Source organism: Malaclemys terrapin, chromosome 6 (genome assembly GCF_027887155.1).
Source record: "Malaclemys terrapin pileata isolate rMalTer1 chromosome 6, rMalTer1.hap1, whole genome shotgun sequence".
Taxonomy (NCBI): Eukaryota; Metazoa; Chordata; order Testudines; family Emydidae; genus Malaclemys; species Malaclemys terrapin.
This window is the reverse complement of record NC_071510.1, coordinates 1825691-1969869: the sequence shown is the minus strand read 5'-3', so window position 1 is coordinate 1969869 and position 144179 is coordinate 1825691. Positions and strand designations below refer to the sequence as shown.

General features: G+C 48.0%; 1 protein-coding gene across 2 annotated transcripts; it reads right to left on the bottom strand.

The window, feature by feature from the left end:
- Nucleotides 1-42397: 42397 nt before the first annotated feature.
- Nucleotides 42398-143871, bottom strand: CORO2A (coronin 2A). 2 transcript variants are annotated; one of them, XM_054032790.1, is made up of 12 exons: nt 143580-143871; nt 83390-83590; nt 79318-79434; nt 68578-68727; nt 65177-65356; nt 55465-55581; nt 54808-54912; nt 52926-53022; nt 49739-49851; nt 45238-45328; nt 44691-44944; nt 42398-43411 (listed from the first exon to the last, which is right to left on the bottom strand). In XM_054032790.1, the coding sequence occupies exons 1-12, from the start codon at nt 143592-143594 to the stop codon at nt 43280-43282; spliced, it is 1572 nt and encodes a 523-aa protein (XP_053888765.1). In that variant the 5' UTR covers nt 143595-143871; the 3' UTR covers nt 42398-43279. The 2 variants fall into 2 exon arrangements, with proteins under 2 accessions (XP_053888765.1, XP_053888766.1); XM_054032791.1 differs by lacking the exon at nt 143580-143871 and adding an exon at nt 95204-95387.
- Between the last annotated feature and the right edge of the window lie 308 nt (nt 143872-144179).

Genomic DNA, 144179 nt, shown 5'->3' with positions numbered 1-144179 from the left:
AGAGAAGGCAAACCAAGAGACTGTTATAATAAAATAATAATAATATATGGAGATATGCCTATCTCATAGAACTGGAAGGGACCCTAAAAGGTCATTGAGTCCAGCCCCCTGCCTTCAGTAGCAGGACCAAGCACTGATTTTGCCCCAGAGCCCTCTAAGTGGCCCCCTCAAGGAGTGAACTCACAACCCTGGGTTTAGCAGGCCAATGCGCAAACCACTGATCTATCCCTCCCCTCAAACCACTAAGCTATCTCCATTTTGTAGGTGGGGAACAAAGATGCACAGAGACTAGTTCCACATTCCAAGCTACACAGATGGGGTGGGGGACAGGATTTGATGACTTGCAGAAAAAACAAACAAACAAAATGTATGCAACAGATGCACACTGTGCTTTGCTTTTCCTGTTTAAACTCTCATGATTTAAAAACAAGCTGATATAACTGCTCATGACAAGACGTTTTGGGGCTGAAGTGTGGATTTCCTGCTCCATCCTGCCCACCCAAAATATACCAGCAGGTCTTTTTCTGCATCTACCATAATCCTGAGGGTTGTTGAAACACTTTTCTCTGTTACTAGAAAGCAATACATTAGCTCTCCCTAGTGGGTTAGCTGCATTACTGCATTATAAGTTGGTCTGGTTATACTTTCCTTGCTCCATTACGTTGTTATGTTAGCTATGTTTCCTGGCATTGTGTTTTCATGATTCCTTTTGTGTTTTGTGCTAGTGCATTAGATAACAAAGAGGACTAGTGGTGCACATCAGCATTGTAGTTTTGTGGTATACATACTTGCCAGTCTTTATCTGGAAATCAGAGGGTACCATGGATGGTTCTTTGACTTCAAGAAAACATAAGCATACTAAGAATCCACTTAAAAATAGACCTTTTAATTACTATTTGAATGATAAAATGGCTCCCTAATTTTGTCCCCTACATTTCACCTTATGGTACATCAATGCACAATTCAACATATTGTGAGTGCTTACATCTTTCTCTGATGCACCCAGTATTAACCAGTCTCACCAACAGGAATCCGGACAATATCAGCACCTAACAAAATGTGTCTCTGATCTAACTGGCCTCTGTGCTCTACCACAATATAAACAGTAGTAGTAATAGTAGATGGATGATGGATCTGTTCCAATTACAGCAATTCCTAGGTCTCTAAAAGTGTCCTGTTGAAATTGACTGATATGACAGGAGTTAGCTCCACCAAATCTCATTTTATAGATGCATCAACAAGTATCTTGTTTAGTCAAAAAAATGTTGTTAGGCTTAGATGGCACCAAGGGAGCAGTGTTTTGTTGGGAATCATAGTTTATTGAAAAGATAATGGGAATTATACCTTTCTAAAATTGCCTGTATTGTGTAGGTGTACAATGCTTCAGGATAAGACGAACCAATGCATAGAAGTTGAAGCTGGACAAATTCAAATTAGAAATAAGGCACACATTTCTAACAACGAGGGTGCTCAACTATAAATGACCAAGATAAGTGGTAGATTTCCCGTTTCGTAATGTCTTTAAATCCATGCCTGCTTGCCTTTCTGGAAGATATGCTTTAGTCAAACACTGGTTATCAGGTTCAGTGCAGGGATAACTGCATGAAATTCTATGACTTGTGTTATACACGAGATGAGACTAGATGTAATGGTCCTTTCTTGCCTTAAAATATATGAACCTATGAATTGGAAAAGCTTATAGAACAACATGTGAGATGTCACAACTTTGATTTTGGCACAGAAGTCCTGAAAGTTTTCATGGTTTACTTTTCCAGAACCAAATACAGTCACTGCCACTTATTAGCAACTCAGTTCACACCCAAAAGTTGTCATTATCTGACAGTTGCCAATAAGTGAAAGTCTTGGTTTCAAGTGAATACATGCATGTGTGAGTGAGGAATTATGATACATTGTAGTTGCAGAAACATGGAAACTGTTTATTAAAGTTGTGTTTGATACAATGCTAAAAAAATAAAAAAAGGAAAAAGCAAACATGCCATGTTTGTTACCGAGATCAGTATTCGAATAGAGTACCTACCACAGCAAATAGAGCTCAGGGAGAGGAGTGGCCTGAGATCATAAGAAGAAGTGCGTCAGTGATGGGGTGTGCTTTCTGTTTGGTTTGGGTTGGGTTTTTTTCAACATCCAGAGCTTGCAGGTGTGGGTGCTTGAAGGCCACCAGCCTTCAAGAGAAGGACCAGAGAAGCAATGGCTTGTGCATTCAGACAAGTGCGGTAGAGGTCTTTCAAGTTTTTAGTGACACCCCTATTCAATGGCTTCATGACTGAGGTTGTGTTTGGAGGCAAAAATTTCAAAACAAGCTTACAGCTCCAGACTGATTGCATGAGCTGGACAGTTGTCAATCAACAAGCACACGTGATGGACCCGTAGGCACAGCTCCTTGTTCTAATTTTTCAGCCACTCCTGGAAAAAAATAAATAGCCACTCATTCAGGCATTGACAAAGTTTCCGTAGATCACGGACAGCTATGAGTGATCTTTTGGGAAACAACAAAATCACTTGCTCTTTCTGATCACCATAAGTGTTTTTTTCTTCATCCCATCTATGTTTGCACAGTACAACAATGTGATGTGGGCCATAGCCTTTTCTGCTCCTGCAAACTCTTCCTGCAGCATACTAAAGTCTCTGTCCAGAAAGCCCCAGTAGAAGAGAGCAGCCTGATCAGCACTGGAGATGTCACGTGGCCGGAGGAACATGAACAGAATGCAGGAGAGGGTGTTCATCCTCCATTCAGTATCTCCTGGAAGGTCAGCGTCTTGTTTCTCGCTACGCTCCTTGTGCTGAACAGCCCTGAGTCAGCCTGTCCAACGACTGAGCCAGCCGTCTGCAGGGCTGAACTCCTTCCCCTGCTCTGCTTCCGGCTGAGCCACTTTCTGTTTCAGCATCGGTCCAGAGAGTTGAGCACCTTGACAAAGCTTTTGCTGAAGACAGAGCCACAAGGCTTCTTCAATGACTGACTCCTTGCCATTTAATTGACGCTTGTGGACTCAGTTTGTGACAATCTCATGCTCCTTTGAAAGGTTACCGCTAGTTTTAGGATGCAGAATGCAGAGTTTGAGACACCACACTTCTCCGCTATTCACACTTGCTTGGCACTGTGCTCAGGTAGGGCCTCCAGAACCATCACTTTATCGATGAGAGACAAGCCCACTCATTTAGATACCATGGCAAGTGGGAGAAGTGTTCAGCCGAGCAGGCTTGGAGCCAGCAAAATCATTACAGGTACAACCTTTTTTTACTAATATTGTCAGTCCAGGTCACTTTGTTTCTCATGGACGGTATATTATATAATCCACCAAAAGGGGACCATAGCAAGCCACAGGCAGAATGTTGTTCAGAGTTAGCATAACAATGAAGCTGCTCAAAGAAAATGGGGGTCGCAGCGATGCCAGGTTTTTAATTTTTTTGTTTTGTTTTCCACGGAAATGCTGAAAAACCAACTGTACAGTTTATTAACAACCAAGGAAAATGCCTCTACATTTTGTCTCTTTTTTCAAACATTTTTTTAAAAGTTAAAATGTTGAAATCTGAATTTGTGCTCCACAGGAATTCAGACGAGGTGATCACAATAGTGCCTTCTGGTTTTAGGGCCTCTGAAAAATTTCAACCAACTCTACATGACAGAAATCTCTTACAGCATTTCATCCAATGCCCACTGGAATCAATGGAAATATTCCTACTGACTTCAGTGGGTTTTAGATGAGGTCCCCATCACATTGAGTTTAGATTAACATATTAGCTTCCATAAAGTTGTTTAATTTCACAGTCATCTCAATGTGTACTAGAGAAGAACCCAGCCAGGGGTATTCCCTGCATGCATCCAAACCAAAAGAAGCTGCAGTAGCCTTGTGCCATCACTCGCTGTGGAATTGCCATCACTCCGTCAGCCAAGCAGAACATCCCAGATTACAATATCACTCTGGGAAGTGTTCCCCTGGGAAGCAGTTAGGAGAGGCAGCTTAACAAAATGTTTCATGGCGATTTTCGGTTCATTGCTAATGATGTACGTTTTGAAAGGCAACTGATCATGTCCTTGGATTTTATTGCAATTGCCACATTTAAATAATCAGTGTGTACTGTACTTTCTATGTAGCTCTGTTTCTAAGCACATGCATCATCATCTGCACAGCGTGAAACCTGCAGCCCAGAGTGTGGCACAGAACGACACCTATGGTGGTCACCTTGTGCCCTTTCAGTGCTTCCTGGCTACCAGCATAATTCAGACAGCCCCGGGGGCCTTATGTCTCTGCTTGCCTATGTGCTGCAGCACCGCCTGGAATCTCCACATCAGTGCGTGCTGTGGACTCCAATACACCCCACCCAGCCCCTGCCCCACTTACTTTCTACACCAGCTCTGCCAGGGGCGTTTGAAAGACAGTCTTTCCTCTCCCCATTGCTTGCAGTGAGAGAATCCTGCTCCACCTGGGTCCATTTACACTGCTCTGAGTCTGCTCCCTGATGTAAAGGGGTCGGAATGGGGGGTTAGGATCTCACCCTATGTCTCTACCTCCAGGTCTGCTGACAGAGCTTGATCCAAAGCACACTGAAGTCAGTAGGAGTCTTTCCATTGGCTTCAGTGACCTTTGGATCAGGCCCTCAAGCCTGGAAAACAGGATAGAATTGTTTTTGTTTTATGAAGTTTATTTAAATATGGGAAACCGAATCCCAGCCAAATTCACCAGGTTTGAGATTTTATTTCAAAAAATATGTAGCCCACATTTATTAAAACATTCACTAACCTTTTCATGTAAACCTGGATCTGGTTATGCTGGGCCACTGACAGCATGGGAAACATCAAGCTAATCTTGTGGCAGCTCTGTCATTGGGGGTAGCTAGGGAACTGCCCCACTGAGATGAAGGTTATTTAAGACTAATTGTCGCTCTGTACTTTCATTCTGGAGGCTGTAATCTTTCCCCCTTTCTTAGTATGTGTTTCAAGCATCTTTATTTTGCCAATAACAATAAAAGTCCATAATGAGTACAGCTGCTTGAACGCTTTCCCTTGAAAGAAGTCACCAACATCTTGAAATTCAAAATTTATCAGCAAATAGATCAGACAAAATTTTCACAATTGCATCCTTATTTTGATCAGCTCTGGAGTTGGTTAAAATGTTTCAAATTTCACACTTTTGAAAAAAAGAAAAAATACAAAAAGAATTCCTGAGATTTTCCTCCTTCTTTTTTACCACCTCTAATACTGAGTCATCCTCATACTTCTTAGAGGAAAGAAACCCTCTACTGTATTTCCATTCTGAACAGTGGATAACTGCTTATTGTGTGATTTTATTTGATTAGCCTGCTGCTTCTCCCATGCTCAATGGTAACTCCTTGTTGTGTTACCCACAGGAAAGCTGGATTCCAAACTAAAGGCTGGGAGAAAGCCAAAGGGGACAGAAGAGCACGATTTGGGTGGAGACATCCTCTAGGGAAGAATTTATTAAAGGGGGGCTCTGTATCTTACTAAAGAGGATAGAAAAGAAGTTGGTAAAGTACAGGTAGGAGGTAGTGAGGAACAGTCAAACATAAAAGAGTCCCCTTTAAATGCAACTGAATATTGAGAAAACGTACAAGTGCATATATACAAATGCTAGAAGTCTAAATACTAAGATGGGTGAACTTGAGTGCCTGGAATTAAATGAGGATATTAATATAATAGGCATAGCAGAAACTTGGTGGAAGAGGATAATCTATGGCACATAGAAAATTTTTCACTTGACCAGAGCTACAGTACAAAATGTGTAGGGATGACAGAGTAGGTTGTGCTCAGAGGAGGGACTATATGTGAAAGAAAGCATAAAGTCAAATAAAATAAAAATCTTAAATTAATCAAACTGTGCCATAGAACCTCTATGGACAGAAATTCCGTGCTAGAACAATAAGGCCTGGTCTACACTGGGGGGGAGGGGAGATCGACCTAAGTTACACAACTTCAGTTACATGAATAATGTAGCTGAAGTCGATGGACTTAGATCTACTCACCATGGTGTCTTCACTGCTGTGAGGCGACAGCTGATGCTCCCCCGTCAACTCTGCCTGTGTCTCTCACTCCAGTGGAGTACCGGAGTCGATGGGAGAGTGCTCAGCAGTCCATTTATCACATCTTCACTAGACGCGATAAATCGATACCCACTGGATCGATCACTGCCCGTCGATCCAGCGGGTAATGTAGACAAGCCCTAAGAGTATAGCAGCAGGGATATACTAGCGACCATCTGACCAGCATAGTGACAGTGACTGTAAAATGCACAGGGAGATTAGAGAGGATTTAAAGGCAGAAAAAGCAAAAATATTGGGAATTTAAATTTTCCTCATATTGACTGGGAACATGTCACCTCAGGACGAGATGCAGAGAGAAAATTTCTAGCCACCATTAAAGACTTCTGCTTGGAGAAGCTTATCCTGGGACCAATAGGGGGAGAGGCAATTCTGATTTAGTCCTAAATGGAGCATAGGATCTGGTCCAGGAGTGGAATATAGCTGAACTGCTTTGTAATAGAGATGATAATGTAATTAAATTTAACATCCTTACAGGGTTCCAAAGAAACCCACCACAGAAGCATTTAACTTCAAAAAGGGGAAGTATCCAAAAATGAGGAAGCTAGTTAAATGGAAATTAAAAGAAACAATCACAAGAGTGAAAAGCCTGCAAGCAGCATGGAGACAGTTTAAAAATACCATAATAGAAGCTCAAATTAAATGTATATCCCAAATAAAAAAAATAAGGAGCAAAAATTGTCATCATGGCTAAACAGCAGTGTAAAAGAGATGGCTAGATGCAAAAAGGCATCCTTTTAAAATTGGAAGTCAAAGCTAGTAAGGAAAATAGAAGGGAGCATAAACTCAAGCAACTCGAGTGTTAAAGTATAATAAGACAGAGACAGAAATAATGCGACAAGCAACTAGCTAAGGGCACAAAAACTAATAGCATTTTTTTAAATACTTCAGAAGCAGGAAGCCTGGCAAACAGTCAGAGGGGCCGCTGGACAATCAAGGTGCTAACGGAGCACTCGAGGAAGACAAGGCCATTGAGAAGAACCTAAGTAAATTCTTTTCTTTGGTCTTCATTGCAGAAGATGTGGAGGAGGTTTCCACACCTGAGCCTTTCATTTTAGGTGACACATAGAATCATAGAATATCAGGGTTGGAAGGGATCTCAGGAGGTATCTAGTACAACCCCCTGCTCAAAGCCGGGCCTTAAAAACCTCTCAGGATGGAGATTCCACCACCTCCCTAGGGAACCCATTCCAGTGCTTCTGTAGTGGGGGGGACCAAAATTGAACACAATACTCCAGGTGTGGCCTCCCCAGCCTATAGTGGTGCAAGCTTAAGTTTCCTAATAGCCAACCTAAACCTCCCCCACTGTAACTTGAGACCACTGCTCCTTGTTCTGTCATCTGCCACCACTGAGAACAGCCGAGCTCCATCCTCTTTGGAACCCCACCTCAGGTAGTTGGAGCGGCTATCAAATCCCCCCTCATTCTTCTCTTCTGCAGACTAAACAATCCCAGTTCCCTCAGCCTCTCCTCATAAGCCATGTGCCCCACCCCCCTAATCATTTTCATTGCCCTCCGCTGGACTCTCCAATTTGTCCCCGCCTGTAGCCGTGCATAGGATTCTTCCTTTCTAAGTGCAGGACTCTGCACTTATTCTTGTTGAACCTCATCAGATTTCTTTTGGCCCAATTCTCCAATTTTTCTAGGTCACTCTGGACCCTATCCCTACCCTGAGGGCCGGCTTTATGACCCGTTGAGCTAGACAATCTAGCCAGCTTTCTATCCACCTTATAGTCCATTCATCTAATCCATACTTTTTTAACTTGCTGGCAAGAATACTGTGGGAGACCATATCAAAAGCTTTGCTAAAGTCAAGATATCTCATGTCCACCGCTTTCCCCATATCCACTGAGCCAGTTATCTCATCATAGAAGGCAATTAGGTTGGTCAGGCATGACTTGCCCTTGGTGAATCCATGCTGACTGTTCCTGATCACCTTCCTCTCCTCCAAGTGTTTCAAAATGGATTCCTTGAGAACCTGCTCCATGATTTTGCCGGAGGAACTGTCTGAGGCACTGTCCCAAAATGAGGTGTCAGTAGAGGAGTTTTTGGAACAAATTGACAAATTAGAATATAGAACAGAATATCAGGGTTGGAAGGGACCTCAGGAGGTCATCTAGTCCAACCCCCTGCTCAAAGCAGGACCAACCCCAACTAAATCATCCCAGACAGGGCTTTGTCAAGCCTGACCTTAAAAACCTCTAAGGATTTAAAGCTGACAGGTGAAAGGAGTTAGCAAAGAGGGGCTAGCTGGGAAGAATCTGAATCTGACAGAGTGTTACAGCTGGCCTGAAGTCAAACCTTCTGGGCGGAGAGATGCAGACTCCTTTTCTGAGGCGCATGAGTCTGTTTTTCATGATAAACCAGCTCTGGGAGGAGAGCTGGGGATTCCTGGACTTGGCAGAGGATACTTGTTGGGATTAGCCCCAGTGCCAGAAGAAGGGTTGGATTTGAGGGGCTAATGGGGGGGTTGCACTCTGTACAAGGAGTTAATAAATGAGAACGCACAAAGAAAGTGTCTTGTTCTCTGTTGCTGTGTCTGAGTAGATCATCGCAAGACAGCAAGGTGGAGTGAAAGAGGACCGCAGGCTTATAAGGCCCTGCTGTGCCAGAAGGGGGTGTGCTCAAGGACTAACTGTGCCAAGGAGTAGATACATTCTGCTCATGCTGCAACTTTTTATTCTTTCCATCTGCATTGTTACAGCCCACGCTAAAATGAACACGTCATGGAGCACAGGTGTGTGGTGTGCATAGCCTCCTCAGGCCGCTTTGCCCAAGCCTTTAAATAATATCTGTGTCAGGCAGTCACCCAAGAATCAGATCTAGACAAATCAGCAAATATTCCAGAGCTTGGAATACCATGACAGGACCACAGGAGAGGGAAGGGATTAGCTTTGACAGAAACAGTAGCATATGCAAAAGCTATTTGTCACTTGAAAGGAGTTGGGAAGCCATTTTGCTTTGGCAGGAGCTGGGAAGCCATTTCTGACGTACTTGCGTAATGGAAAAGAGTCTCTCAGACCTGGATCGGTACTGCCAGCTCCCAGAATGTCTGCAAGGGGCTTGCCATTATGTGAGGCAACAACAAAGCCGGGCAGGCTTTTCATTGTCGCCCTACTCTTCTGTATTATCTGTTTCATGTATGTGTTATCTCACATGGAGAATGGGATTGGGAAGCCAGAAACTGTGTTGAAATGTATTTCTACTGCGCTCAGTAAAAACTATGCTGATAAAAGCAAAACCAGGCTTCATGATAGGTGTCAGTAAATAGCACCGGACCCATAAAGGATCATAAACTACATTAGCAAATTGAATGAAAACAGTGGCCCATCTTTGTTCCCCAATTCCCCTTCCCTATGCTTTAGTATTTCTAAAGAGTATTTAATTGTCCTTCTTAGCCTTTGTCAATGCCCAAATTACTAATAAAGTAATGATATACTCCCCAGCCACTACCATTTTTCCTTTTTTTTCATTAAAAGTAACTTTCTCTCTTCATATATATATAATTCACTTTCTTCCAGTTTACTACACATGTAACCCTTCTGCCAAGCCGAGTTGCTAGCAGCAAGGGCCAGGTTCAGTACATAGGGGTCCCCTACAAACAGCGTAACACAAAACCAGCTCGAGCCCCCACCCAGTGACCTGGGAAAATCTTACACACGCCCCTGAGTGCCTCAAAGAGGCAATACTTTCCCTCTCGCAAGCACAGAGTCTCGGTCTAGCAGAAAATGTTTAATAACATGAGGTAAACGACATCAGCATTAAATTGGGAAAACACCACAACTAGGGTTCATAGACCAAACCATGAGCAAAGACCCACCCCAGCAAATTGGGCCGTATCCTTTCCCGTTGGTTCTTGAAACCAGCAACCCAAGAATCACCTGAAGTCCCAAAAGTCCAACAACCCCCAAAGTCTCTGTCCCTGGTCAGTACAGCCCCAGAGTTCAAAGGGGGGCGTTCAGGTTGTTAAGGGGCATCTTACATGATCCGAGACCGACCGGCCGCCTCTCCGTGGGGTTCCACTGCAGCCTTCACCATGAGCCAGTCCACTTCCACCAGCCGTCCTGTGAGCTGCTCCTGCCATCCCACAAACTGCTCTGCTCTACCAGCTGCTCTGCTCACCGACCCGTAAGCCAGTCCAGCCGTCCCCGCAAACGGCTCCGCTCTGCTCGCCATTCCCTGGAGCGCTCCAACCGTCCCCTCAAGGCTCCGCTCTGCTAGCTGCTCCTCCAGCCATCCCCACAAACTGCTCTGCCAGCCACTTAACAATATAGCTTCAGGCTCCCCCACTAATTAACACAGCACTCAGTGATCTCAGCTCTTAGTAACTTTAGCTCTCTTGTGATTTCAGCTAGTAGTAGGGGAGCCCCAGTGCTGGTGCACCATTGGCCCAAAGTGAATTGATCTCAGGATGCTGTAACTAGACTCCTAATGGAATCAAAATCAGCTCTGACATTCAACAGTGGAGAGAGGAGGAGGTGCAATTGGTGTTTCAGGCTCACAAAAGTGGCCCAACCACCAGGTACAAATACCTACCCCCAACCTCTCTCAATTCACTTGGGTTTTGGAACCCATGTCCCTCATCTAGTGAGTGCTACTTAGGTGATGGTGAGACCCTCTGTCATAAAACAGTTTCATTGTCCTTGATTCACATAATCAGGGTAACAACACTTTATTCCTTCTGCCCCAATAACAGAGAAACTGGGGATCCCACAGCAGCCAAAGTGACCATTTGAGGCTGCCGTGGGCTCATGCTAGGTGGGGTGGGTGTGCCTATGCAAACAAGTTCAGCCCCTGAAGCTATTTTCCACACTAGCCATAATTCACCACCAGATGTCAGGGTAGAGCTCATCCTGACCCTGCTTACACACACGAAGTCTCAGAAAATGTCAAAATCAGGTTCATTTCTAAAATTGTACCCTAGAAGCTGAGCTGGAACAACATCCTGCATTTCATCTCCCTTTCCAAATTGCAAGAGATTACCAACACCTGGACTATAGGCTGAGAACAGCAGTCGAAAGACATAAGAGGGGATAATCCCAGCTCTATTGAAGTCAGTGGGAGTTTTGTCATTGTCTTCAATAGGGCCAGAATTACACATGGCATCTTCCCTCATCCCTCCTTAAAAATTGTTTGACTAAACTGCACTTTTCAGTGCAATATAAGATCACTTAAATAGAGGTGCACCTTATTTGAGGATCTACAGGTCGGATTCTCAAAAGCACTCATCACTGGCCTAACTCTGCTGCCATTGGGAGCTTTACCATTGACTCCCAGAACAGAGAGAGGCCAACAGGGGGTATATTCATAGATTATAGGACTGGGAAGGGACCTCGAGGGGTCATCTAGTCCAGTCCCCTGCACTCATGGCAGGACTAAGTATTATCTAGACCATCCCTGACAGGTGTTTGTCCAACCTGCTCTTAAAAATGTCCAGTGATGGAGATTCCACAACCTTTCTAGGTAATTTATTCCAGTGCTTAACCATTCTGACAGTTAAGAAGTTTTTCCTAATGTCCAACCTAAACCGCCCTTGCTGCAGTTTAAGCCCATTGCTTCTTGTCCTATCCTCAGAGGTTAAGAAGAACAATTTTTCTCCCTCCTGCTTGTAACCACCTTTTATACACTTGAAAACTGTTATCATGTCCCCTCTCAGTCTTCTCTTTTCCAGACAAAGCAAACCCATTTTTTTCAATCTTCCCTCATAAGTCATGTTTTCTAGACCTTTAATCATTTTTGTTGCTCTTCTCTGGATTTTCTCCAATTTGTCCACATCTTTTCTGAAATGTGACGCCCACAACTGGACACAATAATCCAGTTGAGTCTTAATCAGCGTGAAGTAGAGTGGAAAAATTATTTTTTGTGTCTTGCTTACAACACTCCTGCTAATACATCTCAGAATGATTGTTTTTTTGCAATCACACTGTTGACTCATATTTAGCTTATGGTCCATTATGACCCCCAGATCCCTTTCCGCAGTACTCCTTCCTAGGCAGTCATTTCCCATCTTGTAGGTGTGCAACTGATTGTTCCTTCCTAATGGAGCACTTTGCATTTGTCCTTATTGAATTTCATCCTATTTACTTCTGACCATTTCTCCAGGTAGTCCAGATCATTTTGAATCTTCATCCTAACCTCCAAAACACTTGCAGCCCTCCTCCAGCCCCCCACAAACTTTATAAGTGTTCTCTCTAAGCCATTATCTGAATCATTGATGAAGATATTGAACAGAACCGGACCCAGAACTGATCCTTGCAGTCCATTCATGCCCTTCCAGCATGACTGTGAACCACTAATAACTATTTATCTTTGAAAAGTCATGGAAGACAGGAGAGATTCCAGAAGACTGGAAAAGGGCAAATAGAGTGCCAATCTATAAAATATAAAATGGAAATAAGGACAACCCAGGGAATTACAGCCCAGTCAGCTTAACTTCTGTACCTGGAAAGATAATGGAGCAAATAATTAAGCAATCAATTTGCAAACATGTAAAAGATAATAAGGTGATAAGCAATAGTCAGCATGGATTTGTCAAGAACCAATCATGTCAAACCAACCTGATAGCTTTCTTTGGCAGGGTAACCAGCCTTGTGGGGGGGGGGGGGGAGCGGTAGACATGGAGGTATATCTAGACTTTAGTAAAGGCTTTTGATACTGTCTCACATGACCTTCTCATAAACAAACTAGGGAATGCAACCTAGATGGAGCTACTATAAGGTGGGTGCAAAACTGGTTGGAAAACTGCTCCCAGAGATATATGCAGGGAGCCCTGGCATTGCTCCTCGCTCCCCACCCCCCACACACAGTCCCTAGTGGTGCGGGCACCGACTTTCCAATGTGCCGGGGGTGCTCGACTCCCAGCTCTGCCAAGGGCCCGCCCTCACTCCACCCCTTCCTCCTAGGCCTTGCCTCTTTCCGCCCCATTCCACTCCCTCACCCTAGCACGCAGCGCCCTCTCTCCTCCCCCTCCCCCCAAGGCCTCCTGCATGCCCCAAAACAGCTGGAGGAGGAGCTGATCAGCGGGGCCTGCCGGTGGGTGGCAAACACTAGGGGGAAGAGGGGAGCTGATGAGGGGCTGCTGGTGGGTGCCCAGCCCCAGAGCACCCATGGAGTTGGCACAAAGAGACTTTGTGAGGGGAAAATAAGAACAGATGGAGGCTACTAGAACAAGCTTCACTATCATGACTGCCACCCCCACTGTCTCCTGGGACCCTGGGCCTGTGATCCTGGGACATGTCCTGACCAGACCGGGCCAGAAAAAGGGATTCAGATGACATTGCCACCTGTACCAGTTGAATCCTAAATACCACCTGAAATGATTCCCCTTCCAATTCAATCCCGACGACAGTTCTTTCCTGGGGACTGTGCAAACCATTTCCCACTGCTGAGCTACGAAGCAGCAGCTCACTGTTAAGTCCCCTGTTCCACACTATGATTTTAGATTTGTTTATTTGGTGGCATAAAATTAATTGTAGAATTAAACTAAGTTCAGCTGGGTAGATTTGTAATGTTACAGCACTACAGTGCAAAGGTACCATGCTATAAGTGATATTAAAGGTGAATATCTAATTAACCTTATATTACTAGATGGAAAAAGATAGAATTATCAATAATAATACAGAAAGGTGGAAGTGTTTAATAAATACTACTTTTCGGTACTGGGGCGGGGGGGGAGATGATGTAATCATGTCATATATGATAACACTCTTTCCATTCCAATAGTATCTCTGGAAGATGTTAAACAGAAGGTACACCTCTACCTCGATATAACACGACCCGATATAACATGAATTCAGATATAAAGCAGTGCTCTGGGGGGGGGGGGGAGGGCTGTGCGCTCCGGTGGATCAAAGCAAGTTCAATAGAACGCGGTTTCACCTATAACGCGGTAAGATTTCTTGGCTCCCGAGGACAGCGTTAGATCAAGGTAGAGGTGTACTTAACTTACACAGTCTAAAAATCAATGGGTCTGGATAACATGCATAAAAGAAATGTAAACAAGTTGGCTGAGGAGCTTGCTGGACCATTATTGTGGATTTTCAGTAAGCCTTGGAACACTGGGAAAGTTTCAGAAGACTGCAAGAAAGCTAATGTTGTGCCAATGCTTTAAAATGACCCAGGTAATTATAGCCCTGTCCGTCTGACATTGGTCCCAGGCAAGATAATGGAGCGGCTGATCCAGGACTGAATTAATAAAGAATTAAAGGAGGGTAATATAACTAATGTAAATCAACATATGTTTATGGAAAATAGATCCTGTCAAAGTAATTAGATATCATTTTTTGATGAGATTACAAGTTCGGTTGATAAAGGTAATAGCATTGATGTAACATACTTAGACTTTTGTAAGGCATTTGACTTGCTACCACACAACATTTTGATTAAAAAACTAGAAAGATGCCACACATTAAATGCATTAAAAGTGTTAGATCTGAAAATATAATTTTAACTGGGGAATCATCAAATTGGTGTGTATCAAGGGAATCCTGCCAGGACCAGTTCATGGCCCTAAACTATTTAACATTTTTATTAGTGACCTGGAAGAAAACATAAAATCATCACTGATAAAGTTTGCAGATGACACAAAAATCAGGGGGACTGCATCTCAAGGGAACCTGCAGCATTGAGGGTTAGTAGAAAGGCTTCATGTCATGTAAAGGCTGCTATGAACACAACTGTGTCCTTCAGACTGCCATCCACATGGCCAGGAGGACACGGAGGCAGTGTGCCATAGCATGGCTCGACCTGGCTAATGCTTTTGGATCGATGCCCCACCAGCACATTTTTGCCACGCTGCAAGAGTTCGGGATACCTGAAAACTTTCTCCAACTGGTCCGGGAACTGTATGAAGGCTGCACCACCACCATCCACTCCATGGAAGAAGAGACGTGCGAAATTCCTATCCGTAGTGACGTGAAGCAAGGCTGCCCCCTGAGCCCCATCATTTTCAACTTAGCCATGGAGCCGCTCATTCAAGCGATCACCAGCAGTCTAGGTGGTTTCAATCTATATGACAACAAAGTGAATATCCTGGCCTACGCAGATGATTTGGTCCTGATCGCAGACAACCCCGAGAGTCTCCAACAAATGCTTGACATCACCAGCCAGGCTGTCAACTGGATGGGACTCCACTTCAATGCCATGAAGTATGCACCCCTGCATATCGATGGCAGTAGAAGGGATTTGGTCCAGGCAATGCCATTTCAGATCCAGGGTGAACCCAGGATCTTCCTCGAGGACAGAAAAGCATCTCAACATCACAGCACACTGACGGGTTTCCGTGTCCAGCAGACACCTGAGGATACCGTCACGGAGGTCCTACAAGATGTGGCCAGGATCGACTCCTCCCTAGTGGCACCATGGCAGAAGATCAACACCTTCAACACCTTACTGATCCCCCCTATCTCATTTGTTCTGAGGGAATATGCCATGGCGAAGGTACCTCTGAACAAGGCAGGCAACACCATCTGGCAACTGGGAAGAAGTGGATGTTTCTTCCCCAGGGGGCCAGCAATGAACTGGTATACATCTTGCACAGGCAGGACAGTGCCAATGTCCCTCGAATGGATGATCTGTGCGACTTTGCCGTGATCACTCACACCTTCCGCCTTTTGAGGAACATCACGGCGAGTGCTCTGCAGGATGCGTCAAGAAGCAAATCGCCAGGACCCCCTCCAACCAAGATGTCACCACCTACATGAGCGGCTCGCTGGAAGGTGAATTTGGAAGAGTCAGGGGAGACTTTGCTTCACATTGGACTCATGCCCACAACACTATGCTACGACTGGAGAAGCATATCGGCTGCTGCTGGACGTGGTGCGAGGAACACCTGGAGCTGGGAGTCCTGGTGCCACAAGTGAAGAACACGGAGTGCACCATCATCACTCCAAGAGCTAGAACCATGCTGGAGAGGACCCTGAAGGATGCCATCTGCTGCCAATATGTGGAAAACCTGAAACGGAAGCCAGACCAGGGCAAGGCTTTTGAGGTGACATGCAAGTGGGACACCAGCAACCACTTCCTCCCCAGGGGCAGCTTCACCCGATTTGTTGACTGGAAGTTCATCGACCGGGCCCGGCTCAACTGCATCCTGCTGAATAGAGCCATCCGCCACAGGAATCGGGACAAGCGATGCAGGAGATGTGGCTACACCAATGAGACACTACCCCACGTCCTGTGTAGCTGCAAGCACCATTCCAGAGCCTGGCAGCCGCGACACAATGCCATCCATGATCGCCTGGCCAGAGCCATCCCACCACCTGTGGGGAAGGTTGCCATGAACTCCGCCATTACTGGAACCAACAGCCAACTGCGACCGGGCATCGTCATCACCAACGAAGACCGGAAGAAGATCAGCATGGTGGACTTCACAATGTCCTTCAAGAACAGGACCCCAGCCTTTCATGATGCCCGAGCTCAAAAGGTAGAGAAATATGGCCCTCTGGCCAAAACCTTAAGAGCTAAGGGTTACCAGATCCAGAAACACGCGCTGATCATCAGAGCCTTGGGCGCATGGGACTCCAGTAATGAGCAAGTGGTGAGCTAATGTGGAATCGGTCAACTCTATGCTCAGCTGATGCGGCAACTCATGGTGTCAGATGCCATCAGGTGGTCAAGGGACATCTACATAGAACACATCACTGGACATCAGCAATACCAGGAGGGATGAGCTGGAGTGCCGATGAGAAGCACAGTCAGGAAAGTAACAAATACTTTCTTCGTGGATTGTACAGACACTCCCCATCTTACACCAGCATTCTGTTCTGGAAAGCCTTGTGTAAGTCAAATTTTGTGTAAGTCGGGAATGTATCTCCGACAATTACGCAAAAAAAAGCTTACGGAAAAGCTTTTTCCGTAAGTGCGGATTTCTGTAAATCAGGTTTGCGTAATCCGGGGAGCATCTATATTTTCTAAATGGACAACCAACATAATTCTCAATTACTGAGAGACAATCCCCACTCATTGATATATTTTTGCTTTCCACAACCAAATCTCTGTACAACTTTTCATGAGTGATGTACCTGAGTATTCGGATTCTAATAGCTAAACTGTATTGTTAAATCTATTCACCTAAATTTGGGTGATTATTGCTGATTATGCATTATATGTATCTTATGACTTTAAAAACAAACTTTATGTTTGTGGATAATTAAGCACTGTACTCAGATGTACAGACACTCTTTTCTCAACCTATATATTATATAATATTTTTAACATTAGCTTTAATATAAATTTTAAATCTGTCACTGATACAGAACGATCTGAATTATTTGGTAAGCTGAGTGCAGGCAAACAATATGTGTTTTAATATAGAAATTATATGGCAAAATGTAAATGTATACATGTAGGAACAAAGAATGCAGGCATACTTACATGATGGGGGACTCTATCCTGGGAAGCAGTGACTCTGAAAAAGATTTGGGAGTCATGGAGGTAATTAGGTGAACATGAGCTCCCAGAAAATGAGAAAGGAGAGACTAACTCAGAAAAACAGACGGGATAGAAGAAACTGCACGCAGGTATGTTTTGGCCTCTTCAGGAGTTATTCAGATTTTCTTTCCCTGTCTCAAATTTGACTTTTTGATGTTGGAAGTCCTGCATGTTCCCTGATACAGAAATAACAGGTCATGGTTAAGAAAAATAGCATGGCTTAAGATCAGGCTTTCGAGCTGAAAAATGCAAAGGTCTGACAATCTTACAGAACATTTCTTCCTGCCGCCCTCAGCAGTGAAGCTACTCAATAGAAGGGGATAAAGTAAAAATCTAGAGAGAAAAGATGGAGCCATAAGGGAGCTCCTGTCACCCCATCCAGTGCATCTGCATTGCCTGTAGCAAAAATAATTTCTGTTTTGAATTCCTTTCAGTGTTACATTTTTTCTGGAGAATGGGCCAGATTTTATTCTGTTCCATCCATGTGACTCCAGAGAACAACTGTGACTTTGACAAAGGTTCTGCCATTTTAACACCCCATCCCGCTACCCCAACATGTTGAGTGCCTTTGAAAATGTGGCAACAATTGTCACAATGACAGATTCTGGGTGTTTGAGCTCTATTGAAATCTGGCTCTTCTTTAGGTGCCTAGATGAGAGTTGGAAATCTTGTCCCAGTTGTGCGTGCCACTTGAAACTCCCGCTCTGAGATCTTTTGAAAATCCAGCCCTAAGACCCAGGAGAAGGAAAACAAGACCCGTAGTAAGTCTTCAATATTCAGGCCACTGCTGAGCACCAAGCTGTTCTAAATGCAGGTCTGCAGCACGGGGAATCCAGTGCAGCTGAGGGGTTTGAGTTTTTTTAAATTAACCCAGGAGTTTCTATTTGTGGTAAAAGACCAAGTTGGGTACATGATGGGAACATCGACCATTATGAACAGTGCTTGGGGCTTATCTACGCTGCCATTATTTAGGGCCTGCTAGATCTGTGGTGGATGAATAGTCAGAGCTTGTCAGTGGGGATAGAAGAAACTGCAAGCAGGTAGGTTTTGGCTTCATCAGGAGTGTGGAAAATGTGTGATTGAATGTCTCGGGCAATGGGCTTTCACCCAGCTGGGTAATGATGCCCAGGAACTCATGTCAGGCCCGCCCATTTTTTCTGGGACACCATTTCATACCTCAGGAGCCAGATCCTGTCTGCTGAGAGGGCTGCTGAGCACAATCCCGGTGACACAGAGCTGTCTTAAAGCTACCAGAACCTTCCAGTGGCCATGAGGCTGCTTCAACTTACAAAGGGGGCTGAAGCAGCACCCAGGAATCCCAATCCTCAGGGGAATGTGAGGGGGACACTTTTCCCTGCCCTGGGTGTTGTGCCTAGCATAGCTCAGACTGACTCGAGGACTGGGTTTAATGTACATTTATTTTTTTTCCCAGATGTAACTGTAATTTCTCCTTTTGTTTCAGCTTTGAAGACATTCCTTCGAGCTCATACCCAAAGAGACCTGGATATTTTGGAAGAAGGAATTTCAGCTTCTCAGATTAGAAGGTATCAGGGAAGTTTTTCAAAATTCCCACACACATTAGCTTGATTTCCTTCTCACTTACTCTGGTACTAGCCAGGAATAAAACTGGGCTAAAGGAGATGATCAGGCCCTCTGTGGTATAGTGAAACAAAGCAGGAGGATGTGGGATCCATCTTTGGTTCTGCCCTCCCTTCAGTCTGGATGTACAGGGCTCTAACTAAAATCCTGACACTTCTTTCTCTGTAACACTGCTAAGATCCAGCCTCTTGTTACAGATACAGGCAACTAACAGAAGTTATTAGATCACAGGCCCTGGTTCTCATGGGGGACTTCAGTCACCCTGATATCTGCTGGGAGAGCAATACAGCAGCGCACAGACAATCCAGGAAGTTTTTGGAAAGCCTACGGGACAATTTCCTGGTGCAAGTGCTGGAGGAACCAACCAGGGGCAGAGCTTTTCGAGACCTGCTGCTCACAAACGGGGAAGAATTAGTAGGGGAAGCAAAAGTGGATGGGAACTTGGGAGGCAGTGACCATGAGATGGTCAAGTTCAGATCCTGACACAAGGAAGAAAGGAGAACAGCAGTATATGGACCCTGGACTTCAGAAAAGCAGACTTTGACTCCCTCAGGGAACTGATGGTCAGGATCCCCTGGGAGAATAACATGAGGGGGAAAGGAGTCCAGGAGAGCTGGCTGTATTTTAAAGAATTCTTATTGAGGTTGCAGGAACAAAATATCCTGATGTGTAGAAAGAATAATAAATATGGCAGGCGACCAGTTTGGCTTAACAGTGAAATCCTTGCTGATCTTAAACACAAAAAAGAAGCTTACAAGAAGTGGAAGATTGGACAAATGACCAGGAAGGAGTATAAAAATATTGCTCAGGCATGCAGGAATGAAATCAGGAAGGCCAAATCACACTTGGAGTTGCAGCTTGCAAGAGATGTTAAGAGTAACAAGAAGGGTTTCTTCAGGTATGTTAGCAACAAGAAGAAAGTCAAGGAAAGTGTGGGCCCCTTACTGAATGAGGGAGGCAAACTAGTGACAGAGGATGTGGAAAAAGCTAATGTACTCAATGCTTTTTTGCCTCTGTCTTCACAAACAAGGTCAGCTCCCAGACTGCTGCACTGGGCAGCACAGTATGGGGAGAAGGTGACCAGCCCTCTGTGGAGAAAGAAGTGGTTCGGGACAATTTAGAAAAGCTGGACAAGCACAAGTCCATGGGGCCGGATGCGCTGCATCCGAGGGTGCTAAAGGAGATGGCGGATGTGATTGCAGAACCATTGGCCATTATCTTTGAAAACTCATGACGATCGGGGGAGGTCCCGGATGACTGAAAAAGGCTAATGTAGTGCCCATCTTTTAAAAAAGGAAGGAGGATGATCTGGGGAACTACAGGCCCGTCAGCCTCACCTCAGTTCTTGGAAAAATCATGGAGCAGGTCCTCAAGGAATCAATTCTGAAGCACTTAGAGGAGAGGAAAGTGATCAGGAACAGTCAGCATGGATTCACCAAGGACAAGTCATGCCTGACTAACCTAATTGCCTTCTATGATGAGATAACTTGCTCTGTGGATGCGGGGAAAGCAGTGGATGTGTTATTCCTTGACTTTAGCAAAGCTTTTGATACGGTCTCCCACAGTATTCTTGCCGCCAAGTTAAAGAAGTATGGGCTGGATGAATGGACTGTAAGGTGGAGAGAAAGCTGGCTAGATTGTCGGGCTCAACGGGTAGTGATCAATGGCTCCATATCTAGTTGGCAACCGGTTTCAAGCGGAGTGCCCCAAGGGTCGGTCCTGGGGCTGGTTTTGTTCAATATCTTCATTAATGATCTGGAGGATGGCGTGGACTGCACCCTCAGCAATTTTGCAGATGACACTAAACTGGGAGGAGTGGTAGATACGCTAGAGGGCAGGGATAGGATACAGAGTGACCTAGACAAATTAGAGGATTGGGCCAAAAGAAACCTGATGAGGTTCAACAAGGACAAGTGCAGAGTCCTGCAGTTAGGACGGACAACTCCCATGCACTGCTACAGACTAGGGACCGAATGGCTAGGCAGCAGTTCTGCAGAAAACCTAGGGGTTACAGTGGATGAGAAGCTGGATATGAGTCAACAGTGTGCCCTTGTTGCCAAAAAAGCTAATGGCATTTTGGGCTGTATAAGTAGGGGCATTGCCAGCAGATTGAGGGACATGATCATTCCCCTCTAGTCGACATTGGTGAGGCCTCATCTGGAGTACTGTGTCCAGTTTTGGGCCCACACTACAAGAAGGATGTGGAAAAATTGGAAAGAGTCCAGCAGAGGGCAACAAAAATGATTAGGGGGCTGGAGAACATGACTTATGAGGAGAGGCTGAGGTAACTGGGATTGTTTAGTCTGCAGAAGAGAAGAATGAGTGGAGATTTGATAGCTGCTTTCAACTACCTGAAAGGGGGTTCCAAAGACGCTGGATCTAGACTGTTCTCAGTGGTGGCAGATGACAGAACAAGGAGTAATGGTCTCAAGTTGCAGTGCGGGAGGATTAGGTTGGATATTAGGAAAAACTTTTTCACTAGGAGGGTGGTGAAGCACTGGAATGGGTTACCTAGGGAGGTGGTGGAATCTCCCTCCTTAGAGGTTTTTAAGGTCTCGCTTGACAAAGCCCTGGCTGGGATGATTTAGTTGGGGATTGGTTCTGCTTTGAGCAGGGGGTTGGACTAGATGACCTCCTGAGGTCCCTCCCAACCCTGATATTCTATGATTATCAATATCATATGGGAGCATTGTGATCATCTAGTCTGACCTCTTGTATAACACAGGCTAGAGAACTTCGCCAAAATAATTTCTAAGACATCTCTTTAAAAAAAACATTCAATCATGATTTAAAAATTGCCATTGATGGAGAATCCACCATAACCCTTGGTAATTGTTCCAATGGTTAATTACCCTCACTGTCAAACATTTCCACCTTATTTACAGTTTGAATTTGTCTAGCATCAACTTTCAGGTTTTTAAGGTCAGGCTTGACAAAGCCTGGCTGGGATGATTTAGTTGGGGATTGGTCCTGCTTTGAGCAGGGGGTTGGACTAGATACCTCCTGAGGTCCCTTCCAACCCTGATATTCTATGATTCTATGATACCCTACACACAGGGCTCATACTGGGTCTCGGCTCCCTAGCATGATACATGATAGGATTCCCTTGGAAGTTATTTAGCACTGGTGGAAGAAGTGTGTTTCTATATACATCACTGTATATATGTGTGTGTAACTACAGGTACTGCACATAATGGATATGTAAAGTGTGTGCTGTATGTAAGAGGTACTACATCCTCTTTCCTTGTTAGATGAGCTGTTCTCATTTAGGGACCAGCCCCACCAAAAAGTGCTCATCTACTCTGCCTAATGCATAACACAACATCCTCCACAATCATTACTAATATCCCACATCGAAAGCTGCTGGGGTCATCTTGTAGAAGATACAGATCAATGCAAGCCATGGCAACCCAGTACCTAGCAGTAACAAAGCTGCTTATCATAGAATGATCAGTACCAACAGAAAGCATCTTTGGCGTCACCAAGGATCATTTCATCACTGGAACAGGCTCAGGCTCTCTGGATTTGACCTATAGTGTTTACAGCTTTGTGTTTTTTTAAATATCAGAAATACCAGGTCATGACATCCCTACTTTTGCTGGAAGAATTTGCCAAGCTCTCCCTTGGTGTGAAGTACGTGGCTATTGAATGAACGGCAATGGCCCATGTCTCATAGTCTGCTTCGGCATTTCCGTTTTATAGCTGAAGAGACCTACCACAGGTGGAGTTCTTGGAAAGCAAATTGATTGCTGTTCAAACCAAAGCCATACTACATATTCTGTTATGGATGATACATGGAATTCATCCCTCTCTAATATTGACAGTCTGAGGAAGGGCATGTAAAGTTTCCCATGAGCACATCATTAAGCTGCACCCCCTAAAAGGAGAGTCTTCTGCCAATAGAGCTTCTTCTCAATGTCAAAGTTGTACAACCCCCCCTAAAGTGGATTGAAAAAATTTGGTAAAAAAGTTTCTTTGATGTTTTCTTAATTTTTCACCTAATTTTAAGTTTTTAAAATTTCACTGAAGATTTTAAATTAAGAAAATGTTTACCAGCCCTGCCTGGCAGATACTGTTAGCACTGTATACCGTTTCTTAAAAGAAAAATCTGTATTTTGAGTACAAGTGTAATAAAAAGTAATTAAACTTCCCTTATTCACAGTTTGTCTCAATACTGGTGAACCCAGAACAATACAAAGTGGTTCAAGATTTTTTTTTTAAATAAACATAAGGCCTGATTGGTCGTACAAGTTTTAGACCTGTGGGGCACCGTTCAATGCAGAGTTATAGGCATAAGACTATTGTAACTGAGTGGAGAATCATGCCTTAAAGTCTTTGGTTTCCATTTTGTACATACATGAAAACATGATCTGAATACTGTCCATGAAGAGCACAGAAGAATTATAGAAGCTGTTAGTTGCACATGAACAGTCAAGAAAAAAAATCACTTATCTGGGTTTATTTGTTTCTGATCCTGAATACCACATGTTATGGGAGAGAGAAGGATCATATGATAGATCAATGTTGTTGACAAATATGTTTCAAACTATTAATATATGGTACAACCCCATGGCGCCAATCTTCTCATCTCCAACCACAAATGAGAACGTGATTGTGATGGGTTGGGTCACAGAGACCCACTTGGGACTGTCACCTGATGTGCAGAAACTACCTCTGAGCCCATTTTCCCTGCCAGCATGGGACTCCAGAAACCTGCCTTGTTGAGCCAGATACACTAGCCTGCTGCAACATAGACCCAGGATCCAGGCCATGCCCCCAAAGCTGCAGGCTTTAAGTAAAAACAGTTCTGCAGGTTACCTGACTCCAGCAGCCAGACACCCAGTTCCCAATGGGTTCAAACCCCAAATAAATCCGTTTTACTCTATATAAAGCTTATACCCTTTCAGCTGACAGGGGGCTGCAGACTGGAGTTTGACAGAGGGAGGCTTACGATGGTTAGGAAGACCCGCAACACCTGTGCCAGCACTGCTACTGTCTCCTCCACCTGTGCCTGTAGCCAGACAGAGTGCCTAAGCATGGATGCCTCTACCCAGATCCTGGTGTGGTTTTGCAAAGACTGTAACTTGCAATTTCCACTTACTGATATCCAGGCTGGGGGGACCATCCAATGTGAGAGGTGCCTGCTGGTGGAATCTCTCAGGCAGCAGGTGGGAGAGCTACAGGAGGAGGTGGCTAGGTTGAGGAGCATCCGTATCCACGAGCAATTCCTCGACAGTGTCCATGTGGAGACAGCTGAGGTAGCTGTCCCAGTACACAGGACTGCTGATACACCACTGGTGGAGGAGGAGATGGCTCAGGGTGGACACTGGCAGCTGATTACTTCTGGCAGCAGGCAGTGCTCCACCCTTGCTCCGAACCCTCCTGCCGTGGTTATAGGTAACCGTTATGCTCTTCTTGATACAGGAAAGAAGGAATCACTCCCTACAGTAAAGGAGGAGAAGCCTCGTACCCCTAAGGCTGGAGAGTCTGCTGCCACCACTGCGAATAGGAAACGTAGGGTAGTGGTGGTCGGAGACTCTCTGCTGAGGGGGACGGAGGCGCCCATCTGTCGCCCTGACATTTCATCTCGGGAGGTATGCTGCCTGCCGGGGGCCCGTATCCGAGATGTTACAGAGGCATTGTCGAGGATTATCCGTCCCTCTGACTACTACCCCATGCTACTCATCCATGTGGGCACAAATGATACTGCACGGTGTGACACTGAGCGGATCAAGAGTGACTACAGGGCTCTGGGAGTACGGGTGAAGGAGTTTGGAGCGCAGGTGGTATTCTCTTCAATTCTTCCTGTCAAAGGTAGGGGCCCGGGCAGAGACAGATGCATCATGGAGGTGAATGCCTGGCTGCGAAGATGGTGTCGCCAGGAGGGCTTTGGCTTCCTAGACCACGGGAAGCTATTCGAGGAAGGACTGCTAGGCAGAGATGGCGTTCACCTTTCGAGGAGAGGAAAGACCCTGTTCGGACACAGACTGGCTAACCTAGTGAGGAGGGCTTTAAACTAGGTTCGACGGGGACAGGTGAGCAAAGCCCACAGGTAAGTGGGGAACATGGAGACCGGGGAAATGAGTCGGAAACAAGAGGGAGTGTGGGCTATATTGGCAGAGAGAAAGGAGAGTCAGGACAAAACTGGGAGGAAAGATCAAACCAGTATCTTAGATGCCTATATACAAATGCGAGAAGTATGGGGAATAAGCAGGAAGAACTGGAAGTGCTAATAAATAAATACAACTATGACATTGTTGGCATCACTGAAACTTGGTGGGATAATACACATGATTGGAATGTTGGTGTGGATGGGTACAGCTTGCTCAGGAAGGATAGACAGGGGAAAAAGGGAGGAGGTGTTGCCTTATATATTAAAAATGTACACACTTGGACTGAGGTAGAGATGGACATAGGAGACGGAAGTGTTGAGAGTCTCTGGGTTAGGCTTAAAGGGGCAAAAAACAAGGGAGATGTCATGCTAGGCGTCTACTACAGGCCACCAAACCAGGTGGAAGAGGTGGATGAGGCTTTTTTCAAGCAACTAACAAAATCATCCAAAGCCCAAGATTTGGTGGTGATGGGGGACTTCAACTATCCAGATATATGTTGGGAAAATAACACAGCGGGGCACAGACTATCCAACAAATTCTTGGACTGCATTGGAGACAACTTTTTATTTCAGAAGGTTGAAAAAGCTACTAGGGGGGAAGCTGTTCTAGACTTGATTTTAACAAATAGGGAGGAACTCGTTGAGAATGTGAAAGTAGAAGGCAGCCTGGGTGAAAGTGATCATGAAATCATAGAGTTTGCAATTCTAAGGAAGGGTAGAAGGGAGAACAGCAAAATAGAGACAATGGATTTCAGGAAGGAAGATTTTGGTAAGCTCAGAGAGCTGATAGGTAAGGTCCCATGGGAATCAAGACTGAGGGGAAAAACAACTGAGGAGAGTTGGCAGTTTTTCAAAGGGACACTATTAAGGGCCCAAAAGCAAGCTATTCCGCTGGTTAGGAAAGATAGAAAATGTGGCAAAAGACCACCTTGGCTTAACCACGAGATCTTGCACGATCTAAAAAATAAAAAGGAGTCATATAAAAAATGGAAACTAGGACAGATTACAAAGGATGAATATAGGCAAACAACACAGGAATGCAGGGGCAAGATTAGAAAGGCAAAGGCACAAAATGAGCTCAAACTAGCTACGGGAATAAAAGGAAACAAGAAGACTTTTTATCAATACATTAGAAGCAAGAGGAAGACCAAAGACAGGGTAGGCCCACTGCTTAGTGAAGAGGGAGAAACAGTAACAGGAAACTTGGAAATGGCAGAGATGCTTAATGACTTCTTTGTTTCGGTCTTCACCGAGAAGTCTGAAGGAATGCCTAACATAGTGAATGCTAATGGGAAGGGGGTAGGTTTAGCGGATAAAATAAAAAAAGAACAAGTTAAAAATCACTTAGAAAAGTTAGATGCCTGCAAGTCACCCGGGCCTGATGAAATGCATCCTAGAATACTCAAGGAGCTAATAGAGGAGGTATCTGAGCCTCTAGCTATTATCTTTGGAAAGTCATGGGAGACGGGAGAGATTCCAGAAGACTGGAAAAGGGCAAATATAGTGCCCATCTATAAAAAGGGAAATAAAAACAACCCAGGTAACTACAGACCAGTTAGTTTAACTTCTGTGCCAGGGAAGATAATGGAGCAAGTAATTAAGGAAATCATCTGCAAACACTTGGAAGGTGGTAAGGTGATAGGGAATAGCCAGCATGGATTTGTGAAGAACAAATCATGTCAAACCAATCTGATAGCTTTCTTTGATAGGATAACGAGCCTTGTGGATAAGGGTGAAGCTGTGGATGTGGTATACCTAGACTTTAGTAAGGCATTTGATACGGTCTCGCATGATATTCTTATCGATAAACTAGGCAAATACAAATTAGATGGGGCTACTATAAGGTGGGTGCATAACTGGCTGGATAACCGTACTCAGAGAGTTGTTATTAATGGTTCCCAATCCTGCTGGAAAGGCGTAACGAGTGGGGTACCGCAGGGGTCTGTTTTGGGACCGGCTCTGTTCAATATCTTCATCAACGACTTAGATATTGGCATAGAAAGTACGCTTATTAAGTTTGCGGATGATACCAAACTGGGAGGGATTGCAACTACTTTGGAGGACAGGGTCATAATTCAAAATGATCTGGACAAATTGGAGAAATGGTCTGAGTTAAACAGGATGAAGTTTAACAAAGACAAATGCAAAGTGCTCCACTTAGGAAGGAAAAATCAATTTCACACATACAGAATGGGAAAAGACTGTCTAGGAAGGAGTACGGCAGAAAGGGATCTAGGGGTTATAGTGGACCACAAGCTAAATATGAGTCAACAGTGTGATGCTGTTGCAAAAAAAGCAAACATGATTCTGGGGTGCATTAACAGGTGTGTTGTGAGCAAGACACGAGAAGTCATTCTTCCGCTCTACTCTGCTCTGGTTAGGCCTCAGCTGGAGTATTGTGTCCAGTTCTGGAGGCCGCATTTTAAAAAAGATGTGGAGAAATTGGAAAGGGTCCAAAGAAGAGCGACAAGAATGATTAAAGGTCTTGAGAACATGACCTATGAAGGAAGGCTGAAAGAACTGGGTTTGTTTAGTTTGGAAAAGAGAAGACTGAGAGGGGACATGATAGCAGTTTTCAGGTATCTAAAAGGGTGTCATAAGGAGGAGGGAGAGAACTTGTTCACCTTAGCCTCTAAGGATAGAACCAGAAACAATGGGTTTAAACTGCAGCAAGGGAGGTCTAGGTTGGACATTAGGAAAAAGTTCCTAACTGTCAGGGTGGTTAAACACTGGAACAAATTGCCTAGGGAGGTTGTGGAATCTCCGTCTCTGGAGATATTTAAGAGTAGGTTAGAGAAATGTCTATTAGGGATGGTCTAGGCAGTATTTGGTCCTGCCATGCGGGCAGGGGACTGGACTCGATGACCTCTCGAGGTCCCTTCCAGTCCTATAATCTATGAATCTATGAATCTATACAGGGCTAATTCACAAATTGTCCGCCCTCTATAACACTGATTGAGAGATATGCACAGCTGTTTGTTTCCCCCAGGTATTAATCATGTACTCTGGGTTCATTAATAAACAAAAGTGATTTTATTAACTATAAAAAGTAGGATTTAAGTGGTTCCAAGTAATAACAGATAGAACAAAGTAAGTCACCAAGGAAAATAAAACAAAAGCATGCAAGTCTAAGCCTAAGCCTAAGTATTGGGCCCAGACTAGGAAGGAGTCCAGTCTGTGAAAGAAGCTTATTGGAATATCTCTGAGGGTGAGATTTTATCTAATCAGTTTCTTAATATATTAGGCTTAGACTTGCGTGTTTTGTTTTATTTTGCTTGGTAACTTACTTTGTTCTGTCTGTTATTATTTGGAACCACTTAAATCCTACTTTTTATAGTTAATAAAATCACTTTTGCTTATTAATTAACCCAGAGTAAGTAATTAATACCTGGGGGAGCAAAGAGCTGTGCATATCTCTCAATCAGTGTTATAGAGGGCGGACAATTTGTGAATTAGCCCTGTATAGATTCATAGATTCATAGATTATAGGACTGGAAGGGACCTCGAGAGGTCATCGAGTCCAGCAAAGAGCTGTGCATATCTCTCTATCAGTGTTATAGAGGGCGGATAATCTATGAGTTTACCCTGCATAAGCTTTATACAGAGTAAAACGGATTCATTTGGAGTTTGGATCCCATTGGGAGCTGGGTGTCTGGGTGCTGGAGACAGGAGCACTTCTTAAGCTGTTTTCAGTTAAGTCTGCAGCACTGGGGCGCACGGTTCAGACTCTGGGTCTGTGTTGGAGTAGACTGGCGTGTCTGGCTCGACAAGGAAGACCAAAACTGGCAGACAGAATGGACTCAGAGGTAGTCTCAGCACATCAGGTGACATTCCCAAGGGGGTTTCTGTGATCGAACCCATCACACCTACCCCTACCCCGACTCCAACCCTAATCCTCACCCTACACCCTGACCCTAAACCCTAACCCCCAAATCCCACCCCACCGCTAAACCCTAGCCCTAAACCCGAACCCTCACCCTAACCCCAACCCCTCAACTTAACCTTAACCCTGACTAACCCTAACCCTAAACCCCAACCCTACCCCCTAAACCCTACTCCCTAGCCCTAAACCCTTAACCCTAGCCCCTAACCTTAAACCCTAACCCAACCCCAAACCCCACCCTCACCTCTCACCCTAAACCACCCAACCCTAACCCCTTCTCCTACTTCGCCCCTCCCCCAAACCTCAACCTGAACCCTAAACCCCAACCCCTAAACCCTCATCCTAACCCAAACCTAAACCCAACCCTTTACCCTTAAACCTAACCCTTAACCCTGATCCCAACTAACCCCTAACCCTTTGACCCCAACCCCTGACCCTAAACCCTAACCCCCAACCCTAACCCCAAATGCTGACCCAAACCCTAACCCCTGAAACCTAACCCCACCCCAAACCCCCATCCCCACCCTCCCCCTAAACCCCAACCCCTAAACCCTCACCCTAACCCCTACCCCTAAACCCAACCGCTCACCCCTTAATCATAACCCTTAACCCTGATCCTGACTAACCCTAACCCCTTGATCCCGACCCGAGCCTAAACCCTAACCCCCAACCTCATCCCTCCCCTCCCTCCCCCTAAACCCTTAACCCTGCCCCTCACCCAACCCCTTAACCACAACTCTCTTAACCCCCTCACCCTGATCCCGCCCCTCACCCTTACCCTACCTCTAATCCTAAACCCTTAAGCCTAACCCTGACCCCTAACCCCTAACCTAAACCCCAACCCTAAACGCTAACCTCTAAACCCTAACCCAACCCCTCACCCCTTAACCCGAACCCTTAACCCTGACCAACCCTAAACCCCTAACCCAAACCCTAACCCCCAACCTTAACCTCTGCCAAGGGGCACCCTCACCTAACCCCGTAACCCGAAACCTAACCCTAACCCCCTTAACCTCCAACCCTCACCCTGACCCTACCTCCTAACCCTAAACCCTCACTCTACCTCCTAACCCTAAACCCTCACCCTACCTCCTAACCCAACCTTCACCCTAACCCCTAACCTAACCCTATATCCCCATCTAACCCCATCCCGACCCTAAACCCCTAACCCTAACCCCTACCCTAAACCCTAACCCTAACCCCAAACTCTAACTCTAAACCCTGGACCCTAAACCTAACCCCTACCCTCACCCTAACCCTAACACAAAACCCAACCCTAACCCTACCTCACTGTCATACTAACCCCTAAACCTAAACTCTAACTCCTAGCCTTAACCCTAAAACCCTAATCCTAACCCTAAATCAACTCTAACCCTAACCCCAAATCTGAACCCTAACCCCAACCCTAAACCCTTAACCCTAACCCATACCCCTATCCCAAAACACAACCCTAACCCAAAACCCTAACCCTGAACCCCAACCCTAACCTCTAACCCCCACCCTACCCTAAACCCTACCCCTCATCCTTAACCCCTAACCCCTCACTCTCAACCCTAAACCTAACCTAACCCTACCCAACCCTAACCCTCACCCTAAGCCCCTAACCCTTACCCCAAACCCTGACTCTAACCCCTAACCCAAAACTCTAACCCAACCCTAATCCTAAACCCTAACCCAAATCCTAACACCTAACCCCTAACTTGAAACCCTAACCCCTAACTCTAAACCCTGAGCCCTAACCCTAACCTAACCCTAATACTAACCGTAACCCCTAAGCCTAACCCTAACTCACTAACCCAAACCCCAACCCAACCCTAATCCTTACCCTAAACCTCTAACCCTAAACCTTCACCCCAAACCCCTAACCCCAACTTTAACCCTCTAACCCTAACCTAAACTCAAACCCCCAACCCTACCCCTAATCCCTAAACTTTAACCCAACCCTAACCCTAAACCGTAACCCAACCCTAAACCCCGAACCCTAACCCTTCCCTAACCCTGAACCCTAACCCAAACACTAAACCCTAATCCTAACCCCAATCCCTATCCCCTAAACCCTACCCCCGAACCCTAAACCCTAACCCTACCTTTAACCCCAACCTCGCCCCAACCCGAAACCCTAAACACAACCCTAACACATGAAGAGCAACACTGATTTCCATTTGCTGAAGATCTGGCTCTAACTTTGGTTCCATCTGGCCCATTACAGTACTGTACCCCAAAGTGCTGTACAGAGCCTTGGGTTACACTGACTGCGAAGGCAGGGAGCCGCCATTTCTCCTTCAGCTGCAGCCTGGCACAACAGGATGCGTCTCTAGGAAGTAGAGACATGCACACTTACTTTGTGGGGGAGGACCAGAGTTTTCTTTTGCTGGCAATTCCTCTCTACCCACTCTCGAGTTCAGACAGGGGGAATGTCTCACAATGGTTGCCTTTATGTGAAATGCAAACCCCTTTGCTGAGGTATTCAAAGCTTGAGCTCCTAGCTATGGTTCCTTCAAGTCTAGGGTCCAGCACAAACATTTCAGTACCCAGAACAGTGTAATGGTTGAAAGGCAGGAAATACCTAGCAGCGAGAGAGAGATTTCAATGTTTAAATAGTAGTTTTATTAGAAATTGGCTATACACAGCAATATAATCTAAAGGGCACTGAGATGAGTATCCTACTTGGTGCCCAGGTGGGAAGGTTCAAAGGAAGACATACTATACATGGGTTTACAATAATGTACTGTTCCTGCCAAGTAACATATGGCCCCCCCGCCACATGAGCAAAGGGAACAATCGGAGACACACACTGCCGAGCCTGCGCAGGTAGTCCTTGATGTTGAATTTTTCTTTAAGTAAATTAACCATTAGCAAAACAAACCCTTAATATATTAAAAAGTAAAATTCTAGCCAGCCATTCATTCTTTAGTTATATTTGCTTTACAGATTGCACAATTCCATTTTCCTTTCGTGTTTTTCCCTTTTTTCTATTTTTTACAAAGATACAAGGAATTTAAGAAACAATGTCAAATCATCATTCACACATATTTAGGCACAGGTTAATAAAGCATAAACCAAAATCTGCCATTACATTTCATTCTGTGAAAGATTTATGACTACATTTCAGCTCCAGAATGAATTCAATATCAATGTCTACATTGACACAGAGGTATTATTTAAAAGATCATATTCAAGTGCTGATTAGATATTTTTTGTTCTCTGAAAGGTTGATAGTAAACAATAAACACAAATATTATCGTTTCAAGTAAACACTGAGATCAACAAGTCTATTGATAATTGGTTAAAAACCGTGATTCCTGATCAATTTCGAGGCTATCTGGTCATATACATAAACAAAAGCACAATCAGTAAGAAGACTCAAAAATGCTGTGTAAAGATGATTTTCCTGTTATTTTCGCTGACAAATAATTTAAATAATTTATTCTGAATGAAAAACAAAACTAAAAATAAAGAAAATACACCTTGTGCTGACATGAAAAGGCATGATACTGTATTTATCAATAAGGTTGTCTCTGATGTGTCTGGCTTTTATCAGAGCTGGTTGGAAAATGATGATTTATCACACCAATTATGTCTGGAAGTTTCCATGAAAATTGGTTATTGAAATATTCATTTTCAGAGCTTTCAGGTGTAGATGATAAACTGCACAAAGTATCACAATTCTGGTTAAAAAAAATCTGCCCAACTCTAATTTGCCTAACCTTTGGAAATGGTGAGGTGCTACCTCACAGCCACCTCTGCAATGAAGATGATGCTGAACCATGCGGGGAGGTGTGTTCTACAGACAGCACTCCATACAAAACAACCACCAGCATAACTAGTATTTCTTTTACACCACAGTGTGGAGACACAGACGAGGAAAGCCAAGTATAAAGCAGTTTGCAGCAGATGAAGAAAAGGTTACTCACCTTGTGCAGTAACTGTGGTTCTTCCAGATGGGTGAACCTACAGATGCTCCATTTCAGAGGTGCATGAGCCACTTGAGCCCTTGATTAGAGAGTTTCCATTAGCACTGTTTGTTCAGCCCACGCGTGTGCTCTATACAACCTTGTGGCACACTCTGAGGGTTGTGCGGGAAAACCATCCTTGTTCCTTCTCTATCCCACCATCCAACAAAGAACAGTCCAAAGCAGAGGGGACAGAGGACAGGTAGTGGAGCACCCATAGGGGGACACATCTCAAAGAACCACAGTTATTGCAGGTAATGTCCCTATAGGTGTTCCACTTCAGGTAACTTCCAAGCAATATCCTCATAGGGAACAGGGAGCTTTGGAATCAAGTCCAAGACTGAAGACAGTACAGCAGAACCAAGTGCCACATCCGATCTAGTGGTATAGACCAAGGGGTAGTGTTCAGTAAAGGCATGATCTGATGTTCATGTAACAGCTCTGCATCTCTTGGATGTTGGCATGTTTTTGAGTAACACTCTGGAAGTTGCCTGTCATCTGGTAGAGTGTGCTATTGTCTTCTGGGGAGCCAAAGCACCAGCTGGATCATGGCAAGCAACAATATTCCCAAAGATCCCTCTCAACAGTCTCTGTGAAGAAATCATGGACCCTCTAGATCTTTCTGTGATGGAGACAAACATTCTAGGTGATTTCCGAAATTGCTTGGTCCTATCCAGGTAAAAGGCAAATGCCCATCGTACATCTAATGTATGAAAGGAGGTCTCATGATCTCTGGGGTTTAGGAAAAAAATATTGGCATATGAATATACTTGTTTAAGATGGAAATCTGACAGCACTTAGGTGAGAACTTTGGATGTGACCGTAAGGAGATCTTGTCCCTGAAAAATACCATTAAGGCTCCAATCTCTTCCACCCTGCAGGCTGACATGGTAGGTATTAGAAAGGCCATCTTCCTAGATTACTCCTGACAGAATTCTGCGCCCATGTGGGGGCACAGAATTCATATGCCCCGCATATTTCTGTGCCCCCCACGCAGAAAAATGCAAAAGAAATCTGGGAGGCAGGGCCGGCTCTGGCTTTCTGGCCGCCCCAAGCAAAAAACAAAAACAAAACAAAAAAAACCTGCGGCGCGGCCAGAGCCAGGGTGCAGGGGGACTCCCTGCCCTGCAGATGTGCCCCGGCTAGCGCGGGGAGGGGGAGGACACGCGTCTCTACTCCGGCAGCCCAGGCACCCTGGCTGTTCTGCCTGCCTGGAGCAGCTGCAGGATGCAAATCACTGCGGGGAGCCATGGATCACCATCAGGGGGCGGGGCTGGCCAACAAGCAAAGAGACTCTGTCCCTCTCTCCATACCGCGGCTCAAGGGGCGTGGAGGAGGGCAGGTCTTTTTGTTATGCAAGAGGAAGGTTTTGCCCCCAAGGCAGAAGCATAGCAGCCTGCCTGCCTAGTGAAATGGAAGTTCTTGAGAACTGAAAAAACACTTAAATATTACTATTTATTACTATCATGTTACTGAAAATTGTTTGTTTTAAAATAAAAGAAAATAGCTTTTGTAAAAAACAACAACACCTTTTGTTAATGTTTCTGTTGAGGGTTAATTGATCTCATTCTGTGAGGCAGAAATGTAACATTGTTAATTATTCTATTGTTAACTCCCATTCTCAGTCAAGTCCCCCAGGAGCAAAAAATCCTGTAAAAGTTTTAAAGCCCCTACATTGCCAGAGTGATGTAAAGCCTTATAAATGACAGTAAGGGAATCAGCTAGGAAGATCTATATGCATCCGAAGAAGTGGGCTGTAGTCCACGAAAGCTTATGCTCTAATAAATTTGTTAGTCTCTAAGGTGCCACAAGTACTCCTGTTCTTCTTTTTAGGAAGATCTATGCGCGTTCTCACTTTTTTCCTGTGCCAAAGTGGCACAATGGGCTTACGTTTTTACGTACCCATTTAAAAAAAAAAAAAAAAGATTTGTGAGGGCAAATAAAACATTTGCCAAGCAGTCAATAAAATGTCAGGACAATCAGAACCAAGCACTTCCCAAAGTACCCAGCTAGGTCCAGGACAATGATTAGCAAAACGCTACGACTTTCACGTGTGAAAGTCTGAGCAATTTAAAATGACATTTTACTTTTTTTTTTTTTCTGTTTGGTGTTCTGTAACATAATTTAAATGAAAATCCAGGATTATAACTGGAATGCAGGGTATTAGTTACCAAGTATTTGTAACTTAACTTTCATGTGTTTAGGAAATACTTAATAGTTATTGTGACTTTTTTCTGTACTGTAGTTTAAATATCTTACCAAGACATTGCTGATTTAGCAGCCTGATGAATCTTAATATAACTCATTGATAAACCCAATATTTTTAAATCCAGCAGATAACTCAAGATGACCAAGAGCAGCCAAGATTCAGGCACAAGGAGGTGATGTTGACATTGGTGGTTGAACTTTTTCCATTTCTGAAGAGATGTAATTTGAGTGACTCCCTTCTACTATTTTAGTAATACTGGGTGTACTCCTGTTGAGCAGATGGATTCTAATCCTGTGAACCATCTAGGAGTCATGCTTGGAGACAGAGGGCCCCCAGGTTGGGGTGAAGCACCCAACTTGCATCCTGGGAGAGGAGATGAGGGGACAGCAGTAAGACTGAACACACAGGTGAAGCAGATATGGATACCAAGCTTGCCTTGGCCAAGCTGGTACTATGAGGCTATCCCTGGCCTTGTCCTGTCTGATTTTATTCATCTGCCAGAATTAGAATTAGTGGTGTTGGAGGAATGCGTAAAACAGGCCCTTCAACCAGGGAAAGAGAAAAGCATGTCCCAAAGAGAGGAAAGCTAAGCCTCCTCTTGAGCAGAAAAGGGAGCACTTCTTGTTGCTGAATGTGGCAAATAGGTCCACCTTGGGAAGTCCCCACCTCTGGAGTATCCTGTAAAGAAGTTGAGTCCAACTCCCATTTGTAGTCCTTGGAGAAGCATCCGCTGAGCATATCAGCTGTGACATTCTGGGCTCCAGGAAGGGAGAAGACAGAGATCTGAATCTGATGGGCTATACACCAGTTCCACAATTTTATAACTTTGGCGCACAGGGAGGGGATCTTGCCATTATCCATCATGATCCTGATGGATTTGCCCCTGATGAGAGATATGAATGGAAGGCAGGCATTCCTGACTGCGCTGAGTTCCAACAGGAGACTGGTTTCCTGAGATGACCATCTGCTCCGAGTTGTGAGGGTATTGAGATATGCTCCCCACCCTAACAGTGATGTATCCATTGTCACAGTTATTGTCAGCTGTGTGGATGAAAGGGACAATGAGTTGATTCTTCCACCAGTCCAGGGAGTTATTTACCTGGACAGGACCTGTCTGTCCAAGCTGTCTTGGTTGAGGTATAGTTCCTCCTGAACTGGCCTTGAAAGCAGCAGGGGGCATAATCTTGTGTACTCAGTCACAAAGATGCAAGCTGCCATACAACCCAGGAGCTGCAAACAGTTCCTTACTTTAGTACAGGGGCTTCCTTGAATCATACTGAACAGATTCAACAGAATTATGAATCTGTCCTTGGGAAGAAAGACTGCCAACGAATGTAAATATGCCCCTATGAATTGTATTCTCTGTACAGGGGAATCTTGGACTGCTTCACGTTTAGCTGGAGACCCAACTCCTGGAAAGGAGAGAGAGCTGTCTGGGTGGAAGTTAGTACTGCTTTGTAAGATTGGCCCTTGAGGAGCCAGTTGTTGAGATACAGGAAGACTAAAATTGCTTCTTGTCGAAAGTAAACAGCCACTACTGCTAGAACTTTTGAGAACATCCTTGGGGCCAAAGACAAGCCAAAGGGAAATACACCTGTCCCATGGTGAAAACACAGGTATCTCTTGTGTGCAGGATGTATCACTAAATGGAAATAGGCGTCCCTGTAGTCGAGGGTTGAAAACCAATCTCCTGGCTCTAGAGAGGGAATTATAGCTGCCAGAGTCACCGTCCTGAACTTCTGAGGCTTTACAAATTTGTTCGGTTGTTTTAGATCTGAGGTCAGACCCCACCTTCCATCCTTCTTTGGCACAAGATAATACTTGGAGTAAAACCCTTTTCCTGTGTGAGGGGAGGGGATGGGATGTGTTCTATTGCTCAGTGTGCCTCTTGGCTCAGTATAGTTTCGTGAGAGGGGTCCTTGAAGATGGACAGGGTGGGAGGATGTGAAGTGGATGGTGCTGACCCACCTGTTTGTTGCAATACATCCAGGCCTGTTTGAAATGGGAAGGTGGGCTCCAAAAGAGGAGAGGTGGGTAAAAGGTTGCTAGCTTGCAAACTGGAGCTGAGGGAGGAGGTCAAGCCTGTCAAAATTGCTGTTTTAATGATGACTGGGCACTCATAGACTTTAAGGTCAGAAGGAACCATTATGGCCATCTAGTCTGACCTCCTGCACAATGCAGGCCACAGAATCTCACCCTCCCACTCCTGTAACAAACCCCTAACCTATGTCTGAGTTACTGAAGTCCTCAAATCGTGGTTTAAAGACCTCAAGGTGCAGAGAATCCTCCAGCAAGTGTCACTAAAGGAGGATGAGAAGCTCGTTTCCTTGTTTTTTTCTAGTAGGTTTGGTGGTTCTGTGAAAACTAGAGAACCGAGCTGGGTGTGATCTCTGGGCAGCTTGAGACCTGCTAAATCTCGTTTGTAGGGGTATATATACCCAGAGACGTGGCCCTGGAGTCCTTTGACTGTCAGAGAGGAGGTCCTCAACATATTCTGAACCTCTCTCAGAAACCCCGACGACTGGAGTCATGACACCCTGTACATGACAAACACACTGCAAATTAATCTAGCAGCAACATCCAACAGCATCTAAAGACACTTGAAGAGAGGTTCTGGCTAATAACTGACCCTATTTAATGATGGCCTGGAAGTGTTCATTGTGCTTCTGTGGAAGATGTTCAATAAAGAATGCAAACATGTTGTAATTTGTGTAATCATATTCAGCCACAATTGCCTGATAGTTTGCAGTCCAAAATTGGAGGGTTGCAGATGAGTATGCCTTTTGTCCAAAAGGGACTAACCTTTCCTGGTTCTTATCATAAGGAGGAGACCTGGAGTAATGCTGTTTACCCCTCTCTTTTATGGCATCCATCACAAGGGAATTGGGGTGGGGGGCAGTAGGAAAACAAATATTCTGAGTCCCTGGGATAAACATATTTCTCATCTGCCTGTTTACACGTTGGCAGGATGGTGGCAGAAGTTTGATACACAGTCTTTGCTGGATCCAGGAATGCTTCATTAATGGATAGTGCAACCTGGGTGGGTGTTCCTGACTGCAGAATATCCAGGAGCTTGCTTTGAGAGTCTTTAACCTCATCCTCCAGATACTCCCTGAGGTTAGCCACCTTCTTTACAAGGACCTGGAATTGACAAAAATCATCAGCTATCAATGGTGTTGAGAGCATGACTGTCTCATCTGGAGACAAAGACAAAATAGGGTTGAAGAGTATCCTCCTTCTCCCCCATCCTCCTGTTTCTCGCAGGTCTCTTCATGTTGGGGGTTTGGTGTAGGGGACTGTGTAACCCTAATCTCCCAGTGGAATAGAGCTGGAGGTCTGGCAAATTGCTGCCAATATGTCTCCCAAGGATCCCAGTATGCCCAGTGGGTAGGACCATATGTGAGAGGGGTAATACCCATCATCCCTGACATGGACAAGGAATCTTATCAAAGTATGGGTTTCTGTAATGATTTGGAAAGGAACTTCGCACTGATAAGGATGAGACCGATTGAATGTCTCTTTCATCCTCCTCAGGGTCCTGCAATGGGGGGTGGGTTTGTCTCCAATAGAAAAGGGTGGAGAATCCTGTGGTACTGGGAAGTGATGGTAAGCCGGAGACTGGGGTTTCTATACTAAGAGTCATTCAGCACCCACAAGCAGTGGGGACTCTGGCTTGTCTAACACTGACAAGTCCCTGGAGTAGTGGAATTCCTCGGTACTGAGTGGGTCAGTACTGATGCAGCACTTGACGTGGACAGTACTGTTAGTTTGGAGCACGTAGGCACCGGTGCTGAAGACTTCGATTTTTGTCAGTACCAACAGAGCCAAGTGGGAAGTTACCGCTGCTAAGTATGATGTAGATGGTGCTGTTCTGGAGCACTGTATGTCCAGTACCTCCCCGTCCTTCACAGATGATACTGGGGCCCTGCTGGAGCTGTGTTTCTCTGAAGTGCTCCAGGATCTCTCAGCTCTGCCAGTACTAGAGGAAGGGTCTTTTGCCTCCACAGTTCTGAGTCAAGAAGTCGAGGCCACTGACGCTGTAGACCTAGTGGGAGCTCAGAACTTCTTGGGGGCTTGAGGTGGCAGACTGAGCTCCTCTTCTTGGAGCCTTTCCTGAGTCCTCTGAGGTCTTCCCCTTCCTAGGAGATACCTTTGCCAAGACTGAGGGAGCACTAGATCTGCCTAGAGACAGATGTATGGGCTGGGGCATCTCCTGACCTGACTCAGAGGCGGTCGAAGGGAGTGCTCAATCAGCATCAGCTTCAGTTTAGTCTCTCGATTCTTCTGTGCTCTAGATTTGAGAGCCAAAAAAAAAAAAATTACACTTTTGGGAGATAAGAGACTCTCCCAAGCAACAGGTCCACTTAGAGTGGCCATTGCTGATCAGGCTAGCTCCTGACAAGGATGGCAGCATTTGAAACCTGCCAAGCCAGGCTTGCCCAGCCAGGCCAGAGAAATTACGCAGGAAAAACAGGGAGACGAAAAGCTGAATCTCTCACAGTTATCAAACTAATCCTAAAGCAATAAAAACTAATTAAGGCCTGGTCTGTTGTGTTACTTACATCTCCTGTTGGCTGTCAGTCCTGCATGGAGCTCACAGCTGGAGCCTCCACCCCTCCCCAGGGCTGGCAGCCCAAACTGTGAGCCCTGCCCAGGGCTCAATTTCACAGCAGGAAACCTACCAGCAGTGAAATTGACACTCTTATCAGTTTCACAGCTGCTATGATTTCACATTTCATCTCCGGCTCCTCCGGCTATCAGCCTGGATTGGCAGAGGTGGGGGGTGGAGCTCCAGTTGACAGCTCCAGCTGTCAGCCCTGGGATGAGGGGGGGGGCTCCGACTGTCAGTGCCCCACAATGCCCCACTTCAGTCGGTACACGCTCTCCTGGTGAGCACGCACATCGCCGGTAGGAAAGTAGCGTGGACTCCAACAGCCAATTTAATTACTGCAGTGGCTGTAGGCCAGCCTGACTTCAGTTGGCCTAAATCTGTGGTGCAGACATGCCCTCAGTAACCATGACTGTAAACACGCTGCAGTGTGCACCAGGCAGAGACGCTGGAGCCCGGTCTCAGCAACGCGGCAGAGAAGGAACTGAGGACCGTTCACCTGCACAGCCCTATACACCCTTGGAGGGCACCACAAGGTTGTGTAGAGCACATGTGTGGCTGGAGAGACACTGCTAATGGAAAATCTCCAATCAAGGGCTCGAGCGGCGTGTATGCATGTGCAGTGGAGCACACACAGGGACACTACTAAAAGAAGAACATCATTTCCCCCTGGCCAATAGAGGGGACCAGTTTATAGTGAAGCAAGGAAGTGTGTGACTGGTTTTAGCACCTAAGTTTATTGGTTCTTATTTAGAGCGGCATGGGGCTGTGTGAACTCTCCCTGCAGCACAGCTAAAGGAGAGGCATGTTGCAGTTCTTCCTTGACTCTTACATACCAGAGTTTAAGCACGTTTGGGCCCAACCCTGCAAACACGTCTCTTCCGGGCATTCTCCTTGGAGTCAGGGCTAGCAAGTTCTGGGCCCATGGGAGTGTTTGCAGGACAGAGCCCTCAATTCTCTCTTGCAGATGAATCCTCGTTGTTGCAGTGACTTTTAGTTACAGCAATGCTTCTTTCTGTCCCTTGGAAAATGGCTGAGTTTAGAGAATGGGCCTGGCATGCAGCCCTGTTCCCACCCATCCCCAACAGACAGGCTCCCCTTATCGGAGTGCAGATGAAAGCTGGCTCCCGCCTACACCCTTGTGTTCTGTTCACATAGCATCAGAGGTGGGAGTGGTCAGGGCCAAGCCTGTAACTGACCCACACCTTCACCTGACACTGCAGTGCACAGTGTTGGGGTACAGGGCAGTGGCTGGCTGGGAAGCTGTTGCAGACACGGGGAGTGGGACAGTGGGGAAGGAGCTGCAATGGGGCATGATTGAAGGAGGCAGAGGAGTGGGTGGACCTGCGCTTTGGATGAGGCGGCAGAGCCCAGCAGGGCATCCAGGCAGGTAGGGAAGTCAGGTCAGGGAAATGACGTGGGTGCCCATGTGGTGGTGGGGGAGGGGGGTGAGATGGGATGGAGGGACAGGATGGGACTGGGGGAGGCCAGGGAAGGGGAAATTGCAGGTGTTAAGGCAGGAGATGACATGGGACAAAGCTGAGATGGTGGCAATGGGCTGCATGTACAAGGAGAATGAAGCCTCACAGACAAAGGCTTCAAGCCTGTTCAATGGGAAGGCTGGAGAGGGTTAAGCTGTTTGGGGCAAGCAATGGGCCCAAGAGATTTATACCAGAGTTAACATGACTCCAGGATGTCACTCCCTATGTGCAGTGCAAGCCAATGATGCCTAGTGCAGTGCAGCCCTACAGTGCCCTGTGCAGTGCAGTGTGGACCTATGGCATCCAGTATAGTGCAGTGCAGGCCTACAGTGCCTTGTGCAGCAGGGCAACCCTGGAACACCATGTGCAGTGCACTGAAGGCTTATGGCATCCAGTGTAGTGCTGTGCAGGCCTACAGAGCTCTATGCAGAGAAGTTAGGTGTTAATAATAAGCCAGAGGAGGGGAAACATCAGGGGAGATATTCACCTCAGCTTTAGAGACGTGGAGCTTGAGTGACACCAAGGAGAACATTGCAGCGTTAGGCAGAGCCTGTCCAGGTCTTTGGTACTGGCCTTATGACAGGGACACTCCCTGACCCAGCCCTTGTGCAGGGGCAGAGATGTTCTCACCGTAGCCACATGGATTTTCAGCACCCACTTGCCTTCAGTGACTCTCTCACTCTTCTGGGAAACTAAGGCCTAAAACAGTGCGGCTGGCAGTCTCGTTGCCTATGTGCCCTGGGAGGCATGTCTTGGGCAGAGCTCCCCTGCATTGCCCTCCTCCAGGGAGCACCAAGAGCATTGTGTAACATAATCCCGTCCCTTGTTAGTGCAGTGTGCCGTCCTTTGACATCACCTTTGTGCCCACAGGCCTTTATGCCAGCATGCAGCCTGATCTCCCTGGGGCAGGATCAGGAGCGCCAGAAGCTCGCTAGAAGTGGAGGGGCCACTGGTGCCTGAACTGCAGCCCCACCCCCGCTCCCTCTCCCCAGGCCCCACCTCTTCCCCCAGGGCCCCACCCTCACTCCACCTCTTCCCCCCCAAGGCCCTGCCTGCCACTTGTTCTTCTCCACTGCCCTTAGGACAGGAAACAAGTGGCTATGTCCTCCCACTTTTAAAAGTGATGGGGGCCATGGCCTCTGGCTCCCCCTGTTCCAGTGCCCTGGGCTGGATTAGTGCCTGTAGGGACAGGGGCTGCTATCCAGCCTGCCCTGGGGGCTTTCTGCTGTACGAGAACAAGGGGAGGCAGTGTCCAGCCTGCAGCAAGAGTTCACTGCTCTCATGACCCTCCCCATTAAACGCCCTTTTTGTGGGGACCAGGGGAAGAGCAGCAGCAGGGACCAGTTCCTCTCTGGGTGTCGTGATGGTTCCTCTGAGATAGGGGTTACCTCTGAGGGCTCCACTCCACACAGCACTTGTCTGGCATTGGCAGCCTTCCCCACCTGCCATGGAGGGCAGGGCCACTGCAGCTGCAGTCCAAGCACAGGCTGGCAGCAGGCCCCATGCTTAACGCCACATGCCTGTAGCACACAGGGGAGTCACAGGGAGGATGCAGGCCCGGAGCCCAGCCAGCCCTGCTCCAGCGCCCTCGGGGTGCACAGGGGAGTCGCATGGAGGCCGCAGACCAGAGCCTTTCCTGCACTGTTCCAGCCTCAGTCTCCCCAGACTTGGTGCAGCTCTAGAAGTACCTTTAACCTGGGGTCACCTGCAGTAAGAGAACTGGCTGGCAGCAGATCGTAGAGCAGCCAAGCAGATCCATGTGCAGCACCCAGGACAGCAGGCAGGTGACTATCGGAGCCAAGGGAAGTTTGCGCTGCATTCACCTCCTTTTTCCCCAATGCAAAACATAGAAAGAGTCATTCTCATGAGGCACCTGGGAATCTGCTGCAGGCACGGTGCATGCCATGGCCGCAGAGTGGGCCTGTCACCTCAGTCCCTGCCTGAGTCCATGTGGATGTTTTTCATCTCCAGTTCTAGCTGTTTGATTTGAACGTCCCTCTGGTTAACCAGCTCTCGCAGTCTCCGGATTTCTTCCTGCTGTCGGTAAAACATCTGCAACAGCTGTAAAACAAACAGCATTCTGTTGATTTCTGTTGTGCCCCAGCTGGGTCTAGGCATAATGCACATGTCTGTGCTCCACTGAAGCTCTACAGCATCACAGCATAAACCAGGGTGCCCAGACCCTCCCAAAGCAGCTAGGCACTGCAGCCATTACCTGACAGCTTAGACTAGCACCTTGCCCACGCCAGGCACCAGTGTGGGGCATTGTGGGACGGCTTCTGAAAGGCAGCCACACACGATGTAAGCAACACAGTGTCTACACTGATGCTGCATTGACCTAACTACATCGACCTAAGCACGACACCTCTCGCGGAGGTGGAGTATTAAATCAGTATGGTGGGTGAGTACACTAAAATGTATCTCCCACGATGTAAGACACTGAGGGCATGTCTTATGTTAGGTCCACCTACAGCCACTGCAGTAACTCAATTGACTACCGTTGTCCACACTACCCTCCTTCCTCCGGCAGTGTATGCCCTCACCAGAAGAGCTTGCACTGACTGACGTGGGGCACTGACAGCCGGAGCATGGGACACTGACAGTTGTGCAGAGCTCACCTGCCACAGCCCTCTCGCCCCGGGGGCTGACAGCCAGAGACCAAACCTGAAATCATAGGAGCCATGAAACTGACAAGAATGTCAATTTCACTTCTGGTAGGTTCCCTGCTGTGAAACTGAGCCCAGTGGGCTGACAGCTTCTGCTGTTGGCCCAGCAGAGGAGGGCAGGTTCCAGCGGTGAGCCCTGCGCAGGGCTGATAGCCAACAGGCAATGGAAATAACACAGTGTCTACATTGATACTGCCAACTACATCAATCTAAGTGCTATGCCTTTCACAGAGGTGGAGTTATTAAGTCAGTGTAGTGGGTGACTTACATCGGTGGGAGCTACATTTTAGTGTGGACGCTTAGAGAGTTAGGTCGATGTAAGCTACCTTATGTTGACCTAACTCTGCAGTGTAGACCAGGGTTCAGCCTCTCTGGGGCTCAGTTCCCATCTGTCCAATGGCGATGGTAACCATTCCTTTGTGTGTTTACATTGTGAACTCCCAGGGGGCAGGGACATGGACAGGTCTTGGCCAGCACTAGTTGTGTGACCAGCATGCTGGCACTGAAGTGGGGGGTTTCTTTAGCTCTGCTTATGCACCCAAGTCCCACACTGCAGACCTTTGGCATTGTTTTTCAGTTCAATCTATGCCCATACAAAACATTCTGCAGTTTGCACGCTTTGCCAGCTGTATGTAATTCTCCCCCCATGCCCACATGCTTTCCCACAGCCAGACCTCATTCTCGGTTTTGGGTAGAGGACACTCGAATAAGTCAAAGCCATTTGAAAGCCGCATTTGTCTGGTTTCCTGCAATCTTTCCTCCACTTTTTTCTGGCCTCTCTTTTCTTGGATCTCACTTTGCTTCTGAATTTCCTTCATTGCCATTCTTTCTGTCCTGTCCTGGTACCGCAGTGATGGTTCTCTCTCAGGAAATTGTGGCAGAGAATTCAGGATTTCAGAGCCTGGTCTCAAAGATACCAGGACAGGACCTACAATGTAAGTAGGTGAATGGTTAGCACACATATAGAGCATACACATCAGCACTGAACAAAACACAGGAGATCTGTAGGTTCAAATAATCAGGCTCAAGGTTGGAGTTATTTCCAAAGGCAATACACAACAGAGACAGCTCTGAGCCACTCAGAACAGATTTTTTATTGATATAATTTTTACTCTGCCAAGATTTTCCAGTAGCTAAAGGGTAAAATAGCTAATGACATTTTGTGTATACGCCAGACAATCCAATCAATGTTTGACTCTGTCCTCTTTCTGCAAGCCTGACCTTTATTAATTCCGTTCAGCCATTCCTGCGCCGTGAGTGCTGGCTGGGCTCCAGCTGTCATTGGGTAGATGTCTTCCTGGTACGACTCCGACTGCAAATACAGACAGCACAATCACAGCTGCCGCTGCCAGCTACTGACAGCTTCAACACGTTACTGAGAAGAAGCATGTTCAGCATGAGAGACTAGCGATGGGAGCATTTCACAATGACTGATCCCTAACAGCCCCATTTTGTTTAGGACTTTCAAATTTGCCATGAAAATGTACTAGGCCTGACACCAGATCCACGTGGCTCCCTTCTACTAGGAGGAGGATGACAACAAAATAGCCAGAGACATTCCTCTCCTTTGCTCAACACTTACTTGCATTGGAAGAGGGAAATTTTGCAAGACACTTTTTAGTTCATTTCAGTAAGACTGTTATTCATGCAAGCACCATATGAAGGGGGAATCCAGCCACCATTGGCGTTAGTGACAAAGCTCCCATTAACTTCAGTAGGGTCAAGATTTCAGCCAAAATGAATATTAAAGACAAAGCACAAGCAGGAAGGAGCTGGATGGTTTGAAAGTGCTGGTGTAGTCTGATGCATTGTCCCTCAAAATGGCACCCTGTAACCCCCATATTCATTATTCACATATTGTAGGGTTACCATTCGTCCGGATTTACCCGGACATGTCCTCCTTTTGTGTGCTAAAAATAGCGTCCGGGGGGAATTTGTAAAGCACTCACAATGTCCGGGATTTCCCCCTCCCCTGGCAGAGCAGAGCGAGTGGCTGGGAGGGCTGCAGGAAAGTCCCGGGCTGGACTCCGGAGCAGCTTCCTCCTCCCACCCCCCCCCTCCCTGCATTCTGAGCCGGCCGGCAGCTCCTCCTCCTGCAGCCCGCTCCGGCAGCCCTGTGCAGGGCCAGGGACCGGGTTTTGTGTTGTGCTGGGGAGCTCAGCCATGTGTCCGGCTGGCACAGAGCCCAACACCCTGTTCTGAGCAGCAGGGTAAGGGGGGGCAGGAGAAGGGACAGGGAGGTTCTGGATGGGGCAGTCAAGAAACGGGGGGGGGGCTTTTGGAGGGGAGTGGAGAAAGTTTTGGGCAGTCAGGGTACAGGTAGGGGGTAGGGTCCTGGGGGGCAGTTGGGGGGGGTCTTAGGAGGGGGCAGTTAGGGGACAAGGAACAGGGAGTCTTAGGTAGGGGGTGGGGTTCTGGAGGGCAGTTAGGAGCAGGGGTCCCAGGAGGGGGCAGTCAGGGGACAAGGAGCGGGGGGTAGGGGGCTGGGAGTTCTGGGGGGGAGCTGTCAGGGGGCAGGAGTGGGGAGAGGGATCGGAGCAGTCAGGGGACAGGGAGCAGAGGGGTTTAGATGGGTTGGGAGTTCTGGGGGGGCTGTCAGGGGGCAGGAGTGTGGAGAGGGATCGGAGCAGTCAGGGGACAGGGAGCAGAGGGGTTTAGATGGGTTGGGAGTTCTGGGGGGGGCTGTCAGGGGGTGGGGAGTGGTTGGATGGGACGTGGGAGTTCCAGGGGTCTGTCTGGGGGTGGGGGTGTGGATAAGGGTTGGGGCAGTCAGGGGACAAGAGGCAAGGAGGCTTAGATAGGGAGTGGAGTCCCGGGGGGCAGTTAGGGGCAGGGGTCCCAGGAGGGGGCAGTCAGGGGACAAGGAACGGGGGGAGGGTTGGGGGTTCTGGGGGGGCAGGAAGTGGGAGGGGCAGGGGCGGGGCTAGGGCGGGGCTCCTCCCGTCCTCTTTTTTGCTTGTTGAAATATGGTAACCCTACATATTGTTGTGATATTTCGTACAACACATGCCATGTAAGGTATCATATGAAAGGTCATGATCTCCTGAAACCTGTTCTTTTGTCCAAATATGTATATCATTAGTGTGTATAAAGTTATGAGATTTTGCTGTATGGTTGTTACCTTTGTAAGTTTGCTAGTGACATACAAAGAAGGCAAACCACGCCCAGGAGGGTGCTCAATGACTATTAATCATCAGGGGAGGTGTAATCAAGGGGGTTACAACTCAATGACAGCTGCCCAAGCACCACACAATGGGGACTGCTCAACTCTATGACTCAGTTGCACAAGACCACACCAGGAGATTGCTCAGGCCAGTGACTCAGCAAAGTCCACCAAGACATGTCTGGGCAAGCGTCTTCTCGGCCCAGGGACTGAGGATATAAAATAGGAAACAGTTGCAGTATGCCTTTGCCTTTCTCCTCCCCCACCTACGCTGGCAGCAACAGGAATGCCGAAAAGCCGATGGTCATCTGAGGAGACTGGTCCAGGCTTAAGAGAAGCCTGTGCATTGAGAACTGTAACATCCACTGGGGTGAGAAAAATGCTGATCTAAATGCTGTTTAATGTAATAAGGGTTAAGATTTAGATCTTTTATTTTCTTTGGTAACTTTCTCTGATCTTTTATGCCTACCACTTGTAATCACTTAAAATTTATATTTCTGTAGTGAATAAATCTGTTTTATACTTTACCTAAAACAGTGTATTTTGTGTGAAATGCTTGGGAAACCTCAACTCAGTTTACAAAGCCTGGTGCACATCCTCTCCACTGGTCAGGCTTCTAACCAGGCAGGGCAAGATGGTACAGCTCTGGGGTGCAAGGCTAAGGAGGTGGGGGGAATTGGCTGGTGCCTTTCTCTGTGTGATTCACGAGTGGCTCTGGGAGCATTCATGCAATCTAGCTGGGCGTGGGGCTCCACATACGGTTGTGCTGAGTGATAACAGCACCTGGAGGGGTTTGCTGCTTGTCACTGGCAAAGCATTGTGAGAGATAGTCCAGGCTGGAGAGTTAAGGGAGCACAGCAGCACCCTGTTTCCTGGCTGCACCCCGGGGATCCCAGCACATGTAGCTGTTAGACAGAGCAGCATCTGAGGAACATGCACTTTTGGGTGGACAGGGACTCACTGGCACTACCACAGCACCACAATGGAGTCTGTGCATTCACCCATGGCAGCACCCTGCGCAATGCTGCCATAGGTTTATAAACTGTGCTGCAGCTTCCACGGTCAGACTCAGTAGCTCAAGGAGCCATGACATGAGCAGATCAGAGAGCAAGTGACAGGAGGTCCTGGTTCCAGTCTCACCTGCCCTCTCATTGCACCAGGGCTGAGGCTGGACACATTTATAAGCTTCTTCTACACCACAGCATGACTGTGTTGCACATGCAGTGTAGACAGCCTGGTACCTGTGAGTGGCGCTTGATAAGGTTATGCCATCACACCCTTCCAAGTCACCCTTCTTATCAATGACTCTCCTTGGGGAGGCTGCATTTCAGGAAGTTCACAGCCAGGCAGTTCTCAAGCCATTCACACTCATTTCAGTGAATCCATCCCCACATGAGGTGACACAGGTGACCACCAGGCAGAACAGTTCCTGCATTCTGAAGCACGGGTCCATAAGGATGTGTCAGGAGGGAACAACCTGTGCCAGCCCCTGGGCTGGTGGGAATCAGCTCAGGGCTGTTACTTCACTGCAGATTCCCCCTTTACCTCAGCCAAGCATTTGGCCCCAAGGCAGTCTCAGAAAGGAGCAACCCCTCTGCCAGTGGCCTTGGTAGCAATTAAGGGCTGGGGAAGCACTTTTAAAGTCTTTTTTTCTAAAACTGAAATAACTCCACTTCGAGCCCCAAACCAGTAACCTGGGAGCCTATATGTAGATCTAGAGCAGTCCGGTGCCTTTGATAGGCAATTTATTCCCCACTTGCAGAGGGTTTTAAACAGGAAAACTTGCCTGAAGAAAGGGAAGGGAAATGACACGGTGAACTTGTATAAACTTATCACTTACCAATTTCTATCACTACGACCCTAATGTGCAGGAGTGTCAGTCCCAAACCAAACCCATCCTCCGAATGAGCCATCCCCTCCTATCAGCTCAGCTCTTCGTAATGCTGCTCCTCACACAGTGCTGTTAGCTGGTCAAACTGCTGCACTGCTCCAGCCTTTGGGTGTGATCCTTCGCTCTCAGCAAGGTGTTGCTAGTACGCGGGAACAGCTACTCCACTCTGCCTGTGAACACCAGCGCTCTGCTGGAGACCAGCTCCCCACAGCTGCTCTGCTCCCCTCAGAATACAGCCGCTTCTTTCAGCTCAGCTCTTTTAGAAAAGCATGGGTGGTAGCAACGACCCTCCCCAGACTCCCTACCCCCCAGAGGGGTGCAGCAGCCCAGAAGCATGCACTCTCCTTCCCCACTCCTGGTTTTCATCTTACCCAACCTTGGCAACCATCACTCTGCACCAGGGAGACCCCGAGCCCAGTCATTGTCCAGGCCTTTCCCAAGGGGTTCCCAACAGGAGCCCTGGGTACAAACTGTACCCCAATTATACCTCAATGTCCCCAAATGATGCACAGTTCCTATATAAATGAGGTACTGCCTCGCCCTGTCCGCTCCTTTCTCTGGTCGGTTCTAGGCCACAGATCTTACAAAGGAAACCCGCTCAGCCCTGCCTCCCCTGCCCTGCTCAGGCACAGTGGCTGTGAGCGAGAGGGCTGCTGACCCACACCTACCCGGCGAGGAACAATCATAGAGACGGGCTCAATCAGGCTTTTGCCTGGGATCAGTTTGTAGAACCGGAAGATCTCGCAGGCCGACACGTCAAGGCCCCTCTTTGGCATGATTCCTGAGGGGAGAGCAGAAGAAATGGCAGGTGGGGTTTGTAACAGTGCCCTTCCACCAGCAAACAACCCCTGCGGGCACCTCCCACCAGAGGGCAGGTACAGCCCCTTCTCTTTCCAAGAGCCAGGTGGCTTGTAGTGGACAAACAGCTGTGGGACCCTGGGGGGAATTCTCATCTAGGGAGATGATACAGGAGGAGCTGGATTCCTTCTGAAGCAGACAGGCTCCAAGCACCTGCTGATGGGCTGTCTTGGCTGCCAGTGACCCCACTGCACCGACATGGAGAGGGGCAGCGGGGTCTGCTACCCTGACTGCAGTGACCCCACAACAGGGACCAAACTTATTTATCATTTTCATTAATGCCCTTGGCATAAAGGGGGTGTGAGATAATAAAAACTGTACTTGTCTCCACTCAGGATCTGGTTGGGAAGCATGACCTAGTGATCAAAGCCACAACCCTGGACTGTCAAGGGGAGTGTGGGGAGGGGAGCCCAGGTCCTCCCACTCCACTGGGCTCCGACCCAGGGCCCCTTGAGCTACCAGTAACCTGGCAACCAAGACTACTTAAAGCTGTTCTTCCTGGGCCTCTTCCTCTCATCTCCCCACCTGGGATCACCTCAGTCCAAGGCCTTCGCCTGGTGGGAAAATCCAAATCACAAGAAAGCAGGAGGAGGTTGCCTCTGTCCAGGGCCACAGGATACTTCCTTCTCTGCTTGTCTCTACAGAGCGTCCGCCCTTTCCTCACGGAGGGCCCCTCTGGGCAGCTGCGTCAGAGCCTTTCGGTTTTGCTCTGCTCTGCTGCAGCTGTGGGCTGCTTCCAACGCTGCTCCTCAACTGAGCTAATTCGCTGCCTTTTAATTCCTCCAGCAGATGGAGCATTTGCTGCAGGTGTGACAGGTGGGGCTGGCTGAGCCCAAAATGAGCCCTTAAGCCCTTGTTGCTCAGTGGGGGGGTTTGTACATCCCATCACAATGACACAAAGTTGGGAGGTACTCCCAGTATGGAGGAGGATCAGAATATCATTAAAGAAGATCTGGAGGACCCTGAAAACTGGAGTAATAGAAAAAGGATGAAATGTAATAGTGCATATTGCAAGATCATGCACGTAGGGACTAACAACAAAATGTTTTGCTATAAGCTGGGGACATATCAGTTGGAAGTGACAGAGGAGGAGGAAGACCTGAATGTATTGGTTGATCACAGGATGACTATGAGCTACCAATGTGATGTAGCTGTGAAAAAGGCCGATGCACTCCTAAGTTGCATCAGGCAAAGTATTTCCAGTAGAGATAGGAAAGTGTTAGCACCATTATATACTCCTGGGGGATTTCTGTGCTACTGTGCGTGCAGAATTTGCGCAGAAATTAATGTTGAGCGTGCAGAATTTCCTTTCTCTCCACAGAAATGAGAGTGAATGATCAAGGGCCTGGAAACACTCCCTGTGAGGAGTGACTGAACAGACTGGGTTTGTTATCTTGGAGAGGGACATGACAGAAGTCTATAGAATAGTGACTGGCCCAGAGACATGCGATTGGGAGCTCCTGTTTTCTCTGTCTCAGAACACAAGGACAAGGGGACATTCAGTGGCATTGAAAAGTGGGAAATTCAAACCAATAAAAAGGATTCACTTCTTCACACAACTTGTTACTAGCCTGTGGAACTCTGATGGGGTGTTCACCCCACAACAGCCCTGAAAGGCTTATGGAGGCTGAGAAAGACCAATTGTGATAGACACCACATGAGGGGATTAGCCTGGAGAAGCAACCCCTGACTGCAGCATGAAGCTCAGCTGAACAGGTGTGTGCTGGGCTAGTATAAAGCCAGGAAGCTGCCAACAGAGATGGCTGCAGTGAGGAAGGCTACAGCCACCCTCTGTGCATTAGAGAGGGAAGGAGGGAATCCAGGTATGAAAAGGTGGACTAGGCCCAGAGGCCCCCTGTTGGAGGCCTGAGGGACCTGCTACACCCCATCCCAGAGAGGAGCAGAAGAAAAGTCTTCCAAGCAGCCTAGAGTGGTTGCAGGGGAAGCAGCCAACACAGGGACCGCAGAGACAGGGTCAGTCAGTTGCTGTCTGGACCTGGAAGAGAGAGTACTGGGTTCCTGCCTGGCTGGAAGAGCAGCAGGACCACAGCCAGCTCAGTGCATGCAGGGACCAAGGAGCTAAGAAGGAGCTCCTGGCTGGCTGCTGGGGGTATGGCCCCATACCAGGGCCAGGAGAAGGTAAAGACTGCATACCCCGGAAAGGGTTTGTTCTGTTCCACCAACAGACAGTGTGTGTGACTTGGCTGGAGGGCTGAGTCACTGAAGACCCGCTGAACAAACCATTGACTGAGGGGCGCAGGCGAGAGGTGGGTGACCCCATTACAACAGGGAAAGAGTAAGACCCCGGGAGCCTGACCCAGCGGGAAGGGCATTCCCAGAAGAGAGGTGGGTGGAGAATAAAGCCTGTGGGAGGCAAGTAGGAAGCAGTCCAGGGAGAGAGCAGCAAGGCTGGGGACTGAGCAGGTCTTGGCTGAGTGCTGTAGGGTCCCTGGCTTGGAACCTGGATTTGTGGTGGGCGGTCTGTAAGTCCCTGCTTGAGGAGAAGATGGCTGATACTGGAGAGCTCTTTAGTGTAGCAGGCAAAGGCACAAGGAGATCCCAGATTGGAAGCAAAGTCAGCAGAGTTCAAACTAGGAATAAGACGCACATTTTAACAGCGGGGTAAATAGCTACTGAAGCAGTTTCCGAACGATGTGGGGGATTTTCCAGCATTTGCAGTCTTGCAGACACCCATATCAAGACTGGGTGTCTCTTTCTAAAAGATCCACTCTAGTTCAGCTGGGAGCTCTGGGGGTGGGAGGAGAGGGGGAGGGACAGAGAGGGGGTCAGATTAGATGGTCATTACAATACCTCTGGTTTAGGAGTCTATGGATCTGTGATTTACAACAGTGTAACACTGAGTGAGAGCAGAACTGGGCCCCCTGTCTTCTCACCAAAACCTATGGTATTGTGGGCCAGTCTTGTACTCCCACTGGATTCCCTCAGGGTGTGGCACTGGGCCCCTAGTGAGATGAGAAATACACGATACAAACTCACCGATTCCTTTCTGTGGTTGATGGGAGCGGAATTCCATCAGGTAGTTCAGGTATGGCTTATCAGCGTTTATCTCATAGTATCGTATGTTCCCATCACCCTACAGACGACAAGAGAGAACAAAAGGCATTGCTTAGCCCCTGCTGCAGGAGAGGGGGAGCCCAAGGTGGTCACCTGGTTTGCCTTCTCTAGAACGTCCATTGTTCTTTTAAAGCTCTATCATATCACCTTGTATTTGTTTCCTCTCTAAACTAAACCGTCCCAATCTTTCCAGTCTCCTTCCATATAAAAGTATTTTCCTGGCCTCTAATATTTTTCCTCCACTGGTCTCTGAACCCCTTTTATTTCTGTTATGTCCTTTTCGTCAGAGAGTTATCAGAATGGAACCCAGTATTCCAGGTGAAGGTGTATCACTGATTTATAGAACTACACTTAGGAAGGGAAATCAAAAGCACAACTGCAAAATGGGGAATAACTGGCTAGATGGTGAATGATGACTATTGCTGAAAAGGATCAGGGGGTTTAGTGGATCACAAATTGAATATGAGTCAACAATGTGATGCAATTGTGAAAAAGGCTAATCCAGGGTATTTTAGCAGGAGTGTCATATGTAAGACACCAGGAGGTAACGGCCCCCCTCTATGCAGCACTGGTGAGGCCTCAGCTGGAGTAATATGTGAGTTGCCAGAGTCCAGAGGAGAGAAACAAAACTGCTCAAAGATTTAGAAAACCTGACCTATAAGGAAAGGTTAAAGAAACTGGACATGTTTAGTCTTGCAAAAGACTGAGGTAGGACCCTATAACAGTCTTCAAACATGTTAAGGGCTGTTATAAAGAAGAGTGATCAATTGATCTCCATGTCCACTGAAGGTAGGGCAAGAAGTAATGGGCTTAATCTGCAGCAAGGGAGATTTTGGTTAGATATTAGGAAAAACTTTCTAACTCTCAGGGTAGTTCAGCTCCGGAACAGGCTTCCAAGGGAGGTTGTGGAATCCCCATCATTGGAGGTTTTTAAGAACACGTTCGACAAACACCTGTCAGGGATGGCCTAGGTATATTTGGTCCTGCCTCAGCGCAGGGGCTGGACTCAATGACTTCTTGAGATCCCTTCCAGCCCTACATGTCTAGGATTCTGTGATTCTAAGTGTTCAGCGGTACCTCCGCCCTGGGCTGCTCACTGCATGGGAGTGCGGCTCAGTTTGGGGCTACACATCTCTCTATTATTGGATTCTCAGTCCCTGCAAAGAGGAGGGGACAGAAGCTGACAGACTTTTGCTCACCTGGGCCCTGCCCCTGCCGAACTTCACTCCCACAAAGGCAGTGGCTGTAGCTCATGTGCCTAGTGTTAGTGTTAGGCTTGTTTGCGCAGGATCGGGGCCATGGGGTAAGGATTAAAGAGCTGGACACATCAGGACTTTGGGAACTTTCAGATCAACATACAAAAGCACTTTTTTCTGCCTGTCATATAACGAGCAAACAGGAGGACATGTGGATCCCCAAATGCGCACCACACTAGACAATGCACAGCAATTTGTGAGCCCCAAAGGCTTTTAATCCCATCTTTTCAGCCTCACTTCTAGTGAGTGCAAGTGAAGTCTTTTCCTGCTACCTTTTTGCTCCTCTTTGGCTAAGCCTGTGGGATGTCCTGGGAACACGTGATTTTGCAGTTAATGCTGAAGACCTGATTCACAGTTAGTATCGGTCTATTATCCAATAAGTGTCTTATTGCTTCATCGGGGACCTTCAGTTAAAGCAGAACGGCAGGATTCTCCCCTCACTCAAGCAAGTGTAAATCAGGAGTAACCCCACTGAAGCCGATGGCAAAGCAGTGTAGTTGGGAACCGAATTGGTGGCGTTGATGTTAATTCATAGAAAAAGCACTTACCTTGCTCACCACATACAGCATGTGAGTGTCAGAGTCATAGAACGGGAACAGCAGCCCCGAGGAGCCATCCAGATCCTCCTCAACTAAAGGCACAGAAAGATCACCCTGGGCATGTCAAAGGAGAGAGAAACAGCAGCTCTCAGGACCTTAGTGTCTTGCTTGAAAATGCCCTAGAGCATCTGATCCTGGGTCCCACTGTTGCTTCCACTGATTTGGGGGTGGGGGCAGTTCTGAGAGGGCCCATGGCCATGGAGGGAAGGATACACAGAAGTCTCTTCACACTTCTTATTGCAGGTCTGCAGTATGGACATGCTGCTCCCATCTGCCTGCTGCCAGCCTTTAGCTCCTTTGGAACTGCTCCCTCCCATACCCAGCACCCCTTCCAATGCTAGAAAATTGCTTCCGTTTCTGTTTGCATTACTGCCATGCTGTCAGCCTGCCTTGCTTCTTCACCAATTCATTTCTATTTCATAACATTTTCTACACAAAAGCCAGGATCCACCTAAGAGTTTTTAGCTTGACAGATCACCTTGGAACTTAGCTACAAATTAATTCTTGGGTATTTGGCAGGCACAAGGGTTAAAGTGAAAGTAATGAGGAATCCCAATTGGTGAGGAACCTGAAGCTTCTATGGCTGGATTGCTGCCTCTGACTCACCTGCTCCCATAGTGCAATTTGCCGGTTATTCCAGCGGGATGTTCCAGTAGAGAGCAGCTTTTTCATGTTTCCTAGAAACAAAACTTTATTCACTCTGTGGTTCTTGTAGCTGGCTTCCTGTAAGGAGACACACAGAACACTACTATCATGGTCACATGGGAAATCCAGGCATGGGGAGACAGTTTTTTCTCATTGCTGTCCGAAGCTTATTTGAGTTTGCTGAGCAGAAAAGGCACTAACTGCACCCTTCTCCTGAAGCCCCACCCAATGAGGATCTCACTGCACATCTGCCTCTCCTCACATGGCCCTCTGCAGCAATGACAGCACAGGTCCCATGGGGCTGGCTTGCTTGCCCTGCTGCGGCAGTGACAACACTGGTCCTGATGGGGCTGGGCCGCTCGCCCTGCTACAGCAACAGCAGTGTAGGTCGCACATAGGGTTACCAGGCGTCTGGTTTTTGACCGGAAGTCCCAGTTCAGCTCTGGTCAGCACAGCTGATCGGGACGCTAAAAGTCCAGTTGGCTGCAGTGCCAACGGGGCAGGCAGGCTCTGTGCCCAGCTCCCAGGATGCAGCCGGCATGTCCCTCTGGCTCCTAGGCAGAGGTGCAGCCAGGGGGGCTCCGTGTCCAGCCCCCGGCCGCAGGCGCCACCCTGAGTGCCAGCTCCAGAACTCCCATTGGCCAAGATCTGCAGCCAATGGGAGCCGTGGGGGCAGTGCCTGGGGGGGGTGGCACATGGAGCCCCTTGGCCATCCAGGAGCTGGAGGGACATGTCGCCACTTCCCAGGAGCTGTCTGAGGTCAGCACCGCCTGGAGCCCGCACCCCGAACACCCTCCTGCGTCCCAACATCCTGCCCCATCCCTGAGTCCCCTCCCACACTCTGAACTCCTCGGCTCTACCCGGGAGCCCCCTGCTGCACCCCAGGTCCTTCATCCCTAGCCCCACCCCAAAGCCTGCACCCCCAGCCAGAGCCTTCACCCCCTCCCACACCCCAATCCCCTTCCCCAACCCAGAGCCCCCTCCTACACTCCAAACCCCTCGGCCCCACCCTCCAAACCCCTCCTGCCCCCAACCCCCTACCCCAGCCTGGTGAAAATGAGCGAGTGAGCAAGGATGGGGGAGAGCGAGCGACAGAGGGAGGGGGGATGGAGTGAGCGGGGGTGGGCCCTTGGAGAAGGAGCAGGGAAGGGGCAGGGCCTCGGGGGAAGGGATGGGGCAGGGCAAGGGTGTTCGGTTTTCTGCAGTTAGAAAGTTGGCAACCCTAGTCGTATGGGGCTGGGCTGCTTGTCCTGCTGCAACAATGGCAGCAGTGTGGCACAGATTTCAAAGGGGCTGAGGGCAGCAAGAGGCCCAGCTCCCCTGGGGCCCAGCCATCAGCTCTGCACCGCGTTGGAGTACATAAGGGGGAGACCATGGGGCCCTCTAGCGGCTGCAGCTTGCAGGAGCCACATGCCAGAATCCTGCTACCCTGCCAGCAGAAATGTTACTTAGGCTGCAGCTAGTTATGTGTTTTAATGTAGAAGCTTTTGTGTACTTGCACAGTGTGGCCCCGCAATCTCTCCCACACAGTCAGAGAGGACTATTCAGACAGGTGCTGGCAAGGGGACAACACAGACCTGGATCCCTTGCCATCTATTCCCAGGACACCACGCACCATAGTGTCTAGGTGGGAAACTAACACAAACCTGGTGAATTTCAGGGGGGAGTTAGAGAATGAGGTGGGCAAGAAGCAGGAGGTTGGGGTGAGCATAAGAAAGGCAGACAGGCAAGAGTGGCATGAGGTGTTACTGGGTCTAGTTAGGTGAGGGGACGAGGCAGGGGTGCATAGGAGCAACGGAAATCTTTGTGTTTTCCTTTCTGAGATGTGGGATAGGACAGTTACCTGTTCCGTAACTGGCGTTCTTCGAGATGTGTTGCTCAGGTGTATTCCACAGTAGGTGTGTGTGCTCGCCACGTGCACCAGTGCCGGAAGTTTTTCCCTTAGCAGTACCTGTACTGGGGGAGCACCGCTGCGACCCCTGGAGTGGTGCCTCTATATCGCGCTATAAGGGGAGCTACGGGCTCCCCCACCCTCGGTTCCTTCTTGCTGGACAACTCCGACACAGGGGAAGGAGGGCGGGACGTGGAATAGACAGGAGCAACACATCTCGAAGAACGCCAGTTACGGAACAGGTAACTGTCCTTTCTTCTTCGAGTGATTGCTCCTGTGTATTCCCCTGTAGGCGACTCCAAGCTATACCTGATGGAGGTGGGTAGGAGTTTTAAGGGTTACCTGGGCGGAGCACCGCCCTACCAAACCCAGCGTCATCCCTCGTTTGGGAGACGATCGCATAGTGTGATGAGAAGGTGTGGACAGAGGACCACGTAGCAGCCCTGCATATGTCCTGAATAGGGACATGAGCCACGTAGGCAGCCGAGGAGGCCTGAGCTCTCGTCGAATGAGCCTTCACTATAGGAGGCAGGGGAACCCCTGCCAGGTCGTAACATGCACTGGGTGATCCAGCGGGAAATCCGCTGGGTGGAGACCGGTCACCCCCTCATGCGCTCGGCCGATGCAATAAACAGCTGGGGGGGATTTCCTAAATGACCCTGTTCTGTCTAGGTAAAAAGCCAGCGCTCTACACACATCTAACATATGCAGGTGCTGTTCCTCATTGGAGGAATGGGGCTTAGGACAGAGGACCAGAAGGAAAATATCCTGGTCTATGTGAAAAGGTGAAACTACCTTCGGCAGGAAAGCTGGATGTGGGCGGAGCTGAACCTTATCCCTATGGAAGACCGTGTTCCACTGATGAACAAGTTCCACTAAGGCTAGAATCGCTGCAGCCAAGGCTGGAACACAAAGTTCCCACTACCTTCACTGGTGGCAAGAAGGAACTGAGGGTGGGGGGAGCACGCAGCCCCCTTTATGGAGCAATATACAGGCGCCACTCCAGGGGTCGCAGCGGGGCTCCCCCACTATGGGTACTGCTAAGGGAAAAACTTCCGGCACTGGTGCACATGGCGAGCACGCACACCTACTGTGGAATACACCTGAGCAATCACTCGAAGAAGAAGTGTTAGCTCACAGAAGAGTGCAGTATTCCTCCCCAGTCACTCTGGTTATGTTGCAGTTTCCAGGTTTATTCTGCAGGCGGGGAAGGAGTGTAGCTGTAAGACAGCACAATGTTTCTTAACTTGCCAATGACTGTCCAAAAGCAGCGGCCAGGCTGCCAAGAAGAGCAAGTCACACCGAGCTGTGTTGAGAGAGGCTGAGAAATGGCTGCTAGAGATTAGAGCCACAGCATCCAATTGATTGCCTCTTGTGAGCAGGCTCGGTTTCATTCAGGCTTCTGCTGGAGGCACTTGCGGCACCACGTTGGGAAACGTCATGGAAACATTTCCAATTGAAGCTCTTTTGAAACAATTTGCCCCTCTTTCTCACAGCTGCACAGGGCTACGCTCCAGATGGCGTGCGCTGCTCCGCAGACGAACTCCAGTTTAACTGGCGGGTTTAGCCAGGCCACTCTATAACACTGGGGCTCTACCAGAGCACACTGAATAATCTGCTCCAGAATCTGCTGCACCACATCAGCCCTGAGTCACAGATCCTGCCTCCACTCGCCCCTTGTGCAATGCTGCCCACAGAAGCAGCCATCCCTACCTGGAATACATCAGTGCAGAAGAGAAAAAACGGTTCCTCACCTTCTCGTAACTGTTTTTCTTCAAGATGTGGTGTTCATGTCTATTCCAATCAGTGTGCGTGCGCACGGGCGCGGTAGCCGGAAATTTTTTCCAATAGCCGCGTCCGTCGGGTCAGTCTGGGCGCCCCCTGGAGTCGCGCCCTCATGGCGCACAATATAGAGCCCTGGCGACGCGCCACCCCTTCAGTTCCTTCTTGCTGGCTACTCCGACAGAGGTGTAGGAGGGTGGGTATTGGAATGGACATGAACACACCTCGAAGAACAACAGTTATGAGAAGGTGAGTAACCGTTTTTAATTCTTCGAGTGCTTGTTCATGTCGATTCCAATCAGGTGACTCACAAGCCCAAGTTTAGGTGGTGGGGTCGGAGTCTTCCACTGATTGAAGCACTGCTCGTCCGAAGGCTGCATCGTCTCTGGCCTGCTGGGTAATCACACAGTGCGTGGTGAAGGTTTGGATGGAGGACCACGTCATCGCTCTGCAGATTTTCTGAGTGGGAACTTGAGCCAGGAACTCTGTTGATGAAGCCTGCGCCCTGGTGGAGTGTGCAGTAATTGGAGTGCAGGAGCACCTGCCAGGTTGTAGCACTCATGAATACAGGATGCTATCCATGACTAAATGCGTTGTGACGACACAGGCTGACCTTTCATTCTGTCCACCACTGACATGAATAACTGGACCGACTTTCTGAACAGCTTCGTTCTCTCGATGTAAAAGGCCAGCGCCCTGTAGACATCCAGAGAGTGGAGTCTCTGCTCCCTGCCACCGGAGTGTGGCTTAGGGTAGAACACCATGAGAAAGATGTCCTGGTTGACACAACCTTCAGGAGGAAAGCAGGGTGAGGTCTGAGCTGCACCTTGTCCTTATAGAACTCAGTGTAGGGAGGGTCTGATGTCAAGGCCCTGAGCTCAGACCCCCTTCCTGGCCAAGGTTATCGCTTCCAGGAACCTCACCTTGTAAGAGAGGTAGAGCAGGAAGCATGTCGCTAATGGTTCAAAGGGGGGTCCCATGAGCCTGGAAAAGACCAGGTTGAGGTCCCAGGCAGCGACATGCTGACACACGTTAGGGTATAGCCTGTCGAGTCCTTTTAAGAACTGGCTGACCATAGGATTAGCAAACACAGAGCGGCCCTCCACGCCTGGGTGGAAGGCTGAGATGGCAGCTAAGTGCACCCTTATTGATGACAACAAGAGACCCTCCTGCTTCAGATGTTAGAGTGAGAATGAGTGGCACTGAGGCTAGAGTCGGGGACGAATGACACTGCGCCGACCAGGTTGAAAATCTCTTCCACTTGGCAAGGAATGTGGCTCTCATAGAGGGTTTTCTGCTGCCAAGGAGGACCTGTCTAACCTGGTCTGAACAGGAAAGCTCCATTGGATTCAACCATGGAGCTTCCATGCCGTGAGGTGAAGTGACTCGAGGTTCAGATGTTGAAGACGACCGTGATCTTGTGTCAGAAGGTCTGCGAAGAGCAGCAGGGTGATCGGGGCTCCCACGGACATGTCTAGGAGAGATGTGTGCCAGTGCTGGTGGGGCCAGGCTGGTGCTATCAATATAACCTGAGCTGGTTCCCTCCTGATCTTGAGGAGCACCTTGTGAACGGGTGGTATGGGTGGAAAGGCGTATAGGAGACAACCTTCCCATGGGAGGAGGAACGCATCCACGTTGGAGCCTGGGCTGTGATTCTGGAAGGAGCAGAACTGCTGGCACTTCCGGTTGTGTCACATGGCGAATAGGTCTATCTAGGGAAATCCCCACCTCTGGCAGATTGAAATCGCGAAGTCCGGGTGAAGGGACCATTCATGGCCATGAAACAACCTGCTGAGGTGGTCCCTGGGGAGGTACAACGCTTGCAGGTGTATTGAATGCTCTACACAGAAGTCCCACAGCATCAGGACTTCCTGGCACAGGGGAGAGGAGTGTGCACCCCCCTGTTTGTTGCTGTAGAACATTGCTGTTGTATTGTCCATCATGACTGATGCACATTGACCCGTTAAGTATGCCTGGAAGGTCTGGCATGCCAAGCGCACTGCTTTCAGCTCTCTGACATTGATGTGGAGACCTAGTTCCTCCGGAGACCAGAGGCCTTGAGTCCTGCGGTCTCCCAGATGTGCTCCCCAGCCCAAGTCTGATGCGTCCTTCACTAGCGACAGAGACGGCTGCGGAGTGGCGAAGGGGAGCATACTATCCCCCCCCCCCCCCCCCGAGCATACCCCAAGGGTCGAGCCACCACAGGAGGAAGGAGAGGACCGACAACGCAGGGTCAAAATCCTGTCCAAGCTGTCCTGGGCTGGGTGATACACTGACGCAAGCCACAACTGAAGAGGTCGAAGCCTGAGCCTGGCATGCTGCACCACATAGGTACAGGCAGCCATGTGTCCGAGAAGCTTCAGGCAGTTTATCGCTGTGGTGGTGGGAAACTGTCTGAAGCCTGGAATGATATCGGTCAGGGCCTGAAACCTTGATTCTGGCAGCTCTGCCCTGGCTTGGGTCAAGTCCCCTATAAACTCTATCCTCTGGACGGAGGACAGAGTCAATTTTGCTTCGTTTAGAAGGAGACCCAGGATGTTGAAGGTGGCTCTGATGAATCTGACCTGAGCTTCCACTTGGGTCCCGGAGGGCCCCTGATCAGCCAGTCGTTGAGGTACGGAAACACCTGTACCTGGTGCCTGCGCAAGAACGTGGCGACGACTGCCATGCATGTGAAGACAGGCCGAATGGACGGATAGTAAATTGGTAGTGGGTACTGTTGACCGCAAACCTGAGGTACTTCCTGTGGGGCTGAGTGATTACGATATCAAAATACGCGTCCTTCAAGTCGAGGGTGGCATACCAGTGAGGGGATGATGAAGGCCAAAGAGACCACGTGGAACTTGAGTTTCTTCACAAACTTGTTGAGTTCTCGCAGGTCCAAGATAAGCTTGAGGCTGCCTTTGGCTTTTGGTATTAGGAAATACCTGGAATAAAAGCCCTCACCCCTGTGCTCCTGAGGAACCTCCTCCACTGCCCCTAGAGACAGGAGCGACTGCATCTCCTGGATAGGAGCTGCTTGTGAGAAGGGTCCCTGAAGAGGGTCAGGGAAGGAGGGTGGAAGGGCACAGAATTGGATGGCGTATCCCCTCTCTACTGTGCAGAGCACCCAACAGTCTGAGGTGATACAGGACCATGCGCAGTAGAAAGGGGACAGTCAGGACAAGAAGGTAAGGCGGGGTGGATCCAGTTGGGGATCTGGTGCGCCATCCTTGACCGCACCTTCAAAAGGCTGGTTTCGGGCCAGAAGGTGGTTTGGATTGGCCAGAGCCCTGGCCTAAGGATGGGTGTTGTCTTTTCCTGACACTCCTGTTCCTCCTCCGAGAACCATCCTGGCGGTTCTGCTGATAGAACCTCGGAGGAGGTTGCGACCTAAAGCGTGGCGGGAGTGTGCAGGCCCTGAGGGTGGCTCGTGAGTCTTTCAGGCTGTGCAACCTCTTGTCTGTCTTTTCAGAGAAAAGAGTCACACCCTCAAATGGGAAGTCCTCAATGGTCTGTTGGACTTCATAAGGGAGCCCCGAGACTTGGAACCAGGAGCCCCTTCTCATGGGCACCCCAGTAGCCATGACCCTAGTGGCAGCATCATACCTGGAGGGAACCCAGGAGACTGGCTTTCCCTCCTCCACCACGGCCGAGAACTCGACTCAGGAGTCTGAAGGAAGGAGCTCCTCAAATTTGCTCATTGCTGCACAGCTGTTATAACAGTACCTGCTGATGATCGCCTGTTGGTTCAAGATACAGAGCTTCAGACCCCCTGGAGAGTAGAACTTTCTCCTGAAAAGGTCGAGTTGCTTAGCCCCCCTGTTTTTAGGGGAGACCCCTGGAAACCCTGCCGCTCATGCTAATTAGCAGCAGCCAAAAAGCGAGCCGGGAGGTGGGTGGGAGTACAAATATTCGTACCCCTTGGAGGGCACGAAATAATGCCTCTCGTTGCACTTGGCAGTGGGCGGCAAGGAAGCTGGAGTCTGCCACAGGGTCTTGGTGGTGTCCACAATAGTTTTAATAAGTGGTAGGGCAATAGGAGAAGGACCTGAGAGGGCAAGGGTATCCACCATGGGATCAGCCTCCTCGACCACTTCTTCAGCCTTAATGCCCAGACCCTGAGCAGCCTTCGCAGCAACTGTTGTAGCACCCTGTTGTCCTCAAGTGCCGGGGCTATGGCTGTGCCTGCCAATGCCTCGTCCGGAGACGATGAAGAGGAAACCCCTATAAGCAGCAGATGCTCCCTGCCATCAGCTCCCAAGGGGTCCCGCGACTCTCAGGGGAACATCAGTGCAATGGAGCACTTGTCAGCACCGGAGCTGTCAACACCGAACTCAGCATTGGTATGGGAACCGGAGACACTGATGGTGCCGCCGGTGAAACCGGTGCTGAACCAGCTGCCTGAGCCAATGAAGGTGGCAGGGCCGTTGTCTGTGCTGCTGTTCGTGCCGAGGTCATCATCGATGCCAAAAATGCTGTCGTCACCGGAGCAGCAGTCGTCGCTGAGGTCCAAAGAGTTGCCAGTGCCGAGGCCGGTGATGATGTCGCAGTCGAAGGCGTCAACATGTGGGTAGGCGCCGAGGCGAGCTGCACGGTTGATGGCGGGACGAATGTGGCTGAGGCCACCGAAGATGCTGCGGAGCAGTGCCCTTGGATCCCTCCCTGGCTCTGGTGAAAGGCCCAGGGGGTCCAGAATGGCCCAATGGATTCTGCCACTGAGGTGGCCACGCCTGGAGCTCTCGCCTCTCTTGCCTTGACCTCAATCGTCGGCTCCTGCTCCTCTGAGAGCGGTAGGAGTCAGACTCTGACTCCAAGGTCTCCAAGACTGAAGACCACAGAGGAACCGAGCTTCAGTGCATCGAGCGTTGAGAGCTTTGGGTGCGACTAGGCTTTCTGTCCAAGTGGGCCGATGTTGAAGGACATGGAGATGGGGAATGCCTGGACATCATTGCCAGCTTCCCTCTTGACTGCACCTGGGGGCAGGGTGGGACCACCAGCACCATAGGTTCCTCCCTCCTAGGGGGTGAAAACGGCGCCGTAAGATGCAGCAGTTCCCAAGCAGCTTCGAAAGCTTCCAGCATTGAAGGAAGTGGCAGCTGCTGGCCCATAGGGACCTGTGAACGTGGAGGGCCTGGACTCAACTGCCTCAGCTGGGCAGGAGATGACGCGGCTCTAATGGGGGATCTCGAGCTGTGGCCCACCTGGGGTCTCACTTCCTTAGATTTAGCAGGGGCTGACCGACTGTCTGGCTTCTTTTTCTTCTGAGACACCGGCGAGTGAGACCGGTGCCTGCTCTCTACTGGGCCTCGGGAAGTGCCGTGCTTGTGCCGAGCATCCCAGGACCAGTCCTTTCTCGGCACCGAACTCGATGGCGCCGGAGCACTCCATATCGACAAGGAAGTGTTAGGAGCCCAGGTCCGAATGGGGGTGTAGAGCTGCCTCCATGAGGATCACTTTTAGCCGCTGCTCCCTTTCTTTAAGAGTTCTAGGGTGGAACTCGCGGCAGATCTTACAGCGATCCTTTTGGTGACCCTCCCCTAGGCACAGTAAACACGAGGAGTGTGGATCGCTCTTTGGCATGAGCTTCACTCAGACCACACTGTTTTTAAACCCCAGGGACCGTGGCATACCATGGCTCCGGGGAGTCAGAAGGGGGATGGGGACCCCACAATAACTCTAATCACTAACTACTAAGATAAACTAACTATGTACAAACAACTGGAGTTGAACACGCTTGCTAAAGCCAGAGCTACAGGAAGTTCCAGCGTACTGTCACTGGTGGTAAGAAGGAACTGAAGGGGTGACGGGTCGGCTGGGCTCTAAATTGAGCGCCATGAAGGCGCGACTCCAGGGGGCACCCGGACTGACCTGACCAATGGTACTATGGGAAAAATCTTCTGGCCATTGTGTGCGTGCGCGCGCACACACCTGATTGGAATCCACGTGAACAAACACTTGAAGAAGAAAGAGCTCTTACAGTCAGACGCACTGTGGATCAAGCTATTTAACCCTGTATACCTGTAGGATTGCTCCTGACCGTGGGTCAACAAGTCGTATTTTCCTGTCCCGGCAGGCAGTGGCTAGCAGGCTGCCATCTGTGTTGAATGACATGGAGAGGATCACGTCCCTGTGACAGCTGATTGTCTTCACCGGATTTTGAATTACGGGCTCCTTTGTGTCGAGGTTCCAGATCATTATCTGAGGCAAAGAAACAAATTTTCAGCATCTTTCCCTCAAACCAGCCTATTTGACAGTCAGCAAGTACAACACTGCACACCAAATAGGGGGAGCGATAGCTCAGTGGTTTGAGCATTGGCCTGCTAAACCCAGGGTTGTGAGTTCAATCCTTGAGGGGAACATTTAGGGATCTGGGGCAAAAATCTGTCTGGGGATTGGTCCTGCTTTGAGCAGGGGGTTGGATTAAATGACCTTTTGAGGTCCCTTCCAATCCTGATAGTCTATGAAATGGCTGCTCCCCTGGAGAGATGGGAGTGAAGTTCTGGAACAATGTCCTCTAGTGAACTCACACCCTTTACCCATATAATTATTATGATCACAAATTGTTTGTCGATGGCCTGCTTAGTGCCTTACAGCAGTCTGCCTCAAAGAGCTGACATTCTCATCCCCAGGGGACTTTTTATTGCATGGAGAAATTGTTTCGGGGGAAAACAGGTAGAATGAACAGCAGCCATTTACATTAACATTAACTAAACTAACCTACAACTAGACGATGGGGAAGTGAATGTTATGCGGGTTGTGACTCCGTGAGGGTCTCCTGCACTGCACTGCAATCAGAGGGGTGACTGCAGCTCCTGGAGACATGCCCCCCCCTAGTTTTGATGGAGCTAGTGCGAGTACTTACGGCTGCAATGCCATAGCTGAACAAGCCCGCCCAGGACTTGTACTTGAGCAGCTAGCCCATGCTGCTGTGGCTTCACACCTACTGGTGCTCACATTCCCTAGATCAACACTAGCTTGGGTATGCCTAGCAACAGGCATAGTAGGCCAGGGAAGGGTAAGCCTCCCAGCGCAGCTGCCAACCTGCCGCCTTTGAGTGCACGGATGCCTGGGCTGTGGTGGCCCCACCCATGCTCCACCTCTTCCTGTCCCTGCTCCGTCCCTCCCCCAAGGCCCCCGTCGCTTGCAGCTTCTCGCTGAGTCCCTCCTCTCCTCCCCCAAGAGACCCCTGCCACTTGCTCTCTCCCCTCCTCCACCCCCCATATGGCCCCCCCACTTGTCAAGTCCCAACTCCCTCCTCTCCTCCACCCTCCCTCCCCCACCCACTGCTTGCCGAGTCCCTCCTCTCCTCCCCCGAGCAGCTTGTGGTGGAGTCTCGGGGGGCGGGGGGTGGAGGGACTAGGCGAGCAGTGGGGCCACGGCGGAGGGGGTGGAGGGACTTGGCAGGTGGTGGGGTCTTGGAGGAGGGGAGTGGAGGGACTCAATGGGCAGTGGATGGTGGTGGGGTCTCTGAGGGAAGATGGGGTACTGAGCGGGCAGTGGGGTCTCGGAGGGGGTGTGGATGGAATTGGCGGGTGGTAGAGGCCTCAGGTGACAGGGAGTGGAGAAGAGAAGGAACTAGGCGAGCGGCAAACGAGGAGGCCATGGGGAGTGGGTGGAGGGACTTGGCAGGAGGTGGGGTGGAGTGAATGGGGGAGTGGAGGGACTCAGCAAGCAGTGGGGTCTCGGGGGGATGGACTTGATGGGGGGTGGAATCTCGGGAGGGTTGGATGGACTTGGCAGGGGCCTCAGGGAACAGCGGGTGATGGAGAGGGACTAGGCGAGCGGCAGGCAGGAGGGCCTTGCGGGAGGGGACTGAGTGGGAGCAGGGCCTGGGGTGGAGCGGGGCCTCAGGGGAGGAGGCCGAGTGGGGGAGGGGCTTCAAGTGGAGCAAGGGGGGTGCCACGGTCCAGGCACCAGTGAGCTTCCGGCGCTCAGGCCAGCTTCCCCAAATGCGGAAGCCACGTGCCTGTCGCCCATGGGGATATGTCAACTCTCTGACTGCACTGTGGACAGACCTTAGAGGAAAGAGGGTCACTGAAAGTCGTGAATGTTCAAAAGGCTCCTTTTTGGCGTTTGTACCCATGTCCCTTTCCCCAGGGTAGCTAATTAAAACCCCAGCCAGGGCCTGCAGTCCCACAGGTTACACAAACCACATCAAAGCCACCTCTACTCAAAAGCACACAGAGCAGCACCCAGAACACAAAAAGTGGGTTCACTTTAGGGCTGCCAGAGGAACTCGGACAGGACTGTGTTCTATCGATATCAAAACACTTTGCAAAACTGGGACGATTTAGCCAAAAGTTTTGGTTTGGAGAAAAAAAGAGGAAAAAAGTTCAGATGATATTGCAATGTCCTGTTTTGACATCTTCAGAATGAAACATTTCCATTTTCCTTTCTCAACAATATAACGGTGAAAACAACGAGGAGTCCTTGTGGCACCTTATAGACTAAAATTTATTTGGGCATAAGCTTTTATGGACTAAAACCTACTTCATCTTCCTACTGTATTTTCCACTCCATGCATCCGATGAAGTGGGTTCTAGCCCACGAAAGCTTATGCCCAAATAAATTTGTTAGTCTCTAAGGTGCCACAAGGACTCCTTGTTGTTTTTGCTGATACAGACTAACACGGCTACCACGCTGAAATATAATGATGTGATAATTATATTGTGTTATATTAGAATATAAATAAAAAAGTTAAAATTGACACAAAATGTTTTGATAAATCTGAAAACATTTTTTTCTGAATTTTCTTTTGTGAAAAATTTCAAATCTTCCAGGTTTTGTTCTTAATTGAAATGAAAACAAATTTCAAAATCTTGAAATCTGCCATGACTTGGAATTTCCATTCTCTGCCCTACACCAGACCTTCTATGCAGTCTGCCTGCCTCCCGGTCTCTCCATCGCTTGAAAAGCTAGTGTTTATACACACCCCTATTTCCCAGCATGCTTTGCCCCAGCTAACAACTACAACATGGCTGTCCTGGGGAAAACATTTCCCTGCCTGCCCTGCTCTCTCTAGAGAGACTGGCTGGAATGCCCAAGAGCCAGACTACTCCCTCACCCCGAGAGGGCTGGGGTGAGCCCACTCTGCTTGGGGAACCCCAGCTTTTGCCCCTGCAACCAGGACCAGCAGCATAGGTGTCTGTACAAACCCAGGCTCTACGTCCTCTGCCCCAGGTGGGGGTGACCCACACAGTGCTGGCTCCAGGAGGGTTCTCCTCATACAACTTAAATGACCTGTTACAGAAAGCAACTACATGTAGGAGTACAAACAAAACTGATTGTGAAGAAACAAAGCAAGTATGGGCAACCTCTCCCTGCAGATGCACCCTCTGGGTCCCTCCCCTGGGCCCGGGCCGCACATTCCGCCCCACAGCATCTGCAGCAGGTTGGAGAGAAGGGCAAAGCTGACTCACCTTATAATCATAACCAGTACTGAAGAGGATGTTGCTGGCCGTAGGATGCCATTCAATGAGTCCCACCCTTCGAGCATGACCCAGAAGCTCCTTCCTTGCACTGGTGATGTTCCTTGTTAGTAAATGTTTGGGGATGTCCCAGATTTTCACCTAAACAGCAATTAGGAGCAGAGTCTTTATTCTGCAGTGAGACATCCTATCACTAAGATCCAGGCCAAGTACACTGTCAGTGCAGCCAGCTGTGGATTAGTCTCAAAGGATAGAAATGAGGAGCAGCCTATTGACTTGCAGGCACATAATGATATTGCCACTGTGAGATGTGCAGACATTAAAATATGCCTTGAAAATATGTTCTTAACAGCTTCTCTCTCTTTCTGCCCTTTTATCTATCTGGGGAGAACATAAACTAAATTATATGACTCTTCTATTACCTTTATGCATATTCCAAACCTTTGCTTCCTCTCAGAGCTAAAAGCAATGAGAGTCCATAGCTTGATTCCAAAGGGGAGACATTTGTCTGGGGAGCATAATTAAACTAAAGCTTAAGACGCACAATTCCCAGGAAAGGAAAGCTCTCTGATGCTTGATAAAGAATTTTCCAACTATTTTTAGTTTCTCAAACCAAAGACTCCTATAATTTACTCATGGATGAGCCTTCCATCTCTCTTAGTCATCGATTCCAAGGCCAGAAGGGACCATTGTGATCATCAAGTCTGACTACAATACAGGCCAGGGAACTTCCCCCAAAATAATTCCTAAAGCAGAAAGAAAAAACATCCAATCTTGATTTTAAAAATTGTCATTGATGGAGAATCCACCACTGACCATTGTTCCAGTGGTCAATTATGCTCACTGTTAAAAATGCATGCTTCTTTCTGGTCTGAATTTGTCTAGTTTCAAGTTCTAGCCATTGGATTGTGTTAGACCTTTCTATGCTAGTTTGAAGAACCTGTTATTAAATAGATGTTCTCCACGTAGGTACTTACAGATGGTAAACAAGTCATCCTTTAACCGTCTCTTTGTTAACCTAAATAGGTTGAGCTTCTTGACTCTCTCGTTATAAGGCAGTGTTATGGTAGCTGTGCTGGTTCCAGGATATTAGCGAGATAAGGTGAGTCAGGTAATACCTTTTATTGGACTGTCTTCTGTTGGTGACAGGGACAAGCTTTCAAGCTTAAACAGACCTGAAGAAGGGCTCTGTGTAGCTCGAAAGTTCTCTCTCTCACCAACAGAAGACGGTTCAATAAAAAAATATTACCTCACCCACCTTGTCTCTTTCTAATCTTTTAATCATTCTTATCACTCTTCTCTGAACCCTCTTCAATTTATCAACATCCTTCTTGAATCTACTCCTACTCAAGATTGCCCCTTTTTTCCTCCCAAGATTGCATTAGCTCTTTTTGCCACAGCATCACGCTGGGAGCTCATGTTTGGCTGATTATCAGTTATAACCCCCAAATCTTTTTCAGAGTCACTGCTTCATAGGATAGAGTCCCCCCTCCTGTAAGTATGGCCTGCATTCTTTGTTCCTAGATGCATACATTTACATTTAGCCTTATTAAAATTCATATTATCTACTTACGCCCCGTTACCAAGTGAGTCAGATTGCTCTGTATCAGTGACCTGTCTTCTTCATTATTCACCATACCCCCAATTTCTGTGTCACCTGCAAACTTTATCAGTGATGATTTTATTTTTTCCTCCAGGTCATTGACAAAAATCTTAAATAACATAGGGCCAAGAACTGATCCCCATGGGACCCCACTGGAAACATGCCCACTCAATGACAATTCCCCAGTTACATTTTGTGATCTACCAGTTAGCCAATTTGTAATTCATTTAATGTGTGGCCTTGTTAGTTGTACATCATTCTAGTTTTTTCATCAAAATGTTGTGTGGCAAAAAGCATGCAAGTCAAATGCCTTACAGAAGTCTAAGTATACTAGATCAAAACTATTACTGTTATCAATCAAACCTGTACATTCATCAAAACAAGATATTAAGTTAGTTTGACGGAATCTATTTTCTATAAACCCATGTTGATTTTCATTAATTCTTTATTAATCAAGTCCCGTATCGGTTGCTCCATTATCTTGACAGGAACCGATGTCAGGCTGACAGGCCTGTAATTATCCAGAAGCCTGGCCAGTGTAAGCTCAAATTACCTAGTTTGCCACTTCTTCAGAGGAAAGTGGGCATGCACCAGCCCCGCTTCAGCCAAAACATACTCTTATAGGTAAAATATAAAAAAGATTTATTAACTGGAGAATGACAGATTTTAAATAGGGCTATCAAACAATTAAAAAAATTAATCACAATTAATTGCAAGATTAAAAAATAGTCGTAATTAATAGCAGTTTTAATTGCATGGGTTAAACAACAATAGAATACCATTTTTTAAAATATTTTTGGCTGTTTTCTACATTTTCAAATACAACAGAATACAAAGTGTACAGTGCTCACTTTATCTTATTTTTACTACAAATATTTGCACTGTAAAAAAAGAAAAAATCATATTTTGCAATTCATCTCATACAAGCACTGTAGTGCAATCTATCATGAAAGTGCAACTTACAAATGTAGAATTTTTTTACATAACTGCACTCAAAAATAAAACAATGTAAAACTTTAGTGCCTACAAGTCCACTCAGTCCTACTTCTTGTTCAGCCAATCACTAAGACAAAGAAGTTTGTTTACATTTATGGACAATAATGCTGCCTGCTTCTTATTTACAATGTCACCTGAAAGTGAAACCAGGAGTTTGCATGGCACTGTTGTAGTCGACGTTGCAAAGTATTTATGTGTCAGATATGCTAAACATTCATATGCACCTTCATGCTTCAACCACCGTTCCAGAGGACATGCGTACATGCTGATGACGAGTTCTGATAATAGTCCAAAGCAGTGCGGACCGATGCACGAACATTTTCATCTTCTAAGTCAGATGCCACCAACAGAACTGATTTTCTTTTTTGGTGGTTTGGGTTCTGTAGTTTCCACATCAGAGCATTGCTCTGTTAAGACTTCTGACAGCATGTTCCACCCTCATCCCTCTCAGATTTTGAAAGGCACTTCAGACTGTTAAATCTTAGGTCGACGGCTGTAGCTATCTTTAGGAATGCCATATTCGTACCTTCTTTGCATTTTGTCAAATCTGCAGTGAAAAAGTCTTCTTAAATTGAACAACGTGTGCTGGGTTGTCATCCGAGACTGCTATAACACGAAATATATGGCAGAATGTGGGTAAAACCATGGAGCAGGAGACGTACAATTCTCCCCCAAGGAGTTCAATCACAAATTTAATGAACACATTTTTTTAACGAGTATTATCAGCTTCCTCCAAACACAGGTGATCAATGATGTCATTGGAAAAGATATGATTTGCTGAATATTATTATCCTATTTGTATGCATGTATCGTTTTTGTATCTGAAGTTATGAATATTGACTAGGTATCTGTATTTCAAATGTAGTTACACCTGGGTAATGCCCACTAGACAAGATGCTTTTAGTCTAGCTAGCTGGGTGGGGAAGGGCTATTCAGGGCAATGGGACATTAGGAGAAAATGACAGGCCTTAGGAGAAGCTTATCTCCCACCCGGGGAGCCTTCCTGAAAATGCTACAAACAGCCTCCAAGTAATGGCTGCTATGACTCTACAAGGTCATGTGATGAGACCCTGTCTCGGTCTCTCTTTTTATAACTTCTTCCAGATGCTAGAAAGATCCTACTGGTACGTGGGGGTCAGGAAATCCACATTGGTCAAGCAGTCTCCATTGTGTATGTGCCTTCCCTATAGAGCCTCTGGGATAGTGTATTCTTTTCTTGATGGGTCATCACCACTGTCTGGCCCTCTTTTGTTGATTGACTCGCTGTGGGCATTCCCAACCACACAGCATATTTCAGTAACACATATAGCAACACTTCATAACAATGATAGTACATACAATCCAACAGAATGTTAATAATATTCAACAAATCAAGACTTTTAAAATGATACCTCAGAAGGTATACGTTATACCAAGCATATCATAATTATTCCACAGTGGTGAATATTGGGGTTCCAGGGTGCTACTTTGAGGTACAAAGTGTCACATCCAGGTCACCCCATTTACCATTTTAAAAAACAGGCTGTGGTGGGGTGGTGCCCCACCCCCTGAGAAAAAAGCTGGAACAAGCCTTTGAGGCTGCGCAGGCCAGCAGCCAATCAAGAGAGGCCTGTTAGGAGCCAATCAGGGCAGGGCAGAGGCAGCCAATCAGGGCCGGGTTAGACCCTATATAAAGGCTGCCTAGGAGGAGGAAAGGGAGTCTCTCCCTGGCTGCCAAGGGAGGAGAACTGGCTCCTTGGCTGAAAGATAGCACCTTAGACAGAGCAGTGCTGGGGAAGGGCAGAAGGAGCTGGGGAGCTCCAGCCAAGGAAAACCGCAGACCTCCCTACAAAGGGCCGAGCGGGGGCACAGGGCCAAAGGCGAAGCGGCCCAGGGACAAAGTCTGACAAGGGAGAGAAGGAGGGCAGGGAGGCTGCCGCTAGAGGGTCCCTGGGTCGGGACCCAGAGTAGCAGGTGGGCCTGGGTCCCCCCCCCTCCCCCTTGTACTATGCCTGGCTGAGGAGCAGCATGGGCCTGATACAGACTGTGGCTGGCCCCTGTGACAAAGGGGCTAGACTGTGAGGCTGCAGCCAGCCACTAGAACAGGTACAGACGGAGGACTGCTGATAACACCAGACCCCTGGAAGGGGGTGCGACCAGAGCGCTGGGCACTGCTGGAGGGCAGTGTCCTGAAGAGGATGCTGCCGAGCAGGGAGCAACGTGGGTCCGGACACCAACAGGGGAGCAGACGATGGACGGGACACCAGTGGCAGAGTGTGCCCTGCAGTGGACAGAGCTAATTCCCAGGCGTGCCAGCAGGAGGTGCTGCAGTGGTGAGTCCCAACCCCATCACACTGGCAAATATTCATTTTCTTCCAGTCTTCTGGAATTTCCCCAATGCTCCGAGAATTATTGATAATCAACATTAACGATCCAGCAAGCTCCTCAGCCAGCTTGTTTCAGGCAGTGACTCTGACAAAATATGTGAGGGGGGTGGTGGGTGATCAGCTGAACATGAGATCCATGAGATGCTGTGGCCAAAAGTGCTAATGTGATCTTTGGCTGCATAATCAGATTCCCTTATGGACCAATCCCTTCCAATAGCAGGTAACCACATTCTTAAAAGTGTCTTTAAGACAAGTATGTCCTTATTGCTTGGAGAAACACTGGGAAGGTGATAAATGTGTTGGGTACTAAAGAACTGATTATCATAAGTAAACATAAGAAAGCTTGGTGATTTCCATTGTTCCTTAGCGTAACCTCTGAGCCTCAACTTCAGTCTTTGACAGCTGCTTGTTAGACCAGCGGTTTTCAAACTGCGGGTCGCGACCTAGTACTGGGTCACGGCGACTCTGGTCAGCACTGCCGACTGGGCCGTTAAAAGTCTCGTCGACGGTGCTGCCCGGCTAAGGCAGGTTAGTCCCTACCTGTTCTCACACCGCGCTGTGCCCTGGAAGCAGCCAGCAGCAGGTCCGGCTCCTAGGCGGGGGGGGGGGCTACAGGGCTCCATGTGCTGCCCCCTTCCTGAGCACCTCCTCCGCACTGGGGAGGGGGCGGTGCCTGCGGGCAAGAGCCGCACAAAGCCGCTTGTGCACCACCTAGAATCCGGACCTGCTGCTGGCCGCTTCTGGGGCACAGCGCGGTGTCAGAACAGATGGGGACTAGCCTGCCTTAGCACCCCCGCTGCACTGCTGACTGGGAGCCGCCCGAGGTAAGCCTGTGCCCCAACACTGCACCCCTATCCCCAGCCCTGAGCCCCCCCAAACCTGGAGCCCCTTCCGGTGCCCCAAACCCCTCATCCCCAGCACCATCCCAGAGCCTGCACCTCCAGCCCAGAGTCCTGACCCCCCTCCCCAACCCCCTGCCCCACCCCTGAGCCCCCAACCCCTCATCCCTGTCCCCATCCCGCAGCCCTCGCACCAAAACCCTCTGCCCCAGCCCTGAGTCCCTCCCACACCCAAAACTCCTCATCCCCAGCTCCATTGGGTCGCAGGGCATCAATAACTTTCTTCAACTGGGTCACAAGAAAAGAAGTTTGAAAACTACTGTGTTAGACTGTATTGCTGCATGCAGTTCATAACTAGAACATTGGTTTTGTCTACACTTGATTGGTGAACTGTTGATTGTATATTGATGTGGTTCTGGCGGAATTATAAATTGTTGATTGGTTAAGAATAAGCAAGTGTCCTGATTTTAAAAATTGTTCAAGTTAAAAGTTGACCTGAAAAGAACCTAGCATTAAATTGGTAAGCTAATGATCCCTGGACTCAATAAAAAGGCCTTATCATATTCGGTTCCATTCTAATATTGGCTATAATGTTTATCCAATGGGCAATCTAGCTTATTAGATTTCAGCTTTAAAATCTAACTGGCACCTCAGCAAACTTGTAAAATTGACCACGAACTTTTATGGTTCTGCTCTTCACCAGCAGTACAGAGGCAGGCCACAGTGACAGAAATTGCCTAATCATTGCAGAGATGATCCAATAACCAATTAATTCAATTTATTTCGGTGGGCACTGAATTTATTCCTGGGGGGATTCTGTGCCACTGCACAATGCAGAATTTGTGCAGAAATTAATTATGTACACAGAATTTCCATTTCCTCCCACAGAAATGGGCTGCAGAGGTGCTGGCTGCCACTAGGGGGCTGCAGGACCCACAGAGCCCAACTTCCAAATAGATGACACTGTGGGGGGGAGGGAGCTGGAGGGTTCCTGGCAGCTGCAGTGCCCAGCATGCCCTGAAAGAGGGAGGGGATGTGCAGGAAACTCTGTACAAGCCTGGGACCCAACATCCGACTGTTTCTCCTGGATCCTGGGCTCTGGTGGGGAGCAGGTGTGAGTGTCTGGGCTGGGCGGTGCCCTGCAGCTGGGCTCTAGGGGGAGGGGGAGGGATGCGGGTGTCTGGGCTGGGGGGTACCCCACAGCTGGGCTCTGGTGGGTAGGGGGTGCAGGTGTCTGGGCTGAGGGGGGCCTGCAGCTGGGCTCTGGTGGGGAGGGGGTGGAGAAATAGGAACTGGGTTGTCATAGGGGTTTCCTTAACACTCTACTCCTGGAGGATTTTTTGGTGTCTGTATTGTTACAGACATAGTTGCTGATCAGTATTTTGAAATAAATACAAAATAACTGAAACTAGTGTGATTATATAGTGTTATTTTGGCAAATAAAATATGCAGAATTTTAAAATGTTGTGTGCAGAATTTTTAATATTTTGGCACAGAATTCCCCCAGGAGTATGAATTGGAGCTATATGCATTCGAATTGGCCTCCCAGACAGCTTTTAGAAAAACCATGAAATAGAAGACTTGACATAAGCTGAAATGTCTGAGGAGGGATTTAATATTCCCTGGTTATCCATTCAAGGTTAAAAACCAGGTTTGGGTTTTGTGCAAAGCTGCCATCCGTGGCAGTGGAAGCTGAGCACTTGGACTGATGGCAGGGAGAGACCCATCGCAACGTGGACTAGGTAGTGCGGGATAGGAAGGAAAACACTATGGAATCCTGAACTCCAATGTGAGAGAGATACCATCTGAATGCATTTCTAATTACTTCACACCTCTTTGGTATGTGGGAGAGCTGGATATCTGAACACTGTCACTGCTGAAACTCTCAGTAAAAAACAACCTGGCACAAACACACCACAACCAAGGGCATTGCCCCCAAGCACCTGTGTGACGTTCTGTATCTCCAGGGAACACCTTACACCCCCATGTTTCTTTATAAAACGATGATGTGGTATCCAATGCAAAGTTTGTCATGTTGGGTGTCTTCGGAAGACTCATGATGCACTGAGCATTGTTGTTATAGTGATGTTATAGTAATTGTTACAGTACTGTTATAGGTTATAATTTCATGTATATAGTTATGAGGCTGAAAATGTGTCCTCGTGAAAATAAACCCAGGCAAAAACTCTCCAAGAGCAGAGAGGCAGTTCACACCTCATCAGGGCATGTATGGGACAAACCCAGCCTAGCCTCACAGGAACAAAGAATGCTGGCCTAGGCAGCAACAAAAGGATCTATTGAACTCTTGAGTGAATCGCACCTCTTCCTTTGGGTAATGCTCACCTGACTCGGGGGGGGCGGGAAGGGCAGCGGCAAAGCCAAGAGGGAGGAAAGAACATGATAAAAAGGAGAGATGTTTGCCATGCGCGCGCGCGCACACACACACACACACACACTCACTCTCTCTCTCTCCCCCCCCACCTCCATCTACAGGCGTCACCACCAAGCGACTGAAGCGCTGATCAAAGGGGAGAGCCTGGCTGAAGAGCAGCCAAGCAGCCTGTGGTGAGAAGCATCTAAGTTTGTAAGGACATTGAAAGTGTTAAGATCAGCTTAGAAAGTGTTTTGCTTTTATTTCATTTGACCAAATCCAACTTATTAGGCTTTGAGTTATAATCACTTAAAATCTCTTTATAGTTACTAAATCTGTTTGTTTGTTCTACCTGAAGCAGTGCGTTTGGTTTGAAGCGTGTCAGACTCCCCTTGGGATAACAAGCCTGGTACATATCAATTTCTTTGGTAAATTAATAAACTCATATAAGCTTGCAGCATCCAGTGGGCATAACTGGACACTGCAAGACGGAGGTTCCTAGGGTTGTGTCTGCGATTGAAGATAGCAGCTAGTGTCATTCGGTTGCACAATCCAAGGAGCAGCTTACACGCCAGAGGCTGTGCGTGACCAGCCCAGGAGTGGGGTTCTCACAGCAGAGCAGGTTCAGGCTGGCTCCTAGAGTCAAGGATTGGAGTGACCTAGCAGATCACCAGTCCAGATAACACCAGAGGGGAATGTCACAACCTGCAACATTGGCTCTGTGTCTCGGGGGTGGTATTTGGCAGGACAAATGAGGTTCATGGGTCTCTCTCTCTCTCTCACGCCTCTTTTCTCCCTGGTCCTTCAGTCAATTTCAGCCAGATTGAGAAATTATTTTAGTTTCCACAGACCTGTAGTGCATGCAGCAATGCAGCTATGTCATGTCTTGGGTGTGTGTGTGTAAAACACACGCATTCATAGAAATGTAGGGCTGATGGGACCTTGAGACATCATCTAGTCCCAGCCCCTGTGCTGTGGCAGGACCTAGTAAAACTAGACCATCCCTGTCCAAATTGTTTTTAAACGCTTCCAGTGATGGGGACTCCATAACCTCCATTGGAAGTCTGTTCCAAAGCTTAACTACCCTTAGAATTACAAAGTTTTTCCTAATAGCTAACCTAAATCTCCATTTGCTGCAGATTAAGCCTGTTACTACTTGTCCTATCTTCAGTGGACATGGAGAACAATTGATCACTCTTCTTTATAACAGCCCTTAACATACTGGAAGAATATTATCAGGTCCCCCCTCAGTCAGCTTTTCTCAAGACTACATATACATTTTTCAACCTTTCCTCGTATGCCAGGTTTTTTAAAACATTTTATCATTTTTGTTGCTCTCCTCTTGCTGGGGCCTCACCAGTGCTGACAAGGGCAGGACAATTACTTCTACATATCTGAGAACTCTGCCCATGCGCAGAGGCCGGGGCAGTAGTATGTCAAGGCATCTGCTGCCTGTTACACCCACATGCGCCATCTTGTGGAAACTTTACTTTTGTTCCTTCTTGTTTTGTTTTCCTCCTAAAATAAGTCATTTGTATTGAAAGTGCAGGATTGTTCACTGGATATGGAAAACCTTAATGAGTGTGTTATGTTAATCGCTCAAAGAAAACCTCAACACATCAATTTGAAAACATGGACCAAATATAATTTCTGAAAGGGGTTTAGTTTAAGAAGCCCAGGAATTGCCTGGGTAAATCCAGCCCAAGGCCCACCTCAGCTAGTATCCTGTCTCAGACAGTGGTCAGTCCCAGATATTTCAGAGACAAGTGCCACCGCCCCACATCACACTTGCCCCACCATGAAGGAGGAGTCCTAATCCCTAATGGTTAGAGTGTAGTTTAAACCCCAAAGCTGCAGGTTTAATATCTCTTCCAAAATATGTGTTAGCATTAACTCTTGTAACTTTGACTATTCTTGTTCTGCATATAAGCATCCAGTCCCTTTTGAATCTTGCTAAATTCTTGGCTTCAACATCTTCCTGGGACAGTGAGTTCCACAGGCTAATTACGTGTTGTGTGAAAAAGAAAAAGGGCTCCTCGTGGAATACTGTGCAAATCAACGGGAATAAGCGGGGGATGGACTCTAGTCCTGTGTGTTTGCTTGGGCCAGATTCTGACCTCCCTTCTACTTGCATTAATCCAGAGTGATTCCACAGAGTAGCTGAGAGAAGGAACAATCCTCAAGAGTTGACCACACAACAAATGCATCTACAGCAGAGCATCCTCCTGCCACAGAATGTGTGTGGCCACATCTGTGTGGGAACACAAGGTTCTGAGCTCTGCACAGACATGGAGCTGATTTCCCCCCTCGTTTGTTTTCAGATGTAAATGTGTTCAAGGTCTCACAATTGGATCATTAGCACTTGCTCAGGCGGAACCCCACTGAAACCGAGGGGCTTGAGTGTAATGAGGAGTGACTTTGTGGAAGAACAACACTTGTTAGCCCTGTTCAGTTAGAGGAGACCCTCTCACGGAGGCTCTTGCACGGTACTTCGTATTTCTTTCCCAACTAAGAGCATTAGCAAATTAGTGACACAGAGCGAGCCGGGAAACTTACAGTGGCATCTTCAGAACAGGAAGCGATTACAAAGTCATCAAAAGGGCTCCACTTGATGTCCAGGACATTTCCTCTGTGCCCGCACACCCTGGGGTAGTGAGGATCAAGCTTGCCTGTCTGAAAAGAACAGCAAGTCTCTGTTAGCGCAGAAAGGCTACATTTGGCCACAGAACAGCAGGAGGTCTCCATGCAGGCTGGCCCCACAAGACCTGAGCTAAGTCTCTGGCACCCCACATAGCAAGATCCACAGTGCTCAGTTTACTGGACATGGGTCCATGCTCACCCTTAAAGCCATGTCCTCCTTAGCTCAGGCCAGGCCTACACGACATACTTACTGCAGTATAACTACTTCCCTCAGGGATGTGAAAAATCCACACTCCTGAGTGATGTAGTTATACCGACCTTAACCCCCCCATGTAGGTAGTGCTATGTTGACGGGAGAGCTTTTCCTGCTGACATAGCTACTGCCTCTCACGGAGGTGGAGTTATTAAGCCGATGGAGAACTTAGAGCATCTTCACCAGAAGTACTACAGCGGCACAGCTGCATTGATACAGACCTGCTGTTCGTCTTTGCCTTGCCACACTCCCCCTGAGTGCCTACAGGAGAAAAGCCCTGTGATGACTGAGTCCTGAGAAGGAATAGGGCAGCATCCTGAAGCCACTGACCACGCCCCAGATAGTAATAATGAGTAAGGAGCAGCCCGATTCCTAGCTCTCATCACAAGGGGGCTGGAATTGGCTGGAATGGATTTGACTGCAGACAAAGGGCATCAGGAAGACTCTACAGCTCAGTGCCAACCCTTGCTAATGGAAAACAGGAAAGTGAGTCAGTAGTGAACAGAAGAACGGCCATACTGGGTCACACCACTGGTCCATCTAGCCCAGTAGCTTGTCTTCCTACAGTGGCCAGTGCCAGAATCTTCAGAGAGCATGACCGAATGCACTCCTGTACGCACACCATACACACCGCTGTAAAAATCTTTGTATAAAATATACCTCATGAGGTATCATTTGAAAACAACGTGCGTCAATTATTGGATGGCACATTTATGTAGCAACATTATATGTAAAGTTATGAATTCCCTCTGTATGATGATGTTAGCACATGTTCAAACCCACCCAGCCCTGACTAGGGAAAAGCACAGGTCTCTCCTAAACAAAGGAGTGTGTATTTACCTCCGTTTACATACAAGTAGCAAGCAGAGTCCTTGAGACAGCAAGAGGGGGAAGTGACAGGATCCAAGGCAAATCTGCTTTTCACCATACACAGGGAGCCACCTTCACTCCCAGACTCCACATTGCTTCCTCACTTCTTGAATAAGCTTTGCTTTGAGGGTAATCCTCGGGAGAATCCACTTCAAAGAAGGACTGGACTGTAAAAGTGAGGGGCAAGAACACCCCAACGTATCCCTCTCTACCTTTCACCTAACACGACAAAGGAACCAGCCCTTGGACTTTGGGAGTGAGCCTGGCCTGAAAATTTGGTCAGCAATGCTACTGGGAACCTGGGGTAAGGATTTTACCTTGAACCAAGTCTAGTTTGTTAAGTTTTAGTAATTAGGAAGAATTTTATCTTTATTTCTCTTGTAACCTGACTTTAATGCCTTATACTTGTAGTCAATTAAGATCTAGTTCTTTGTAGTTAAATAAACTTGTTTTATTTTTTTTAAATCTAAACTAATCCAGTGCTGCGTTTAAACAGAGCTGTTTGGGTAACTCCAGTTAAAGTCGCGAACTGTTGGATATTGACCCCTTCCAGGAGCTATGGCCCTCTAATATCTGAACTGTCCAGCAAAGGGCTGGACACTGCAGAACACACGTTTTGGGGAAAATCTGGGACTAGGAATGTGGTGGAGTCACCCTGCAAGTGGTTAACCAAGGCTGCTAGAAGCCAGAGTATGGCTGGGGTGTTGCTGACCAGCTGCTCAGGTCAGAATTGCTGGACCAAGGACTGCAGCTATACACTGAGACTCAGGGGGTGACCTGCATGCTGTCTGGCAGTTTATGCATTTCCCAGGTTGGGAACTACAGCAGCAAAGCACTGTGAGGCAGGTGGTGACAACCCCTCGCTGGTCTGGATTGCACCCTGGAACATGGAAGAGGGAATGAACAGAACAGGGCACTTATCAAGTCATTCATCCCCAGTTGTCCAGTTCCAGCTTCTGGCAGTCAGAGGTTTAGGGACACCCAGAGCATGGTTTTGCATCCCAGACCATCTTGGCTAATAGCCATTGATGGACCTATCCTCCATGAACTGATCTTGTTCTTGTTTGAACCAAGTTATACTTTTGACCTTCACAACATCCCCTGGCAATGAGTTCCACAGCTTGATTGTGTGTTGTGTGATGAAGTGCTTCCTTATATTTATTTTAAAACTGCTGTCCAGGATGGGGGGGGGGGGGAACCGAGAGCAGCCCCCGGCCCATGTCTCCGCCCCTTAGGCTCTCCACCCTGGACAGTTGGAGGGTCTACAGCTTCCCACAGCTGCCTGACCAGCTCTTACCATGGCCCGGCTGCGGCTCTTCGGCCCCCAAGACCCCACCCCCTGGCCAGGCTGGAAGCCGGAGCTAGGTCAGGGTAAAAGATCAGCAGGCAGCCATGGGGAGCCATGTGGAGGGTGAACGGCTCCGCAGAGCTGCCCTGGCTTCTTGGGCTGCTCTTACCTGGACTGGGCTCCAGCTTCCAGCCTGGCTGGTGGGTGGGGCCTCGAGGGGAAGAGGAGGGGCAGGGGGCTGTGCCTGTGGCAAAAAGTGGACAGTCTAGGCCCATCCACTTTCAAAAGTGGGAGGGCCATGGCCCCTTGGCTCCCTCTGTTCCGGCACCCCTGCACAGGTGCTGTGATAGACTCATAGACTTTAAGGTCAGAAGGGACCATTATGATCATCTAGTCTGACCTCCCGCATGCTGCAGGCCACAAAGCCGTCCCAACCCTTTCCCTTGACTCTGCTGTTGAAGTCCCCAAATCCTGTGGTTTAGAGACTTCAATTAGCAGAGAGTCCTCCAGCTAACGATCCCTGCCCCATGCTGCGGAGGAAGGCGAAAAACCTCCAGGGCCTCTGCCAATCTACCCTGGAGGAAAATTCCTTCCCGACCCCAAATATGGTGATCAGTAGAACCCCGAACATGTAGGCAAGAGTCTCCAGCCAGACTCTCATTGGCCATTATACTATTTACCAGCGATGGCACGCTGTTCCTTTGACGAAACTCACATTATCCCATTAAACCATTCCCTCCATAAACTTATCTAGCTTAATCTTAAAACCAGACAGGTCTGTCACCCCCACCGTTTCCCTCGGAAGGCTGTTCCAATATTTCACCCCTCTGACGGTGTGATGTGCTGTCCAGGCACCAAGAGCCCTCTCTTCTCATGCTAAAGTCTAAAGCAAGTTCAATAGAGGAATGCAGGACAGCTCTTAAGCATGTGTTTAACTCTCCTGAAGTGGGATCTAAATAAATAAACGTCAAATAATCCTCTCCTTTCTGTTGTCATGCTCTAGACCCTGATTCAGCAAACTCGGAAGCAAGAGTTTAGCTTTAAGAACATGAATAGTCCCACTAAAATCATGTGCTTAAAGCTAAGCATGTGCTTCAGTGCTCTGGAGGATCAGGGGCCTATAGTGCGCTGCATGACCATGGAATCTCCTCTATTCTTTAATCAGGGATTAGTTCAAAGGCCGAAAAGGCTCCTTGTCTGTGAACAAAAGCTAGAACCATGTAATTACAGAGCTATTTGTGCTCTCCCGTCCTACGAATGATGGTTATTATTTATTATTGGTTTGCAGTTACTCCCAGAGGCATGGAAGGCACCCAGACACCATGGTGATGAATATCAGGATAAAAATGCAGACCCTTACTGTGCTAGGTGCTGTACAAACATGTAATAGATGGTCCCTGTCCCAGAGAGCCTCTGGCCCTACCATGCATTTTGAAAAACAGGCAGCTGCAATAACCAAGCCTTCCCATTGCCATCACGACCATCTGGGATCCCTGCTGCTCCACCTTTGCACTCCAGCAGGGGCGATCAGGAAAAGGGGCAGCCCATGCCCCCTGGGCCCTGCTGCCCGTGCTCACCTGATGGATGGGTATCACGAGGAAAGCCCCGCCGCCTGCACACTCTGTCACGACAGCAATGAAGTGGGGGTTGACAGCGCAGAAGTGGTTGTCGTGCACACTGCAGGTGATGGGGACGCAGTCGTAGCACTTCTCCTTGCTAGCAGGCTTGCCGTACACATGGCGGAACTTGGAACTCCGGTACTGAGGGTGCCATGACATCTGCAGCAGTCAAAACACAAGACAGAGGATGAGGCAGGGACCATCCCCTTGCTATCGGACATTAGCGTGGGTTTGAAATTCAGCCCTGCACCTCCCATTGACTCATGCCTGCTTACACCTGCAGCGCAATCAGCCCCAGTACACATCTGTCTCCAGAACACCGGGTCCTGCCCTGGGGGCAATGCACACGCCCCTGGAGCTATTTCCCTCTCCTCTATTTTGTGACTTCCCCCCTCTTTCCCACCCCACACACATTTCCCCTTTCAGACCACTCATGGGCCCTTCTCCCTTTATCTTATCTTGCCCCACCCCGAAGCCCTTCCCAAGGCCACCAGTGCAGTCAGCCAAGCCCAGCCGTGCAGCCACACCCAAATCAAACTGCCAGCAGCTCAGCAGACACAGCGTTGTCTCTCCTTCTGGAAAGAAGCCAGATCACTCCAATACTCACCCGTGATGGGACTGGCCACCAGAGAGCCCTTGCAGGGGCAAGAGATGCCAGGTGTTGTGTTCCTCCTATCACACACACACACACACACACACTAAACTGCCTCTGCTGGGTTAGCCAGGTAGCGTACACCTGCAGAAGGAGTTCTGCCAGTGTAGGAACACCACTTCCCCAAACAACAGTAGCTCTGTCAACAGAAGCCCGCTTCTGTCGGAATAGCTGTCTCTACACTGGGGGGGCTGTCGGCATGGCTATCACTAGGAAGTGTGGGGTTTTCACACTTGACTGACAGAGCAATGCCAGTTTAAGTTGTAAGTATAGCCCAGGCTTGAGAGAGTGCATGAACTGGCCATCCTGGACCCATGCGCTGCCAACTCCTTTCTTAGTTATGAGGAGATAATTGGCTCTGTGGATGAGGGGAAAGCAGTGGATGTGTTATTCCTTGACTTTAGCAAAGCTTTTGATACGGTCTCCCACAGTATTCTTACCAGCAAGTTAAAGAAGCATAGGCTGGAAGAATGGACACTAAGGTGGATAGAAAGCTGGCTAGATTGTCAGGCTCAACGGGTAGTGATCAATGGCTCCATGTCTAGTTGGCCGCTGGTATCAAGCGGAGTGCCCCAAGGGTCGGTCCTGGGGCCAGTTTTGTTCAATATCTTCATTAATGATCTGGAGGATGGCGTGGACTGCACTCTCAGCAAGTTTGCAGATGACACTAAACTGGGAGGAGTGGTAGATACACTAGAGGGTAGGGACAGGATACAGAGTGACCTAGACAAATTAGAGGATTGGGCCGAAAGAAATCTGATGAGGTTCAACAAGGACAAGTGCAGAGTCCTGCACTTAGGATGGAAGAATCCCATTCACTGCTACAGACTAGGGACTGAGTGGCTAGGCAGCAGTTCTGCAGAAAAGGACCTAGAGTTTACAGTGGATGAGAAGCTAGATATGAGTCAACAGTGTGTCCTTGTTGCCAAGAAGGCTAACGGCATTTTGGGCTGTATTAGTAGGGGCATTGCCAGCAGATCGAGGGACGTGATCATTCCCCTCTATTCAGCATTGGTGAGGCCTCATCTGGAGTACTGTGTCCAGTTTTGGGTCCCACACTACAAGAAGGATGTGGAAAAATTGGAAAGAGTCCAGCGGAGGGCAACAAAAATGATTAGGGGTCTGGAGCACATGACTTATGAGGAGAGGCTGAGGGAACTGGGATTGTTTAGTCTGCAGAAGAGAAGAATGAGGGGGATTTGATAGCTGCTTTCAACTACCTGAAAGGGGGTTCCAAAGAGGATGGATCTAGACTGTTCTCAGTGGTACCAGATGACAGAACAAGGAGTAATAGTCTCAAGTTGCAGTGCGGGAGATTTAGGTTGGATATTAGGAAAAACTTTTTCACTAGGAGGGTGGTGAAGCACTGGAATGGGTTACCTAGGGGAGGGGGTGGAATCTCCTTCCTTAGAGGTTTTTAAGGTCAGGCTTGACAAAGCCCTGGCTGGGATGATTTAGTTGTGAATTGGTCCTGCTTTGAGCAGGGGGTTGGACTAGATACCTCCTGAGGTCCCTTCCAACCCTGAGATTCTATGATTAGGAGTGACTTGCCTACCGCCTCTCCCCCTGCTGCCAGCCATACATGAGGCCTGCAATGGGTGGATCCAAATGGCACCCACCCAGGCCACAGGATGTTCTCAGGTTGACTTCAGCACCACCTGGAACTACACAGCACATCTCCCTGCTGTAATGCTGGGAAAGCAATTGTGACGGGGTGGGTCACAAAGACCCCTCCCCCCCTTGGGACTGCCACCTGATGTGCTGAGACTACCTCTGAGCCCGTTTTCCCTGCCACCTTAGGACTTCAGTGCCCTGTCTTGTTGAGCCAGACCCAGGTTTGAACCACGTCCCCCAAAAGCTGCAGACTTAACAGAAAACAGCTTAGAAAGTGCTCCTGTCCCTAGCATCTAGATACCCAGTTCCCAATGGGTTCAAACCCCAAATAAACCCGTTCTACTCTATATAAAGCTTATACAGGGTAAACTCAAATTGTCTGCCCTCTATAACATGGATAGACAGATATGCACAGGTATTAGTCACTAACTCTGAGTTCTGTAATAAGCAAAAAGTGATTTTATTAAATATAAAAGGTAGGATTTAAGTGGTTCCAGGTAATAACAGACAGAACAAAGTAAGTTACCAAGCAAAATAAAACAACACATGCAAGTCTAAGCCTAATACAGTAGAAAACTAAATGCAGGTAAATCTCACCCTCAGAGATGTTCCAGTAAGCTTCTTTCACAGACTAGACTCCTTTCTAGTCTGGGCCCAATACTTTCTCCTGATACAGTCCTTGTTCCAGCTCAAGTGGTAACTAGGGGATTTCTCACGACTGCAGCCCCCTTTGTTCTGTTCCGCCCCCTTTTATAGCTTTGGCACAAGGCGGGAATCTTTTGTCTCTCTGGGTCCCCATCCCTCCTTCTAAATGGAAAAACACCAGGTTTAAGATGGATTCCAGTACCAGGTGACATGATCACATGTCCTGTGAGACCTCAAGCCTTCACTCTTCTTGGCCTGACTCACAGGAAGGCTTGCAAGTAAACAGAGCCATCTACAGTCAATTGTCCTGCCTAATGGGAGCCATCAAGATTCCAAACCACCATTAATGGCCCACACTTGGCATAACTACAATATGCCCTCAGAGTTATATTTAATATTTCTAGTTTCAGATACAAGAGTGGTACATTTATACAAATAGGATGAATACACTCAGTAAATTATAAGCTTTGTAATGATACCTTACAAGAGACCTTTTGCATGAAGCACATTCCAGTTACATTATATTCACACTCATTGGCATATTTTCATAAAATCATATGGCGTGCAAGGTCACAGCAATGTCTCCCTCTCTCATTAGATTTCACTATATTGCCAAAGGGAATGTCCCTCCCTCTGATCCCAAGCACCTAGAACAGAGGCTGGGGAACCCTCCATTCATGGAGGCCTGAAAATTGGGTTTTACCACTAAAAGGGAAAAGAGAGATTAATAAACCCAATAGGAACAGAGACATTCATTCCTTTGTGAGGCCAGCAGCTATTCTGCACCAGTTTGTTAGAGGATTGCACAGTACTTCAAACAGTGACCAAGTAAGATGAATAAGAGTCCATAGCTCATTGATATTGGCCCAGTTCTGTGCATGGATAGCGAGACACCATGCGACTGACCTGTCCAATTGAAAATAGGCAGTCAAGTAAATCTCAGGTAGCGAATACAACCCAAGAATGGTAACACCCAACCCTGCTCAAAGGCACTAGACACCCCCATCAAAGCTATTCTTCCCATGGAAGTGTGATAATAGTACAAACTACGTCCAGTGTAAAGATCCTCCTGCTGCACAAAAGCATTTTCTCATGCATGAGGGCCAGAGGGTGAAAGTGGCACAAAACAAACACCAAGTGAAAGTGGCACTCTAGCTTTCCTGCACAAGGGGAGTGGAATGCAATCAGCGTAAGTGTACAAGTAAATTCAGGGTGAAGCCTGTCCCCCGGAAGTCCAGTGGAGTTCTGCCATTGGCTTCAATAGGGCTGGTTTTTAAGGTGCATTCAGTTTTAAACTGCCAGAATGTTATTAGTAACCCAGGACCCAAGCCACCATCTCCTTGCTCCAGTTTGACACCAGCCCCCAGGACTTTCACCAGGAATAATCCCTCACTAGACAATATTCCACATAAATACCTGGCTAAGCAAACCCGTGTGCCAGGCTCGGTAGTGAGTCCCTCGGCCTCTCTCCCACCATATTGGAGATGGCATGAACCAATGGTTGGAAATTGAAGCTAGACCAATTCAGACTGGAAATAAGGAATAAATTTCTGACAGTGAAGGTAATTAACCACTGGAACAATCTACCAAGGGTCACGGGAGATTCTCTATCACTGGCAATTTTTAAATCAAGTCTGGCTATTTTTCTAAGAGCTCTGCTCTAGGAATTATTTGGGGGAAGGTCTTTGGCCTGTGTGCTACAGGAGCTCAGACTAGATGATCACAGTGGTTCTTCTGGTCTTGGAATTGACCATCCCAGCCCTGGCTCCGTCACAGACTTTCCTAGTAGCCCTTCTCAGAAGCCCCCATCAGCACTAGCGCTTTTACTCCTGCCACACAGCAAACAGCAGGAAAGTGCTTCTAAAGCTACAGTCGACTACAACAGGCCTTTCAGGAAGGTACCCAATGGCCAGGCTCTCCAGTGTCTCCAGAGCTGTCGATCCCTTTCACCTGCAGTGCCACATGATAGTGGGAGATGAATGTTGAGAGAGGAAGGTGTAACAGCACAGAAGTTTGCAACCAATGTTTGAAGGGAGCTGTCTACAAATCTTCTGAAACCTCATGTGTGCGCCCAGTGTCACCTGGGGAGCCCTCCTCAGCCTCTAAGCTTCGTGACGCTCACTACTGACATGTCAAACAGCAGGCCAAGCACTCCAACAATCACACATGCTCATGTGCCCACAGCAGATGTGATGGACAATAATAAGAGAGACATATCTGTGACGGGTTGGGTCACAGAAACTCCCTCAAGACTGTCACTAGATGTGCTGGGATACCACTGAGAACAAACCCCTCCTGCCAGAGAAGGCTTCCCTCCACTCCCCTCTTGCTGAGCTAGACACACCAGTTGGCTACAGCACAGACCAAGAGGTTGGGCCATGCCCCCTGCAGTTTACAGAAACTAAGATTCACTCAGCCCAGGAGCTTCTGAGTTAACAGAGACTTTCCCAGCACCCAGTATTCAGTCTTTCCAGGAGCCTAAACCCCAAAGGAATAACAGACAGAACAAAGTAAGTTACCAAGCAAAATAAAAGAAAAACATGCAAGTCTAAGCCTAATACAGTAAGAAATTGATTACAGATGAAACCTCAGCCTCAGAGATGTTCCAATTAGCTTCTTTCACAGACTAGATGCCTTCCTAGTCTGGGCCCAATCATTTTCAGACCAACGTTGTGGTTTATGGCCTGGGTCCAGCAACCACTCACACCCCCGTAGTTACAGTTGTTTGTTCCAGTTTCTTTCAGGCATCTCTTCGGGGTGGAGAGGCCATCTCTTGAGCCAACTGAAGACAAAATGGAGAGGCTTCCGGGGCCTTTTATACTCTCTCTCATGGGCAGAAAACCCTTTGGTGGTTCTGTGCAAAATCACGTTCCCAGGAAAGCTCAGATGTGGATTGATTTATAGATTCTAGGACTGGAAGGGACCTCAAGAGGTCATCGAGTCCAGTCCCCTGCCCTCATGGCAGGACCAAATACTGTCTAGACCATCCCTGATAGACATTTATCTAACCTACTCTTAAATATCTCCAGAAATGGAGATTCCACAACCACCCTAGGCAATTTATTCCAGTGTTTAACCACCCTGACAGTTAGGAACTTTTTCCTAATGTCCAATGCTGCAGTTTAAGCCCATTGCTTCTTGTTCTATCCTTAGAGGCTAAGGTGAACAAGTTTTCTGCCTCCTCCTTATGACACCCTTTTAGATACCTGAAAGCTACTATCATGTCCCCTCTCAGTCTTCTCTTTTTCAAACTAAACAAACCCAATTCTTTCAGCCTTCCTTCATAGGTCATGTTCTCAAGACCTTTAATCATTCTTGTTGCTCTTCTCTGGACCCTCTCCAATTTCTCCACATCTTTCTTGAAATGTGGTGCCCAGAAGTGAATACAATACTCCAGTTGAGGTCTAACCAGTGCAGAGTAGAGCGGAAGAACGATTTCTCGTGTCTTGCTCACAACACACCTGTTAATACATCCCAGAATCATGTTTGCTTTTTTTGCAACAGCATCACAATGTTGACTCATATTTAGCTTGTGGTCCACTATAACCCCTAGATTCCTTTCTGTCGTACTCCATCCTAGACAGTCTCTTCCCATTCTGTATGTGTGAAACTGATTTTTCCTTCCTAAGTGGAGCACTTTGCATTTGTCTTTGTTAAACTTCATCCTGTTTACCTCAGACCATTTCTCCAAATTGTCCAGATCATTTTGAATTATGACCCTGTCCTCCAAAGCAGTTGCAATCTCTCCCAGTTTGGTATCATCTGCAAACTTAATAAGCGTACTTTCTATGCCAATATCTAAGTCGTTAATGAAGATATTGAACAGAGCCCTGTGGAACCCCACTTGTTATGCCTTTCCAGCAGGACTGGGAACCATTAATAACAACTGAGTACGGTTATCCAACCAGTTATGCACCCACCTTATAGCAGCCTCATCTAAATTGTATTTACCTAGTTATTGATAAGAATATCATGCAAGACTGTATCAAATGCCTTACTAAAGTCTAGGTATACCACATCCACTGCTTCTCCCTTATCCACAAGACGTGTTATCCTATCAAAGAAAGCTATCACATTGGTTTGACATGATTTGTTCTTTACAAATCCATGCTGGCTATTCCCTATCACCTTACCACCTTCCACGTGTTTGCAGATGATTTCCTTAATTACTTACTCCATTATCTTCCCTGGCACAGAAGTTAAACTAACTGGCCTGTAGTTTCCTGGGTTGTTTTTATTTCCCTTTTTATAGAAGGGCACTATATTTGCCCTTTTCCAGTCTTCTGGAATCTCTCCCGTCTCCCATGATTTTCCAAAGATAATAGCTAGAGGCTCGGATACCTCCTCTATTAGCTCCTTGAGTATTCTAGGATGCATTTCATCAGGCCCTGGTGACTTGCAGGCATCTAACTTTTCTAAGTGATTTTTAACTTGTTCTTTTTTTATTTTATCTGCTAAACCTACCCCCTTCCCATTAGCATTCACTATGTTAGGCATTCCTTCAGACTTCTCGGTGAAGACCGAAACAAAGAAGTCATTAAGCATCTCTGCCATTTCCGAGTTTCCTATTACTGTTTCTCCCTCTTCACTGAGCAGTGGGCCTACCCTGTGTCTTTGGTCTTCTAATGTATTAATAAAAAGTCTTCTTGTTTCCCTTTATTCCTGAAGCTAGTCTAGATTTTGTGCCTTTGCCTTTCTAATCTTGCCCCTGCATTCCTGTGTTGTTTGCCTGTATTCATGCTTTGTAATCTGTCCTAGTTTCCATTTTTTATATGACTCCTTTTTATTTTTTAGATCATGCAAGATCTCGTGGTTAAGCCAAGGTGATCTTTTGCCACATTTTCTATCTTTCCTAACCAGCGGAATAGCATGCTTTTGAGCCCTTAATAGTGTCCCTTTGAAAAACTGCCAACTCTCCTCAGTTGTTTTTCCTCTCAGTCTTGATTTCCATGGGACCTTACCTATCAGCTCTCTGAGCTTACCAAAATTGGTGTCTCCGAAAGTCCATTGTCAGTCAAGTATCAGAGGTGTAGCTGTGTTAATCTGGATCTGTAAAAAGCAACAGAGGGTCCTGTGGTACCTTTAAGGCTAACAGATGTATTGGAGCATAAGCTTTCGTGGGTGAATGCCCACTTCGTCGGATGCATCGACCTGCTGCAGGAAGCACAGGGCTTGAAGCCCAGTGACCGAGGCATGCCCCAGCACTGGGGAGCAGACAAGCCTCACCAACCAAGTGTGAAGGTGTCCAAACGCACTAACTACTAACTATCAAGCTAATGACACTACAATAACTATGTGAACTAGGGAAGAGAAGGAAACCACTGGGAAGAACTGCCTGAGCAATGAGAGGAGTTCCAGCAACCATCATGGGCGGTAAGAAGGAACTAAAGGGGCGTGGGGTCAGCAGGGCCCCTTATACTGGTGCTATGGGCATGTGGCACTAGAGGGCGCTGGAGCCAACCCTATGGATACCACTAAGGGAAAAAATTCCAGTAACTCTGGTTGGGGCGTGCACACACCTGCATTGGAATGGACGTGTGCAAGCATGTGAAGAAGCAGCAGCAGCCTATAGCTCTACAGTTATTCAGATTGACAGGATCTCCTTTCTTCAGACTTGATACAACTATTGTCTTTAGCCAGTCATCCAGTACCTTCTCTTGCACCCATACCATCTTATTTATTTTTCCTAATGCTTTGAGAGCACTGGTCCCACCAGCTTTTAGCAGCTCAGCTCTTATATTGTCTGTTCCTGCAGCTTTCCCATTTTTAACTGTTTCACTGCTCTTTCTATTTCTTCTTCTGAGGATGCTTCAGTGCTGATATCCATTCTGTCTTGCAAGCTGCCCTGTTCATCTAGCATGTCTCGAATGCTTGCATCTGGATGAACTGCAGGAGTCAGCACTTTGTCAAAATGCTCCTTCCATACTTCCAGCACCTCGTCGACATTTGTAGTCAATTCACTGGTACCTTTCTTGCTGCTTGCATCGTTGGCCTGACTGTGTTTCCATACAACTTAATTCTTTTGTATATTGTTTTCAGATCTTGTTTTCTTGACACCTCCTGGAGTTGTTGAGCCTCTTCTTTTCAGAGCTTTGGCTTGTCCCATCTTTGGGATTTCTTCACTGCTTTGTGCAATGCTTTTACGTCCTCTGCTTTCCCAGAAGTCTTGGCTTGTTTTCACGTTTCTGGGAACATTCTCTTTTCGATGCTTGTCAAGGTTTTCCTGACCACAAACTGAATTTGTTAAGTTATTGGCAGGCATAAGCAAACAAGGAAAAGCTGGACAAGCAATGTTGGGTGTAATGCGATATTAATGTAATTATACAATGTTGACTTCCATGGAGTTATGACAGTTTACATCAGCTGAGCATCTGCCCCTTGTATTTCAAATATCTCAGAAGAGGGACTATGGGCTACATCCTGAGAATACTGGTCAGTTTTTTGCTGAGTCCTTATTCAGGCAAACGCTAGCTCACTGGGAGTTTTGTTGATTAAAAACATAGTCAGGCCTGACTTTTCCTGCACCTTGTTGAGTGCTGCATATACTGCCAGAGCGTCGCCAATAATCCCAATAATACACTGGGGGGGTCTTCAGCTCAATAAAGCCGAATCCAGCTCCCAAAGGGTCAGTGCATGAGACTGGCTGCCCTTCTGCTCCCCTGGCAATGCAACTGCCCTCCGGCCAGAGATTACCTGGTTTTAGTCTAAAATGACCAGGTGTCTGGTTTTCGACCAGAACACCCGGTCGAAAAGGGACCCTGGCCCATAGGCGCCAACTCTGTGTATGCTCCGGGGCTGGAGCACCTACAAGGAAAAATTAATGGGTGCTCCACACCCACCGGAAGCCAAGCTCCCCCTCCTCACCTCCTTCTCCCCCGTCAAGCGTGCCATGTCCCTGTTCCTCCCCCTCCCTCCCAGCGCTTCCCTCCCCCATGCCACCCCTTAACAGCTGTTCGGCGGTGCTTAGGACTTTCCGGGAGGGAGGAGAAGGAGAAGAGGTGGGGCAGGGGTGAGGACTTGGGGGAAGGGATGGAATGGGGGCAGTGCAGGGGTGGGTCCGGGGGGGTTGGGTCGATCACCCACAGGGCAGAGGGGAAGTCTATGCCTATGCCCTGGCAGTTCCGGTCAGCACCACCAACTGGGCCATTAAAGGTCCGGTCGGCAGTGCGGCAGCGCTAAGGCAGGCTATTCCCTACCTGTCCTGGCACTGCACTGAGCCCCGGAAGCAGCCAGCAGGGGGGTAAGGGGGAGGGAGGGAGGGGGAGGGGGCTACGGGTCTCCATGCGCTGCCCCCGCCCCAAGCACTGGCTCTGCACTGCACTCCTCCCCCACCCCCTGCCTACTAGCACTGGACCTGCTGGCCGCTTCCAGGGCGCGTGCAATGCAGCATCAGGACAGGCAGAGAGCCTGTCTTAGCCCCGCTGCACTGCTGACCGGGAGCCACCCGAGGTAAGCTTGCACCCCAACCCTGAGCCCCAACCCCCTGCCCCAGCCCTGAGCCCCCTCCAACCTGGAGCCCCCTCTTATACCCCAAAGCCCTCATCCCCGGCCCCACCCCAGAGCCTGCACCCCCAGCCCAGAGCCTATACCCCCTCCCACACCCCAACCTGCTGCCTCAACCTGCAGCCCCCTCCTACCTTCCAAATCCCTCGACCCCACTCCCCAGCCTGGAGCTCCCTCCTGCACTCCAAACCCCTCATCCCCAGCCCCAACCCAGAGCCCACATCTCCAGCCAGAGCCCTCACCCCCTCCGGCACCCCAACTCCCTACCCTAGCCGAGGGAAACTGAGTGAGGGTGGGGAAGAGCGAGCCATGGAGGCAGGGGGAAGATAGTGAGCGGGGGCAGGGCCTTGGGGAAGGGGCAGGGCTAGAGTGTTCGGTTTTGTGCAATTAGAAAGTTGACAGCCCTATTTTAGTCTCCTGTTTGTTACACGCACACAGCAAGCCATGGGAGAGTGAGCTCTGCAAGTGGGCGGAGTTCACTGAGAGCGGCTGGCAGGCAGAGCAAGGAGACGAAACCAGCAGCAATGACCATGCCTAGGGCTAGGCTCCATGCAGAAGTGGCACTGGTATAACTTAAACCAGGTTTTAAAGCAATTCATTAAAATGGTGCAGACTGCTGTGCAGACATGCAAATACATTACAGTCTGCTTACTGGGTTTAGCTTCATGTATTTCGTATCTTACACCAGTGTGACTGGGAATGAATCTGTAACAGTCACCCTGTAATTAGCCAGGGTTAAACCCATTTGAGAGCATCCATATGGCGGTTCACACCAGTTTAACACAAGCTGTGTAAAAACACACCTGTAGATAAACTAGGGTGTGAATCAGTGAGGATCCGCTGTGGAGGGGATTTCTGAAATGGGTGTAATCAGATTCTGGCAGCAAGTCCTTTCCAAGATAGTGCAGCAACCAAGAAAACAATCCCTCTTAGTTGTGATGCCAACTGAAACTCAGCGTCCCAGAAAGAGAGAATGAAACCACACCAGAAATGCCTCCAGTTCTGCCAATTTAAGAGCTACACACTTGCTCCCCCTCCTGCAATAAGCCCGGAGATAAGAGAGTCAATTGCTCTAGGCCAGGCACAATCCGGACCAGTACCTCAGTCCAGTGCAGTCCCAGACACGTCAAACACACTACTGCCTTCCAGAGTGGGCTGCCAGGGCTTGTCGCACACTGCCCAGGCACACGTCTCCCTGGGTGGGTGCGTGGAACAGTCTTTCCCTACCGGTTCGCTTCTGCTTGGGAATGGAAACCATTCCCTACAGGCTGCTCTCACACGCTTCTGGCAAAAACCAATCAACCAAGGGCTGTACTGCACATGTTACAACACAGCCTGTTTAGCATGCAACCACTTACCATCTCCTTTGAGGTGTGACCGGCTGGAAGGACAAGGAGGAAGTGTTTATGGATCTTATTGGCTTTTACCTTCTGTCCATCTCTGGAAGGCAATAATATAATGGGCTAAATAAAAAAACACAATCTAAAAGCAAGGAGCTTAGTGAGCCATCCTGACAGCGCACTGCTTGTGTGTCTGTAGTGTGTACCAGCCTGCATGTGTGTGTGTGTGTCTGTGTGCAAGCCAAGAGTGAAAGGGGAACCTGACATGCTGGCTGGGAGGGCGTGGCCTAGCGCCTTCCCTCCCTGCTAGTCAGGTAACCAGTCTGTGCTGTCACCCCTGGCCTGTTTCCCTCTGGCCTCAGGGATCGGCTGCCTGCTCCTTCTGTGACTAACCAGCCTCACAGCAGTTGATCACCTATAGTGTCAGGGGTTGCTACTCCCACAGACTGCTGCTAAAGATTTACACTGGTGGTTCCCTAGAGCAGAATAAGCCTGTTTCCTTTGCAGTGCAGCATGGCACAGGAGTAATGCAACGGAAGCTTCAAGAGAATATTTCCCTCCCACACTCCTTTCATTTGCATGCGGGCATGGAAAAGTTTCCCCCCCACCTCTCTGTTGGAGGGGGAACACACGGCGGATTATGGTGAAAGGAGTCATCATACAGAAGCCTGTGAAGTGTTGCTGCTGCACCCTGCTGTCCTGTCTCCAGGGCCGGCTCCAGGCACCAGCAAAACAAGCAGGTGCTTGGGGCGGCACATTTCTAGGGGCGGCATTCTGGCGCCGGCCATCATAGGCGCCGACTCTGGGGCATGGGGGAAAAGTGCCCTCGCCGCCCCAGCTCACTGCCCCAGCTTGCCTCCGCTCCGCCTCCGCCTGCTCCCCTGAATGTGCCGCCGCCGCTCCGCTTCTCCCCCCCTCCCAGGCTTGCAGGGCAGGAAATAGCTGTTTCGCACAACAAGGCTGGGAAGGAGGGAGGGAGAAGCCGAGAGGCGGGCACTTGGGGGAGGCGGCGGTGGTGGAGCAGAGGTGAGCTGGAGCGGGGAGCGGTTCCTCTACCCCCCGTTACTTCCTGAGCTCCCCCACCCTAGCTCATCTCCGCTCCGCCTGCTCCCCTGAATGCACCGCTGCTTTGCTTCTCTCCCCTCCCTCGCCTGAGAGGGAGGGGGAAGAAGCGGAGCGACAGTGCGCCCAGGGGAGCAGGCAGAGCGGAAGTGAGCTAGGGCGGGAGGTTGCAGGGGGCCCACAGGAAGCAATGGGGGGGAGGAGAAATGCGGCACACCCAGGGGAGGAGGTGGGGCTGGGGATTTGGAGAAGGGGTTCACGAAAAAAAGGGGGGGGCCGCCAAAAATTTTTTTTGCTTGGGGTGGCAAAAATCCTAGAGCCGGCCCTGCCTATCTCAAGGGCTTCAGGCACCTTTGGGGCCCACCATCTTAACACCTGGTTATTCAACATCTGGTTATTCAACCAGGACTTGGCCAAAACATTGCCTATATTTCAATGGAAGCTACGTAAATGCCTGTTACTGAGGGAGGCTTTCCTTGTTTGTCCTTATTAACTAAGGGTTAGCACACAGACTGTACTTCTCATCCATAAAGCACTTTACTAATATCAACATCATTCAGGCAACATCCCTGTGATTGACTCAGTTGTCCCGCAGAATACAGCGACATCATCAGAAAGAAATGGTGTGGGGGGTGCTATTTTTTACGGCTTCAAAGCAACTCTTTGTACAGTGCAAGTTTGGAACATTTTACATGACAGGCTCCCCAAGGCAGAGTCCTTAGTAGGGTTGTAAAGCAAGTCACCCAAGAGAAGCTGTAACATGGCTTTCCAGTCAGCCAGTGAAACGGGGCTCGCAAGGGAGGGGGCTCCGAAACAATACACTGGAACCAGTCGGGAGAACTAGAATACAAAAAACTTGGGTAAGTAAAAAAATACAGCATAGCAAAACCCAGTGTTGCCAGCTCTTGAGATATTTGGTATTTCCCTTAAAGCCCCAGCTCATGGAGTCAAGTGATATAATGAGACTCTAGGCTTCCATTAAAGAAAAGTCCATTTCTAGCCATTGTGTTTGTGGTGAAAACTTGAAAAGATGAAGTAAGTGCAACCTAATGACTTAGAAATCAAAAGAGAAAAAAAGAACCCCAAATCCAATCTTGCTTAAAAAAAAGCTTACAGTTTTTTGGTGGCCTGACTCATGACTTTTGAATGCTTTAGTCCAAATCCAAAGTTTCAGCTACATCCACATATAATAAAGTACCCTGCCAGGAGATCCAGGAGCAAAACAACAGCAGGGCAGTCTGCAGAGCAAGGGAATGGATCACCTTAGTCACATACTCGTAAAATACTTTTATCCTTCAAAGCTATTGGTGGGGACCCCGTTGCCCTCAGGTAAAGCACATTCCTCCTGCCCTGGTGGGGGAGAAGAGGCAGGCCCCCAAAATCAATAGTTAGCTACAGCTGGAAAGGTGCTTTTTGTGGTGAGGACACCTCTCTGTTACAAGCTGGGCTGAGACCACCCACAAACTCACTCATTTCACATCTCCTCCACCAGAGGGCACGACTTAACATGAAGTTAAACTGGTGCCCTGGGAGTCCAAAGCTTTATAAATTAGTCCTCTGGGGGTCCCAACCAGAGGTGAAAGTAAGCCGGTCCGGTCCGGTGTACCGTCAAGAGCTAGTATGCTGTGCCGGACCACACCGGCTTCCGCGGTGGGGATTTAAAGGGCTCTGGGCTCAGCCCTTTAACTCCCCACCGCAGCTCCGGTGGCCAGGCTGGGGCCGGGATTTAAAGGGCTCGGAGCTCCCGCAGCTGCGGGGAGCCCAGAGCCCTTTAAATCCTGCCTGCAGCTCCGGCGACCGGAGCTGCGGTGGGGAGTTAAAGGTCCTGGAGCTCCGCGGCGGCCAGAGCCCCGGGCCCTTTAATTTGCCCCTGAGCCCCGGGGGCTCCCAGCCATCTCTTCAGCTGGGAGCCCTGGGTTGATTTAAAGGCCCTGGGGCTCCCAGCCACAGCTGGTGCCCGGGCCTTTAAATCTTGAGGCCCCGCCCCTTCCGGATGAGGCCACGTCCCTTCCGGATGAGGCCACGCCCCCCTCAGGACTCCGGCAGTCCTGTAAGTTACTTTCACCCCTGGCCCAACCTTCCCCTCCCCAAGGAAATTTACTTAGCTGAGATATGCAGGCTCCAGTCCCACTCAGACCTGCACAGCTGAGATTTACTTTCCAAGGGTAACTGGCTCCCGGGTAGAGTGAGCCAGACAATGACCCTGACAGTGTCCTGGAATGAGCACGGAGCAGCAAGTTCTGCTAGAAGGCACTTATTGCATGCAAACAGAACTCTCACTGGGCATTAGCAGCTCGAGGGCAAGAGTGATTTTCCCTTGTCCCTAGGGCTCTCAGGAGAAAGGAAGTCAGAATGGCTGGTAGGACCCTATCCCCACCCTTGCAGATTTTCCATCAAGGTTTTTTACAGTGAAAACTAGCTGACAGCCTGTATGTGGCCCAGGGCTCAGAGATCCATCCAGCATGTGGGAGCTGCCTGTTCAAGGGCTCGGAGAGGATTCGTGGCAGGAAAGCCAGCAATGTACTGGCTCAGGCAGTAATAATGAGATCTTTCTTCCCCTCCATGTTCAGTAAGTTAAAAGGCTGCATTAGTTGCTCCAGGAGTGGAATTGGGGCAGCGTGCTGGGTAGGTGCGCTACAGAAACAGGAGTGCCAAAATGTCAGGAGGAAACGCTTTCTCATTGTATTTCCAGCTAGGCCAAGAAGGGGCTGGCTTCAAGCTCTCCTGCGAATTCCAACCCCACTCTGCAGACTCAGCAGATGAAGCTAGAACTGAGGTAGCACCCACCGTTGGAGAAGCTTGTCAGGACCCAAACTGCACCTCTGCAAGTTTACCTGCTAGAAGAACGTTACGAACCCAGTGGGAGAATAGGAGGCAAAGGGTCCAATTCCTCCCTCGGAGAACTTCATTGGCTGCCATGGAACTATACCAGGGAGGCCCTCACCCTACAAGGGCATTCAGCTAGATGGGGGTGTAACCAGACCATGATTTGAAGAGGGATCACACTTCTCCAGGATCACTATTACACGTTGCCTAGAGCAGCAGTCTCCTGCTATTTACCCATCCGGAAGGACTACATCATCTAACAAATTGACAAACCCTTGGCATCTGCTCCCCCTCCATGCAGATGTCATATTGCATAGGATGATACTCAGAGCGGAAACCTATTGTGATGAGAACAGCTGCAATAGCCGGAGGGTACATGGATCAACAGCCTTGGTGCAAACAGTTGCTGGCCTCGTTAGGAAGGTATGTGAGTTTCCCTTTCACGTCTCCTCCTGTAAACTGGCTAGTGCAGCATAGACTCAGAGACTTTCCGGCCAGAAGGGACCACCATGATCATCTAGTCTGACCTTTGCACATTGCAGCAATATCCAACTTACTAGGCTAAGGCCCTGACCAAGCAAACACTGCTGCAAACAGGTAACTCACTGCCTGCAGGTGAGTAGTTCCAGTGACTCACATGTGTTAGCAGTAGTGGGACAAAGCACTTCCTCTTCAGCACTACAGGGCGTTCCTTGGAATAGCATCTGTCAGAATAGCCTAACGGATTAACTGGAAAGAAAAAGGTGGGAGGGTTTGTCAGTTTCATCTGAGTAATTTTAATGTACACTTCCTGCTCTCTGCTGTGCCTTCAGGAGCCCCTGATGGTATGGCTGATGTGATTCTGTTATTTTCTTTGTTGGGCCTGTCTTGTAGGAGGTGACTTCTGGGTACTCGTCTGGCTCTGTCAATCTGTTTTTGATTGACAGAACACCACTAGCTGTCACCTTCAGCCCCCAACTAAAACCTCTCCAGAGCATCATCAGAGATCTACAACCTATCCTGAAAGATGATCCTTTACTCTCACAGATCTTGGGAGACAGACCTGTCCTCGCTTACAGACAACCCCCCAACCTAAAGCAAATTCTCACCAGCAACGACACATCACTGAACAAAACCACTGACCCAGGAACCTATCCTTGTAACAAAGCCCGATGCCAACTCTGTCCACATATCTATTCAAGTGACATCATCATAGGACCTAATCACATCAGCCATACCATCAGGGGCTCGTTCACCTGCACATCTACCAATGTGATATATGCCATCATGTGCCAGCAACGCCCCTCTGCCATGTACATTGGCCAAACCGGACAGTCTCTACGCAAAAGAATTAATGGACACAAATCTGACATCAGGAATCAGAATACTCAAAAACCAGTGGGAGAACACTTTAACCTGTCTGGCCATTCAATGACAGACCTGCAGGTGGCTATCTTACAACAGAAAAACTTCAAAAACAGACTCCAACGAGAGACTGCTGAGCTGGAATTGATATGCAAACTAGATACAATCAACTCAGGATTGAATAAGGACTGGGAATGGCTGAGCCATTACAAACATTGACTCTATCTCCCCTTGTAAGTATTCTCGCACTTCTTATCAAACTGTCTGTACTGGGCTATCTTGATCATCACTTCAAAAGTTTTTTTTCTCTTACTTAATTGGCCTCTCAGAGTTGGTAAGACAACTCCCACCTGTTCATGCTCTCTGTATGTGTGTATATATATATTTCCTCAATATTTATTCCACTCTATATGCATCCGAAGAAGTGGGCTGTAGCCCACAAAAGCTTATGCTCTAATAAATTTGTTAGTCTCTAAGGTGCCACAAGTACTCCTGTTCTTTTTGTTAATACTGCTAATCACAGATATGTGCAGCATATTGTTCCAATGCAAAACAAATGTCAAAACTTCAAAAATTGTCACGCAATGGAATTCTTGTTTTCCAGTCGCCTCCTAGGCTTCCTGTAAGGGCTGAACAAGGGCTGCTGAGAGGTGGGGAGAACTTCAGGGCTTGTCTATGTGGAGACTTAGTGTGTGGCAAGCAGGGCTGTGACTCTACGGGGCCCCATCCTGCTGTGCACTAAGGCTTTGTCTACCCTGGACTTCCGTCAGTAAAACTTTTGTCGTTCAGGGACGTGAAAAACACGCACACACACACCTGGAATGACAAAAGTTTTGCCAACGAAAAGCACCAGTGTGAACGGCACTTTGTTGGCAGGAGAGCTCTCCTGCCAACAAAGCTACCACCGCTCATTGGGGGTGGAAGTTTTTTGTCGGCGGGAGAGCTCTCTCCTGACTGGACCAGGCTGTCATGCATTAAAAGTTCCCTTGTGCACTTTGACTTCTTGCTGTTTTGCAGCCTGTCAAAGTGCACTCAGGAACTTCTAGTGCGAGGTAGCAGGGTTCACACAGCCATGTAGCGCTCAACCGGCTGGGGGGCTCTAGATGCACATCCTGCCTTGCCACTCGTTAAGTCTCCACCTAGACAAGCCCTGCATATCCAGGATTTGCTGTTGACTAAAAGATTATGGAATAATCAGACCTTTTGAAGCTACAGGCCTCTGCAGCCAGACAGAAATAAAGGTTCCAGAGTATGAGAGAGTACAAAACAATAGCAAAAGAAAAGTTTCAGAGTAACAGCCGTGTTAGTCTGTATCCGCAAAAAGAAGAACAGGAGTACTTGTGGCACCTTAGAGACTAACAAATTTATTAGAGCATAAGCTTTCGTGGACTACAGCCCACTTCTAATATGCATCCGAAGAAGTGGGCTGTAGTCCACGAAAGCTTATGCTCTAATAAATTTGTTAGTCTCTAAGGTAGCAAAAGAAAGAAGCCTGTATCTTCATTAGCCTGTATTTCACACACTGCCTTTAAGCCTTGCTTCTCTGCTCAGGAACACTGTCAGATAGCTGTTCAAATGCAAGAAAGGGGGTTTTTTAATTGACAAACACCTCATAGACATTTCCAATTGTGCATCCATCTGTCCCAGGACAGTCAGATCCTCTGTCCCCGCCTCCCCACATGCCCAGAGAGTCTCCTCAGCCCACAGCAAACCGGGTGCTGTGGCTGACTGAAAGGAAAGGACAGCATGGCAACCCATCAGTGGCTGACATAGTGAAAGGCACTGCCTGTGAGCCTGTTCTCAGTGGTGTGATGTGTCCTTTTGCTGGCAGCGGGTCTTGCACAGGAAATGGGCAGCTCTTGGCCAGGGGAACGAGCGCTTTGTGTAACCTCCCACGTCAGGTTGGGGCTCTGAAGTGAGCATCTGCCTCTTTGCTTTTCTGTGACAACACGCACTAGAGCCTTACTGATCTGAACCTGCAGCAGCATGTGTGCTCGCACAAGTGCTACAAACCAAGAGAAATCTGCATGATCCCTATGTCAAGGACTATTAGACCTCAATCATTTCAAGCCTTTCCTACATGCTTCATTCAAAGCCAGGTTCTGCCCAAGGGGAAAGGTCACCATGTGCAGAACAACCCATCTTAAATAAAATCCAGTGTCTGACCTCAGGGCAGCATTTGCTTTCCATTACAGGAGTATGGCAGAGTGGGGTGCTCCCCGCTAATGGAATCAGCTGAGCAGAGAACCAGGAACTGCAGAAGCAGCACTTGACCCAGCCTTTTCCCCAGAGTCTGAATAAATCAGATGTAGTTTTTATGCATTAAATGCCAAGAGCAAACCATTTAGCCCAGCTGTTCACAATGCACTGTATTCCCTCTGTGCCAAGCAGGCTTCTGCTTGAATCTTTCCCCTGTCCTAAAAACCTACCAGAGGAGGCTGCAGCACCAGTACAACTAACACACCTACCAGAATTAGCAGAAGGGGAAGATTTCATTAATTCTCTAATGCCCAGAAGGGACCATTACAGCTTTAGGCTTCGCTAACAGGCTTACTCGCCTTTTCAGGCTTATCAACTCTTCTGAACGGGGGTTGTCATCTTTCTGGGCCTCAGCTCCCCAACTCTGAACTGGGGCCAACGATCCAATGTTGTGTCTGTGTAGCGTGTGAGCTCTTTGGGACGAGGACTGTCTCTTTCTGTGAGTGTGCAAGGCTCAGGTGCTCCTGCGAAACAACCCTCCAGAATAACGCACAGTTCTCCTTGCCAAACAAATGCTTTTGCATGGGTTTTCTTTTTAAAAAAAAAGAAAAATCACATGACTCTCGAGCCCCAGCCAGCCACACCCCACCGACATGCTGGCTTGGGCACAGGCTGCAGAGAAAGGGATAAGGGAGTGGATTGCTGTGCCAAACACTATCGGAGATGCAGGAAAACAGAAAGGACTTTTTTATTTTTAAATTAAAATATCATTAAAAGTCCCTGGTGGATGGTTTTCTGCCTGCAAGCTAGCCACACATGCCAGAAGTCTCATGACATATGTGAATCTGTGAGGAGTCACCCTCCTGGCCTGAAACACTCATCTCATATTGTTATCTCTCCACTATTTCTCTTCTGTTCCCTACAGTCAGTTTCCTTCTGGAGCAAGAAGAAACATGTCCGGGGAGTCTGATAGCTGTCTGTTGGCACAGAGGGTTAATTCTTTGTGCATGTCCCAACTCTTGATTTCAGTGTCTCCATTGTAAAGAAGCTGTGGATGGACACTCCCTCCTGTCAAGGAGAACTGCATGTGGCTAGCTCACTGCAGCATTAAACAGTGTGGCTGCTGAAATGTCCAGAAGGATCGATACAAAGCAGTGTGGGGCACTTTCTCACCTTCTCCAGGGCTCTGCTCCCTGTCCTACTGAACTAGGACCAAAGGATGGCTTTAGCTCTTCATGGTCGCATGTAGCACTGACAACAGGTCACTGGGGCAAACCCCTTCTCTATACTGGTAGGGAAAGCGTGTTAGCACTTTGCTAGCAAAAATCACGTTCAAGCAAACTTCACCTGAAAGGCACTACTATAAGCATATGGCTTCCACTAGCATCACTTCCCGGGCCCATGCAGACATGGCCAGAAAGATCCAGGCATGAGAAAAGTCTCTGCAAGCTCTAGGTCATGCGTAACAGTTGCCCAACAAAAGGACCGTGAGGCAAAGAGTGGGCAAGCTCTGTACTTCACGACACCAACACAGCCCACTAATAAGATGGGTGTGAGGGCACAACTTGGCCAGGATATTAAGAAATGTGAGCACAGGCTTCCTGATTGGAATGACTTTGATTTAAAGTCTTACTCAGCTGAAGCAGGAAATTTCTGCAATAAAAATAACTTCTAAAAATCTTTTTAAATTTCTTCTGAAATGTCTTTTCTCCCACAAGGGCAAAGCTTAAGGGCCAGGATTACAGTTTTCCCAAGATACCTGGCAATGTGTGGTACACAGTGGGGTAAGTATGGACCCTGGGATTAAGAGGGATTTTCAAGGCAGTTTAGAGGAGATAGACATGCATCTTTCATAGAAATGCATGGAAGAGCTAGATCTTACTCCCCACACTCGTTTGTAAATCTCAAACCTAGACTATTTTATGAACTTTTCATCACAGATTCTGGTCCATATAACATAGAACTGAGGCTCAGATGTATGCAGAGCACATCATTCACTCAATCAGGACAATGATATAAACATGGCAGTAGTACAGTAAGCAGAGAGAGAGGGTTATCTTGTTATGCTGGCCGGCAGCTCCCTTGCAATGCCTTCTAGTTAAAAGTAATCAATGCTGGTTTTTTATTTGTCGATCCCATCTGCCCTTGATTGGCATCAGTTCTCATGAAAATGAATAGCACTCAACTAGCAAAGCCAATTTACCTTGGACAAATACTTTCCAATACATAAAACAAATAGACAATCAAGAAAGGTTATCAATAGAACATAAGAACAGTCGTACTGGGTCAGACCAAAGGTCCATCTAGCCCAGTATCCTGTCTACCGACAGTGGCCAATGCCAGGTGCCCCAGAGGGAGTGAACCCAACAGGTAATTATCAAGTGATCTCTCTCCTGCCATCCATCTCCACCCTCTGACAAACAGAGGCTAGGGACACCATTCCTTACCCATCCTAGCTAATAGCCATTAATGGACTTAACCTCCATGAATTTATCCAGTTATCTTTTGAACTCTGTTATAGTCCTAGCCTTCACAACATCCTCAGGTAAGGAGTTCCACAGGAGTGTGAAGAAGAACTTCCTTTTATTTGTTTTAAACCTGCAGCCCATTAATTTCATTTGGTGGCTCCTAGTATTATGGGAATAAGTAAATAACTTTTCCTTATCTACTTTCTCCACATCACTCATGATTTTATATCCCTCTATCATATCCCCCCTTAGTCTCCTCTTTTCCAAGCTGAAGAATCCTAGCCTCTTTAATCTCTCCTCATATGGGACCCGTTCCAAACCCCTAATCATTTTAGTTGCCCTTTTCTGAACCTTTTCTAATGCCAGTATATCTTTTTTGAGATGAGGAGACCACATCTGTACGCAGTATTCGAGATGTGGGCGTACCATCGATTTATATAAGGGCAATAATATATTCTCCGTCTTATTCTCTATTCTCTTTTTAATAATTCCTAATGTCCTGTTTGCTTTTTTGACCGCCTCTGCACACTGCGTGGACATCTTCAGAGAACTATCCACGATGACTCCAAGAACTTTTTCCTGATTTGTTGTAGCTAAATTAGCCCCCATCATATTGTATGTATAGTTGGGGTTATTTTTTCCAATGTGCATTACTTTACATTTATCCACATTAAATTTCATTTGCCATTTTGTTGCCCAATCACTTAGTTTTGTGAGGTCTTTTTGAAGTTCTTCACAGTCTGCTTTGGTCCTATCTTGAGCAGTTTAGTATCATCTGCAAACTTTGCCACCTCACTTTTTATCCCTTTCTCCAGATCATTTATGAATAAGTTGAATAGGATTGGTCCTAGGACAGACCCTTGGAGAACACCACTAGTTACTCCTCTCCATTCTGAGAATTTACCATTTATTTCTACCCTTTGTTCCCTGTCTTTTAACCAGTTCTCAATCCATGAAAGGATCTTCCCTCTTATCCCATGACAATTTAATTTACGTAAGAGCCTTTGGTGATGGACCTTGTCAAAGGCTTTCTGGAAATCTAAGTACACTATATCCACTTGATCCCCCTTGTCCACATGTTTGTTGACCCCTTCAAAGAACTCTAATAGATTAGTAAGACACGATTTCCCTTTACAGAAACCATGTTGACTTTTGCCCAACAATTTATGTTCTTCTAGGTGTTTGACAATTTTATTCTTTGCTATTGTTTCAACTAATTTGCCCAGTACCGACGTTAGACTTACCGGTCTGTAATTGCCAGGATCACCCCTAGAGCCCTTTTTAAATATTGGCGTTACATTAGCTATCTTCCAGTCATTGATACAGAAGCCGATTTAAAGGACAGGTTAATAGTTAACCCTAGTTAATAGTTCCGCAACTTCATATTTGAGTTCTTTCAGAACTCTTGGGTGAATACCATCTGGTCCCGGTGACTTGTTAATGTTAAGTTTATCAATTAATTCCAAAACCGCCTCTTGTGACACTTCAATCTGTGACAGTTCCTCAGATTTGTCACCTACAAAAGCCCGCTCAGGTTTGGGAATCTCCCTAACACCCTCAGCCATGAAGACTGAAGCAAAGAATTAGTTTAGTTTCTCCGTACTGACTTTATCATCTTTAAGCGCTCCTTTTCTATCTCTATCATCGAGGGGCCCCACTGGTTGTTTAGCAGGCTTCCTGCTTCTGATGTATTTAAAAAACATTTTGTTATTACCTTTTAGGGTGACCAGATGTCCCGATTTTATAGGGACAGTCCCGATTTTTGGGTCTTGTTCTTATATAGGCTCCTATTACCCCCCACCCCCGTCCTGATTTTTCAAACTTGCTGTCTGGTCACCCTATTAGCTTTTGAGTTTTTGGCTAGTCATTCTTCAAACTCCTCTTTGGCTTTTCTTATTACATTTTTACACTTAATTTGGCAGCGTTTATGCTCCTTTCTATTTACCTCACTAGGATTTGACTTAGACTTTTTATCTCTCACTGCTTCTTTTACATGGTTGTTAAGCCATGGTGATTCTTTTTTAGTTCTTTTACTGTGTTTCTTAATTTGGGGTATACATTTAAGTTGGCCTCTATTATGGGGTCTTTAAAAATCATCCATGCAGCTTGCAGGTATTTCACTCTAGTCACTGTACCTTTTAATTTCTGTTTAACTAACCCCCTCATTTTTGCTTAGTTCCCCTTTTTGAAATTAAATGCCAGTGTTGGGCTGTTGAGATGTTCTTCCCACCACAAGGATGTTAAATGTTATTATATTATGGTCGCTATTTCCAAGCAGTCCTGTTATAGTTACCTCTTGGACCAGCTCCTGCGCTCCACTCAGGACTAAATCGAGAGTTGCCTCTCCCCTTGTGGGTTCCCGTACCAGCTGCTCCAAGAAGCAGTAATTTAAAGTATCAAGAAATTTTGTCTCTGCATTTCGTCCTGAGGTGACATGTTCCCAGTCAATATGGGGATAATTGAAATCTCCCACTATTATTGAGTTCTTTATTTTGATAGCTTCTCTAATCTCCCTTAGCATTTCATCGTCACTATCAGTGTCCTGGTCAGGTGGTCGATAATAGATCCCTACTGTTATATTCTTATTAGAGCATGAAATTACTATCAATAGAGATTCTATGGAACATGTGGATTCACTTAAGATTTTTACTTCATTTGATTCTACACTTTCTTTCACATATAGTGCCACTCTCCCTTCCCCCCGCACGACATATTTTGTACCCCGGGATGATTGTGTGCCATTGATTGCTCTCAGTCCACCAGGTTTCTGTGATGCCTATTATATCAATATCCTCCTTTATCACGAGGCACTCTAGTTCACCCATCTTATTATTTAGACTTCTAGCATTTGTGTACAAGCACTTTAAAAACTTGTCACTGTTTATTTGTCTGCCCTTTTCTGATGTGTCAGATTCTTTTTTATGTGAATATTTCTCATCTGATCTGGCCCCTACTTTATCCTCTTCCATCCTCTGCTCCTGACTAGAACCTAGAGAATCTCTGTCATTAGACTCTCCCCTAAGAGAAGTCTCTGTCCGATCCACATGCTCCTCTGCAGCAGTCGGCTTTCCCCCATCTCCTAGTTTAAAAACGGCTCTACAACCTTTGTAATGTTTAGTGCCAGCAGTCTGGTTCCACTTTGGTTTAGGTGGAGCCCATCTCTCCTGTATAGGCTCCCCCATCCCAAAAGTTTCCCCAGTTCCTAATAAATCTAAACCCCTCCCCTCTACACCATCGTCTCATCCACGCATTGAGACTCTGAAGCTCTGCCTGCCTACCTGGTCCTGCGCGTGGAACTGGGAGCATTTCTGAGAATGCCACCATAGAGGTCCTGGATTTCAGTCTCTTCCCTAGCAGCCTAAATTTGGCCTCCAGGACGTCTCTCCTACCCTTCCCTATGTCATTGGTACCTACATGTACCACGACCACCGGCTCCTCCCCAGCACTACACACAAGTCTCTCCAGATGCCTCGAGAGATCTGCAACCTTCGCACCAGGCAGGCAAGTCACCATACAGGTCTCCCGGTCATCACAAACCCAGCTATGTTTCTAATGATCGAATCTCCCATTACGAACACTGGCCTTTTCCTAATGACTGGAGTTCCCTCCCCCGGAGAGGTAACCTCAGTGCGAGAGGTAACCCCAGCACCGTCTGGAAGGAGGGTCCCAACTATGGGAAGGTTTCCCTCTGCTCCCGTTGATTGCTCTACTTCCCTGAGCCCTTCATCCTCCTTAACAGTGCAGGGGCTGTCTGACCGGAGGTGGGACAATTCTACAGTGTCCCGGAAAGCCTCATCAACATACCTCTCTGCCTCCCTTAGCTCCTCCAGTTCCGCCACCCTGGCCTCCAAAGCCCGTACGCGGTCTCTGAGGGCCAGGAGCTCCTTGCACCAGTGCACACATACGCCACCCGCCCACAGGGCAGGTAATCATACATGCTGCACTCAGTGCAATAAACTGGGTAGCCCCCACTCTGCTGCTGGGCTTCTGCCTGCATTGTCTCCTGCAGCTGCCTAGTTAATGAAAGGGTTTTGTTTAAATCAAGAAGTTTTGAATGTAGTTTAGTGTACAGGTTTTAAAAGGACAGCAGGCGAACCTTGCCTCCTTCCCACTCCCCTTCCAAACTCCCTTGCGAAAATCCCTGTTAGCAGCCCCTGGTCACAAAGCTCCCTGGTCGCTTGCGCATTGCTTTATAAAGCCCTGGCCTTCTTGATAGCCCCGCCCACTGACTAAGGCTCAGCCACTTACCAGAGGCTTCTAGCTTTCAAACCTTCCTTTGAAGCTCACAGCTTCCAACTGCCAGCCACAGCACACGGTCCTTCAAACAACCAAACAGACAGACAGACAAACACAAGCTCAGCACACAGCAAGTAACCTCCAAACACAAACACACACTACAGACAGCCACTTACCCCAACGGTGCTGTATTTGCTCCTCCTTCACCTGGAGAACTCCCTTGCGAAACTTCCTGTTATCCTATATATATGGTAGGGTTACCATATTCTGTACCTCCAAATGGAGGACACTCCATGGCCCCCGGCCCCGCCCCCAGCCCCGCCCATACCCCCTCCCCAACCCCGCCCCCTCCCCAAAGTCTCCGCCCCCTCCCCTGCTTCCCGCGAACATTTGATTCGCGGGAAGCCTGAAGCAGGTAAGGGAGGTGTGGGGGGGAGGAGGCGCAGCCCAGGCTAGCCCCCCCGGCGGCTCCAGCCTGGGTCGGCTCGGGCCCTGGGGTGCCGGCCCCGGCCCACCACCCCCGGCCCGCCCAGCACACCGCCGGCCCCCGGCGGCCCGGCACACCCCCGGCCCGGCCGACCCGGCTCCCGGCCGACCCGGCTCCCCGCCGGCCCGGCTCCCCGCTGGCCCGGCCGGCCCGGCTCCCAGCCCGGACCCCGGCCCGGCACCGCGCCCCCAGCTCCCCGTCTGGCCCCGCGCCCCCAGCTCCCCGTCCGGCCCCGCGCCCGGCCCTGCACTGCGCCCCTGGTTCCCGGCCCGGCACCATGCCCCCGGCCCCGCACCGCCGGCCCCGGCCGAGCACCACCCAGCCCTCCCGATTTTCCCGGACATGCCCGGCTTTTGGGGATTTCCCCCCGGACGGGGATTTGAGCCCCCAAAAGCCGGACATGTCCGGGAAAATCCGGACGTATGGTAACCCTAATATATGGAATATATACTCTCTTTCCTGTCCAGTCCTTTCCTTTGGGCTTTTGGAAGATAGCACAGAAAGGGCTCATGCGGCCATGGAACAAATTCAGTTCTGCCCCTGAAGCCCCATGAAGTCAATGGTGTGGCATATGCTTAACTGAGCAGAATTTGACGCAGTGTGTTCCCTCTTCAAATATTATCCCAGTAATCCCTCTTCAGATATTACCATTAGAGCATTTTAGAGTCAGAATTATGGTGCAGAAACGTCTTCAGCCTTGTCATTCCCTACACCCTGTGCACCCTCCCAACGCCCCTCCAGCTATCTCCGTTATAAGAAGAATCATATGAAAGAAATAATTTACCTTCTCCAGCTAAATTCTGCACTTGGGCCCTGATTCAGGAAAGCACCTAAGCACGTCATTGAAGTCAATTAGGCTTAAGCATGTGCTTAAAGTTAAGCAGGTGCTTCAGTGCCTTGCTGAATTAACACTTGTGGCAGCCACTTCCCTACTTTCCATCATATCCTCCCCCACTATGCATTCCTGCACGTGTAAGACACTGGCTAGCAGGCTGGAGTGCCCCAGCCCATCCCCAACTGGCTCACAGAGGAGAAAAGCCCTTCTAGTACTAGCAGCTAATGGAGATCTCAAGCTGTAAAGGCCTGATCTGAAGCGACTCCCCTGAATTCACAGAGTGAAACTGGCACAAGAGCAGTTACCTTCCATGAGATAGCCCCTGGCTCCTCTCACTCACTGCTGTCTGTGTCCCTGTCACATGCACACAGAGCCCTTGCCTCCCACTGGCAAAAACTTGCTGGCCGTAGAGGCTGCTGCTGCCTACCAGCCGCTATGGCCACTCCTCAGTTAGAAAGCCCCCAGCACTAGTTTGATCCAGCTCTTCCTCAGCGTAGTTTATCTTTCACCAGCAGCACTGTCTTGCTCTCAGGTGGGCGAACACAGTCAACTGTTCTGGCTCCCAGTGTAAAATGAGGATGTCATCAGGCAGACAGCAGAGATAGGGATCATCAAGGCAAATTCTCCTCCTCTCTCCTGTCCTCTCCTGCTTAATGGCCTCCGATTTGCAATGAACTCCTTCCAGAAAGGCGTACACCATTAAATGAAAGGAAAACTCTTGTTCTTGAGCTCATCTGGGCAAGCTGCCCAGTTCTGATTAATTTTATTAGAAGCAGCGGAGGGTGGGCCTTTGGGCAGAGCCTGAAGTATTCCACAAAATATTAGGGAGGTTGAATTATTATTTTATTAAAGCCACATCTTTAGGCAATAGCAGGGTATGCTCTGCAGTGCCTTCTACAGGGGTCTGGTTAGAAGGACCTACTGTCATTCCAGGCATGCTGCTAGACCCACCCGACTGCAGAGCAAGAAAGAGGGTCCCTGCCATACAGAGCTTCTCTTGGAACTACTCATCTGGAGTCCTTCTGTCCTTACAATGCCCACTTCCTTTTCAACACTGCAGCTGCGCTTGAGACTACAGGGCCAGGGCTGCTTGTAGAGTGACAGTGGAGAGGAGATGACCAGATCTTAGAGAGAAAAACTGCCCAAGACATTTTAACAGCCCGCTAAAAATACAAATGGAATCCTACCCAAAGTAGGTCAGGTGCCATGAGCGTGACCAGGCTGGCAGAAAAGGGGAACAGTCAGCTATTCTGAGCCCAGACAGGTGGAGGGCTGTGTATTCCATGGCTGAGCAGAGGGCCTAAATGACTTTGCAAACATCTACATGGAGACTTAGCATCTCTGCAACAAACATGTTCTACGAAAATGGTTCTAATAATAATACTACCCAAGTCCTGTGTGTATTCAGCACATGACGACATCATGGGCCTGATCCAGATCTCATCGCCTTCAATGGGAGCTGGGGCAGACCCTGTGCGCAAGAGCTTACATGTAATAAAAGTGATGTGACATACGTGTGTGCATGGTACTGGCCAAACGCTGGGCCAGAGGCACCACTGCCTGACTCCAATCCTATGCCAGAGTAAACACTTCAATAGTTTGACCACTGCATTGTTCTGGTTTTACATCAGTCTACCAAGACCAATGTAGTCAGAGATACAGTAGAACCTCAGAGTTATGAACATCAGAGTTACAAACTGATCCGTCAACCACACACCTCTCATTTGGAACCGGAAGTAAGCAATCAGGCAGCAGCAGAGACCAAAAAAATCAAATACAGTACAGTACTGTGTTAAACAAACTACTAAAAAAATAATGGGAAAGTTTAAAAAAAGATTTGACAAGGTAAGGGAACTGTGTTTGTTTCGTTTAAATTAAGATGGTTAAAAGCACCATTTTCCTTCTGCATAGTAAAGTTTCAAAGCTGTATTAAGCCAATGTTCATTGTAAACTTTTGAAAGAAAAACCATAACGTTTTGTTCAGCGTTACGAACATTTCAGAGTTACAAACAACCTCCATTCTTGAGGTGTTTGTAACTTTGAGGTTCTACTATACTGGGCCAAATTCTCCTCTCATTGGCATCAGTGTAATCCCATTGATTTAACTGGGGTTGCATCTGTCCAAAGAAGAGTAGAATTTGGCCCACTTCCTGGCAAATGTCCCCATTGTTCCTGCTGGCAGCTCTGCAGAATCGGGGTGCCACTGCACTAAGAGACAATAAAACAAACAAAGCAGCTGCTGACAAGCTGAGTTCTGATTGGGTTCCCAGTCAAACAGTCTGACTCCAATCCAGGTTGCGATCTGGATAGGTTGTAGGGCCTGATCTAGTGCCCAGTGAAATCAATGGAAAGACTCACACCAGCTCCAGTGGGTTTGGGATCAGGATCTGCGCGAATAAAGTTAGCAAAGCCTCCCTTAGAGCTGGTCCAGTCTATACACCACAAATTAGATGCAGGGACAGGCCGGGTTGAACTAGAGTTTACTCTGGCTTGGAAAGGGCTCTGTATTTGCCTGTGTAGATCACTCACATCGCTCTGAAAAGAGACCCTTGTCATCAGCCCTGCTATTCCGCACTAGCTGGCTGGCATGCTCGTGGAGTGTACGGCAGTTGCCCGGGATTAATTGCATACACTATAGTGGCCTGGCTTGTTGTTCATCATTCTGTATCGGAGGTGCACATTTTCCGCTTTTAGGCCTTGGAGTCTAAATCTTGGGAGAGATTTTCAAAGGCACAGATGGCAGATAGGTGGCCAACTCCTACTGATTTTCAGTGTGGCTAAAGTAAATTAATACAATGCAGTTGTAAATGGAGGCCGGCATGCCCAGGGCGGGGTTTCCACTGCAATGTAACTAAATCGGTTTAAAACAGATTTTAGTGTAACTTGCCTGTGTGGACAAGGCCTGAGCATGCTAAAGAGAGAAGCTACATTGTCAGCACTCTTCAGTGCTGCCCTCTGTTGGAGATATGGAATATCATGGACAGGCTCTGCTTGAAGCCACATCAAGCCCTTTCCAGCGGAGGGAGCAGGAAAGGTCACTGAAATAGGGGACCGTGAGGAACAAGGAAGTTAGCAGCTGGGGGAAGAGACAGGGATCCCAGAAGACACCCACCTCGCCACTGAAAAATTTCTGCTCTCTAGAGGGCAGCAGGCACTGCCTTGGACTGGTTCTGGTGCCTGAGGTATATAAAGACATCCTGTCCTCCTCTACTGCCTCCACGCACACCCCTCCTCCCTTGGTCACAACTGCGAGCCCTTCGCACTGGGGTGCACTTAGAAACATGTCTCTGTTCCAGCTACAAAGAGGTGACTGGCTGTGTGAGCCACCTTTGCTGCTGATCCTGCTACAGTGCTGACATCGGAGCACGCCCTGGTGACAATGCCATCGGTGTCATAGGAGAGTGGGTCATCCAGGGGCCAGACTGACCCCGGGGAAGTTGCCATAGGTGCCATGGGAGAATGGGGCCAATCAGATGCCAGTGTGTCATGGTTTGGTCAGGAGAAGCTCACTGGCAGCTCTCCCGAGACACATGCCTGTCAGCCTGCTCACACACCACACTGCACTTGCCTGAGGGCTCTTTCTTGCCTGGATGTGCACTGAAGCAATGCCAGCTAACAGCATAGGTGCTGAGTCTGTGGGAAAAAATAGTGGGTGCTCAGCACCCACTAGCTCGAGCAAGTCCAGGCACTAAAAAGAGAAGTATAGTTGCCATGGGAGGGGCTAGCCCCCCTGAGTACAATCCCGTCTGAGACCAGAGGCAAGTACTCAGGGCAGAGAGCCCCTCCCGCTTCTTGTGCTGCCACGACTACACTTCTATTTTTAGTGCGCTAGCTTGCTCAGAGCTAGCACGGCAGGTCTCCTTACAGTGGAAATGACACCTTCCAGCTCCAGGGGAGACACACCCCAAATTACAGCCGGGAGGCTCTGGGATTGCATTTGGCATCAGTGAAGGATACTCAGGCCCTTAGCAGAATAAGAGCGGGTGCATGAGATCCAGAAGCAGGGAAATGACATGAAAGGGGCCTGGTTCTGTGTACAGTGGATTGGGGACATACCAGCAATGGTGGCTGTGTGACAGGAGCTGTACAAATGGGATCATCATCACAGTGCTGTGACTGTGAGCCACAAGGTAAGGAAATGAGTTCAGCACAAGAGTTTCATTGCATTGGACGATGCTGCGAGCTCTGTTAGCCAGCGTTACCCATTGTCACCCCACCCTCAGCGCCAGCACTACTGCCGCCTTAGTGGCCTGTAATCTCAGTTTCATAGATACCAAGGCCAGAAGGGAGCACTCTGGGGGCTATAGCCATCCCAAAATTTGCCCTAGCCCCCTGTAGCCACCTCCCCCAGCACTGCTGGAGGCCGGGCAGCAAGGGAGGGTGGGAGAGCATGCCTTAGAGCCCCTGCTGCAGCTCCGTCCCTGCACTCCCTCCCCCCCCCCCAAGTCTGCCACCCCAGGACCCACGACTAGGAGCGGCAGTGCCTTTGCCTTGTGGGGACACCTTGGCCCCAACTCTGCAAGGCACCAGCACAGGGTTAAAGTGGGGCCAGGCTGCTCACAGACACCGACCAGTGTGGCAGGAGGCCACAGGGGAATCGAGGAGACCGAAGGGAGGAAGCCCCCAGCTCGCCCACCACTCCCCTCTGAGGGCAGCTTCCCTCTGGGCAATCAAACTCCTAGCTCTGCAAACATGGCCCCTCTGACAGCAGTGCCCTGCCAGCAAGGTCAGAGGTGGCTAGGGGAGGTGTCACTGGGTGCCTCCTGGGGGTCGGGTCCATTGGAGCAGCCTTGGAGCAAGCCCTGAAGCAGAGACCCCAGCAGAGACTGGGACAAGCTAAAAAAGGGGGGCCAAACCCACTCTGAAGCCCTCCAGTCCAATGCCACTCAGGTGGAAACCCTCCACCCCCACTGCTTCCCCAGTTCCCTCAAGTCCCTTCTTGTGCCACTAGCGGTTTTCCCCCTCCCTTTACTTAATACTTTGTCCAGAAGTTTTGAACTTCTCCCCTCCCCCCATGACTCCTGCCAATTCTCTGAAAGCCAGGCTTCGCCAGGAACAACCGGCTTCTACTTTGTTCAGCAGGTTCAGGAGTGGCAAGGACTTGCTCCTATTCTTTGTTGGGGAAGGGGTGTTATGTCTCCAATGCTGTGCTAGAGTCGGGTGGGCTTGTGTGTAATGGGAGAGGACACTTCTTCTCCACTGCAGTGGCTTCAGACAGTGGAGTCACACTTGGGCTTTGGTGAAATTAACACAGTTAGTATATTTAGCGGAGTGTACCTTTATCTGCACCTTCATAGGACTCAATCCAGCCAGCCCAGAAGCACCAAAGTTAGTTTCCCCCAAATGATTTTAGCTCTGTGCATTGGTCCTAAACATGTGTAAGCAGGGAGGAGTAGCTTGTCCCCTCTCCTCTGCTGGTAGACAAGCAGAAAGGGATTGTGTGTATTATGGTGGAAAGGTGGTGGGAACACTACTTGTAAAATAAAGCACCAGGTGAGCACTGCAACAGAGGACTCTGAGTGACTTTCTCAGCAGAAGCCGGGGAGCCCAGCAGGGAGCCCAGCAGGGACCCCATGACACTGACCAAGATTGTTGTGGAAAATACTGTTTAACTCAAGTAGATTTTCAGATGACAACAGTGTCTAATGGACCCATTAGCCATAGTTTGTTCAAGCACATATATACATTAAGGGTCTGATCCAAAGCCAACTGACTTCACTATAAAGCCTCCCATTAACTTCAGTGGGTTTTAAATCAGTCCATTGGCAAAAATACTGTTTTATCAGTCGCCAGCGAGAGCCAGGCACTCCAAATCACAAAGACTCCAGTCAGTGTCCTCCCACACCTTCTCCTTTGTTTCCACTTAAATTTATATTTGTTTTCAAGTCTCATAATTACATATAACTAACTTTAATGGAAGAGGGTACTTTAATGAACAAGAAATTTTTATTCTTTTTCAGTATTACCTTGCTATTACAATCAACATCTAGAAAGGAAATGCACAATTTAAAATCAACATTCACTTTTCTTAAACTTGCCCCATTATTTTTTAACTATTGCAGCACATAGGATATATATTGTCACTCGCTGACCTGAGACCTCTGCAAAACCAAGAGTTAAGGATTGTTGTAAGTTTTAAGATGTCTAAAACATTGGTTATTTTCACTTTAATTTTTTTTAGGGAATAAAGCCACATATTGATAGAACAGAATGTTATATGCTGAACCGTTACACTGAATTATGTAAACACATTTACACATTTTAAAGTATGTCTTACATAAATGTTTAAGAACTTTAAATAGTCAGCTTGTTAACATGATAGGCTGCAAGAGTTCCAACATCTGTAACCATTTAATTCATAATTAAAACTAATGCAATTGCTATTTTTACATTTTTGACGAAGCCCTGGGTGGGATGATTTAGTTGGTCCTGCTTGAGCAGGGGGTTGGACTAGATGACCTCCTGAGGTCTCTTCCAACCCTAATCTTCTATTATTCTATAGATCTCTCTTCTCATATTTTGAAAGAGGGAATTCATGGAACTATGTATTATTTCAGCTTCATTGCATAAGTGATGCTATGGTTAAAGGCTCTGTAACAGTTGTATTTTATATATTTCAGCCATTAGGATCTTATCTTTTAGGCATAGATATTTGCTCCAGGCTGAGTTTTTGGATTAAAGAATTTTAGCCCAGATGATATTTTTCATAGTTTCTAACAAAACAAACACACAAAAAAGGGGCTTTATCTGGTTTTAGAGTTTTGTAAATGCAAAAAGAAAGGAAATTAATGTATTCTTATGTAAAAAGCAACTATTTTTTTTAAAAAGTACAGAGCCTGATTCTCATTTATACTAAGTCCTTGTTACACAACTCAATCAGCATATAGGAGCCTAGACTTGGAAGGAAATTACGTCTATGCCCACTGTAAGGGTCCATGTTACACAGTCAGAGCAGTGCCAAAGGCCCTTAGTGGAAGTGAGACTCAGTCCCTAAATGCATTCATGTCATTCGACCATTATGTGGACACAGGAGTAATTACTTTTTAAAAAACAGTATCTTAGTATCAGTTTCTGCCCTTGACTACTGATGTGCTCCTCCCTTTGAGTTCAATAGGTGCAACAAGAATACACCCATGGTCACTTTGACCCCTAATAACAGGCCTTTAAATACCTATAGTTATTTGCCAAATCCTGTCCCTTTAATAGAAGATGTAAATTGATTGTTATCCATGCCTCAGGTACTTAAGTGACTGTTAGTCTGTCCGGTATGGGCACTGAGGTTCCAAATGGACCAGCTCATGGGTAGTTCCCAGAACAGAGAGGAAATTGGAGGATTGGGCCAAAAGAAATCTAATGAGGTTCAACAAGGACGAGTGCAGAGTCCTGCACTTAGGGCAGAAGAATCCCATGCACCGCTACAGACTAGGGACCGAGTGGCTAGGCAGCAGTTCTGCAGAAAAGTATCTAGGGGTTACAATGGACGAGAAGCTGGATATGAATCAGCAGTGTGCCCTTGTTGCCAAGAAGGCCAATGGCATATTGAGCTGTATTAGTAGGAGCATTGCCAGCAGATTGAGGAAAGTGATTATTCCCCTCTATTCGGCATTGGTAAGGCCTCAACTGGAGTACTGCATCCAGTTTTGGGCCCCCCACTACAGAAGGGATGTGGACAAATTGAAGAGAGTCCAGTGGAGGGCAACGAAAATTAATCGGGCTCTGGGGCACATGACTTACGAGGAGAGCCTGAGGGAACTGGGGTTATTTAGTCCACAGAAGAGAAGAGTGAGGGGGGATTTGATAGCAGCCTTCAATTACCTGAAGTGGGGTTTCAAAGAGGATGGATCTAGGCTGTTCTCAGTGGTGGCAGATGACAGAACAAGGAGGAATGGTCTCAAGTTGCAGTGGGGGAGGTCTAAGTTGGATATTAAGAAACACTATTTCACTAGGAGGATGGCGAAGCACTGGAATGGGTTACCTAGGGAGGTGGTGGAATCTCCATCCTTAGAGGTTTTTAAGGTCAGGCTTGACAAAGCCCTGGCTGGGATGATTTAGTTGGGTCCTGCTTTGAGCAGGAGGTTGGACTAGATGACCTCCTGAGGTCCCTTCTAACCCTGATATTCTACGATTCTAAGGCCCTCACTTGTGGAACTCATTCCCTGAGCCTCCACCTGAGTTCCAGGAATTAGTACAACACCCTTCTGTTTGGGTCACTCGTCATGGACTATCAATAACTCTTTATTTGGTTTTTGTTTTTTAAATCAGATTATCTATTAGTTGGCCCAGTTTCTGGCAGTTTTATTAGTTCATAGTTTAATGACAGATGTTCTAGGACTCAGTCCTGCAAGATGCTGAGCACTCCAGCCCTGTTCAATTAAAACACTTCATGTGGCTGGATAGTCAATAGGACAGGGGTCGGCAACGTTCGGCACGCGGCTCGCCAGGGTAAGCACCCTGGCGGGCCGGGACGGTTTTATTTACCTGCTGACGCGGCAGGTTCAGCCGATCGCAGCCCCCACTGGCCGCGGTTCGCTGTCCCAGGCCACTGGGGGCGGCGAGAAGCAGTGCGGGCGAGCGATCTGCTGGCTGCAGCTTCTCGCCGCCCCCATTGGCCCGGGACAGCGAACCGCGACCAATGGGGGCCGCGATTGCCCGAACCTGCCGCGTCAGCAGGTAAATAAAACCAGCCCGGCCCGCCCAGGTGCTTACCCTGGCGAGCCGCGTGCCGAACGTTGCCGACCCCTGCAATAGGATGACTTGTTCTTAAATCTCAGCACAGTTTTGAGTACTTTCCTGGGTCAATGCCAAAGTGCAATCAAATACACACACTGAAAATTCATATAATTTTTAACATGAAATTATATGAATTTTCAGAGTGTGTATTTGATTGGTGTTTGATTTGACTGTAATGGAAATATGGGCTTGACTGGCTAAGGAAAAAGGTGTACGTAGTTTTGGTCGGTAGCTTTAAATAGTAGTTTGTGTGTGTGTGGTTGTTGTTTCATTTTCTCTGCATGTGCAAGTGGCTAATTTTAAAATACAATACAGCACATTCTCAGATTTAAAGTACTGGTAATTAGTTATTAGTATTAATTTAACCAGTAATTTTTCCCAGAAGTTTGCATTTGTTTATTATTATTGTTAATATTATTAGTATAATTAGTTTATTTATTTATTGGCTTAGGGTTTTTGCCTATTGATTTTCTGTGAATAAATGTTGCACCAGTGAGCTGCCATAGATGAAGTTTAAAACTGATCTGTGTGTGCGTGTGTGTGTGTGTGTGTGTATATCCATCCTCCTTCTGAGGAGAACAGATAAAACACACATTTAAGTGCGTATTGTTAAAAAAATAAATGCGTGCCCAGAAGATGTATAGCACCCCAACCCTCCCACTTTTCTGTCTAGCCTCCTGCAGGGGAAGAGGCTGGCACGGCCCCATTAATTAGCCTCACTATTAAAAATGTATACCTCATTTCCAGTCTGAATTTGTCTAGCTTCAACGGCCAGCTGTTGGATCTTGCTATGCCTTTGTCTGCTAGAATTAAGCAACATTATCAACATTTCTGTTCCCCATGTAAATACTTCTAGACTGTGATCAAGTTATCCCTTCACCTTCTCTTTGTGAGACTCAGGGAGCTTAATCTATTGAGTTTATCACGACAAAGCATATTCTCTAATCCTTTAATCACTCTTGTGCCTCTTCTCTGAATCATCTCTAATTTATCAACACCCGTCTTGAATTGTGGACACAATATTCTAGTAATGGTCAGACCGGTGCCAAATATAGAGTTAAAATAACCTTGGTACTCTTAAGCAAGATTCCTCTGTTTATACATCCAAGGATTGCATTAATCTTTTTGGCCACACCACAGGGTCGCACTGAGACCTCATTCAGCTGATTATCCACCACAACCCACAAGCCTTTTTCAGAGTCCCTGCTTCACAGGATAGAGTCCCTCTCTCACCCTGTAAACGTAGCCGACATTCTTTGTTCCTAGAAACATACATTTACAATTAGCCATGTTAAAACCCATAATTTTGCTTGCACCTAGTTTACCAAAAGATCTAGATCACTCTGTATCAATAACCTGTCCCCTTTATTATTTACCACTCCCCAAAACTTTGTGTCATCTGCAGACTTCATCAGTGATGATTTTATGTTTTCTTCCAGGTTATTGATAAAAATGTTAAATAGCATAGGGCGAAAACCCAAATCCATGCAGGACCCTCTTAGAAATACACCCGCTTGATGATAATTCACTGTTTATAATTACATTTGAGACCTATCAGTTAGCCAGTTTTCAATCCATTTAGTGTGTGCCATGTTGATTTGGTGTCCTTCTAGTTTTGTAATCAAAATGTCATCTGGTACCAAGTCAAATGGCTTACAGAAATCTAAGTACCAACCAAACAGCAATCAAACTTGTAATCACACAGAAAAAGATATCAAGTTAGTTGACAGGATCTCTTTTCCATAAATCCATGTTGACTGGAATTGATTACATTATATTGTATTACTCTCCTTGATTCATTCTTTATCAGCCGCTCCAATATCTTGTCTGGGATTAATGTTAGACTGACTAGCTTACAATTACCCAGGTCATCCTAATTACCCTTTTTAAATATGGGTACAATATTAGCTTTCTACCAGTCTTCTGAAATTTCTCCAGTGTTCCAAGACTTATTGAAAAAAATCAATATTAATGGTCCAGTGAGCGTCTAAGACAGCTCTTTTTAAACTCTTGGATACAAGTTATCCAGACCTACCCATTTAAAAATGTCTAACTTTAACAACTGCTGTTTAACATCCTTCTGAGATACTAGTGGAATAGAAAGAATGTGGTAGGACTACATCTGTTTTTTTCCCAAATACATAACAGAAATAATGTATTGAACACTTCTGCCTTTTCTGATTGACAGTGCTACCATTTCCATCTAGTAATGGACCAATACCAGTTAGCTGGGGACACTGGGGCAATAGGAAGAATGGATGTCGGGTTCCCCTGTTCAGTTTGCAAAGGGGAAGCTCTAATTGGGCCAGATGCCAACTGCTCTGTGGTGTGCAAGGTAGCAAATTGCATCACTTTCCATGCTGTGTGCTTTGTAAAGCAACAAAGAATCTAAATGAAGTGCTAACTACACCAACCTGCTTCTCTGGCTTCTCCAGAACATGAGCCAATGTCCCTGTGATACATCCCTGTTAACATGGCAATCGCATGGACCTGCCAGTTCAAGTGTCTGTTCATGCCTCTCTCTGTCTGGCCCCACTGACTCCAGCGGAGTACGACTGATTTACACAAGCTGGGGATGTGCCCATAGGGTTTCAGTTCCCAGGCCCATGACAGGTACAGTTGCTGTAGGGGATAATGTAGGGAAATCTTAGGACCAAATCTGCATCAGTGGAGTTACTGGTGGAACTGAGGGCAGAGTCTGGACCCCAGCAGGAATCACTGAACTTTAACCAGGAAAAATGCACATTGTGAAGGACCAGCAAGAACTGGCTGGGGCGCTTTGCCTTCTGGGCACTGAAATGGCAAGCAAATGGAGGCAATATTTAAATATGGCAATAGCAGACAAAGCTAGGGCCCTGGCACCTGCTAGTACAGCCGAGCCAAGAATCCGCTCGGAGCTTCCCTACTGCGAGCCACGAGCTGTAAAAGAGAGCCTGCAAATCAGCGCCAACAGATGCAAAATCAGGGCCTTCATATGCTTCTACATTCTTTCAGCTCTGCCTCGGGCCTGCTCTTTGAAGCCTGTACTATTGCTTTAGAGCAGAATCTGAACACAGAGGTACTTATGGGCCTACACAAACTACAGGTGTGCTGCCAGAGTGCTTGCCCTCTCTCCTGTGGATCTGCACTGCCAGTGGGATTGATTTAAAATTCCATTGGATGCTTTGCATTCAGATTTGCCGATAAAATCAAAAATCAGCATTGGCCTAGTCTCTGGAAAAACCCAATCTATCCCAGTTGCAGATGCTGATAACAGAGTTTAACAGCACTTTAAAAGCAGGGGGTTTTGCTGTCTGATCTATTACAAGAGTTTTCCTTAATGCCTTTTCAGTCTACAGATGCTCCTCGACTTATGCAAGCGTAAGTTCCATTCCGGAACGCCTTGCGTAAGTCGGAAACATATCTCCGACCCATTACGCAAAAAAACCCAAAAACACAAAACCTCCTATTTCTAGTTTACGGAACTTTTTCCGTAAGCTCGGATTTGCATGCATCGGGTTTACGTAACTCAGGGAGCGTCTGTATTTAATAAATGCCATGTTGCACAACTGACAGATCAGCCCTCTGACAGCCCACATATACCACTTCATCTTCGTGTAGATGTAGATCTTCCTAACTGGGTTCTGTAGAAAGGCCCAGTCCAGTGCAGTGTTGCTCTCCAGTGTCTCTTCCAATCAATGCTAGAGTAGCTCAGAACATGACAACGGCTCAGGCAGATACTACACATACACAGGGGCAATTTTTTCACCAGCCATCTCATCAGTCTGAAAATCAATTTGATATTTAACATGGAGACAGGAGGCCTGATCTCCTCTCACTTACTCACTTTTCCACTGCTGTAACACCACTGATTCCCGTGGAGCTACTCTTGACACCGGTCTAAGCGAGGGGAGAATCACACCCAATGTTTCTCCCTTACAAGAGGAAAAAATTAATTGTTCTGTTGGGCTCAATCATCCGTTCACAACAATGTGAATCAAGAGGCACTCGCCCTCCCCCAAAATCAACAATTACTCTGGCTTTAGCCTGTGTAACAGAGTAGCATCTAGCCCAACGCAGTTACAGCCAGGGTGAAACTGGCCCACGGGTCCATCTGCTTTCAGTAAAGTCTGTACTTGATCAGCTGTGCTGTCCTGTTCACAATGTCTGTGGTTTGGGTCAGTGATGATTTCAGCGTTCATAGCAATCTTTGTGCTCACAACACAGATCACAAGGCCTTTCGTTATTCCAGTTGAATTGTCTCTGATTTTGATATGACAGAATAGCAGGGAGAATATTGATAGTTTAGCTGTTTTCAGTCCACATTTTGCTACCTGGAGTTCTAGTGGCCAATAGATTGGAACTGCTGATTGTCTGTATGGTGATCTCACGGCTAAAACACAACCTCACGAATGAGCCTTCATTTAGTGTGAACATATCTGAGAGCATTCCTACAGGATCTAATCAGAAACAACCCAGCTAAGCGCACACATCTTTCTGCTGTAAATTACCATCATAATCCTTCGGGACATCAACAAAAGCTCCACAACTACTGGGACTAGGAAGCAGATCTCTAGAATGGCATCAGTGCATTTAAAACCACAGAAACATCCTGTCTCTTTGCATGGAGGGATATGCCCAGACACAGATTATTGGATTGTGTTTTCACTTCCTTATATTAGTTTACATTCCACCCACCTCCACTTCCTACAAAAACCCCTCTTTATTGGACTCTAAAGCTTTGCTTAACTCTGTGAACCAGGTTCTGGGCTGAGCCCCGCCTCCCCCCCCATGTGACCCCAAGTCTGCCCCAAGAGGGAGGCAGGCCAGACTTTGGCCCTGTGTGTTCTTTGCAGTGACACCATCCTATACCAAAGTCAGGCTTTTCTCAGAACAGCTTCCTGAGTGAACATTGCTGTAAATGGCATTGCACTTTGCACATTACATTGTACTAAAGTAGTGCAAGACTCTTTCTCCTACTTCAGTAAAGAGGGTCACTATGGATCTGATCCTGCTCTCATTGAAGTCAACAGTTTCTGATGTGCTTTGCTATTATACACAGTTCATAAGAACATAAAACCGGCCGCACGGAGTCAGACCAAAGGTCCATCTACCCCAGAATCTTGTCATCCAACAGTGGCCAGTGCCAGGTGCCCCGGAGGGACTGAACAGAACAGGGAATCATCAAGTGATCCATCCCCTGTCGCCTATTCCCAGCTTCTGGCAAACAGACTAGGGACACCATCCCTGCCCATCCTAACTAATAGCCATTGATGGACCCGTCCTCCATGAACTTATCTAGTTCTTTTTTTTTTAACCCTGTTGAGCCCGGTGAGTGTGTTCAGGGGAAGGGTTGGAGTGGGGGCGGGGCTGGGGCAGGAAGAGGTGGGGCTGGGGTGGAGCAGGGGCTGGAGCAGCAAGCAGCTGTGTAGGATACACGATGTGACGGAGAGACTGCCGAGACTCATCAAGCCCTCGGATCGCTACCCCTTCCTGCTTCTCCACGTGGGCACCAATGATACTGCCAAGAATGACCTTGAGCGGATCACTGCAGACTACGTGGCTCTGGGAAGAAGGATAAAGGAGTTTGAGGCGCAAGTGGTGTTCTCGTCCATCCTCCCTGTGCAAGGAAAAGGCCGGGGTAGAGACCGTCGAATCGTGGAAGTCAACGAATGGCTACGCAGGTGGTGTCGGAGAGAAGGCTTTGGATTCTTCGACCATGGGATGGTGTTCCAAGAAGAAGGAGTGCTAGGCAGAGACGGGCTCCACCTAACGAAGAGAGGGAAGAGCATCTTCGCCAGCAGGCTGGCTAACCTAGTGAGGAGGGCTTTAAACTAGGTTCACCGGGGGAAGGAGACCAAAGCCCTGAGGTAAGTGGGGAAATGGGATCCTGGGAGGAAGCACAAGCAGGAGAGCGCAACAGGGGAGGACTCCTGTCTCATGCTGAGAAAGAGGGACGATCGTTGAGTTATCTTAAGTGCCTATACACAAATGCAAGAAGCCTGGGAAACAAGCAGGGAGAACTGGAAGTCCTGGCACAGTCAGGGAACTATGATGTGATTGGAATAACAGAGACTTGGTGGGATAACTCACATGACTGGAGTACGGTCATGGATGGATATAAACTGTTCAGGAAGGACAGGCAGGGCAGAAAAGGTGGGGGAGTTGCGTTGTATGTAAGAGAGGAGTATGACTGCTCAGAGCTCCGGTATGATACTGCAGAAAAACCTGAGAGTCTCTGGATAAAGTTGAGAAGTGTGAGCAACAAGGGTGATGTCGTGGTTGGAGTCTGCTATAGACCACCAGATCAGGGGGATGAGGTGGACGAGGCTTTCTTCTGGCAACTAGCAGAAGTTGCTAGATCACAGGCCCTGGTTCTCATGGGAGACTTTAATCACCCTGATATCTGCTGGGAGAGCAATACAGCGGTGCACAGGCAATCCAGGAAATTTTTGGAAAGTGTAGGGGACAATTTCCTGGTGCAAGTGCTGGAGGAACCAACTAGGGGCAAAGCTTTTCTTGACCTGCTGCTCACAAACAGGGAAGAACTAGTAGGGGAAGCAAAAGTGGATGGGAACCTGGGAGACAGTGACCATGAGATGGTCGAGTTCAGGATCCTGACACAAGGAAGAAAGGAGAGCAGCAGAATACGGACCCTGGACTTCAGAAAAGCAGACTTTGACTCCCTCAGGGAACAGATGGGCAGGATCCCCTGGGAGAATAACATGAAGGGCAAAGGGGTCCAGGAGAGCTGGCTGTATTTTAAAGAATCCTTATTGAGGTTGCAGGAACAAACCATCCCGATGTGTAGAAAGAATAGTAAATATGGCAGGCGACCAGCTTGGCTAAACAGTGAAATCCTTGCTGATCTTAAACGCAAAAAAGAGGCTTATAAGGAGTGGAAGATTGGACAAATGACCAGGGAGGAGTATAAAAATATTGCTCAGGCATGCAGGAGTGAAATCAGGAAGGCCAAATCACACTTGGAGTTGCAGTTAGCAAGAGATGTTAAGAGTAACAAGAAGGGTTTCTTCAGGTATGTTAGCAACAAGAAGAAAATCAAGGAAAGTGTGGGCCCCTTACTGAATGAGGGAGGCAACCTAGTGACCGAGGATGTGGAAAAAGCTAATGTACTCAATGATTTTTTTGCCTCTGTCTTCACGCACAAGGTCAGCTCCCAGATTGCTGCACTGGGCAGTACAGCATGGGGAGAAGGTGACCAACCCTCTGTGGAGAAAGAAGTGGTTCGGGACTATTTAGAAAAACTGGACGTGCACAAGTCCATGGGGCCGGATGCGCTGCATCCGAGGGTGCTAAAGGAGTTGGCGGGTGAGATTGCAGAGCCATTAGCCATTATTTTTGAAAACTCATGGCGATCGGGGGAGGTCCCAGATGACTGGAAAAAGGCTAATGTAGTGCCCATCTTTAAAAAAGGGAAGAAGGAGGATCCGGGGAACTACAGGCCAGTCAGCCTCACCTCAGTCCCTGGAAAAGTCATGGAGCAGGTCCTCAAGGAATCAATTATGAAACATTTAGAGGAGAGGAAAGTGATCAGGAACAGTCAGCATGGATTCACGAAGGGGAAGTCGTGCCTGACTAACCTAATTGCCTTCTATGATGAGATAACTGGCTCTGTGGATGAGGGGAAAGCAGTGGATGTGTTATTTCTTGACTTTAGCAAAGCTTTTGATACTGTCTCCCACAGTATTCTTGCCACCAAGTTAAAGAAGTATGGGCTGGATGAATGGACTGTAAGGTGGATAGAAAGCTGGCTAGATCATCGGGCTCAACGGGTAGTGATCAATGGCTCCATGTCTAGTTGGCAGCCGGTTTCAAGTGGAGTGCCCCAAGGGTCGGTCCTGGGGCCGGTTTTGTTTAATATCTTTATTAATGATCTGGAGGATGGTGTGGACTGCACTCTCAGCAAGTTTGCAGATGACACTAAACTAGGAGGCGTGGTAGATACACTGGAGGGTAGGGATCGGATACAGAGGGACCTAGACAAATTAGAGGATTGGGCAGAAAAAAACCTGATGAGGTTCAACAAGGACAAGTGCAGAGTCCTGCACTTAGGACGGAAGAATCCCATGCACTGCTACAGACTAGGGACCGAATGGCTAGGTAGCAGTTCTGCTGAAAAGGACCTAGGGGTCACAGTGGATATGAAGCTGGATATGAGTCAACAGTGTGCTCTTGTTGCCAAGAAGGCTAACGGCATTTTGGGCTGTATAAGTAGGGGCATTGCCAGCAGATCGAGGAACGTGATCGTTCCCCTTTATTCGACATTGGTGAGGCCTCATCTGGAATACTGTGTCCAGTTTTGGTCCCCACACTACAAGAAGGATGTGGAAAAATTGGAAAGAGTCCAGCGGAGGGCAACAAAAATGATTAGGGGTCTGGAGCACATGACTTATGAGGAGAGGCTGAGAGAACTGGGATTGTTTAGTCTCCAGAAGAGAAGAATGAGGGGGGATTTGATAGCAGCCTTCAACTACCTGAAGGGGGGTTCCAAAGAGGATGGAGCTCGGCTGTTCTCAGTGGTGGCAGATGACAGAACAAGGAGCAATGGTCTCAAGTTGCAGTGGGGGAGGTCCAGGTTGGATATCAGGAAAAACTATTTCACTAGGAGGGTGGTGAAACACTGGAATGCGTTACCTAGGGAGGTGGTGGAGTCTCCTTCCTTGGAGGTTTTTAAGGCCCGGCTTGACAAAGCCCTGGCTGGGATGATTTAGCTGGGAATTGGTCCTGCTTTGAGCAGGGGGTTGGACTAGATGACCTCTTGAGGTCCCTTCCAACTCTGATATTCTATGATTCTATGATTCTACTTTGCGTATGGGTAGGGATGGCCTTGGTTGTGTGAAGAAGTACTTCCTTTCGTTTGCTTTAAACCTGCTGCCAATTAATTTCATTGGGTGACCCTAGTTCTTGTGTTATGAGAAGGAGTAAATAAGTGTTATTTACTTTCTCCACACCAGTCATGATTTTATAGACCTTTATCATATCCTCCCTTAGTCGTCTCTCTTCCAAGCTGAAAAGTCCAAGTCTTATTACTCTCTCCTGATACAGAATCTGTTCCATACACCTAATCATTTTTGTTGCCCTTCTCTGAACCTTTTCCAATATATCTTTTTTGAGATGGGGCAACCAGATCTGCATCAGTATTGAAGATGTGGATGTACCATGGATTTATAGAGAGGCAATATGATATTTTATATCTTACTATCTATCCTTTTCTTAATTATTCCCAACATTGTTAGATTTTTTGACTGCTTCTGCACATTGAGTGGATGTTTTCAGAGAACTATCCACAATGACTCCAATATCTCTTTCTTGAGTGGTGGTAGCTAATTTGGACGCCATCATTTTAGATGTATAGTTGGGATTATGTTTTCCAATGTGCATTACTTTGCATTTATCAACATTGAATTTCTTCTTCCATTTTAGTGCCCCGTCACCCAGTTTTGTGAAAGCCCTTTGTAATTCTTCACGGTCTGCTTTGGACATAACTATCTTGAGTAGTTTTGTATCATCTGCAAATGTTGCCATTTGCTTACTCTTTACCCCTTTTTCCAGATCATTTATGAATATGTTGAATACTATTGGCCCTAGTACAGACCCCTGGGGGACACCACTATTTACCTCTCTCCATTCTGATAATTGACCATTTATTTCCTATCTTTTAGCCAATTACTGATCCATAAGAGGACCTTCCTTCCTATCCCATGAGAGCTTACTTTGCTTAAGAGCCTTTGGGGAGGGACCTTGTCAAAGGCTTTCTGAAAATTTAAGTACACTATATCTACTGTATCAACTTTGTCCACATGCTTGTTGACCCCCCTCAAAGAATTCTAGTAGATTGGTGAGGCATGATTTCTCTTTACAAAAACCATGTTGACTCTTTCCCCAACAAATCATGTTCATCTGTGTGTCTGATAATTCTGTTCTTTACTATAGTTTCAACTAATTGGCTTCGTACTACAGTTAGGCTTACCTAATTATTAGCTGTTAATAAACGTGAAAATACAGAAAATTACTAGGTCGCTGCTGCAGAAGCAACAGAAGCATACCATAGTATTATCCAGAGTTACTCACATGAATCACTTGATTGTGACAGCAAATTAAATAGTGTTTTTTTTCTCCCCCAAGAATCACCCATAGCTATTATTGATACATCTTGCTAGGACAGAAACTTTGTGTACTGCCAACAATATATTAGCTCCTCTTTCAACTGAGAAAACAATTAAAGACTTGGCTGAAAAGGGCATATTTTCTCTGTGGCCATTGATGCCTCAAACCATAGGTGCTGACTCTGTGGGTGCTCCAGGGCTGGAGCACCCACGGAAAAAAATAGTGGGTGCTCAGCATTCACCGTTCACCCGCCAATCAGCTGTTTGGCAGGCCCCACTGATCAGCTCTTCCCCCTCCCCCAAGCGCCTCCCGTTCCGCCCACCGCCGATCAGCTGTTTGGTAGCAGGCGCTAGGGGGAGGGGGTGCGGGAGGGGGAGGAGCAGGAAGAGGCAGAGCAAGGGTGGGGCCTCAAGGGCCAAGTGAGGTTGGAGGCCTGTGCCTCAAACCATGGGAATATCAAAAATGTTTCTGATAGTTGTCCTTCACCATACAGGAAGGACATTGTCTACTTGATTAATTTTCAAGACAGCAATGAAACTGCATTAGGACTATTTGAAAATGTGAAAAGCATACAAAAATGGTTTGACCTTTGACAATGGATCATCATTTGCAGCTGATAATGTTAACTTTGGGAAAAAGAAGAACAGGAGTACTTGTGGCACCTTAGAGACTAACAAATTTATTAGAGCATGCTCGGGGGTCGCATAACTAGTTACTCTGAAACTTAACTTTGGGAGATACCACTCAGTGTATAAATGAATGAAAAATAAGAATGACTATTTGCTTCCAGCTAATTGCCCAGCTCATATACTGCAATAATACAGCAAACTACGCTATAGATGAAGATCAAATGTTGACTTAAGGTCTTGTAATAAAAGTTTTCAATCACTTTCCTCATCTGCCAAACGAGTTTCAGAGTTACAGGAGACATTTCATTTGGTCAACCTTGAATACATGGAAATGTTGAGGCATATCCCCAAGGATGATTCTCTCTACACCCTGCAGTTGAAAGGATCTTAAAATGTTTTCCAGCTATTCAAAGTTATTTGTGTACATTAGGGGAGGATTGCGCAGCTGCAATTCTTACTTTTTTAAAGGATGACAAAGATGGGGATAATGGAGAAAAACTTTCAGTACTGAAAACTACTTATATTTCTTCCATGATGTGCTAAACGTTTTTTTCCGATATAGTTTTAAAATTAAAAATCTGATCTTGTATGTGCTGCAGTTTATGACATAATGGATTCATTAAAGACAAAGTAACAACAACGAAGTGGTGACAGATTCTTTGGTCATAACTGTAACTTTTATCTAAAAACACATCATCACAAAGCAAAATGGAAAGGGTTTTCATTCAGTGGTGTGCAATAGCTCTCACATACCTGACTTCACATTTTTATTCAATGAACAAAACAACCTTAATCTGATTCAGCCACTTTCGCTGAAAAAAAATGCTGACTTTTCAGGAACTTGTAAGCGTTATTGAAGGGTTGAAACCCGACAAAAGGCTGGCTATGGACTGTTTGTTTAAGGAATAGCATGCACAGAGATTCTGTAGAGTGCGTGTGCATGCTGCAGGAGTCTGGTTGTACTAGAAAATGGTCTAATGCTCGATCTTCAAATCCTAGTTCTCCCAATTCCTTAAAACTTGTGGAACTTATTATGTCCTTTCTCATTTCAAATGCAGCCACAGAAGGTATATTTTCCTTGCATAAACAGACTGGGACAGATTGCAGAAACCTGCAACATATTGAGTCTTTTAAGGATGAGCGTCAGATTGAAGTTCATTTCAGTTGTACACAGAGTTTTATGAACGGATTTCAAACAACAAAGATGTTGTGAAATGTATTAAAACTATTAAGTACCATTTTAAACATTAAATTGAAGCTTCTGATAATTGCACTGTATACTTGAGAACAGTAGAAATGTACACGTAAGAGTAAAATACATGATATGCTATGAGGTCCCCAAAATGTTTCCCCAAAATGTTCCCTAAAATATAGTGTTTATTTTTCATGTGGTTTTCATAGAATCATAGAATATCAGAGTTGGAAGGGACCTCAAGAGGTCATCTAGTCCAACCCCCTGCTCAAAGCAGGACCAATTCCCAGCTAAATCATCCCAGCCAGGGCTTTGTCAAGCCGGGCCTTAAAAACCTCCAAGGAAGGAGACTCCACCACCTCACTAGGTAACGCATTCCAGTGTTTCACCACCCTCCTAGTGAAATAGTTTTTCCTGATATCCAACCTGGACCTCCCCCACTGCAACTTGAGACCATTGCTCCTTGTTCTGTCATCTGCCACCACTGAGAACAGCCGAGCTCCATCCTCTTTGGAACCCCCCTTCAGGTAGTTGAAGGCTGCTATCAAATCCCCCCTCATTCTTCTCTTCTGGAGACTAAACAATCCCAGTTCTCTCAGCCTCTCCTCATAAGTCATGTGCTCCAGACCCCTAATCATTTTTGTTGCCCTCCGCTGGACTCTTTCCAATTTTTCCACATCCTTCTTGTAGTGTGGGGACCAAAACTGGACACAGTATTCCAGATGAGGCCTCACCAATGTCGAATAAAGGGGAACGATCACGTTCCTCGATCTGCTGGCAATGCCCCTACTTATACAGCCCAAAATGCCGTTAGCCTTCTTGGCAACAAGAGCACACTGTTGACTCATATCCAGCTTCTCGTCCACTGTGACCCCTAGGTCCTTTTCAGCAGAACTGCTACCTAGCCATTCGGTCCCTAGTCTGTAGCAGTGCATGGGATTCTTCCGTCCTAAGTGCAGGACTCTGCACTTGTCCTTGTTGAACCTCATCAGGTTTTTTTCTGCCCAATCCTCTAATTTGTCTAGGTCCCTCTGTATCCGATCCCTACCCTCTAGTGTATCTACCACGCCTCCTAGTTTAGTGTCATCTGCAAACTTGCTGAGAGTGCAGTCCACACCATCCTCCAGATCATTAATAAAGATATTAAACAAAACCGGCCCCAGGACCGACCCTTGGGGCACTCCACTTGAAACCGGCTGCCAACTAGACATGGAGCCATTGATCACTACCCGTTGAGCCCGACGATCTAGCCAGCTTTCTATCCACCTTACAGTCCATTCATCCAGCCCATACTTCTTTAACTTGGTGGCAAGAATACTGTGGGAGACAGTATCAAAAGCTTTGCTAAAGTCAAGAAATAACACATCCACTGCTTTCCCCTCATCCACAGAGCCAGTTATCTCATCATAGAAGGCAATTAGGTTAGTCAGGCACGACTTCCCCTTCGTGAATCCATGCTGACTGTTCCTGATCACTTTCCTCTCCTCTAAATGTTTCATAATTGATTCCTTGAGGACCTGCTCCATGACTTTTCCAGGGACTGAGGTGAGGCTGACTGGCCTGTAGTTCCCCGGATCCTCCTTCTTCCCTTTTTTAAAGATGGGCACTACATTAGCCTTTTTCCAGTCATCTGGGACCTCCCCCGATCGCCATGGGTTTTCAAAAATAATGGCTAATGGCTCTGCAATCTCACCCGCCAACTCCTTTAGCACCCTCGGATGCAGCGCATCCGGCCCCATGGACTTGTGCACGTCCAGTTTTTCTAAATAGTCCCGAACCACTTCTTTCTCCACAGAGGGTTGGCCACCTTCTCCCCATGCTGTACTGCCCAGTGCAGCAATCTGGGAGCTGACCTTGTGCGTGAAGACAGAGGCAAAAAAATCATTGAGTACATTAGCTTTTTCCACATCCTCGGTCACTAGGTTGCCTCCCTCATTCAGTAAGGGGCCCACACTTTCCTTGATTTTCTTCTTGTTGCTAACATACCTGAAGAAACCCTTCTTGTTACTCTTAACATCTCTTGCTAACTGCAACTCCAAGTGTGATTTGGCCTTCCTGATTTCACTCCTGCACGCCTGAGCAATATTTTTATACTCCTCCCTGGTCATTTGTCCAATCTTCCACTCCTTATAAGCCTCTTTTTTGCGTTTAAGATCAGCAAGGATTTCACTGTTTAGCCAAGCTGGTCGCCTGCCATATTTACTATTCTTTCTACACATCGGGATGGTTTGTTCCTGCAACCTCAATAAGGATTCTTTAAAATACAGCCAGCTCTCCTGGACCCCTTTGCCCTTCATGTTATTCTCCCAGTGGATCCTGCCCATCTGTTCCCTGAGGGAGTCAAAGTCTGCTTTTCTGAAGTCCAGGGTCCGTATTCTGCTGCTCTTCTTTCTTCCTTGTGTCAGGATCCTGAACTCGACCATCTCATGGTCACTGCCTCCCAGGTTCCCATCCACTTTTGCTTCCCCTACTAGTTCTTCCCTGTTTGTGAGCAGCAGGTCAAGAAAAGCTTTGCCCCTAGTTGGTTCCTCCAGCACTTGCACCAGGAAATTGTCCCCTACACTTTCCAAAAATTTCCTGGATTGCCTGTGCACCGCTGTATTGCTCTCCCAGCAGATATCAGGGTGATTAAAGTCTCCCATGAGAACCAGGGCCTGTGATCTAGCAACTTCTGCTAGTTGCCAGAAGAAAGCCTCGTCCACCTCATCCCCCTGGTCTGGTGGTCTATAGCAGACTCCAACCACGACATCACCCTTGTTGCTCACACTTCTCAACTTTATCCAGAGACTCTCAGGTTTTTCTGCAGTATCATACCGGAGCTCTGAGCAGTCATACTCCTCTCTTACATACAACGCAACTCCCCCACCTTTTCTGCCCTGCCTGTCCTTCCTGAACAGTTTATATCCATCCATGCCAGTACTCCAGTCATGTGAGTTATCCCACCAAGTCTCTGTTATTCCAATCACATCATAGTTCCCTGACTGTGCCAGGACTTCCAGTTCTCCCTGCTTGTTTCCCAGGCTTCTTGCATTTGTGTATAGGCACTTAAGATAACTCAACGATCGTCCCTCTTTCTCAGCATGAGACAGGAGTCCTCCCCTGTTGCGCTCTCCTGCTTGTGCTTCCTCCCAGGATCCCATTTCCCCACTTACCTCAGGGCTTTGGTCTCCTTCCCCCGGTGAACCTAGTTTAAAGCCCTCCTCACTAGGTTAGCCAGCCTGCTGGCGAAGATGCTCTTCCCTCTCTTCGTTAGGTGGAGCCCGTCTCTGCCTAGCACTCCCCCTTCTTGGAACACCATCCCATGGTCGAAGAATCCAAAGCCTTCTCTCCGACACCACCTGCGTAGCCATTCGTTGACTTCCACGATTCGACGGTCTCTACCCCGGCCTTTTCCTTGCACAGGGAGGATGGACGAGAACACCACTTGCGCCTCAAACTCCTTTATCCTTCTTCCCAGAGCCACGTAGTCAGCAGTGATCCGCTCAAGGTCATTCTTGGCAGTATCATTGGTGCCCACGTGGAGAAGCAGGAAGGGGTAGCGATCCGAGGGCTTGATGAGTCTCGGCAGTCTCTCCGTCACATCGTGTATCCTAGCTCCTGGCAAGCAGCAGACCTCTCGGTTTTCCCGGTCAGGACGGCAGATAGATGACTCAGTCCCCCTGAGGAGGGAGTCCCCGACCACCACCACCCTCCTCCTCCTCTTGGGAGTGGTGGTCGTGGAACCCCCATCCCTAGGACAGTGCATCTTTTGCCTTCCAATCAGTGGAGTCTCCTTCTGCTCCCTTCCCTCAGATGGGCCATCTAGTCCACTCTCCGCATTAGCACCTGTAGAGAGAACATGGAAACGATTCCTCACCTGTATCTCCATTGCTGGTGCATGGACGCTCCTCTTTCTTCTTCTGGAGGTCACATGCTGCCAAACCTCCTCACAATCCTTCTGTCCCTGCTGTGCCTGCTCTGAATCTTCAGAACATTGTGGCCGTAGAAGCATCTCCTGACGTCTGTCCAGGAAATCTTCATTTTCCCTTATGCAACGCAGAGTTGATACTTGTTTCTCCAGCCCTCGAACCTTCTCCTCCAATATGGAGACCAGCTTGCATTTTGTGCAGACAAAGTCGCTTCTGTCCTGCGGAAGAAAGACAAACATGGCACAACCTGTGCAGGTTACAACAGCTGATCGCTCACCTTCCATATCACCGTCCTCTTAGGAGCTTCCTCAACTGTTGCAGGAACTACTCGGAGAAACCTGCAGATGAAAGCCTCAGTGCGCTCTCCCTAGGCGAACTCCCAGGCAAACTCCCGCTGTTAGCCTCTGCTGTTCGCCGCTCAGCTGGTTCGCTGCTGACTGCCCTTATATACCAGTCAGGCCCACTCAAGGCCCAGCTGGAACAAAGCACTCCCAATTCACACTTTTCAAACAAACAAGCAAGCAATCAAGCACACGGTCAAACTGACCAACTGTCCCAGCAGCAGACACTCAGATACTCACCAACACAGCCCCCCTAATGCAGCACTTAGCGTACCTCCTCTCGGACAGCTCCCAGCTTTTCCCAACCCCCTCCCAGCTCTGCGTCTGTTCTAGTCACTGGATGTGTTATGTCTAACATAGACTATAAGGGCCTCGGTGCAGCAGCCTGTCTTTGAATCTGTACCCGGCCAGGCACGGCAACGGTGCTGTGTAAATGATAACTGTGGCAGGAGGATGGTAATCTCTGCAATCCACCCCACTGATTCCACACGAGAGGGGGTGGCAGGGCTGGCCCGTTGTTTGAGTTTCAGTGATATTAATGTTATCTGGCTTGCCTTGCTTTGCCTGTCATAAAACCTAGTGAGAAGCTCCCCCATAGTTAAATCCTGCCCTCATTGATCCCTCAGAGTTCAGTGGGGCTGTGTGGGCACAGATGAAGGCAGCATGCAGCCCCTAGTGCCTTCCTGGCAGTTATCTAATCAGTTTCCATGGACTTTGCATGCGAGTTCACTGATACAATGTAATAAAGATTGGAAGTTTCGGTTCATTTTTCTTCCTTATCATTTTCTCTGTCACTTTGTCCCAGCCAGGTACACAAGAAGCTTTCAGATGTGTTCTCTGAAAATCCCTGTCCTTGGGAAGTCTCTGCTTGTCTTTCAGGGTAGGGTGAAGTGTAAGTCCAGATCCGAGCTCATTCACTGCAATGCAAAGATTCCCAGGCACAATAAAATCGACACACAACCATTTCTGTCCTGTTGACCCAAACACCACCGCTGCCCTGGGAGAAGGGTTTCCATGTGAGGGGAGATAGTGTCACATAGTAAATGGGCCCGGAGCAGCTGGGTGCCACTGGCTTGCTGTGTGACAACAGGCAGCTCAGTGCCGTGCAAGGCAGCTGGCAGGGGCAATGAGTTAATGCTGTGAAGGGCTGTGGAGATGGTACATGTGATATCGTACATCCTGTGGCCCTGCAGGGACATGTCCAGTGCAGAGAATCAGCTGGGCACTTTCTGCTGTTGTCATGGGGATTCCCTCTGCAGACCAGGCTGCTTTTCTTCTATTTGCAAAACTGACTTAACCTTTTCAGTGCCATGCAACCCAAGCCTCCACAGCCTCCCAGGCATCTCTAGCATATTCTGCAGACAGTCAAGATACATATCACCGGTTGTGTTGCTTGCCTAACCTGCCCCTGTGAAGCCAAAGGTGGGTGCTGCACGCACTAGCTCGAGCAAGGTAGGAAGCACAAAACCACTGTAAATAGGGGTCCTGCATTTCATTATCACCACACAGTTTTCTTCTTGTCGTGGGAGCAAAAGGAGCTGCCAGAATGGGTCAGACCATTTCCTGTGCTATCCTGACGCAGCAGCCGAGAGCAGGTGTTTTAAATAGGAGTTGTTGACCAGTCCCAGTAGTAAGCCTATTTGCCTATGAAGCGTTATGTAGGTAGAGGTGTGAAATTCCTGCCTGAACCAGCTCTAGTGACCAGTTTACACCCTGAAGCATGAAAATGGATTAATCTTAGCATCATCTCAACTTGCAGAATTATACATTACAGATGCTCATCAAGGGCTTGATCCTGCATTCAATGGGTCAATCTTGAAAGAACATCCAGCCAAGTATTTACCTCACTGACTTCCTGCTCCAGAGACTGGCAAGTGCCACTTTGGCCTGAGCTTCCCAAGGGGCTCAGCACCCCGGTTGGGGACAGAGTCTCACAAGAGCTCAGCATGTCAGGGCCGCCCATGAGGGTCACAATGGGTGCTGCTTGACTCTTTCGGAAAGATGGGCAAGACTACATCTCCCAGCATGCAATGCGCCCACTTTTAGGGGTCCAAATGGGAGGTAAGCTATCTTGAGAACCTGGCTCCAATTGTGGGTCCTGTGCCCTTGGGAATCTGGCCCTGAGCTCTCTTGAGAACCTGGCCTTAGGTGAGGAAAGTTTCCATGGGTTGGGTTGGAACTAACTTCACTGAGTGCCAGCTTGCCCTCCTGTCCTTGAGATAGTCACCGCAGTTGACTACGCCCAAGAACACACAGTCTCCAGAGTGCAGTGCTGCACCTTAGCTGGTTGGAGGATGCCTGGTGCAAGGAGAACACAAGGAAACTCCTCCCCACCAACCCTCTCTTTATTTTGGTCTGAATATAGTGGCCCTGAAAGATGCTGGACTCTCACAGCTGTGGGGTCTGAAATCTGCTGTGTAGGAATGAGTTTCACTACAACTTTCACACAGCTTTGAGCAGATCCTGTTTTTTCTCTGCATCCCAGGGCTTCGCAGCCCCACCTTGCACTGTTTGCTCGAGAAGGAGGTTGTGTCACACTCTGCAAAGCCAGTGATGTTGTGTATATTTGGCACAAAGACAACTGGATTACATTGCTTGAAAACAAGCCAGGCTTTGCTCAAAGATACGCCAGAACGCATCACAAAAGCATCAAGGTGCAGGAGGCGTCTCCATGTGTTATGAATTCTTCATACACCATTAGGGACAGCAGGACAATTCCTGCCCTCTCCACCTCACTCCATGGCTGAGCATCAGCCCCTTCACCACCTCTCCTGGCAGGAGGATATAGAAATCTGCCTGGCCTCTGCTAAGACTGCCAACTTCCTGCCACTTGTGACAGTGATCTCTGTGACTGAGAGCTCTGCGTAGGCAGTTCCATTGCACCTAGCACTGTACCAGCTAGACACCAGCCTAATATGGATGCTTGTCTGCTAGGAGGAGGGCTAGGCCCAGGAGTTCATTGCACACAGGCCACTGACCAACCGTGACACATTGATGACTGTATGTCACAACCAGCCTTTGCTGGAGACAAATCTCACCGCTGGTCCCCACTATTAGCAGCCCCCACATGCACCTCCCAGCCCAACAGCTGCTGAGTTGGTTACAACAATAATTATTCATTTGTATCACAATAGCACCTACAGGCCCCACCCAAGCTCAGTGCCATATTGTGCCAGGCACTCACCCTACCATAGTGAGAGAAGGTCCAGGTCCCAGAGAGCTCATCATGTAAGCAGGCAGCACAGACATAAGAAGGGTACCCCATAGCACAAAGGTCCCTTAGCCACCCGGCCAGCCCTCCTGGTACGCAGGAGCAGGTCTCGCCAGACTCACCTTCCCTCTAAGCCCTTCAGTTGTACAGATTGTGAATCCTGACCAGTGTTTGATGCCAATCTTCCTCCTCCTGCTCAGTCTAGCAAACCCAGTCAGTGCCCTTAACACCCTTTCCCCTGTGCCGCCGACACCTGCAGGCTCTGGCGCTGCAAGGACTTTGCTTTTGAATGAAGATGATCATGGTGCCGCGGTGGCTCTCTCCTGAGCCTCCCCCTATGCCAGCTCCGCAGCTCAGGCCAACTGAAAGCCCAAGCTGACTGCTCAGAGCTACAGTTAGTCAAAAATATCAAATTCCTACAGCTTTGGACATGAACATGCTGTGAAAAGCATATCCCTGTTTCTGACCAGCTGTTCTCAGTCTCCATTAGGGCTTCCCTCTGCACAGTGACAGAAACTGCTGTGAAGTTCTTGGGAGTTCTTCAAATGCACATCAACTAAGGGGGCTGGGGCAGTATCTCAGAGTCCACAGTGACTAGTGAGCAGCTCATTGAAGCTCCAGAGGGCAGTTCTCCCAATGCACACCCTGCAGCTCCCACAAGCCCAGTTATTCCAATGAAATGGACCCGATTGCTATGCTTCTGCCGGGAAACTGGGATCACAGTGTAGACAGACAAGCTAGTGGGAGCAGAGGCTTTGTGCATACAGCTGGATGGGGGCTTGGGCCTTTCCAGGGTGTTTCTGTCCAGGTTCCATGGCAGATCTTTGGACAGGCAGGAGGACATGGATTGATTTGCTGGCACATCCTAGTGGACTGAACAAATTTGAAATTACTTTGATTGATGGAGCTGGAGCTTGTTTTGCAATCATTTTAATTCGTTGAATGAACCTGCTGCAAATAACCTTGATTTGGGTTAAAATATGTCCCCTTCCCTCATGTCTCCACATCCAAAGAATCGCTGGCAGGCCTTCCAGGTGGCTAAGGATAAAACAATGATTCCTTCACCCCCTCCTGTGGCGAGAGATGATCACCCCAGCTCAAAAGACAATCAAAGGGGTCCAAAGACAGGCAACAAAAATGATCAGAGGCCCTTAGAGCGTTTTCCCTCTCAAGGGAGACTGAAAAGAGGAGGGCTGTATAGTGTTGAGGAGACAAATGAGTGAGGATGTTCTGAGGTATACAGAATAACAAATGGGACAGCAAAGGTAATTGGGCCATTCCTACAGACCCTTTTTCCAACACAGGAAAGAGGAGACATTCAACGAAACTAAAAGGGAACTTGTGTCAAACCGATACACAGAAATGCATAATCAGTCTGTGGAACGCATTGCCACAATCTCTCAACCATGTCCAAGCGTTAAGTGTGCAGCAGATCGAGCTCTGTGCTACACAGAGTGGCCTGGAGAACAGCAATCCTCCTTATACTCAAGAGCAGCGGCTCTCAACCTTTCCAAACCACTACACCCGTCAGGAGTCGGATTTGCCTTGTGTACCCCCAAGTTTCACCTCACTTAAAAACTACTGGCTTACAAAATCCAAAAGTGTCACAGCACACTAGTACTGAAAAATGGCTGACTTTCTCATTTTGACCGTATAATTATAAAATAAATCAATTTGAATATAAAATATTGTACTTGCATTTCAATATAGTACATAGAGTAATATAAACAAGTCATTTGTCTGTATGAAACATTAGTTTGTACTGACTTTGGTAGTGCTTTTTACGTAGCCTGTTGTAAAACTAGGTAACAAGTTGATGTACCCCCAGAAGACCTCTGCGTACCCCTAGGGATGTGTGTGCCCCTGGTTGAGAACCACTGCTCCACATGATTCGCAAGTCAGTGGCACACGTGTGCACCACATACAGCCTCAAGGGTGCTGATGCGAGAGCTCCCATAGACTGGGCTGGACCTAGCCCAGGCCCACAAAAAGCTGCAATGCTCTGAATTCAGAATATCCCAGTGCATTTGAAAGAGCCTTTGAGTCAGCCAGTAGAGTTTGTCTTTCCTGGATGGTTGGGCGAGGAGGAGGGAGATTAGGCCCTTGTGACTGTAATGTGAGCATAGCAGCAGGTCTGATTTCCTTAGGGATTTTTTTAAATTATGGATGAAAACCTGGCTCCACTGAAGTCAGTTGCAAAACTCCCATTAACTTCAGTGCAATGGAGACAGCACAAAGATACAACAGCCCAAAGCTGTGAGTGCCACTGCTGCTCATCAATGGAAAGGCACGCTGGGGGTGAGGAGGGTCTCCAGCACCATGTGTGATGGAGGTAGAGAATGGAGCAAAACACAGGCTGCACAGTGCTGGTCAGAACTACTTTGTTAGGCCATTTGCACTTTTCCTGAGGGTTTTCACAGCAGTTATTGCCTTTGGCTGACACAGCAGGGACTCTGCCTTATGTTACAAATGCATCTGCAGCAGGGAGCCCTTTGTACGCCTGCTATGAAATCCATGGGCCGTATTCTGCCCACAGTTAGGCTCCTGCAGCTCCAGTGAAGTCAATGGGGTCCCAGCGATGTAACTGGATTTGGGCCTGTAATGGCTACAATACAAAATTACTTGGAATTAACTGGAGGAAGATTCCCAAAAGAGTATCACATGGTAAAACGGACAGAGCGACACACCTGCCTCAGCAGTTTGCAGGCACAGGAAATGCAGAAGGAGCTGCTTCATTCTTACTACACAATCCTGCTTCCCCTGCACACATCCCCACTGACACCAGTGCTGAGAGCGTCCCACAGATGTCTAGAGTCTTCCAGGAGCAAACATCACCTGGGGAACTGACCAGATAGCAGACCCCCCACCCACACTCTGCATCCCCGATCCCGCACGGCCTCAAGAGCTATGAGCTGCAGACACCAGTTCAAGCTGGTGGGTGGGCCGTTATCTGTCCACGGTGACCAGAAGAGTGCAAAGGACATTATAATAAACCTAGGCCAGGAATCCGAATGGAGAGCTGTAACGGCTGCCCTGTCACCGTGGACAGATAACGGCCCACCCACCAGCTTGAACTGGTGTCTGCAGCTCATGGCTCCGCTTCCTAAGAGACCCACCTAAAGATCCTAGAGAACCGGATACTGGAGTCCCACCCAGATGACCAACTAAAAGCAAGGTAGGATCCAGAAGCAGCAGCCTCCGGGTACAGGGCCAGCTACACTATTGGAACAGGGACTTTTCTGTGCAGAAATATTGTAACCAGCCCCTACGTGGTAAGGGCCTGCTGCCGGAGTCACAGCAGAGAAGTGAAGAGTGGCTATCCACCTCCTCACTCAGGTGCACCATTCACCTCCCTGGAGGAGCAGAGAGCAGACAGCGTTTGTCTCTGGGAGATTAATTCAGAAAAGAGAAAGCCCAGAGTCTAGAAGAAGGTGAAACGCTGGAACTGAATTTAGCATGGGAGAGTCCATTGCTCACATCAGGCCACTGCATCACAGAGAATACAGGCCACTCACCCCATCCCCATATACACCAGATACTGTCTTCTGTTTCTACTTGTGTGTGTACGTGAGAGCGCAAATGTGCGTGTCTATGTACAGTTTGTGTGTGCCCGTACATACGCCTGTACACTCACACATGCTCCCCAAACACGGTTCTCCATTAACACATTGGCCCAGATCTTCAGCTGCGTAAATGTGTGCAATCCCATCAAGGCCTGCATTTGGTATGACAAAGATAATAAGGGAATGGCACTTGTCGGGAGAGGATCCACAAAGTCCCCCCAGAGCTGCTGGCTTCCAAGGTCTTTTGGAATCAGTCTCTGGCCTTGCACTGGTCACTAAGCTTTTCCTAAGCCCTTTACTTGCAGCATTGTCAACAAAGGACCAGGGCCCTAGCCCTTTGGAATAATTAGCAAGTGGTAGGCAGGACAAATGACATTAGGCAAGATCCCCTAGTCAGTCCCCTCTTCTGAGGGGCAGCAAAGACCCTTGTCCCAGTGCAGGGACTCAGCACAGGCCTGTACCCATTTCACGAGGCCTGACAGACTCCTTGCATTGCCCAGGTTACTGCAGAGCACAAAGATACAAGGCAGGGCTATTCTCCCGGGCAGTACAGAACACAATCATATTATTGCGCTCAGCGCTTCACAGTTAACACACATCATTTCCATATAGGGTGACAGATGTCCCGATTTTATAGGGACAGTCCCCATTTTTGGGTCTTTTTCTTATATAGGCTCCTATTACACCCCACCCCCGTCCTGATTTTTCACACTTGCAGTGTGGTCACCCTATTTCCATAGCCAGCATTTGCAGCTTCCCTCCCTCTGATGGGAGCCCAAGTGACAAACCACTCAAATCTTCCTGAACCCCAGCCCACAGCAAAACAGTCTGTCAGCATCAGGTTTTACCCCTTCTCTGTAACTGTATTCAACCGGGCTGGCTGCTGCAAAGGGCTCACCCCATCTCCAGAGCAGCCTTGGAGTTCTTGAAAGGGGAAGGGTATAGAACCAAATTCATCCACACAGCTGAGAAAGGAAATGCCAGGTCCATTTCCAGGGAATGCAGATTGACTGCTGGATACCCCAACAGCGGACCAGGAAGGCAGCCTATGAATGCCAACTTTTCAGATTACTCCAAAGGTTTGAATGTCACAGGTGGATTAAGATTTACGGAGGTCACTTGCTGCAGCAGATCTGCGGATCTATTGCACTGCAGAGATGTGGGGCTTGTGCATACAGAGCGGCTCACACAATACATGGCAGCACATATGCGCACCGGCAGGTGCAGCGCCAGTCTCCCTGCGGAAGGTCTCCTACCTTTGCAATGCTCATGCAGAATCACTCCAGCGGCAGCGTGAAGTCAGCTCGCCTCTCTCCGCAGGAAGGATCCCAAATTCTGCCCCCGCGGCGCAGTCCGGCAGTGCCTGCCTCTGTCCCGCCGCTGGGGTGTCCCTGGCAGGGGCTGGGCGAGCCCTGAGTCACGCTCATTCAGGGATTACGAGCCCGGCTTTCTCCTTGCGGCGCCTGGAGGCACGAGAGATCGGCGCGGACCCACCTTAGCAGCGGCTGCGGCCCGCCGGCGGCAGGGGGAGCGGGGGAAACGCCCGGCGCAGGGAGCGGACGCCGCAGAGCTCCGGGGCTGGGGGAGGCACAGAGGGGCGGGGGCCCTTTGTGTGCCGAGGAGCCTGCGGGCGGGCGGGGCCGGGGAGCGCTGCGGGGAAGCCCATTGCGTGTTGAGGCGGCGGGAGGAGCCAGGCAGACACCTGGCCAAAGTCCCTGCTCGCCTAGGCACCCTCGGGCGGCCGCCGTGCCGGGGGGGAGACAAACTCCGCTCACCGGGGCGCTGCACCTGCCGAGAGCAGGGCCCCCTGCCCGGCTTGCTCCCCGCCTCCCCTGGGGGCCGGCCGCAGCCCCGCC

Coding starts and splice junctions, on each gene's coding strand:
- CORO2A (XM_054032790.1), bottom strand. Junction 53,023..54,807: donor TGCTGTATGTGGTGAGCAAG/GTAAGTGCTTTT, acceptor TGTCGTCTGTAG/GGTGATGGGAACATACGATA. Junction 43,412..44,690: donor TACCCAAAACCGAGAATGAG/GTCTGGCTGTGG, acceptor TTTGTTTTACAG/CTGTTGCAGATGTTTTACCG.